The sequence below is a fragment of the Labeo rohita genome, chromosome 17 (assembly GCF_022985175.1).
Source record: "Labeo rohita strain BAU-BD-2019 chromosome 17, IGBB_LRoh.1.0, whole genome shotgun sequence".
Taxonomy (NCBI): Eukaryota; Metazoa; Chordata; class Actinopteri; order Cypriniformes; family Cyprinidae; genus Labeo; species Labeo rohita.
The window spans coordinates 1,704,964-1,849,142 of NC_066885.1; the positions used below are offsets into that span (position 1 = coordinate 1,704,964).

At 30.9% G+C, this 144,179-nt stretch overlaps 6 protein-coding genes across 13 annotated transcripts in view; 4 read left to right on the forward strand and 2 right to left on the reverse strand.

Annotated features, from left to right (window-relative positions):
• Positions 1-19,839, reverse strand: part of dnajc17 (DnaJ (Hsp40) homolog, subfamily C, member 17) — a 78,893-nt gene extending 59,054 nt beyond the window's left edge. Inside the window, exons 1-6 of the mRNA XM_051133682.1 lie at positions 19,636-19,839; positions 13,145-13,214; positions 6,469-6,527; positions 5,272-5,359; positions 4,155-4,231; positions 2,331-2,439 (exon numbers count right to left, since the gene is read on the reverse strand). Of these exons, the coding sequence (XP_050989639.1) occupies positions 2,331-2,439; positions 4,155-4,231; positions 5,272-5,359; positions 6,469-6,527; positions 13,145-13,214; positions 19,636-19,713 (481 nt within the window). The 5' untranslated portion in view covers positions 19,714-19,839. The remainder of the gene's footprint in view (positions 1-2,330; positions 2,440-4,154; positions 4,232-5,271; positions 5,360-6,468; positions 6,528-13,144; positions 13,215-19,635) is intronic.
• Positions 19,840-26,903: 7,064 nt separating this feature from the next.
• On the forward strand, positions 26,904-72,729 carry inf2 (inverted formin 2). 7 transcript variants are annotated; one of them, XM_051133670.1, is made up of 23 exons: positions 26,904-27,059; positions 38,492-38,927; positions 41,818-41,933; positions 43,660-43,819; positions 44,665-44,698; positions 44,818-44,959; positions 45,055-45,187; positions 47,695-48,387; positions 50,048-50,190; positions 52,309-52,370; positions 52,460-52,562; positions 52,730-52,815; positions 52,918-53,018; positions 54,389-54,459; positions 56,284-56,391; positions 59,207-59,277; positions 59,377-59,497; positions 59,581-59,745; positions 61,400-61,502; positions 63,433-63,582; positions 65,987-66,598; positions 68,945-68,998; positions 72,079-72,729. In XM_051133670.1, the coding sequence occupies exons 2-22, from the start codon at positions 38,528-38,530 to the stop codon at positions 68,995-68,997; spliced, it is 3,627 nt and encodes a 1,208-aa protein (XP_050989627.1). In that variant the 5' UTR covers positions 26,904-27,059; positions 38,492-38,527; the 3' UTR covers position 68,998; positions 72,079-72,729. The 7 variants fall into 7 exon arrangements, with proteins under 7 accessions (XP_050989627.1, XP_050989629.1, XP_050989630.1 ...); XM_051133672.1 differs by having other exon boundaries at positions 65,990-66,598; XM_051133673.1 differs by lacking the exon at positions 68,945-68,998.
• A 2,218-nt stretch (positions 72,730-74,947) lies between these two features.
• Positions 74,948-85,181, forward strand: adss1 (adenylosuccinate synthase 1). The gene is made up of 13 exons (XM_051133681.1): positions 74,948-75,204; positions 76,391-76,493; positions 77,621-77,683; positions 77,834-77,884; positions 77,980-78,046; positions 79,522-79,629; positions 79,709-79,790; positions 79,859-79,985; positions 80,060-80,214; positions 82,572-82,696; positions 82,958-83,055; positions 84,520-84,669; positions 84,752-85,181. Exons 1-13 carry the CDS (start codon positions 75,016-75,018, stop codon positions 84,802-84,804), a joined length of 1,371 nt encoding a protein of 456 aa, XP_050989638.1. The 5' UTR covers positions 74,948-75,015; the 3' UTR covers positions 84,805-85,181.
• Positions 85,182-87,768: 2,587 nt separating this feature from the next.
• Positions 87,769-92,262, forward strand: siva1 (SIVA1, apoptosis-inducing factor). Its single transcript, XM_051133686.1, has 4 exons — positions 87,769-88,041; positions 88,938-89,138; positions 89,999-90,152; positions 92,028-92,262. The coding sequence occupies exons 1-4, from the start codon at positions 87,921-87,923 to the stop codon at positions 92,074-92,076; spliced, it is 525 nt and encodes a 174-aa protein (XP_050989643.1). The 5' UTR covers positions 87,769-87,920; the 3' UTR covers positions 92,077-92,262.
• Positions 92,263-105,355: 13,093 nt separating this feature from the next.
• On the reverse strand, positions 105,356-110,503 carry zbtb42 (zinc finger and BTB domain containing 42). 2 transcript variants are annotated; one of them, XM_051133679.1, is made up of 2 exons: positions 110,365-110,503; positions 105,356-107,526 (listed from the first exon to the last, which is right to left on the reverse strand). In XM_051133679.1, exon 2 carries the CDS (start codon positions 107,510-107,512, stop codon positions 106,136-106,138), a length of 1,377 nt encoding a protein of 458 aa, XP_050989636.1. In that variant the 5' UTR covers positions 107,513-107,526; positions 110,365-110,503; the 3' UTR covers positions 105,356-106,135. The 2 variants fall into 2 exon arrangements, with proteins under 2 accessions (XP_050989636.1, XP_050989637.1); XM_051133680.1 differs by lacking the exon at positions 110,365-110,503 and adding an exon at positions 109,639-109,839.
• An 8,456-nt stretch (positions 110,504-118,959) lies between these two features.
• The window catches only part of akt1 (v-akt murine thymoma viral oncogene homolog 1), a 70,397-nt gene continuing 45,177 nt past the window's right edge, over positions 118,960-144,179 (forward strand). The window contains exons 1-2 of the mRNA XM_051133678.1: positions 118,960-119,112; positions 127,813-127,946. Coding sequence (XP_050989635.1) covers positions 127,898-127,946 — 49 coding nt within the window. The 5' untranslated portion in view covers positions 118,960-119,112; positions 127,813-127,897. The remainder of the gene's footprint in view (positions 119,113-127,812; positions 127,947-144,179) is intronic.

A 144,179-nucleotide genomic window follows, 5' to 3' on the forward strand; every position in this document is an offset into this window, starting at 1 on the left:
TTCGCAATACGCGATGTGAAGTCCTGAACTAAGAAATGATTCGCGATCTGAAATCACGATGATTCAAATGATTCGCGATACGCGATCTGAAGTTCCGAATTGAAATAAAATGATTCGCGATCTGAAGTCCCGATGAATCAGATGATTTGCGATTTGAAGTCCCGAACTGTAATGAAATGATTCGCGATCTGAAGTCCCGATGAATCAAATGATTCGCGATACGTGATTTGAAGTCCCGAACGAAATGAAATGATTCGCGATCTGAAGTCCCGATGAATCAAATGATTTGCGATTTGAAGTCCCGAACTGTATCTCTGAAGTCCCAAATGATTTGCGATTTGAAGTGAATCAAATGATTTGCGATCTGAAGTCCCGAACTGTTTGCGAATGAAATGATTCGCGATCTGAAGTCCCGATGAATCAAATGATTTGCGATTTGAAGTCCCGAACTGTAATGAAATGATTCGCGATCTGAAGTCCCGATGAATCAAATGATTTGCGATTTGAAGTCCCGAACTGTAATGAAATGATTCACAATCTGAAGTCCCGATGAATCAAATGATTTGCGATTTGAAGTCCCGAACTGTAATGAAATGATTCACGATCTGAAGTCCCAAAGAATCAAATGATTCGCGATTCGCGATCCGCGACCCGATTGGAGCGTTCCAAAACAGTGAATCATTTTGCGACGTAATGGTTTAAATGACTCGGAGTTTTGAAAAGCTCAGTTTCACCCACGTGCTTTTTAACATGATAACAAGTGATGCCGAAATTCGATGTCTCTTATAATTTGAACTGGATTTTGCTAGTGAATCGCTTGAACTGAATGATCGAAGTCACGAGTTTGAATCAATCGGAGCAGTTCCAGCTTAAATGACTCACTTAATTGATTCGGTTTGTCTTTTCCTCAGTTTTTCGCGTCTTCAGTCATGTTTACACGACACTGTCAGCACTACTACTGGCTTAGCTCGCTAGAGATGTTGTGAGTCGGCACAATAAACTTGCAATAGTGAGCAGCTCCGTGTTGCGTGTCATTAAATCTGTATTTACAGTAATAAGCACAATATTATCTGCATTGGTCTCAAGTCTGAGTTATAAAGCAAAGGCAGCAGCTGTTTCTGATGCTGTGAGCGGTGCGCGTTCCAGAAATCAACCAACAATCACAATAAAACAAACTACTGGGCAAATTAAAGGATTAAAAGCACATAAATGTGATTCTTGGACTAATGAGAAAACGATAAATAAAAAAGATTGTGTAACTCCAGTTTGACTTTCCAGATTTGTAATTTCGGCCTTAAAGGGACAGTGCACCCAAAAATGATCAATGATCATTCTGTGATTATTAACTAACTCTCTTGCCATTCCTAACCTGTATGACATGCTGACGTTTTGAAAAACAGTCCATACAATGGGAGTCAATGGGCTGTAATGTTGTTTGGTTTCCAACATTGTTCAAAATATTTTCCTGTGTCCCACATAAGAAAAAAATCATACAGGTATGAATTAGGGCTACATAATTTGGTGAAAAAAAAAAAAAAAAAAAAAAAAATTTTTCTGATAGAAATTGTGATTGCAAATTAAACAAAAAGCTCATAAAAAAGCTTATAATATATAAATATGACTATGAAATAATATAACATAATATAATAAATAATTAAAACTAAATAATTAAATTTAAATTTAATTTAAAAACAAAATGAGAAATGTCAGTGTAATATTTCACTGTAAAATTATAAACTGAATATTTAAAAATGTATATAATAATAATAATAATGATCATTTTAATCTAAAGTACAGCTATAGAATTATAATAATAATAATAATGGCTGTCTTAATTTTTTAATTTTCAAACATTAAACCATTGCACTAAACCATATTGTAGTTTGGGTTTTATTTCGATTAACTGTGTAGCTAGTTTAAAACAACATAAGGGTGAGCAAATGATGAAAGCATGTTTATTTTTAGGTGAACTATCCCTTTAAAGGTCTGTGAGTGTTTAGTCATCTAATAGCAAATTTATTTAATTCGTTTGATTTATTAGCAAAATTACACGGATGCATGTCCTCATTTAGAAAGGTAAATGTTAAATGTATATAAATGTTAAATTTGACATTTTTATATTTTAATGCACTTGTATTTAATATATCAGACATATAATCATGCATTTTCTAGGAATCAAACCCATGACCCTGGCATTGCTAACAGATGAATGCATAAACCATGCATAAGGTAAAAAAGAAAAATATATATATGCTTTCAATGGAATGTAAGTGTCTTTGATGCATCTTGCAAATGCATAAATGTAAATATGTGTGAGTGTGTTTAAGCACCTGTGTGTGTGTTGCCTGTGTTTATGTCTGTCTCTCTCTGGATCTGCTCTCGTATGAGTCTCTGTTGTTCCTGTAGTTCTCGTGATCCCTCCTCCCTCAGACGGGCGATCTACAACACAGAAACACGCAACCCCACATGCATTCCTAGAATTATTATATGCATAAGCAAAACAATACTCAGAGCCATTAGAATCTCCTAGAGCGATGCGGCCGGCCTGACCCGCAGTAACCCGACTGACTCAACACGTCAAACACTGACACCTATTGGCTGTTCACTAATCAAACGAGGCATTAATGCAGCACTGATGCTTACAGGCAGATTTAGGACAGAAGAGAGAGGAGTTACAGTCTGAACGTGACTGTAGATAAATCGAAATGTATTTTTCTTAAAGAAACAGTTCATCCAAAAATGAAAATTTGCTTTTACTTGTTTGTTTCTTCATCAGATTTGTAGAAATGTGTCATTCCATCACTTGCTCACCAATGGATCCTCTGCAGTAAATGGGTGCCGTCAGAATGATAGTCCCAACGGCTGATAAAAACATCACATTAATCCACAAGTAATCCACAACACTTCTTTAGAGCTGTTTCGGCTTGTAAACAGCGCTTTGATCCATGCAGATTTCTCTCCTGATTCAGACCAGACCACTTTTTCACTGTGTTATTATGGATTACGGATGTCTTAATGATGGATTTGTTTCAGCTTTTGTCTTCTCAAGATGTTAACTGATGGACTGGAGTGGTTTGGATTATTTGTGAATTATTGTGATGTTTTTAATCAGATGTTTGGACTCTCATTCTGACAGCACCCATTCACTGCAGTGGATCCATTAGTGATGAAATGGCACGTTTCTCCAAATATGGCGAAGAAACAAACTCATTTACATCTTGGATGGCCTGAAGGCGAGTACACTCAAATCTGCAGTGAATGGGTGCCGTCAGAATGAGAGTCCCAACAGCTGATAAAAACATCACATTAATCCACAAGTAATCCACACCACTTCTTTAGAGCTGTTTTGGACTGTAAACAGTGCTTGATCCATGCAGATTTCTCTCCTGATTCAGACCAGACCACTTTTTCACTGTGTTATTATGGATTACGGATGTCTTAATGATGGATTTGTTTCAGCTTTTGTCTTCTCAAGATGTTAACTGATGGACTGGAGTGGTTTGGATTATTTGTGAATTATTGTGATGTTTTTAATCAGCTGTTTGGACTCTCATTCTGACGGCACCCATTCACTGCAGTGGATTCCATTAGTGATGAAATGGCACGTTTCTCCAAATCTGGCGAAGAAACAAACTCATTTACATCTTGGATGGCCTGAAGGCGAGTCCACTCAAATCTGCAGTGAATGGGTGCCGTCAGAATGATAGTCCCAACGGCTGATAAAAACATCACATTAATCCACAAGTAATCCACACCACTTCTTTAGAGCTGTTTCGGCTTGTAAACAGCGCTTTGATCCGTGCAGATTTCTCTCCTGATTCAGACCAGACCACTTTTTCACTGGAGGAAGTGTTATTATGGATTATGGACGTCTTAATGATGGATTTGTTTCAGCTTTTGTCTTTTCAAGATGTTAACTGATGGACTGGAGTGGTGTGGATTGCTTGTGGATTATTGTGATGTTTTTATCAGCTGTTTGGACTCTCATTCTGACGGCACCCATTCACTGCAGTGGATCCATTAGTGATGAAATGACACAATTCTCCAAATCTGATGAAGAAACAAACTCATTTACATCTTGGATGGCCTGAAGGTGAGTACACTCAAATCACAAGCACTTAATGGAGTTGAAACAGATCAAATGAAGTTTTTACCTCCTCTTCTAACGTTCGGGTGATTTTAACCTCTTCTGCTTTCACATTCTCCGCTCGTCGCTCACGCGCCTCCAAATCTAAAGAACAGGCATAATGTCATACGCATTACACAATGCAATTATTTGCAAGATCGTTTCTGCCAAAGAATAAAAAATAAAAGGTAATTGTGACAGTTTATCTCACAATTCAGATTTTTTTCCTTGCAAGTCTTTCGCAAAATTATCAATGTTGGAAACAGTTGTGCTGCCAAATATTTTTTTGGAACCTGTGATTGTTTTTTTCAGGATTCTCTGAGAAATAACAAGTTGAAAAGAGCAGCATTTATTCAAAATATAAATATTTTCTAACAATGTAAATCTATGCTAGCACTTTTTATTAATTTAACACATCCTTGGTAAAAAAAAAAAAAAAAAAAAAAAAGGTTAATTTCTTTCCAAAAAATAAAGAATAAACATTTACAGACTTAAAACTTTTAAACAGTAGTGTATATTGTTAGAAAAAAATTTCAAGTTTCCAAAAAAATATTAAGCAGCACAACGGTTTCCAATATTGATCATTCTAATAATAAATCAGTATATTAGAATGATTTCTGAAGGATCATGTGACACTTAAGACTGGAGTAACAGCTGATAAAAATTCAGCTCTGCATCACAGGAATAAATTATATTTTAAAGTATATCAAAATAAAAACCATTATTTTATATTGTAATAACATTTTGCAATATTACAGTTTTTTTCTGTATTTTTGATCAAATAAATGCAGCTTTGAAGCTAAAGACTTCTTTAACAAACATTACAAGTCTTACTGATCCCAAACGTTTGAGTGGCAGTGTATATCTCACAATTCTGAGAAAAAAAGTCTGAATTGTGAGATATAAAATTGCAGTTATGTTTTTTTATTTTTTATTAAGTGATGGAAACTGGGAAAAAAAGAAACTCAAAACTGCAAGGAATGAGATCTGACTTTTTTCTTATAATTGCGAATACAAATTGTGAAATAAAAATTGCACAAATCCCATTATTTTTTAATTTAGTGGCAAAAATGTGCTTCCATACAGTTGATTTATTCCTATAATAACAGAGCAGATCTAAGTGTAGATGAGGAAGAGTAGCTTACCGAGTTTAATTTTCTTCCTCTTGTCGTCTAGCTTTCTGTTTCTCTCCTCGGCTTGTTTTTTAGCAGCACGGACCTTGTCGTAAGCAGCCTGAAACAATGAACAACAAAACGAATTTACAAATGATTAAATGAACATCCTGATGAAGACAAAAGTATTTTTATAATGTATATTAAAATGTATATTTATTTATTAATTTATTTTATTATATGAAATTATAACCGTCATGGGCCTTTTTAATAAACACATTTTTATAGCTCTAAAAAAAAACTTATTACTATTTTTTAAAATTACTTATTTACTAAATAATGAATAAAATAATGAATCAAAATATGCATACATTTTTAATAATCTATTTATGTAAAACTAATATGTTGCAACAGATTTTTTTTCTTGAAAATTAATCAAATTATAACCGTCATGAGAATTTTGTAATAAATATACTCTTTTATAGATCTAAAAAAATTTATTTATTTTTTAAAATTCCTTATTCACTAAATCACAAACTATAATTGCAAGTCCAAACATTTTACCCCACAATAAATAAGTAAAACACATAATATTAAAAATAATACATTATTAACGTATATATACACAATACATGAAACACTTTTTTAAATTATTTATTTTGTTTTATTTGTTGATTTAATCTTTTCTAAAGAATTTTGAAAAGTAAAGTTTTACCCCACATTATCCCTTTCTGCCAAAATAATGAATCAAAATATGCATACATTTTTAACAACAATAAATTCTTATCTAACTATTTATTTATTGTTTTAATCTTTTCCACAGCATTAAAAAAACACAATATATTCCAATATATTTTTTAACAGTTTTTTTTTTTCTGGAATATGAATCAAATTATAACCGTCATGAGCATTTTTGTAATAAATATACATTTTTATAGTTCTACAAAATTATTACTATTTATTTTTTTTAATTCCTTATTCACTAAATCACAAACTACTGGAAGAGTCAAGTATATTCATTGGTTTAAAAGAATAAAAACCCTCTTAAAACATCTTCTAAAAATTCTGAAATTAATTTTAGCTCAATTATTAATTTTAATCATAATTATTTTAGTTACTTATTTTAATTCATGGAAACTCTTACTTTTAAAAAGTGTTTTACTTTTAATGTGATTTTATGTGTTTTATGATACATACAAAAACATCTGAAATGGCTCAGGTGATTCTCACCTTGGCAGCAGCGTCTGTCAAAACCTCCAGAGCCTGAGACAGCTGGTGGAAGAGCTCCGCTACAATGAAAAGTAAACAAAATCACAATTATTTGGCTGTAAAACAAGTATAAACTCTTGCACAGGATAATGTATGTAAATGATCTTGGTTATGATTGATAAAGTCACTTAATAAAGAATATGTACTGATATAAATATGGGCGGTCATGTGTTAATGAGGTTGTGATGTATTCCTGATTTCCGAATGTTTTTTTGCAGTTTAGTTTTAGTAAATGGTCTGGAGAGGAAGCTTTACAATGTAGATGTTAGTGTGTATTTTTTTTTTTTTTTTTTTTTTTTTTGTATTAATTTTTTCCAAAGCATTAAAACAAAAGCAAAACATTTACCCCACATTATCTGTTTTCACCAAAATAAATATTTAAAATACACAATAATTATTAACACACATACTCAGTACATTAAACTGTTTTTTATATATTTATTTGTTGTTTTAATCTTTTCTAAAAGACAAAAACTAATATGATTGCAAAAGTTTGACCCCATATCAAATTAAAATAGTGAATCAAAATATTAATATATTTTTAATTATAAAAATTAAAATATAACTATTTATTTATTTTTCAAGAAAAATAATATTGCAAAATTTTACATTTTCAACCCCATATTATCATCAAAATAATTAAAATATACATAAAATCATTAATAACTAAGATATGCATACACAACTAAAAGACAGTTTTATGTACTTATTGATTGTTTTGTTTTTTTAAATCATTATATGTAAAAAAAAAAAACAATTTGTTATTGTTTTATATTTAACAAAGCATTGATAAAGCAAATAAAAATCAAAAATGCACACTTTACCCCAAAATTTCTCTTTCCATATATACACTGCCGCTCAAAAGTTTGGGATCAGTACAGTTTTTAATGTTATTTTAAAAGATGTTTCTTATGCTCATCAAGGCTGCACTGATTTGATCAAAAATACAGAAAAAAAACAGTAATATTGCAAAATGTTATTACAATACAAAACAATGGTTTTTATTTTAATATAGTGTAAAATATAATTTATTCCTGTGATGCAAAGCTGAATTTTCATCAGCTGTTACTCCAGTCTTAAGTGTCACCTGATCCTTCAGAAATCATTCTAATATGCTGATTTATTATTAGAATTATCAATATTGGAAACAGTTGTGCTGCCAAAATTATTTTTTGGAACCTGTGATTCTTTTTTCAGGATACTTTGATCAATAAAAGGTTAAAAAGAACAACATTTATTTTAATGTTTTATAACTAATGTTTTCTAGTGCTAGTGTAGATTTACACTCTTAGAAAAGATGTACATTTTGAATAAATGCTGTTCTTTTTAACTTGTTATTCATCAAAGAATCCTGAAAAAAAAGAATCACAGGTTCCAAAACAAAATTTGGCAGCACAACTGTTTTCAACACTGATAAGTCTAATAATAAATCAACATATTAGAATGATTTGGACTGGAGTAACAGCTGAAGAAAATTCAGCTTTGCATCACAGAAATAAATTCTAGTTTAAAGTATATTAAAATAAAAACAATTATTTTATATTGTAATAACATTTTACAATTTTACAGTTTTTTTCGGTGTTTTTAAAGCAAATAATGAGCGTAAGAAACATTACAAGTCTTACTGATCCCAAACCTTTGAGCGGCAGTGTATGTAATATATACATTTCTATTTTCTTTATCATGTTTCAAGCCCAGGTTTATTGTTGAAGCATTAAGTGCTGCAGTCCGACTCATGCTAACGAACATGTTTCCTGCATTAAAGCAGGGTGCCGGCGCTCTCACGAAAGCTGTTCCCGCTAATGACACCCTGCTGCGCTCCTGCGTGTAAACGCGGGGGTCCCCGCTGCAGCGCACGAGGGGCCGCCGGGGCAATCAGGGGAACCGTGCGAGCCGCCAGACCCCTAATGACTCGCTGATGGCACGACTGGCTCTGTTCTCCGCTAACAAGCGTCTGCGAGCTCCGCTTTCACCCCCAGAGAGACCCTCGTCAAGCCAGCGGCTCCAGTTACAGCGATACCTGCGTGATTATAACAGAGCGAAGGCGTCCGCACGCAACCGGGGTCAAATGTACACCGCCGGCTGGAAGAGTTTTAAATGTTTCTTCTCTTCTGCCCTCACGAAGGCTGTGTTGATTTGATCAAAAATACAGTAAAAATAGTGAAATATTTTTAGGATTTAAAATAGCTGCTTCTGTGTGAATCTATGTTAAATTGTAATTTATTTCTGGGACATAAATCTGAATTTTCTGCATCATTACTTTAAACTTTAGTGTAACATGATCCTTCAGAAATCATTCTAATATGCTGATTTGCTGCTCAACAAACATTTCTGATTATCATCAGTGTTGAAAACAGTTGTTGGAAACTGTGGTACTTTTTTATGTTTCAGGACTCACACATGAATAGAAAAATAAAAAGAACAGCATTTGTTTGATTATAAAGATTTTGTAATATTATAAATGCCTTCACTGTCACTTCTGAACAATTTACTGCATCCTTGATGAATAAATGCATTCATTTCTTTAAAAAATTGGCTGCAAACGTCAAATTTACGATATACAGGCTCATAAATCAATCACGCTTATAGCATTTAAGAAAAAAATAAATATTTGAAAAAGAAATTTAAAACGACATTAATCAAAAAATATTAATTTGAAAATGTTAAAAATATAGTTTTGATCAACAGAAAGTTCACAAGAACAACACTTATTTGAAATAATATAAATGTATAATACTGTCACTTTTAATCAATTAAATTATTTATTAATTTTTTTCATTTAAACTGGGACTATTTAATTAATATTATAATACTGTAACAATTTTAGAATATTAGTATATTATATATATATATATATATATATATAATTTAATATAATATTTTTAATATACATTTTTAATGTATTTTTTTTACATTTATTTTATTTAAATTCCATTTTTTTTTTGTATTTAATATAAACTCTAAACTTTTGCATTAGTGATAAAAAAATAAGAATTTGATTTGAGAGATTTGAAAATAATTTTAGTGATGTTAAATGCACTTAATTTTGCACTTTAATTTATATGAACTAACCTGGTAGTAAATAAACAAAATTAAACATAAGTATTTAAAAAGTTTAAAAAATAGATATAGAAATGTAATAAAAGAATGAATAAATGAATGAATAAATAAAAAAGAATAACAATGTTTAAAAGAATTGAAAAAAGTACAAAAAACTAAAAGAATAAAACTGTTTTGTAAAGTGTAAAAGATGAAAAAAAAAATAAAGTAAAAAATAAAGAGAAAAAGGAAAGAATAAAAAAAAAGTATAAAATACATATATAAAAGAAAAAGTTAAAATAAATGAAGAAAAGTAATACATAAATATGAGAATATTTAAATATGGAAAAATACATTTTTATTTAAACAGGGAATATTTAATTAATATTATAATACTATAAGAATTTTAGAATATTATATTATATTATATTATATATATATATATATATATATTATTATATATATTTATATATATATATATATATATATATATATATATATATATATATATATATATATATATATATATATATATATATATATATATATATATATATATATATAATAAATATACATTTTTAAATGTATTTTTTTTTTTACATTTATTTATACTAAAACTTTCCACAGAAATATTGTGCAGCACAACTGTTTTTAACATTGCTAATAATCAGAAATGTTTCTTGAGCAGCAAATCAGAATATTAGAATGATTCTGAAGCATCATGTGACACTGAAGACGAGTAATGATGCTGAAAATTCAGATTTGAACACAGAAATAAACTACAATTTAAAAGATATTCACCTGGAAAACAGCTATTTTAGATTGTAAAAATATTTCACTATTGTTAAAGTTAAAGTCCTCTTTTAAAAACATGAAAAAAAACCCTAATTATTCCAAATGTTTTGGCGCCAGTGAAACATGACCTTTGCCTGACCCCCGTGCAGACGGACGGCTCTCGCGTGAGCAGCCGCATGAGAGTCTGCATATTCCATGATTTCGGAGAACGCAAACCTGCTCCATAACCCATTATGCCTCGTTTCCCAGTTTTGACTTAATCAGGAATTGTTGAAGGCCTCCAGAGACCGCAGAGGGAAAAAAACGTCTCTCAAACACGCCATCTTCGTCCAAGGTGCTTTTTTCCTGACACTGAATGATTTTCCCAGCATTGATTATGCACATGTTCTGGGCAGACGGAGTCACGGGGGGTATAAGAGAAGCCACATGCTGCAGCCCTGAGCGTTTGTGCAAACGCTGGCAGCGGCTGGAATCCGTCGGCCGTCTCGTCTTATGTCATGCTGCCTCATATCTGCCTCGATTGTTTGGTCTCATTTTGGAAGTCTGTACTTGTCTTGGCCCTCTTAGTTTTCACTGCTGTAACATGAATTTAACCATATCTGAACTACAGTGGCTTTGCGTTTTGGTTTTGTGCATGAACTCTCATGAAAATATGTCCCCAAAAATCACTCCAAAATCAAAGCAAACATTTAGTAGGATATATTTGCCAAAAACAAGTTTTTGTTTAAAGAAATGAATGTGTTCATGGAATTGTGACATTATTTTCATGACAATTAAGCGACCCCTCCCCATTACTGTTATGAATGCACACATTTTCTCTCTTTTTTGTTGTTGTATACTTATTTATTATAGTGATTCTCATTAGATTATCTAATATTTTACTAGTATTTTTTTTTAAATAAGAAGCACTATTTGATGTTTTATTTAACATAAATTTATCATAATTTTATTTTGTATTGTATTATATTACATTATATTATACATAAATACCTTTTTTAATTTTATTTACTTTTTTTAAATTAAGGCAGCTTTTAAAATGCCAGTATAACATATAGATTCTCATTATTGTATTTTATTAATTTGTTATTAATTAATTAATTTATTTTTACTGTATTTTTATTAAGCACTATTTATATTTTTATTAAATATAATGATATTATAATAATTTTATAATATGTAATAAAAACAATGCTATCTTATAATAATAATAATATATTAGATAATACATAAATACATTTTTACATTTGACGTATGAAGAGTTTATTTGCAAATACAGATTGTTTTTAACCATTTTCAAAAATGTATTTTTCATTGTGAATTCCAATTAATCTCAAACTACTAACTTAATTAGTCAATTATGTTAGTAATTATGCGTTATTATGTTTAATAATATGTTTAAGTAAAAATAATAATTAAAAAAAATACAGCTAACTAACACAATAAGACACAATAAAAAAATAACAAAAAAAAAAAAACACGATTTTTGGAAAAATAAATATATATCTATCTGTTTACATTTTATATAAATATATCTGTTTATATTTTATATAAATACGCCAGATATTTATATTTTTATGACATATTAATATAATAATTTTAATAATACAATTATTGTAATTTTATAATATATAATAAAAACATTATTAAAATAATAATCTATAATAATAATAATATGTTATACTTGATAATATAATGCATAAATATATTTTTTCATTTTATTTATTTTTTTTATTTTATTTTAAGACAGCAATTAAAATACTAGTATGAAGTGCAGATTTCCATTTTTGTAACACATTATTTCTTAAAATAAGCACCATTTAACAGTTGTAATAATTTTAAAATATATAATAAAAACATTGTGTCTTATAATAATAATATGCTAAATAATATATATATATATATATATATATATAAAATATATATATATATATATATATATATATATATATATGTATAAAACTTATAAAGGCAGCTATTCACATCTTTACGAAATATTACATTATAAAAAGGTAACAATAATACAATAATACAATAATTATATCTAAATATAATAATAATAATATATTATACTACATAATATAATACATAAATATATTTTTATTTTAATTTATTTTTTTATTTAAATAAGACAGCAATTAAATACTAGTATGAAGTACAGACTCATTTTTGTAACACGTTATTTCTTAAATTAAGCACTATTTATATTTGTATTAAATATAATAATTGTATAATCATTTTAGAAAATATAATCAGAATAATTTTATAATATATGATAAAAACAATAATAAATAAATATTTTTTAAATATTTTATTAACATGCAATTTTAAGTATAAATACTTAATCGATATTTAAACTAAATAAAGAAATAAGAATTTGAAAATGTTGGGAATTTGGTGGAGTTAAAGGCACTTAATTGTCAGGAAAATAGCCTTTATGCAAGCTGTAATTTCTTATGTTTTCGGGGTGAAATATGATCTAGGCATTCGTCTAGACGTTCTAGACATTCGTGAGACTCACCCTCATACACATAATCAAATTTAGTGCCCTGTTATAATGATAAATTGCCAAGTAACAGGGTTTCTCTTAAAGAGCTCATATGCTGAAAACAGGGTTTTTCCTCGCTCTTTCGAAACAAGTATACAACGCACTACACAAACATACTCTAAAATTCACAGCATTTGCTGAATCCAAGCTACAGAATTTTTTTTAAGTCATATTTTATCTCTTAATTTTCCTATTTCTTTCATTCTTTCAGCAGGTTTGGGCCTTTGAATCTCATGGATTGGTGACTGAATCACTCACCAGCTTTGGGATTGTCAGGGTTTTTATCCGGATGGCAGGACAGCGCTTTCTGACGGTACGCTTTCTTGATCTGCAAAAGAAGAGAAAGAGGAATTTCATAACTTCATAACGCAAGCATCTGGCCTGATATCGCCAAGCGATTCTTTGTATTTAATATCTCGATCAAATTTCATTCTCGATTGTTTCTGCCACAGTTATTTCACAAGAAGTCATTATTATGCAAAACGCTTGACATAACTCAAGACAAAGGAGCTCACGCTTTCCTGGAAGGCCTAAACCAGAGATGTTTTATAACAATAGACTGCGGCCACATCCACCGCAACCCAGAGATCCCAGCAAACATCCGACCCGAATCCCTGAATAACACAGTAATGTCAGACTGCACACGCATCGCCGCACATGGGAAAAACACGCTCCGGCCAACAAATCTCAAACACGACATGCATTCTGACCGTTCTGAGCTCAAGTGCCATGAACTCCCATGAGCCTTTGGGAACGCGAACCGCACGTCTCATCGGCTTGACGGCGGCGTGTTTCTCATTAGACGGTGTGACAGCTGACAGAGACTCAAACAGGCCTTGGCAGCGTCTCACCGACGCTCGATCCACGATTTTGCTCGCTTCTGCCAGCACAAATACATTTGCATGTGTTTATTTTGGAACAGGTCTCAGGATTGACGTGTCGAGCTGCTCTGATTTATCAACAATACATTTTGCAATCTTGACTTATTATGAAAGGAACTAATAAAAAAGATGCCTGTGGGGTTTGATGCAACTCCTACATGCAGCGACAGGCTCGTAAAAACACTTCTGAATAAATCTGACTCAACGGTTTAAATAGTTTACTGCTACGCAGTGGGGTTCAGTTTATAGTAAAATGTAAAGTAACAATTTGATTTAATAGCCATCAAATTTGTAATAATTGTCAGTATTACTTCCTTTTTACCATTTATAATCATTTTTAATCCTACTGTATCATATCTCATACGCAAGGCCTCCAAATGATAAATATGGGAATAAATAAATTAAATTAAATTAAACAGAAAGAAAGAAAAAAGTTTAAAAAAATGAATGAATGAATGAATAAATAAATAAATAAATAAATAAAAGGTTTAAATGAAAAATTAATAAATAAATAAAAACTTTTAAATACAGGAAACAATAAGAAGTTTAAAATAATAAAATAAAGTTAAAGCACTGAAAATAAAGTTAAAAATAAATACAGAAAATAAATAGTTTAAGAAAAGCATAAAACAAAATAAAAAATAAAATTTACAAGCATTACAAGCATCAGAATTTAATCATATTAATATCAGCATCTGCACCAAATTGCATATGTAAATAAATGAAGTTTAAAATAATTAAATAAATAAATGAAACAATAAAATGTTTAAAAGAATAAATAAATAAATAGAAACGTTTAAAATAAATAAATAAATAAATAGGAAGGGAACAATAAGAAGTTTAAAATAATAAAATAAAGTTAAAAATAAAAACAGAAAATAAATAGTTTAAAAAAGAATAAAACAAAATAAAAAAATAAAATTTACAAGCATTACAAGCATCAGAAATTCATCATATTAATATCAGCATCTGCACCAAATCACAAACGTAAATAAATAAATAAAGTTTAAAACAATTAAATAAATAAAAGAATTAAACAAGAAAAGTAAAAATAAAATAAATAAATAAATACAGCAAACATATAAATAAGTTTATATATATATAAATAAGAACTTTAAAATAATAAAATAAAGTTAAAAATAAGCGCAGAAAATAAATAAAGTTTAAAAAAAGAATAAAAGAAAATTAAAAATAAAATTTACAAGCATTACAAGCATCAGAATTTAATCATATTAATATCAGCATCTGCACCAAATTGCATATGTAAATAAATGAAGTTTAAAATAATTAAATAAATAAATGAAACAATAAAATGTTTAAAAGAATAAATAAATAAATAGAAACGTTTAAAATAAATAAATAAATAAATAGGAAGGGAACAATAAGAAGTTTAAAATAATAAAATAAAGTTAAAAATAAAAACAGAAAATAAATAGTTTAAAAAAGAATAAAACAAAATAAAAAAATAAAATTTACAAGCATTACAAGCATCAGAAATTCATCATATTAATATCAGCATCTGCACCAAATCACAAACGTAAATAAATAAATAAAGTTTAAAACAATTAAATAAATAAAAGAATTAAACAAGAAAAGTAAAAAAAAAAAAAAAATAAATAAATACAGCAAACATATAAATAAGTTTATATATATATAAATAAGAACTTTAAAATAATAAAATAAAGTTAAAAATAAGCGCAGAAAATAAATAAAGTTTAAAAAAAAGAATAAAAGAAAATTAAAAATAAAATTTACAAGCATTACAAGCATCAGAATTTAATCATATTAATATCAGCATCTGCACCAAATTGCATATGTAAATAAATGAAGTTTAAAATAATTAAATAAATAAATGAAACAATAAAATGTTTAAAAGAATAAATAAATAAATAAATAAATAAATAGAAATGTTTAAAATAAATAAATAAATAAATAAAATACATAAATAGGAAGGGAAAAATAAGAAGTTTAAAATAATAAAATAAAGTTAAAAATAAAAACAGAAAATAAATAGTTTAAAAAAGAATAAAACAAAATAAAAAATACATTTTACAAGCATTACAAGCATCAGAATTTCATCATATTAATATCAGCATCTGCACCAAATTGCATATGTAAATAAATAAAGTTTAAAATAATTAAACAAAAAAAGTTAAAAACAATAAAAATAAATAAATAAAAAGTTTATAAGAATACAATAAATGATAAAAAAAATTTTAAAAGAATAAATGCGTAAAGAATAAAAAAATTAAAAGAATAAAACAAAGTAAATAAAAATAAAATAAATAAATAAAAGAATAAAATAAATAAAGAAAGAAAGAAAGAAAGAAAGAAACAATAAGAAGTTTAAATAATAAAATAAAGTAAATACAGAAAATAAAGTTTTTCAGTTTGAGCCTCTGAATAAAATTAAGCTGTTTTTTCCTCCATATTCTTACTATACTTTTTGAGTAAAAGTTTCAATAAAATGTTCCATGAAAAAAATACCTGTCTATTTTCTGAAGTTTCACCTAAAAACAATTGACTTCATTATGGCTTTTTATCTCACAATTAACTTACGTCATAATTTTGAAAATTATTTTTTTTACTATTTATATCCTCATTATGACTTATCTCATAATTATGACTTTTATTATCTCAGTTTTGACTTCTCTTCATAATTATGACTTTTTAACTTTGTAAACTTTTTTTTTTTTTTTTTTTTTAAATATTTAATTCAGATTTTGAATAAACTTTCAATATCCTGTGATTTTTCTGACTATTATTTCACATCATGCTTCAGAGGGTAAAAACAATCCCAGAAATGCCTGTGTTTTCTATGGCGTAAGGCTTTCTATGAGAAATGATCAGCAAATGGCTCTTTAACAAACCGCAGCTCAAACACTCAAACTTTATCTAGACTGAGATCCATCTGGGGTTTTGCATGTCGTCTCTAGTTTCACAGTCCACAATTTAATAAAACAACTGAAAACGGCTACAAAAGTTGCATCTACTCAAAATATTAAAGGTGCTTGACGTTCCAGACGTTTGATGCGTGTGCTGGACAGAAGTCAGGCAGTTGGTGGGTGAACGTCATTTATGTTTGTAACCCAATAAACTCTCTGTCATGATTGAGCTGGAGGGTTTTTAAACATCAGCTTCAGCAATGACGGGCCAAACGTCCCTCTGGACATTTATTTCTATTCATTAACATCTATTCAAAGCAACAGCTGGAGGTTTTGTGCTCAGCGAATGATGTTACAGAATCACAGAGAACACAGCAACAAACACCTCTGGACCGGCATTAAAACAGCAACTGTGAGTTTGCAGACCAAACCCTGAACAATTAAACGACAAGCGCTCAATGCAACATCTGCACTCTGGTGTAAAAAAAAACATTATTAAAAAAAGCACAAAGGGTAAACATGTCATAAACATAAATATATCACATTTCTTTTGTAAGGAAATAAAGCACAAATATTCTGCAAAATAAATAAAGATTTTACAAATAATTCTAAATTGATAAATAATTTATTTATTATGTATGAATTAATTGTTTTAATATAAAATATGTATATATTAAATTTAAATAAATACATATTTTACAAATAATTCTAAATTAATAAATTATGTACTAATTAAAATTAAAATGTACATTTATTATTTTAATAAAATATTTAAAATATAAACATATATATGTATATGTAATATATATGAAATATATATCATTCTTTTTTTAAGGAAATAAAGCACAACCATTCTGCAAAATAAATAAATATTTTATAAATAATTCTAAATTAATAAATAATTAATTTATTATGTATGAATTTTTTAATATAAATTACGTATATATTAAATTTAAATAAATAAATATTTTTAAAATAATTCAAAATTAATATATAAATGATGTACTAATTAAAATAAAAATGTAAATTTATAATTTAAATAAAATATTTTAAATATTTAAAATATGAATATTTTAATATTTTATTTTATATATATATATTCTTTTTTTATGGAAATAAAGCACAATTACTCTGCAAAATAAATAAATATTTTACAAATAATTCTAACTTAATAAATAATTTATTTATTATGTATGAATTAATTGTTTTATAAGTTATGTGTATATTAAATTTAAATAAATAAATATTTTCCAAATAATTCTAAATTAATAAATAAATTATGTACTAATTAAAATTAAAATGTACATTTATTATTTTAATAAAATATTTAAAATATAAACATATATATGTATATATAATATATATGAAATATATATCATTCTTTTTAAGGAAATAAAGCACAACCATTCTGCAAAATAAATAAATATTATATAAATAATTCTACATTAATAAATAATAAATTTATTATGTATGAATTATTTTTTATATAAATTATGTATATATTAAATTTAAATAAATATTTTTAAAATAATTCTAAATTAATATATAAATGATGTACTAAAAATGTAAATTTATAATTTAAATAAAATATTTAAAATATGAATATTTTAATATATATATATATATATATATACACACACATACACACACACACATATATATATATATTCTTTTTTTAAGGAAATAAAGCACAAACACTCTGCAAAATAAATAAATATTTAACAAATAATTCTAACTTAATAAATAATTTATTTATTATGTATGAATTAATTGTTTTATAAGTTATGTATATATTAAATTTAAATAAATAAATATTTTCCAAATAATTCTAAATTAATACATAAATGATGTACTAATTAAAATTAAAATGTAAATGTATTATTTAAATTATATATATATATATATATATATATATATATAACCCGTCATAAACATTAAAAAGTTATATGAAATGTCTAATTAAATGCATTTTTTATTATTATGTTTTATAGAATTTTAATATAACACAGAGATGTATATATATATACACACACACCTTTAATAAAACATTTTTACAAATAATTATATTAATAAATTATGTATTATGTATAAATTACAATTTTTAAATATATATTATGTATATATTAAATTTCAATAAATACATATTTTTCAAATAATTCTAAATTATTAAAATAAATAATGTACTAATTAAAATTAGTACATAAATAAAGTAAATGTATTATTTAAATATCTTTTTTTATTTATTATACGTTTATGTAATGTATATGTAACATATATCATTTTTTTAAAGAAAATATTCGATGATAATTAAGTAATAATCAATAATTAATCATTTTAATACTTAATTAATAAATATTTTTGATTTCAGGACCTGGGCATAATGACAAAAATCTCACTTCTTGAATCCCAATGACAGATTGGACTGGTCATTTGTTGACCTGCAGCGCCACCTACCGCTCACCAACACAAACTCACCCTCACTACTATATCGTGACAATCTTTTCCTCCAACACATCACACTCAAAACAGCACTCATTCTCATTACAGACAATATTATTTGTAAAGCGTTTTTATCTTCACAGTCTGTGTTTTCTTACTAAAAACCAAGCAGCAAAACAGACAACATGAGTGTCTTTACATCAAAACTGTCTTTAAAACATATAAAATACTCAAAAGCATGTCATTATAAGCCTGTTGTAGATGGAAAACAACATACTGAACATAACCTAAACTATAATGAATGAATTAATTAGTCATTTGTTGATTTCAAACATGTTCTGACATGTAAACACCACACTTTCATGTGTTCACATTCTGGACACCAAACATTCCCTCTATAACCTCAGCGTGTGACAGAAACCACCCCGTTATGCTGCTATTTTATTACTATCGTATATAAGTTCATACATGATTATTAATATTTGATTTATTGACAGAAAGACTCCTGTGAGCAGCTTCTCAATGCACTTTCAGATTCACGCACCTGTTTCTCTGTTGCGCTCGATTCAACTCCCAATAAAGCGTAAAGATCCATTTCTAAAATCTCCTTCGTTGACGCCATGATTTAATTTCAGTAAATAAACAAATAAATGCGTAAAAAAATAATATTGTTGAGTTCCTCAGCAGCAGCACTTGGTTCAAAGACTTCTTCTGTGCGGCTTGAAGTCTGTTGCCGTGTGAACGCAAGAGGAGCGCAGCGCCCCTTCAGGTCGGGATGAACAAATGCACCTTTATCAAATCAAATCAAATCAAATCAGATCAAATCAGATCAAATTAGTACACAATCACCATAAATACTGTTTTCATTTTAATTTTAATGAAAGCTTTAGTAATTTAGTCTTTTTTTGGGCTTCTGTTATATTATTCAAGATTTTGGTGTGTGTGTGTGTGTGTCTGTGTCTGTGTATGTAGTTTTTATTTATTTTGTGTTTTTTATATCACATTATTATATTATATTATATTATATTATATTATATTATATTATATTATATTATATTATATTATATTATATATTTTTTTGATATCACATTATATTATATTATATTATATTATATTATATTATATTATATTATATTATATTATATTATATATTTTTTTGATATCACATTATATTATATTTATATTTTTTATTTTATTTTAGTTAGAATTTTGTTAATTTTGGTGTTTCAGTTTTTTTTAGCAGATTTGGGTGTGTGTGTGTGCGTCTGTGTCTGTGTATGTAGTTTTTATTTATTTTGTGTTTTTTATACCACATTATTATATTATATTATGTTGTATTATATTATATATTTTTTTGATATCACATTATATTATATTTATATATATTTTTTATTTTAGTTAAAATTTTGTTAATTTTGGTGTTTCAGTTTTTTTAGCAGATTTTGTGGGTGTGTGTGTATAAATAAATATAAATGCAGGCATAATATATCTATTTTTAATTGCTTTTATTTCAGTTTTATTTTTAGCTGTTTTAGTACATCAATGACAAATTTGCTGAAATAAAAGGGTTTTTTATATTTTTTAATTTTATTTTTTATATTATTTATTTTAAAAATTATTTTCAATTAATGTTTATTTTAAGTAACCCATTTTTATGTTTATAATAACCCTAACACACATACACAAATTATATGTCTATATCTATCTATCTATCTATCTATATCTATATATATATATATATAGTATTATTATTATTATTATTATTATTATTATTATTATTAATATTTATATTTTTTGAAATACAAATATTTTAAAATTAAAATAAAAACAAAAATGCATGCGTAATATATCTGTCTAGTTTTTATTCATTTTATTTCAGTTTTATTTTTAGCAGTTTTAGCACGTCAATTTAAACTAAACTGCAATGAGAAATTTGCTGAAATAAAGTTTATATATATATATATAAAAAGTGAAAAAGTTCCCATGACTGTATATATATATATATATATATATATATATATATAGAATATTGAATTCCATGGTTTTCTGTATCAGGACATTATTTAAAAAAAAAAAAAAGGTCCTTGGTTGGTCTTAAAATTTCAAAAATAAAACCTCACATGAACAACAACACATGACAAATTACACCATGTCATTATTTACTGAACAAAAATAAAGCCAAAATGGAAAAGCCATGTGTGACAAAGTTAGGACACCCTTACTGTTTACATTGGAATTAAGAGGGTAAATAACAGTCAAGCACTGCTAATCAAATACCTTTGATGAACTGATCATCAGCAAGTCTGAGCACCTCTATAAAAGCATAAGCTTTGGCAGTTTGCTGGTCTGAAGCCTTCAGGTGTGTGTTAACACAATGCCAAGGAGGTAAGACATCAGCAATCATCTTAGAGAAGCAATTGTTGCTGCCATCAATCTGAGAAGAGCAATACGGCCATTTCCAAACTATTTGAAGTTTATTCACAAGTGGAAGACATTTAAAACAGACACCTCTCCTTCCAGGAGTGGACGTCCCAGAAAATTCACCCCAAGATCAGACTGTGTAAAGCTCAGAGAAATGGCAGACAACCCAAGAACTACACCTCAGACTCTACAGGCCTCAGTTCACATGTTATATGTTAAAGTTCATGACAATACCATTAGAAAAATATGGGACAAAAATGGCATGTTTGGAAGGCTTGGCAGAAGAAAGAGTTTTCTATATAAAAAAAAAAAAACAATGCAGCACAGCAAATTTGCATCTGAACAAAACACACGTCTTCTAGAATAATGTCCTCTGAACAGACGAGACCGAAGTGGAGATGTTTGGCCATAATGCACAGCGCCAAGTTTGGTGAAAACCTAAAAGCATATCAGCACAAACACCTCATACCAAAAGACAAGCATGCTGGAGGAGGGCTGATCATTTTGGGCTTGTTTTGTAGCCACAGGACCTGGGCACCTCACAGTCATTGAGCTGGCCATGAACTCCTCTGTATATCAAAGTATTCTAGAGTCAAATGCGAGGGCATCTGTCCGACATCTAAAGCTGGGCCAAAATTGGGTCATGCAACAGGACAATGAACTCAAGCACACCATCAAATCTACAACAGAATGGCTGAAAAGAAAAGAATCAAGCTGTTGCAATAACCCAGTCTATATCCAGAGCTCATCCGGACTCAAATGCTGTGGTGAGAGCTGTGCATAAGCAAATGCCCACAAACCTCAATAACCTGGAGCAACGTTGAAAAGAAGAGTGGTCCAAATTCCTCCAGAACGATGTGAGAGACTGATAAAGTCACAGAAAATGAATGCTTCAAGTTATTGCTGCTAAAAGTGGATCTACAGGCAGTTGACTCATAGGGTGTCCTAACTTTGTCACACATGGCCTTTCCCTCTTGGCTGTATTTTTCTTAAATAAAAAATGACACTGTGTGATATGTCATGTGATTATGTTTATCTGAGGATTTATTTTCCAAATTTTAAGACCTGCCAAGAACCAGATCATTTTTATCATGTTCTGATACAGAAAACAATAAAAATTCAATAGGGTGTCCTAACTTTTTCACATGACTGTATATACAGCGTTGGGGAGTAACTAGTTACATGTAACGGAATTACATAATTTAATTACAAAATAAATGTAATTGTAATTAGTTACAGTTACTGAGAAAAAATGTGTAATTAAATTACAGTTACTTTTGAAAAATGTCAGTGATTACAAAGGGGGTTACATCTGATTTTTTTTTTACACACCCACCCCCAAATACAGATTTAACTGACTTCTTTCATAAATTGCATTGACTGCTCTAAAATGAGACACCAATGTTTCAGGAGTTTAGGACACATGCTTATTGGGTTTATGCATAAACTTTATTTTTTAAGATGAATTGTTTTTTCCAAGGAATTGTTAGATGCCAGTGTTTCCTGTCATAGCTATGCAAACTTTTGATTTCAAACCCAGTATCATAGCTATTAAACTTGTTTCTTGTTATGATTTCAAATCTGTATTTATGTGGTTAAAATGTTCTTTAATTAAAGTGTTATGACTGAACTGTATCCCTAAAATGTCTGACTAGTTTGAACTTGCCACTTGCTAGCAACTGATTTCTTCATGGAAGCTTTGCTTTTAAATATTTCAACTCAGATCAGTGTTTCGTGTCTAATTATTTTGACACGAAACATCTAAATAATCTATCAAGCAGCTGTGTAATAAGTGGGATAATGTACATCCAGCCAGTTGTTATCGCAAAAGAAAGATGTATGTTATCCCTTACTTATTATAATCTTAATTTAAGATACAAAATAGTACTTCTTACCTATAAGGCACTTCACGGTTTCGCTCCTGCATACCTAACTAGTCTTCTACCACACTACAATCCATCACGCTCCCTAAGGTCACAAAACTCTGGACTTTTGGTAGTTCCTAGGATAGCAAAGTCCACTAAAGGAGGTAGAGCTTTTTTGCATTTGGCTCCCAAACTCTGGAACAGCCTTCCTGATAACGTTCGGGGTTCAGACACACTCTCTCTGTTTAAATCTAGATTAAAGACACATCGTTTTAGCCAAGCATTCAAATAATGCATCTCATAAACTTTTCCTGCAGTTATATCTGATCAAATGCTCATTATTAATCTTTTAGCTCTGGTTGAACAAATCTGTCTTTGCTTAGTTTGAACAGAAGATACACTAATTACGTTCCTATTTGTTCTCTGTTTCTGCCATGGGATTGACATCCCGTGGTAAGTAGGAATTCACAAGCTCCAGTGTGGATCCAGAACACTTAAGAAGAGATGATGCCAACCCCACAGAGGACTTCAGATGATGCCAACCCTGAAACAACACACAGCACTACCGAATCCTGCTGCTAATTTATAGTGTTCTTGTCTGTTTGATTATGTCATTATTTGATCTTTACCACACATCTCTGCCATATGTACATCAAGCTACTACTACGTATATTGTAAAAACGTTAATTTGGTGTAAAGTTGCTTTGCAACGATATGTACCGTGAAAAGCGCTATACAAATAAATTTGAATTGAAAAATGAATTGAATTACACAGCTGCTTGATAGATTATTTAGACGTTTCGTGTCAAAGTAATTAGACACGAAACACTGATCTGAGTTGAAATATTTGAAGCTTTCATGAAGAAATCCGTTGCTAGCAAACGGCAAGTTCAAACTAGACATTTTAGGGATACACTGCAGTCAGACCACTTTGCTTACACAACATTTCACCATTTCACCACATAAAAAATGGCAGCAGCTGTGTTTGTATGAAACATAAGAGCGAGTCCACGATACCAGGATGACAGACGCAAAGCTTTCGCCAAGAAAAACTATCAAGCATATAGCACTGATTTAAGTTGCCCCGAATGAGTCTGAGTTATTAGTTTTACCAGTTGTTATCGGGGAATAACATACCTTGGAATGTCATGACTGACCAATCAGAATCAAGCATTCCACAGAGCCGTGTAATCATTTAATTTAAAGCACAGCCGCCACAAATTCAGACATACTTATTTTTTGGGGCTTTTTATGCCTTTTATTGTGATATGATTGTAGAGAGATGACAGGAAAGAGCTGAGAGGAGAGAGGGGAGCGGGATCGGCAAAGGGCCTCAAGATGGGAATCAAACTCAGGTCACCGTGAGCGCAGTTGTGCTATATGTCGGCACACTAACCACGAGGATATTGGCACCAATGTCCCAAATTCAGCCTTAACAGCTCTTATTTACTTTGAGATCATTGTGAGGTTAAATACAGATTTGAAATCATAACAAGAAATAGTTTAATAGCTATGATACTGGGTTTGAAATCAAATGTTTGCATAGAAAACACTAGCATCTAACAATGCCTTGGAAAAAACAATCTTAAAAAATAAAGTTTATGCATAAACCCAAATAGGAAATAAAACAGTTATCGAATAAGCATGTGTCCTATTCTGTGTCCTACACTCCTGAAACATTGGTGTCTCATTTTAGAGCAGTCAATGCAATTTAAAAGAAGTCAATTGAATCTGTAAGTGGGGGTGGGTGTGTGAAAAAATTCAGATGTAATCACTGGCATTTTTCAGAAGTAACTCGTTTAATTACACATTTTTTTCTCAGTAACTGTAACTAATTACAATTACATTTATTTTGTAATTAAATTACGTAATTCCGTTACATGTAACTAGTTACTCCCCAACACTGTATATATATAATTATTATTATCATCATTTAATACATATATTTTTTCCACAAAATCTGCTAAAAATGTACAAAAAAGACAGAAACACAACAAAATTAACAAAACTTTTTAAAAAACGCATGCATAATATATCTGTTTAGTTTTTACTCATTTTATTTCAGTTTTATTTTTGCTGTTTTAGCACACACAACTATATTAAAATGATAAAAAAAAAAATTATTTTATTTTATGTTTATCTGAAGTAACACAGTTTTATGGTTATAATAACCCTAACACACACACACACACATATATATATATATATTATTGATGTTGCATGGAGGGACAAACACTTTTTTTAGGCATAAACAAAACTTTGCTAAACTTATGCATAACACCAAACTTGATTCATAATCATAAGATTCTCTTTGTATATTCATTACATGCAGGCAGGGAAATCATTTCCTTCTTTTTTTCTGTCATGCGTGTGTCAGCTGTGAATGACACTGCTTCTTGTGCTCATTCAGCTCTTGTTTGTTAGTTTATCAGATTTTCTGTTGTCCAGAGACGAACACGGACACTTTCACATCGCACTGAAAATCTAAAACGTACATGACGTGCAGAATCTCATTTATCAACACACCGGTGGATTTGTAAAAATATCTAATCAACTGATGACACTTGATTCAATCAAACAAAACATTTGCACAAGACAGTGGATCTGTCACGGAGATTTAGACTGTAGACGTGTTGTTTTAATAACTTTGTAAAACCAGAAATACAGTGAAAGTTAAAGATACATAATTAAATCTGAAAAAAAATCTGTTGCCTTAGTAATGATCTTTTTCTAAATCTAGACCGTTTGAGTAACATGAGTTGCAACACAACGTTGCATTAATTCGGGTGTGTCCGACCAGCGAGATTAGATTTGACATTCCTAAAGTTCATTTAGGGACACATTTCCAACATCATTTTAAACACGTGCAATGCAAACTAAAGGAATAGTTCATTCAAAAATGAAAATTTTTGAAAATATCCTCATTCCAAGGCCATCCATGATGTGGATGAGTTTGTTTCTTCACCAGATTTGTAGAAATGTCATTACATCACTTGCTCACCAATGGAAGTAAATGGGTGCCGTCAAAATGAGAATCCAAACAGATGATAAAAAACATCCACAAGTAACCCACACCACTCCAATCCATCAATTAACATCCTGAGAAGACAAAAGAAACACATTTTAAGTAAAATCCAGGTCCATAATCCATACTAACACTTCCTCTAGGGGAAAAAGTGGTGTGGTCCGAATCAGTAGAGAAAGCCAAAACAGTCTAAACAAATATGTGGCTGGATTTTGATGTGAGTGGTGTGGATTACTTGTAGATTATTGTGATGTTTTAATCAGCTGTTTGGACCTTCGTTCTGACGGCACCCATCCGCTCCAAAGGATCCATTGGTGAGCAAGTGATGCAAAGCTGCATTTAAACAAACCTGGTGAAGAAACAAACTCATCCTAATATTGGATGACCCGAGCACATTTTTATTTTTGGGTTTCTGTTTCTTTAAAAGTACTCCAGCATTCGGAATGTTTGGATTGGCACAGGAGCGCGTTAAGCCACGCCCCGTTTCGAGCAGTGGGCGTGGTCAGCACATGTGTCAGCAGCATCACGGGTCAGTCTAACATTCTCACCCTCATCCGCCTGGATTACTTCAAACTATCAGGAGAGACACCCGGAATGTGTCTCCTCACATCAGTCCTCCTCTTCATCACCTCATAAGGGACACTCGCTGAATCACAGGTAGGACAAATGAATATTTAATGTCTTAAACATACCGCTTTCAGCATAAAAACACATCTGAGTTCAAGTAAAACCTAGGTTTAGACAAAAATCTCAAGTGTCATCTTAGTAGTGTTCCAAAACGCTGATTATACATTGTGAATATGGCGCTGAGGAGGAAAAATCGCCATGTTTCGGAGATGAAGCTTGACTGTCGGTAAAGCAGCGGAGATTTTGTTACTATTTGTCTTTTGTTTATTGGTCTGAATATGGAAACAATGTTGCGTTTGTCCTATGAAGCCAAACATCAGCTGAAATCACTGTCTTGACACGTTCACGTTTGTTTGTCATTTCCTGAGTTAAGCATGTAAACAACGCGCAGAATTGTTGTATGTAAAGATGATTTATTGATGCTGTCTCGTCATTTTAAGACATGCTGTCCTCTTCAGTCGCTGCCTGTGCTTTATTTCACCGTGTGGGAGTAAATGCATCAGTGTGGGCGATATTTTCAGGAGATCAGATGGACAACAGCAATCAGATGTGGAGGTGGAGAGGCTTTCTGAAGAGCCCCAGTGCTTTCAGTGCGTTATGTTAGTGCTGGAGTTGAGGAAGAGTCTCAATATGAAGCAGATGTTGTGCTGAAATGCAGCTGCTGTGTGTAAAAACAGTGCATTAGATGGAGTTGATCAATATAAGAAGCCTTATCAGGTGTTTTGGGCTTTGTTTTCACATATTTTAAGACCAAATTGCTGGATTAACTCGGTCGAAACCATTTTTCTCAGAAATTGCTAGTAAATTTGCAATTATTTGCAAAGAAAAGGCAAGTAACACATTGAATTTATTGAAAAAAGGTAAACGGTATTTTCTTACGTACATAATCTTTGTTTTACTGTATTTCAACTTTGAATATCATTTTTAGTTTGATAAAATTAAATTAATATGTGACTTCTAATAGTGTAAAAACATGGCTTTTTGCTGCATTATTGCATTTTTACTGTAGTAGTGTGGTATTTTGCACAATTACTACAATTCAGTCCACAAAAATAGCAATGCAATAGGATTTTAAAAGTATAATTTTTAATAAAAAATATTTTTTATTTAAATTTTTTTATTAAAAATTAAAATTGCTAAATAAAAAGACAACTGTGAATTTTTTTTATTTGCAATTCCTTACCCAAAAATAGCAATGCAATATAATTTTAAAATAAAAAAATCTTAAAATGATTATTACATGAAAATGTGCTGTTTGTGAATTTTTTTTTTTGTTTACAATTCTTTACATAAAAATAGCAATGCAATATGATTTTAAAATTAAAATCTTAAAATGATTGTTAAATGAAAATGTGCTGTTTGTGAATTTTTTTTAATTTTTAGTTCCTTAACCAAAAATAGCAATGAAATATTATTTTAAAATTAAAATCTTATAATGATTGATAAATGAAAATGTGCTGTATGTGAATTTTTTATTTTCAATTCATTACCCAAAAATAGCAATGCAATATAATTTTAAAATAAAAAAAATCTTAAAATGATTATTAAATGAAAATGTGCTGTTTGTGAATTTTTTTTATTTTCAGTTCCTTAACCAAAAATAGCAATGAAATATGATTTTAAAATTAAAATCTTATAATGATTGATAAATGAAAATGTGCTGTATGTGAATTTTTTATTTGCAATTCTTTACCTAAAAATAGCAATGAAATATGATTTTAACATAAAAAAAACTTAAATGATTATTAAATGAAAATGTGCTGTTTGTGAGATTTTTATTTGCAATTCTTTACCTAAAAATAGCAATGAAATATGATTTTAACATAAAAAATCTTAAATGATTGTTAAATGAATATGTGCTGTTTATGATTTTTTTTTTTTTTTACAATTCTTTACATAAAAATAGCAATGCAATATGATTTTAAAATTAAAATCTTAAAATGATTGTTAAATGAAAATGTGCTGTTTGTGATTTTTTTTTTTTTTTTTTAGTTCCTTAACCAAAAATAGCAATGAAATATGATTTTAAAATTAAAATCGTATAATGATTGTTAAATGAATATGTGCTGTTTGTGAATTTTTTTTTTTATTTACAATTCTTTACATAAAAATAGCAATGAAATATGATTGTAAAATTAAAATCTTATAATGATTGATAAATGAAAATGTGCTGTATGTGAATTTTTTTATTTGCAATTCTTTACCTAAAAATAGCAATGAAATATGATTTTAACATAAAAAAATCTTAAAAGATTATTAAATGAAAATGTGCTGTTTGTGAATTTTTTTTTTTTATTTACAATTCTTTACATAAAAATAGCAATGCAATATGATTGTAAAATTTAAATCTTAAAATGATTATCAAATGAAAATGTGTTGTTGGTGAATTTTTTTGTTTAGAATTCCTTAACCAAAAATTGCAATGCAATGTAATTTTAAAATTAAAACCTTAAAATGATTATTAAATAAAAATGTGCTGTTTGTGAGATTTTTTTTTTTTTTTTTTTTTTTAATTTATTCTTAACAATTCCTTACCCAGATATAACAATGCAATAAGGTTTTTAACATTGAAAAAAGTATTGCAATATGATTTTAAAGTCAAAATGTTTACATTATTATTAAAAGAAAAGCTGTGAAATAAACCTTTAAAAATCTGTTAAATAACACCAGATTATTGCAGCTTTACTGTCATTTATTGTAATTATTAATTTAGTCAGGTGTGTCTGCTGAGTCAAGTATGATCTTATGGGTGTTTATCATGACATTTACATGTTAGAGGCTTGGCAAAGTTGGATCTCATGCAATGCATTGTGTTTTTTGTGATTCAGCTGTTTATATGGTGAATAATGTCTAATTCTCTAGACTCTTGTTGATGATATAATAAAGTGAGAGGTTGGCTGCTAGATTGAATAATGCATCCGTCATCAAAAACAAAACTGCATTGCTCTCTGTGCTGTTATCATTCTGGCACGATCCCTGTTATTTTATGTAAGTGGTTATTAAACGGCCTATTTGCATTTCACAGGAAACGGCTGCTGTTTGTCCCGTTAGATTGTGTCGTGTAAGCGTGACAGCCAGAAAAGGAGGAAATGTGATAAATTCACACTATTTCTAGTGATGCTCTTAATAAGTCACACATTCCAGTGAAATGAACAAGCCGTCGTTTGCAGGAGTGTTTATATGCAATCTCTGTACTTATATGGACTGTGCTTTTGCACTCAACTTCTGCACAGCCAAATTTCATCTGAAGAGGAGTGCTGTATGACTGATTTTCGTGTTTGCAGGTTTGAGACAAACACACGTGATTGTAGTGTTCATAAGTGGGTTATCATCACCCGTGAGAGGGTCTGACCTCACAGAGAAGCTTTATCAAGGTCAACACAGAGAAGACGCTTCGCTGTATCTGCGCTTCTGTTCAAAGCCATTACTGTCAAATAACCTTTGGACTGTTTGGGCGTTCTAGCTGCTTCTTGAAAGTATTAAGGTGAATCTCATGAAAACACGTCCGGGTTGTATTTTACCCCAAAAATCTAACAATGGGATTTTTAGGGGGGAAAAAAATTCTTGACAGTCACCAAAAACGGGATTTTTTTAAAGACAAAATTTTAACGTGATTACTTTTTTAAAATGTTTAAATATTAAAAGGATTACTAAAGAAAATTTTGTTTTTTTGTGACACTATTTTCTTCATAAATCTATCCCAAAAAAATAACAATGCAATATGATTTTACACTGTAAAAAAAGTTGTTTCAACTTAAAAAAGCAAGTGTTCGTGATAGCTTAAAAATGTAAGTTTCATCAGCATGAAATGTTATGTTGTACTACATGAAAACGAGGATATTTGAGTTGAGTAAACTTAAAATTTTAAGCCAGCACAAACACTTTTTTTTAAGTTAAAACAAGTTTGTTTGTTTTTTTAAATGTTAAAATTTCACTCCAAAAATGCAATGCAGTGGGATTTTATTAGAATTAAAATATTAAAGTGATTATTAAAGTAAAATGTGCTTTTTGTGACATTATTTTCTTGATAATTACGCTCAAAAAATTTAATGCAATGTGATTTTATTAAAGTTAAAATATTTAAATGATTATTAAATAAAATTCTCTTTTTTGTGACATTATTTTCTTAATAAATCCATCCCAAAAAATATGATGCAATATGATTTTATAGGTAAAATGTTAAAATGATTATTAAAAGAAAATGTGTTTATTGTCACATTATTTTCCTGATAATGTCACTCTAAAAATGCATTGCAGTGAAATTTAATCAAAGGTAAAATATTAAAGTTATTATTCATGTAAAATGTGTTTTTTGTGACATTATTTTCTTGATAATTCCACTCGAAAAATGCAATGCAATTGGATTTTATTAAAATTTAAATATTGAAATGATTATTAAAATAAAAATGAGCTTTTTGTGACATTATTTTCTTGATAATTTCATTTAAAAAATGCAGTGCCATGGGAATTTATTAAAGTTAAAATATTGAAATGATTATTAAATAAAAATGTGTTTTTGTGACATTATTTTCTTGATAATTCCACTCAAAAATGCAATGCAATGGGATTTTATCAAAGTTAAAATGTTGAAATGATAAATAAAAATGTGCTTTTGTGACATTATTTTCTTCATTGCATCCTTAAAAATAGCAACAAAGTGGGATTTTAAAAAGTCAGAATATTAAAATGATTCTTAAAGCAAAATTTGCTTTTTGTGACATTATTTTAATAATCATAATTTCACTCCAAAAATGCAATGCAATGGGATTTTATTAAAGTTAAAATATTGAAATTATTATTTTAAAAATGTATTTTTTGTGGCATTATTTACTTGATAATTCCACTCGAAAAATGCTACGCAATGGGATTTGAAATGATTATTAAATAAAAAATGGTTTTTGTGACATTATTTTCTTAGTAATTGCATCCTTAAAAATAGCAACAAAGTGGGATTTTAAAACTCAGAATATTAAAGTTATTATTAAAGTAAAAATGTGCTTTTTGTGACATTATTTTCTTGATAATTCCACTCAGAAAATGCAATGCAATGGGATTTTAGTAAAGTTAAAATATTGAAATGATTATTAAATAAAAATTAGCTTTTTGTGGCATTATTTTCTCGATAATTCCACTCAAAAATGCAGTGCAATTGAATTTTATTAAAGTTTAAATGTTGAAATGACAAATAAAAATGTGCTTTTGTGACATTATTTTCTCAGTAATTGCATCCTTAAAATAGCAAAACAATGGGATTTTAAAAGTCAGAATATTAAAATTATTATTAAAGGAAAAATTGTTTTTTTGTGACATTATTTTTTTTATTATTCCATTTGAAAAATGCAACACAATGGGATTTTGTTAAAGTTAAAATATTAAAGTGTTCATTTTTTTATTAAATTGTGCTTTTTGTGACATTATTTTCTTTAATAATTCCATCCTTAAAATAGAAACACAATGGGATTTTTGAAATCAGAATATTAAAATGATAATGTGCTTTTTGCGACTTTATTTTCTTAATAACTCCGTCCCAAAAAATATCAATGCAATATGATTTGTGATTATTTTTACGTTAATTCACGTTATGTCAACACAACGGGTTTTGTATTGTAAACTGTTCAAACGATTATTATTTTTTATTATTATTATAATTTTTACATTTTAAATAATAAGTTTATTATTTATTATTATTATTAATTTTTTTTTTATTATTTCATGACAGTTTCATCCACAAAAAATAGCGTTTTTTTTTTTAAATATACAAAATGATTATTATATGAATGCTTTGTCATGAAAATGCTTCTATCTGCATGGTTTTGGGTCAAATTATGGCCTGATTTAATGATTCTGTGCGATTCACTCTTCAGGAAAAATGACCACGGCAGTGGGAAAAGCAGAAGCATTGAGTCGTATTGTTCTGTGAATTTCCCTTCACGTGAAAGTCTTTCCTTCCTGACTAAGCATGTGACATGTGCTGAAGACATTCGAGGGTCTGTGTGAAGGACATTCCTGGCATTCATGCAGAGATTCTTGCATGAACGTTTGCGCAATTTGTTCTAAAAGGGAGTGTTTTGCTTTATCTGAGCGTCTGAGTTGAGTTAACATAACGGCATGACTGGTATTTCAGTAGATTTGTATCAACTTCAGGTGCTTCAGTATGTCGTAAATAAACTTATCTTGTTATTTCTTGTTCTGTGAGGGTCTTTGTTTTGAGTATCTAGCATCCAGAGATGAACAAGCCCAAATATGCCCAACTTTCTCTGAGACGAACATCTAAAATAGCTTTTTCTCTCCCGCTAAATAAAGCATCTGTCTGACTTTCTCTCTGTCAAAACAAACTGGGTAGAAAAAGGAAAAGTGCATCCAGTGCCAAAGATGCTCTGGCACTTTTGTTTAGCTTCGCCGTGGCATAAGCGCTCTTTTGTCGGCAGTAAATCCCTGCAGGACGTCCCGCTGTGGCTGATGGGACAGATTCCAGCGCTGGGCTGGTGTGTTTAGTGTAACATCATCAGATAAACAGTAAAGATCGAGTTGAATCAGCAGATGGATGTGCAATGCACTGCAATGCTTGTTGTCCTAACAATCAAGTGTTTGTTTAAAAAGTCAGTGAGCGTCCTGGAAAACACTTGCAATCTGTTTTAAGCATCTGATTTGTAAAAAGTCTTTTCTGCTCACCAAGTCTGCATTTATTTGATTAAAAATGCAGTCAAAAATCTGAAATATTATTGCAATTCAAAATAGCTGTTTTCTATGTGAATCTATGTTAAAAAATTATTTATTTCTGTGATGCGCAGCTGAATTTTCAGCATCGTTACTCCAGTCTTCAGTGTCACATGATCCTTCAGAAATCATTCTAATATGCTGATTTGCTGCTCAACAAACATTTCTGATTATTAGCAATGTTGAAAACAGTTGTGCTGCACAATATTTTTGTGGAAACATAATATAAAAGTTGTATTTTTTCAGATTTTTTGATGAAGAGAGAGCTCAAAGGACATCATTTATTTTGGTAAAATTATAAATGTTTTTATCGTTACTTTTCTTCAATTTAATGCACCTTTCCTGAATTTAAATGTTAATTTCTTTTAAAAATATATAATAAATATAATATAAAATATGCTTATACTAAGTATATTTTTGTCTCTTCTGCTCACCGATAGGGTTGTGACGATGAGGAAATTTCCCCACCGGTTAATCGACATGTGACAACACCGGTAATACCGGTATCACCGTGGGGGTGGGGGTTTCCTCTTTTCCTCTTTTCCTCTGCGTTTAAATAGCTTATAAATGCGTGCGCATTATACTTTCACTTTCAGTTTTGCGGGAATTGGCAATTCGGCGTCAATTGTTTGAATGGACGACAACGAAAGTACAAAAAAAAAAAAAAAAAAATCACTGATATTAAACAGAACTTTTATTAACATAACGAAAAAAAAAAACAACGCCATTCTCTTTCTGTAAATTCGACTCCTCTCGTTCTCCTCACGTGATAAATTAAATATGACGCAATGTAGCCATGTTCAGTTTTTAATTATAGTGCATGCTCTCGTCTTAAGTAAATTATTTAGAATTATATTTTCCATTTAATTCAAATAAATATTTCATAAAAAAACGAATACTTAAAAAAAAAAAAATGTCGGGACGGTGTCACGGTGGAAAAGTGATGTCACCGGTGTTGCGTCTTAAAACCGGTAACACCGTCAACACCGTCTATCGTGGCAAGCCTACTCACCGAGGCTGCATTTATTTATCAAAAATATGGTAAAAAATCTAAAATATTATTGCAATTTACAATAGCTGTTTTCTGTGTCAATCTATGTTAAGATGTAATTTATTTCTGTGATGCGCAGCTGAATTTTTAGCATCATTACTCCAGTCTTCAGTGTCACATGATTCTTCAGAAATCATTCTAATATGCTGATTTGCTGCTCAACAAACATTTCTGATTATTATTGATATTGTAAACAGTTGTGCTGCACAATATTTTTCTGAAAACTGTGCATGCATGTTATTTTTCAGGATTCACAGATGAATAAAAAGTTCAAAAGAACAGCATTTATTTGAAATAGGAATATTTGGTAACATTATAAATTTCTTTACTGTTGCTTTTTATCAATTTTAATGCATCTTTACTGAATAAAAATATACATTTTTATTGCACATAAAATTTAACTTTAAGTGATGCAATTTTTTATTTTCAAGGCTGCTGTTCACAGTTTATCTAGATGATTATACTAAGTATATTTTGGTCTGTTCTGCTCACCAAGGCTGCATTTATTTGGTCAAAAATACATTGAAAATCTGAAATATTACTGCAATTTAAAATAGCTGTTTTCTATGTGAATCTATGTTAAAAAATAATTTATTCCTGTGATCAAAGCTGAATTTTCAGCATCGTTGCTCCAGTCTTCAGTGTCACATGATCCTTCAGAAATCATTCTAATATGCCGATCTGCTGCTCAACAAACATTTTTGATTATTAGCAATGTTGAAAACAGTTGTGCTGCACAATATTTTTGTGGAAACTGTGATGCATTTTATTTTTTCAGTATTCACAAATGAATAGAAAGTTCAAAAGAACAGCATTTATTTGAAATATGAATATTTGGTAACATTATAAATGTCTTTATTGTCACTTTTCATCAATTGAATGCATCCTTACTGAATAAAAATATACATTTCTTTTAAAAAATCTAAAATAAATTTAGAATTGCACATAAAACGGCATAATTTAAATGCCTTTTACATGGAAAATATTGATGCAAACTGAAATTTAATTGAACTTTAAGTGATGCAATTTTTTATTTTCAAGGCTGCTGTTCACAGTTTATCTAGATGCTTATACTAAGTCTCTTCTCACCAAGGCTGCATTTATTTGGTCAAAAATACAATTAAAAATCTGAAATATTATTACAATTTAAAATAGCTGTTTTCTATGTGAATACATTTTAAAATGTAATTTATTTTTGTGATCAAAGCTGAGTTTTTCAGCATCATTACTCCAGTCTTCAGTGTCACATGATCCTTCAGAAATCATTCTAATACAGACAAACTTTAATTGAAATGATTTTCAGGGCTGTTGTTTGCAATTGATCTAAAGGTGTATGTTAAGTATGACTTCGTCTGTACGTGAACCTCATATGGCTTTCTGACCTTTGCATTGGCGTCTGTATGTGAGATCAATAAAATCTCTCATCTCTGTGTGTATGTTAGGGAGATTCCTGTGTTTGTTGACTGTAAGGGTGTGTTCAGACAAAGCTTTCAGCTTTTGTTTACTTACAGTGATGTGGAATAGATCTGAACATGCTTCTACAAAGGACACAGTTATTTTCCAATTAAAAAAAAAACCTGTATTCTTCACAGTTAATGTGAAAACACTTAAGCCTGTGATTAAAATGAGTTTCATGTCAGCGCTTGCCATAGAAAACCTCTCTCTGATCCCAGAACAGCGCAGATGGTGAGTCAAAATGAAATATGCCAGGAAAGTCTGAACTCATGTGGAGAAAGACGAGAAGAGTTCATGTTAGGTTGAGTCTTGCAAGTCTGAACGGATCATCAATTCCTGTGGATTGAGCAAAGTGTTACGCTGCTGTTTTATCCTTCCTTCCTGGCTCTCGTTTCCTCTAAATATGTGCGTTTCTGATAGACGCTCTGACCTTCCTGCATCTTCAAGCCTAGTTTTGATCTTTTGTTTATCGGGAGTGTTTTAAGATGGGAATTATTCCTCAAGGCATGTGTCTTTATGCTTGACAGACGTCTCTTTGTGTCTCACCAGCACCAAATGTGCACTGATGACTCTTTTCTAGCACAGAATATGACTCTCTTTTATGAAAGTAGAATTGAGCTACATTTTCCATATTACTCATTTACAATGTTTATCACGATATTCATTCCCGTCTATGGGAAAATGTTTTGTTAGACCTTGAAAATGAAGGTAAACTTAACTATACCAGTAAACTTCACAGAGTCAGCTACCTTTTAATTTAGGGCATGAAATCTGTTTTATTTATTCATTTATTTATTTATTTATTATCATTATTATTATTTTTTAATAAATTCTGTTTTCTGTTTTATTTTTCCTGGATTCTGTTTTATGTTTTTCATTAAAAAGAATTGTGTCTAAAGAAATTAATTCTTTAAACTTTTAAACTAAACAAGCATTTAAAATGTAATCACATGAAAATATAACAATTAAAAATGAATAACATACAGCAATTTTGTCACATTATAAATTAAAAATTCATTAAAATACTTTAATTTATTGGTATAAATTAACCAGATGAAAATAAATATTGGTTTTATGATTTTTTTTTAAATTATAATAATAATTGTATGAATATAAAAATAAAATAAATAAGTATAATAATATTACAATTTATTGAAACATTTAATTATTATTTATTATTATTATTAGTATTATTATTATTATTATTATATTTTTCATCTGGTTTAATTTATACAGTATGCAGGTTCTGTTGTATAGCCTCTTTAATAATAATAATTTATTATTAATAATAATAATAATAATAATAATAAAAAAATTAAAACATTACATTGATTTATTATTATTATTATTATTAAATTATTAAATAAGAGGCTGTAAAACAGAACTTATTATTATTATTATTATTATTGTTGTTGTTGTTAATAATAATAATATTGTTGCTGTTGTTATAAGGAATATCATAAAAACAAAAAATATTTTTTATCTTTTTTTATTTATACAGTATGCAAGTTATGTTGCACAGTAACTTAATAATTAAGTAGTAATAATAATAATAAATCAATTAATTTTTTAATACATTTATTATTATTTATTATTATTATTATTATTTGGAAATCATAAAAACAATATTATTTTTTATCTTTTTTTATTTATACAGTATACAAGTTCTGTTGCACAGTGCCTTAATAATTAAATAATAATAATAATAATAATAATAAAGCAATTCTTTTTAAAATAAATGTTATTATTATTATTATTATTATCATTATTATCATTATTATTATTACAAGGACTAACATAAAAACTGTTTGTTTGTTTTTTTTTAATTATTACATTATACAAGTTCTGTTGCATAGTGCCTTAATAATAATAATAATAATAATAAAGAATTTTTTTTTAATACATTTATTATTATTATTATTATTATTATTATTATAAGAAACGTCATTTTATTAATCTATTACATTTCATACAGTGAGCAAGTTTTGTTGTGCAGATAATAATAAAAAAAATAATAATGTTTTAAATTTTATTTAAATTTTATTTCATATTTATATGACTGTTTGAGAAATACTTTTTTGGTAGACAATAGTTATATATGTCTGTCATAATTTCATCATGTTAAACCAGACTTTTATTTTGGCGGGTTGTAGTGAAGAGATTTGAGTTTCTGTGTGAATCTGAACGAAACTCCTATTATTGTGTGTTTAATTGTATTCTCTGCCTTTTACCTTCACAGGACCTTCATCTATCATCATCATCATCATTCATCATCATGTCTGGGAAATCGGACGGCGCGCAGAAGAAGTGGGCGGCCGTGCGGGGTCGACTGGGCTCGTCTCAGGACTCGGACGGCCCGCAGGAGGCCAACCTGGAGAACGCAGACGCCGAGCTGTGCATCCGTCTGCTGCAGGTGCCCACCGTGGTCAACTACTCGGGCCTGAAGAAGCGTCTGGAGAAGAGCGACCAGACCTGGATGGTGCAGTTTCTGGAGCTCTCGGGCCTCGACCTGCTGCTGGAGGCCCTGGACCGTCTGTCGGGACGCGGCTGCTCTCGAATCGCAGACGCCCTGCTGCAGCTGACGTGTGTGAACTGCGTCAGAGCCGTGATGAACTCGTCCGCCGGGATTCACTTCATCGTGGATAATGAGGGATACGTGCGCAAGCTGTCGCAGGGTAAAGCCGCTCTTACTGTATCATATTTGAGAAATCAGTGAGTGTCAAATCTGATCATCAGGATCTTTACTTTCACTGTTCTTCAGTGGAGGAATTATCATTGGATTGCATTGCATTTATGTTTGGATCATTTCAATCTCATCCTATTAAAACATATTATTGGAGATACAAAATGACCTCTGATATTTAGACCATTTTATGTCAGTATCTGCTCTACTGTTATAAAGATCTCATTGGTTTACATCACAAGCAGCAGAATTTTATCATATGAATTTCAGCATCTGCACCAAATTACATATTTTTGCATATAGTTGAATCTTTTTAAGTATTTTGTCTGAAGTTTCATTAAACCATTCCATTTTCCATTTCAAAAGATTTACTATTTTATAGTCATAATTACGACTTCTTTTCTCAAAATTACGAATGTTTACATTTTCAGAATTTGTTCAAAATTATTCATGTATCATAATTATGACTTATGACTTAATCTCATAATTCACTTGTCACAATTTTGATTTTCTATCTCATAATTTTGACTTTTTATCTCATTATAGCTTTTGATCTCATAATTCACTTATGTCATAATTTTGGCTTTTTATCTCATAATTATGGATTTTTATCTCATAATTTTGAATTTCTGTTTAAAAATGATGACTTTTTCTCAAAATTATGACTTGATGTATTGACTTTTTATTTCATAATTCACTTATGTCATCATATTTACCTTCTATCTCACAATTTTGACTTTTTGTCTCATAATTATGAATTTTTCTCATAACTCACTTTTGCCGTAATTTAAGGGATTTGTCTCATAATTATGACTTTTTATCTCATAATTCACTTGTCATAATTTTGACTTTCTATCTTTCAATATTACTTTTTTTTTAAATTATGACTTTAAATGTAATAATTATGATACATTATCTCACAATTCACTTGTCATAATTTTGACTTTCTCATAATTTTGGGTTTTTATCTCATAATTATGACATTTTGTCTCATAGTTCACTTGTCGTCATTTTTACTTTGTCTCATAATTGTGACTTAATTTATCATAATCATGACTTTTTAATCTCATAATTCATTTATGTCAATTTTGACTTTCTATCTCATAATTTTGACTTTTCATCTCATAATTATAACTTTTTCTCATAACTTACTTTTGTCATAAATTTGTCTTTTTATCTCATAATTAATTTATGTCATAATTTTGCCCTTATATCTAATAATTATGACTTTTTTCCAAAATTATGACTTAAAATGTCATAATTATGATACATTATCTCACAATTCTCTTATGTCATAATTTAGATTTTCTTTCTCAAAATTTTGATTTTATGTTATAATTCACTTGTCATCATTTGTACTTTCTTTCTCATAATTATGACTTTTTTCTTAAAATTATGACTTAATCTATCATAATCATGATTTTTTTAATCTCATAATTCAGTTATGTCTATTTTGACTTTCTATCTCATAATTTTGACTTTTCATCTCATAATTATGACTTTTTCTCACTCACTTTGTCATGAATTTGTCTTTTGATCTCATAATTAACTTGTCATAATTTTGACATATTTTTGACAAATTTTCCAAAATGATGACTTAAAATTCATAATTGATACATTATCTCACAATTCGCTTATGTCATAATTTTGACTTTCTTTCTCATAATTATGACTTTTTCTCATAACTCACTTTTGTCATAAATTTGTCTTTTTTATCTCATAATTCACTTATGTCATATTTTTGACTTTCTATTTTAAAATTATGACTTAATGTTTCATAATTATGACTTTTTAATCTCATAATTCAAGTATGTCATAATTTTGACTTTCTGTCTCATAGTGTTGACTTTTTAATAATTATGCCTTTTTCTCATAACTCACTTTTGTCATAATTTTGTCTTTTTATCTCATTATTATGACTTTTTTTCACAATTCACTTGTCATAATTTTGACTTTTCCATCTCAAAATTGACTTAAAATGTCATGTCAATAATTATGACACATTATCTCACAATTCACTTTTGCCATAATAGTGACTTTTTAGCTCATAATTTTGACTTTTTCTCATTCACTTATGTCATAATGTTGACTTTTTTTTATCTAATAATTCACGTGTCTCATAATTTTCTTCTCATAACTCACTTTTGTCATAATTTTGGTTTTCTATCTCAGTGTTAACTTTTTATTTCATGATTATGACTTTTTGTCATAACTTTTGTTATAATTTTGTTTTTGTTTTTTTTCTCATAATTATGACTTTTTCTTTCTCAGAATTATGAGACATAAAAGTCTGATGTGTCAAATATGATACTCAACAAAAGCATGCAAATTTTTATCTAAAGCATGCAAATATTTTGTCTAAAGGTTCAATAAACTAGTCCATTTCATAAACTTAGTTTTTATTCACTATAATTTTGTATATCAGGCTTGGTTCACCCAGAAATCATTTACTCACCCTCATGTTGTTCCAAACCCGCATTAGTTTCCTTCACGCTTCTCTTTGAACAATGCATGTGTTCACAATCCAAAAACGAGTCTGTCAAAGTCATGCAATCGCTGTTTCTACATCCGAAAGACGGATTTGGCCGAACTGTTCCTTTAAACCAGTGACTAACTAACTATCCAGTAGACCAGATAAATTCAGAAAACACACATTCCTCCAAAGCTTTGCTCACAGTATCTGCATTGCACAATCTTCACACCTATCACATGCTTCGGCTGTTTTTTTTTAACCATCAGATGTACAAAGTTCACATTACGTCTGCCAAAAATTAGCTGCTAACACATCCTAAAAGTGGAGAGGGACAAAACGATGGAGGAGGAAGCTCAAATGATGGAGGAGGAAGCTAAAATCATGGTTTTTCCATTCCCTTTCCCTCCAGCTCTGGATACGTCCAACACCATGGTAAAGAAGCAGGTGTTTGAGCTGCTGGCAGCCCTCAGCATGTTCTCCTCAGAGGGACACAGACTCGCTTTAGATGCTCTGGACCATTACAAGGCAAGTGTTTATGTGATTTATGTGATTATATGATTCATGCACTTCCATCTGGATCAGTTCAGGGATTGATATCAGGTCACACAGTGAGTTTCGAACTGAATTGCTCAGCTGAGACAGATAACGCGCGTCTCAAATGCGTCTCCTGTGACCCTTTGCGATGGATTTTAGCTCTTAATATGTCAGTGTGTGACTGCATGTGGGTAAACACACAAAGCTGTGTTTTTTTATTTAGTGATAGTTGTTCATGAGTCCCTTGTTTGTCCTAAACAGTTAAACTGCCTGCTGTTCTTCAGAAAAATCCCACAAATTCTTTGGTTTTTCAGCATTTTGTGTATTTGAACTCTTTCCAACAATGACTGTATGATTTTGAGATCCATCTTTTCACACTGAGGACAACTGAGAGACTCATATGCAACTATTACAGAAGGTTCAAACACTCACTGATGCTTCAGAAGGAAACACCATGCATTAAGAGCCGGGGGTGAAAACTTTTGAAATTTGAAGATCAGGGTAAATTTAACTTAATAAGTACTAAACTAACTTATAATAATAAGTACTTTAACTAACTTAAGTACTAAATGGGAAAAAATATGATATTTAGGCAAAATAAGAAAAATGTACACATTTTCATTATGTTCAAAAGTTTTCACTCCCCGGCTCTTCATGCAGCATTTTTCCTTCTGGAGCATCAGTGAGTGTTTGAACCTTCTGTAATAGTTGCATTTGAGTCCCTCAGATGTCCTCAGTGTGAAAAGATGAATCTCAAAATCATACAGTCATTGCTGGAAAGAATTAAAATAAACAAAAATGCTGAAAAACCAAAGAATTCGTAAGGAACTGAAGGATTTTTCTATAGAACAGCAGGTAGTTGTGTATGATTTTGAGAGATCCATCTTTTCACACTGAGAGCAACTGAGAGACTCATATGCAACTATTACAGTAAGTTCAAATGCTCACTGATGCTCCAGAAGGAAACACCATGCATTAAGAGTCGGGGGGTGAAAACTTTTGAAATTTGAAGATCAGGGTAAATTTAACTTATTTTGTCTTCTGGGAAACATGCAAGTATCTTCTGTAGCTTCTGAAGGGCAGTACTAAATGGGAAAAAAATATGATATTTAGGCAAAATAAGAAAAATGTACACATTTTCATTATGCTCAAAAGTTTTCACTCCCCGGCTCTTAATGCAGCATTTTTCCTTCTGAAGCATCGGTGAGCGTTTGAACCTTCTGTAATAGTTGCATATGAGTCCCTCAGTTGTCCTCAGTGTGAAAAAATGGATCTCAAAATTATACAGTCATTGCTGGAAACTTATTTTGTCTTCTGGGAAACATGCAAGTATCTTCTGTAGCTTCTGAAGGGCAATACTAAATGGGAAAAAAATATGATATTTAGGCAAAATAAGAAAAATTTACACATTTTCATTATGTTCAAAAGCTAATGCATGGTGTTTCCTTCTGGAGCATCAGTGAGTGTATTTATTTATTTAATCTATTGCTTTTAAATTTAAGATTTATACACCATCTGAAAGCTGAATAAATAAGCTTTCCATTGATGTATGGTTGGTTAGGATAGGACAATATTTGAAAATCTGGATTCTGAGGGTGCAAAAAAATCAAAATATTGAGAAAATTAAAGTTGTCAAATGAAGTTCTTAGCAATACATATTACTAATTAAAAATTAAGTTTTGAAAATTAAAAAAAAGGTTGTGTGTTTTTCTAACAGTCTGTGAAGACGCAGCAGTACCGGTTTAGTGTGATTATGAATGAACTCCAATCCACTGATAACGTGCCTTACATGGTGACTCTTTTGAGCGTCATAAACGCCCTGATCTTCAGCGCCGATGGCCTACGCCAGAGAGACAAGATGCGCAAGGAGTTCATCGGTACGTTCAACATAGCTGAATTCAGAAACACTTGAGATATAATAAAAATAGTATGAGTAGTATGCTAGTATGCATCTCTGAATTCAGCATGTACTGAAAATTTACAAAACAGAAATTTAACATTTATTTATTGCATACTGGAGAAAAAGTAAAAGTAGCATGCAAGTATGCTATTTAGAACAGCACTTTTTTCCAAATACAGCTTAGCATGCTACTGACTGCACAGAGTGCTTTAAATACAAACTGCATGCATACTGTATATTGCACATTTGGACCTGTTAGTAGGTCATCTGAGTTGCATACTACAAAACTAGTATGAGTAGTATGCTAGTATGCATCTTTGAATTTAGCCATAGATATTACATATTATGCAGCATGTACTGTTTACATTTGCCTACAATTTTTTAAAAATAGAAAATATAACATTTATTTATTGCATACTGCAGAAAAAGTAAAAGTAGCATGCAAGTATGCTATTTAGCACACAGCCCTTTTTCCAAATACAGCCTAGCATACTACTGACTGCACAGCGTGCATTAAATACTGCCTAGTATTTATGACGAATTGCATGTGAAACTGCATGCATACTGTATATTGCACATTTGAACCTGTTAGTAAGTCATCTGAGTTGTGCATAATATGCATGTTGCATACTACAAAACTAGTATGAGTAGTATGCATAGTATGCAATTGCAAACAGATCAAGTCTTAATTGCACTCACCTGTTTGTCACACAAGAGCACGCCTCCTGTTTGGTGCTTTAACACAACTTAGCTTTCCAATACTGAGCACTAGATGTTATTTATGGTATATTCATGGACTTTATGTTAATTTCTATCCATCAGGATTACAGCTGCTTCACCTGCTGCCAAAGTTAAGGTGAGTTTAAGTGTAAGTTTAAGCGTGCAACTGTTTTCAACAAATTAGAAGGAAATTAAACAATGCAGCATGCAAAAAATAATGAAACATGCAATAAAGCATGCATGTGTGTGCTTTAGAGAAGAGGATGATGAAGACTTGATTATTCAGTGTGAGGCGTTTGAAGAGGCCATGGCTGAGGATGAGGACGAGCTCCTGAGGCTTTATGGAGGAATTGACATGAGCAACCATCAGGAGGTCTTCACATCTCTGTTTAACAAGGTAAGCATCGCTCGTTTTACGGATTTGGGATGATCTGTCTGCTTTCTTTGATTTGTGTCGTGTTGAGTAACTCGTGGTGTGTCGTGTGTTTGCAGGTGAGCAGTTTCCCGTCTTCTCTGCAGCTGTTGTCCATCATGCAGGCGCTGCTGCTGTTGGGTCCCGAGCGAGCGGATATCTGGCAGGCGCTGGAGGCGCTCGCTAACCGAGCCATACTGATCGCTCAGAGCTGTGAGTTTCTGTCTTTGCAGTGCATTTCAGTCTGTTTCTCATAGAATCCATTCAGATTGAAATGCTTTACCGGTGAATATAGTTTTATGTTAATGGAGGTGAACTGTCCTACTGTGTAAACCTCTCTTTTAAACCTTATTTCTTTTAAATCATTCTCTGATGTAGAAATGTTATGGGTGGACTGTCATTGTTATTATGGACTGTCTTTTTTAACTAAAAGGTAAATCACTCACTGATAAAGAAGTAGCAAGATTATTTTTTGTTGTTGTTGTGTTTTTTTTTTTTTTTTTTTTTTTTTTTTTTTTATCATGGTATTTCATTACTGCTTTATGTCCTTCATATTTACATTTTTATTCATGCTTATTTATTAATTTATACAATCTTGGTTTTTATTTACTTGTTTATTTGTACATTTAATTGTTTATTTACTTATTTTAATTGTAATTAAATATTTTTAAATTATTTTTTAAATTAATATAATTTTAATATTTTCAATTTTGTTTTTTACTAGTATGCCTATTTGCTTATTTACTTGATTTACATATTAATTTACTTTTACGTTTTTTGCTTGTTTGCTTATTTGCTTGCTTATTTATTCATTTCATGGCTTATTTACTTACACGTGTTTACTTATTTTAATTGTAATTATTTTAAAATGATTTTTTTTAATGAATACAATTTTTATATTTTTAGTTTTTTTTTTAGTTTTTTTTTTTTATTTGTATATCTATTTGCTTACTTACTGATATTTGCTTGATTTATTTACATAAATTAATTTACTTTTTTTATTTACATTTTTGCTTGCTTATTCATTTCTATAATCGTGGCTTATTTACTTATACTTGTTCACTTATTTTAATTGTAATTATTTTAGAATTATTTTTTAATACATATAATTTTATATTTTTAGTTTTGGTTTATTTACTTGTATATCTATTTGCTTATTTACTTGTATATATATTAATTTACTTATTTATTTACATTTTTTGCTTTCTTATTTATTAATTTATAAAATTGTTTATTTATTTGTATACTTGTTTACTTGTTTACTTGTACATTTAGTTGTTTATTTACTTATTTTAATTGTATTTTTTTAATGAATATAATTTTAATATTAGTATAATATACATGTGTATAATAATTACAAAATTACTAAAACTTTAAAATTTACATGAAAACACAATATACACAAAAAAACAAATCTTGTATTTAAGCCAGTTGCAAAATCTGGACATTTTAAAATAAATAAATAAATAAATAAATAAATAAATGAATGATTACAAAATTACTAAAACTTTAACTAAAATTGAAATGAAATCATAAAATATAAAAATAAAATTCAAAATATTAACAAAATAAAATAAAAAAAACATAAATCTTGTATTTCAGCTAGTTGCAAAATCTAGACATTTTGAAATAATAAAAATAATAAAAAAAACTAAAACTTTAACTAAAATGAAAACAGAAAATATAAAAATTTCAGCTAATTGCAAATGCAACATTTCTTATTTTTGTTTAGTTTAACTTTATGTACTAAAGAACTAAAAATTAATATATAGACAGTTTTTACAAAAACATAAACAGAACTAAATTACTAAAACTTTAACTAAAATTAAAATGAAATCATAAAATATATTTTAAAAAATGTTATTAAAAAACTCTAACGGTAAAATAACACTGCTAGTAGCAAGATTTTTATTTGTTTGTTTACTTGTTGAGAAAGTAACGTCAAATTACCAAAAATATGTATTATGTAGTGTTTTTTTTTTTTTTTTTGAGTTTCTGAATGTCAAAGTATAATTATTTTAGTATATACGTTTCTGCTCATGAATCATTAAATTGTCAAAATGCTTAAACTAAACTATGAATCTCAAAAGCGTTTGTTAAATCAGCTCTGACATGATTAATGATTTCTGTCATTTTTGCATGCGAATGTCTGTGAGTGTGACGTCTGAACCAGTTTGCACAAGTCTGAGTGGGTGTGTGTTTTTCTCTCATAGATGTTTTTTACTTGTATATCTATTTGCTTATTTACTTATATATATTTGCTTGATTTATTTACAAATATTAATTTACTTTTTTTATTTACATTTTTTGCTTGCTTATTCATTTCTATGATCTTGGCTTATTTACTTATATACTTGTTTACTTATTTTAATTGTAATTAATTGCTCTATTTATTTATTTATTTATTTTTACTTGTATGCCTGCGTGCTCATTACATAATATTTTATTTATTTATTTACTTGTATACTTGTACATTTACCTGCTGTTTACTTATTCACCTGCTTATTTACCAATTTATTTAATTTATAGCTTATTTATTTTACTTGCTTATTTACTTATATTTAGTTGTTTATTTGCATATTTATTTACTTTCTTATTTGTGTATTTACTTGCTTTATTTACTTATATATATATATATATATATTACTTTCCATTTGTTTATTGTACTTATATTTAATTTTGCCTATAATGTACTAATTCTCTCTCTCTCTCTCTCTCAGCTGAGATGGATTCTTGTGAGAAGATCCTGCAGCGTCTCGTCTTCGCTAAGGAATCGTCCAAAGGCTCTTTTGAGGTCAACAGTTACAAAAGAAAGAATCAAGCCGTTCAGACGGAGACAAAAGACGACAAACTGGAGTGCTCCTGCAGGTCAGCCAAAAACCAGGAACCTCCACGCAACTCCACAAAGGCTGCGTCTGCTTCTCTAGCACCTCCTCCACCACCTCCTCTGCCCAGCATGGCTGCTTCTCCCCTCTCAGCAGTGCCTCTTAAAACGGGAGCGGGACCTCCTCCTGCACCTCCTCCACCACCTCCTTTACCAGGAGCAGCGATGCTTCCTCCGCCACCTCCTCCACCTCCTCTTCCAGGAATGGGTTCTGCAGGTCCTCCACCGCCTCCACCTTTACCTGGCATGGGTGCGCCTCCTCCTCCACCTCCTCTGCCAGGAATGGGTGGTCCTCCTCCTCCCCCTCCTCCTTTCCCAGGAATGGGAGCTCCTCCTCCTCCACCTCCTCCTCCAGGTGTAAACGGCCCTCCTGCTCCTCCTCCTCCTCCAGGAGGGGGCGATGTGATCGTGGCCCGGACGTTTTATCCGGTTGGCCAGTGTTACTCCGCACCGGTGAAGAGCGGCCCGTACCCAACGCTCCGGATGAAGAAACTCAACTGGCAGAAGCTCAACTCCAGAGCCGTCACCGGTGAGATCCGGGAGAAATGCAAACAACGCCAACGCATGGTTGGATTCCCAGAACACGCGTGAAATGAGAACATTTAGTGCTGTCAATGTGCCATATGCATAGGAATGTAAATATGTAATGTAATGTAATAGCCAGGCTTGATATCATTAACAAAAATCATATAAAATTATTATTTGAAATAAAACAAACAATAATAGAAATAAAATATTTTTAAAAATCAACTTGTTTCAAATGTTTAAACTAAATAAACTAAAATGTAATGCAAATTATGTAGACGTTAAAATATAAAATCTAATAAAAATGACACAAAATCATTAAAACGTTTAATATAAATAACAAACTATAAAAATAAAATCTAATTATAAATATGAACTCAAGTAAAATACAAAAATGTTGATATTTTATCTGAGCTATTTCCAAAATGTAGACATTTAAAAGAAAAATTAGAAAATACATAAACGTAAAATCTATTTCACAATATTACAAAAAAATTATAAAAACAAATCTAGTTGCAAAATCTAGACATTTAAAAAAAAAAAAATAATAATAAAAATAATTACAAAATGACTAATTAACTAAAATAAAAATATAAACAGAAAATATAAAAAATAAAATTAATTCAAAATATTAACAAAATAAAATATGAAAAAACATATTTTATATTTTTTAGTTTATTTCAGCTTATTTATTGACAAAATGAAATATAAAAAACTAAATCTTGACATTTAAAAAAACATTTAAAAAAAAATAAAATAAAAACGAAAATAAAATAATTACAAAATTACTAAAACTTTAACAAAATTAAAATGAAAACAGAAAATATACAAATAAAATTAATTCAAAATATTACCAAAATGAAATAAATAAAAAAAAAACATAAATCTTGTGTTTCAGCTAGTTGCAAAGTCTAGACATTTAAAAAAAAAAAAAACGAAAATAAAATAATTACAAAATTACTAAAACTTTAAAATGTACATGAAAACAGAAAATATACACACACAAAAAAAAAAAAAAAAACTAAACAAATCTTGTATTTAAGCCAGGTGCAAAATCTGGACATTTTAAAATAAATAAATAAATACAAAATCACTAAAACTTTACCTAAAATTAAAATGAAAACAGAAAATATAAAAATAAAATTCAAAATATTAACAAAATGAAATTGAATAAACATAAATCTTGTATTTCAGCTAGTTGCAAAATCTAGACATTTTGAAATAATAAAAACAATAAAAAAAAAACTAAAACTTGAACTAAAATGAAAACAGAAAATATAAAAATAAAATTCAAAATATTAACAAAATAACATATAAAAAACATTGTATTTCAGCTAATTGCAAATGCAACATTTCTTATTTTTGTTTAGTTTAACTTTATGTACTAAAGAACTAAAACTTAATATGTAGACAGTTTTTACAAAACTATTTAGAAAAGTAAATTACTAAAACTTTAAAGTATAATTATTTTAGAATATACGTTTCTACTCTAATTCTCAAACTAAACTATGAATCTCAAAACCGTTTGTTAAATCAGCTCTGATTATCTTGATTAATGATTTCTGTCAGTTCCTGCATTTTTGCATGCAAATGTCTGAGTGTGTGAGTGTGACGTCTGAACCAGTTTGCACAAGTCTGAGTGGGAGTGTGTTGTTCTCTCATAGATGGCCCTTCAATATGGGCGTCCGTCCCGAGCGACTCGCCGCTGGAGCCCAATTACACCAGCATCGAGCAGCTCTTCTGTCTGCCGATCGCTGAACCCAAAGACAAGAGCACGGCCGCACCGGTCAAGAAAGAGCCCAAGGAGGTATGAGATCCTTCACAGGAAGATTCAACACTGACCTGCAGCGCAACCAGTGAAACCAGATATTCAAAGAGGAGAAAGACACACAGGATTTTATCATTAGGAATAGATTTAGCTGAGAAACGTAACTGATTGATGACACCAGCTGAAAGGGAAAGTTGAGGTTAGAGGTCATTTTGATGAAAGATCAAGAAGTCAAACATGTATTTCTTTAGAAAATAGAGCTGTATGATTTTTATAATGCTGAAAATGCTGACTCAATCGTTACTTGCACATGCTTTTTTCATTTAGCTTTAAAAATTGTAATGGAAAAAATGAATCCTGAAAAATTACAATGGAAAAAACTGTTTGGGGAAAACCGAGAATTTTTGAATAAATGAAATGGATTTCATAGAAACATAAAAAAGTATTTTTGTTAAACATTTAATAAATTGTTTAAGTCTCATGAATACAATAAATGACACATGTTTTAATTACTATAATTTAATTTAACCTGAAAAACTGTAATGGAAAAAATGAATTTGGGTAGGAAAAAATGAAAATAGAATTTGTGAATTCAATGAAATGGATTTCATAGAAATGTAAAAATTTAATTTTGGTAAAATACATGCAATTTAACATTTTGTTTTAAAGTTTAACCAAAATTACATGTAAATAAAAATGTAAAAAATGCTTGGAAAAACTTGGAAAAAAAATAAAATGGACTTCATAGGAATGTAAAAATACGATTTGTTAAACAATTAATAAATCATTAAATTGTATAAGTCAAGATTTTTGATTATTAAAATTTAATTTAATCTTTAATTTAACCTGAAAAATCATAGTGGAAAAAAATAAAAATAGAATTTGGGGAAAAAATTAAATGGATGTCATAGAAATGTAAACATTTAATTTAACAATTTATTAAAAGTTTAACCAAAATTAAATGTAAATAAAAATGTGAAAAAATAAATAAAATCAATATCATAGGAATGTAAAAATTAAATTGGTTAAACACTTAATAAATCATTAAATTATGTAAGTCTTATGATTAAAATGAATTATACATGCGTTTTGATTTAATAAAATCTAACTGAACCTGAAACATTGTAATGGGGAAATTTGGGGAGAAAAAAAAATGGATTTCATAGAAATGCAAAAATTTAATTTTGATAAAACACATGCAATTTAACAATTGATTAAATGTTTAAACAATATTAAATGTAAATGAAAATGTAAAAAATAGAAACAGAACTTGTAAAAATAAATAAATAAATAAAATGGATTTCATAGGAATGTAAAATGTAATTTGTTAAACACTTAATAAATCATTAAATTGTATAAGTCTTATGATTAAAATTAATTATACTTGTGTTTTGATTGATTATTAAAATTTAATTGAATCTGAAAAACTAATGAAAAAAATTAATTTGGGGGAAAAATAAAAACAGAATTTGTGGGGGAAAAAATAAAATGGATTTCATAGAAATGCAAAAATTTTATTTTGATAAAACACATGCAATTTAACAATATATTAAATGCTTAACCAAAATTAAATGTAAATAAAAGTGTAAAAAATAAACAGAACTTGTAAAAACAATGAAATGGATTTCATAGGAATGTGAAAGACATAATTTGTTAAACACTTAATAAATCATTAAATTGTGTATGTTTTATGATAATAATTAATTGCACATGCTTTTTGATTACTAAAATTTAATTTAACATTTAATTTATTTTGAAAAAATTGTAATGGAACAAACAAGGCCTGAAAAATTACAGAATTTGGAGAAAAAAAAATAAAATAAAATATTAATAATAAATATTTTTAAATAATAAATAAATAAATAAAATGGATTTCATAGAAATGCAAAAAGTTAATTTTAGTTAAACACATGCAATATAACTATTTATTTAATGTTTAACCAAAATTAAATGTAAATAAAAATGTACCTTTAATTTAACCAGAAACAAAAAATTAATTAAAAAAAAAAAAATGAATTTGAAAAAAAATGAAAACATTTCCTAGAGCCCTTAGAATCACATCACTGATGAATAATTGACAATAAGAACATGAATTAAATAAAAGGAGTCAATTTTAATGTCACAAAAAACACTGAAGGATGTTCTCCTATTTCTCAGATCTCCTTCATCGACCCCAAGAAGAATCTGAACCTGAATATCTTTCTGAAGCAGTTCAAGTGGTAAGATGAGACGTTTTGTATTGGTTAGTGTGTGTTTATGTGATATCATGGAAGTATGTCTAAGATTATTCGTTTGTTCTCGCAAACAGCTCTAATGAGGAGTTTGTGTCGATGGTGCAGAAAGGAGATTGCTCCAAATTTGACGTGGAGTCCTTGAAACAGCTCCTGAAACTGCTTCCGGAAAAACACGAGGTACTTCACAATAAAATCTGATTGTTTATAAGTGTTTCTTATTCACAAACCTTGATGCAAATGAAAACAAGACTCACAATTGACGTTTTCTGTCTTTGCGTTAGAGTAAATATGCACTTTCTTGTTTTTGGAGCGTTTTGCATTTACTTTTTCTTCTGCTTCTCCAGACTGAAAACTTAAAATCCTTTCAAGGAGATTTAGACAAACTGGCCAACGTGGATCGCTTTTACGTCTCACTGCTGGCTGTACCGTGGTAAAGTGTCACTAATATTAAAATTCACCTGTTGTTGTTCTGATACAGTATGTGCATGAGGCCATTATTATGGAGGATTGAGTTTGTTTTGTCCGTCATTAGTTACCAGCTGAGGATTGAATGCATGTTGCTGTGTGAGGAGACGCTGTCTGTGCTCGACATCCTGAAGCCGAAGGTGGATCTGGTGGAGACGGCCTGTGAGAGTGAGTATAATCCGCCCATCGCGTGTGAAGACGGATCGCTGCTGTTTCTAACGGTTGTAGTGTAAATGGCATTTTAAATGAACATCCCGAAATTTGAAACATTCAGTGAAATTCTTGTGCTTCATGTTTATACATGAGATTATTAAAAAAAAAAACTTCATTACACATTATAAAACAATTTTTTAAATTAATGTATTTGATTGTTTAATGTTTTGTGTATTATTTTTGTGTATTTTTTTTAATGCATTTATTGATGTTTGTGCATTTTTTTTTTTATTTATTTATTTTTTGTTTTTATTTATTTTATCCATTTATTTATTTTGTTAATTTGTTTTGTTTGTTTTGTTTTTTTTTTTTTTCTTTTAATTATTTATTTTATCCGTTTATTTATATTGTTAGTTTTGTTTTGTGTTGTACTTTTTATTTATTTATTAATGTTTGTTTTGATTTATTTTATCTGTTTATTTAAATTAGTTTTATTTGTTTTGTGTTGTACTTTTTATCTATTTTTATTATTATTAATAATTATTTTTATCTGTTTATTTGTTAATTAGTTTTATTTGTTGTGTTGTACTTTTTATTTATTTTTTTTTTTGTTTTTATTTATTTTATCTGATTTATTTTGTTAATTAGTTTTATTTTTGTCTTGTACTTTATTTTGTTTTTGTTTTAACTTGTTTATTTTATTTTATTTTTATTTGTCTATTTTAGTTTGTTTATTTGTGGTGTTTGTATTTTTTGTCTTTATTATTTTTTTTTGTGTGTGTGTTTTATTGATTTTATTTTTTATTTTTTTGTATTTTTATTTTGTTTATAGATTTTTTTATATTGTTTTTATTTGTCTATTTATGTAGTGTTTATTTGTGGTATTTGTATATTTTATTTGTTTTGTGTCTGTAATGTATTTGTTTATTTTATGTATTTTTTTGTTTATTTTTTAGTTTTTAGTTTTAGTGTTTTATATTTTGTTTTTGTCTATTTAGTTTATTTGTGGTGTTTGTATATTTTATTTTTGTTTTGTGCTTTTATTGTATTTATTTTTGTTTTATGTTTTTGTTTGTATATTTTAGTTTTATTTTTGTTTGTATTTTTTTTTTTTTTTGTATTTTATTTATTTATTTCATTGTTTATTTTATTTGTTAAAATTTACTGAAAATTTTAAAAGTTCACATGGAAAAAAAAAGTACATGAGAGATGTTCACTCTAAATTTTGCAATCATCAATGCATTTATTAATGTTTTTTACACATGATTAATGCACAGTATTTCTTAGCACACACAGAATTAATGTTTTTTTTTCTTCTCTGAATTAATGTAAAATGACATGCAAAAGTAATGTTTTTAAACTCAATGAGTGTGTGTCGCCCACAGATCTCAGGAAAAGTTCACTGCTGCCCAGTTTCTGCAAACTCATCCTCGACGTTGGAAACTTTCTCAACTATGTAAGAAAATTACAAAGAGTTTGACTTTTTCCTATTTTCTCTTGGTACATTGACAATCACTCTATATAGACTAATACAATCAGATAAAACTATAATTTATCAAATATTTATTACTAAACATATACTGATAAATGTAAGATTGATTTGACTGATTGATTAAGTCAGTAGTAGTACTGACAGTGTCGTGTAGACATGACTGAACACGCGGAAAGAAACACAGACAAACTGAATCAATTGAGTGAGTCATTTACGCTGGAACCGCTCTGAGTGATTCAAACTCGTGACTTCTTTCAGTTTAAGCGATTCACTTGCAAACAGAATAAAATAGCTATTCATTTTTTAATTTAAATATCGTAATGATTTTAAAAAGCATGTAGTGATGGTGTAAATAAAGCTTTTCGAATCTCACAATCGGTTCGCTATTTCGAAGCGCTCCAAACGGATCGCAAATCATTTGGTTCAGATCGGGAGTTCAAATCGCGAATCATTTGATCGGAACTTTGCGTATTGCAAATCATTTGATTCAGATCGATTGAATGATTCGCGATCCGCGCTCCGAGTCCTGATGGTAGTTTGCGAATCATTATTCAGATTCGGGACTTATCATTTGGATTCGGGACTTCGTTGCGGGTTCGCGAATCTTTTGATTCAGAACATAAGTTTGGAACGCGAATCGCGAATCATTTGATTCAGATCGGGATTTTGGTGCGGGTTTGCGAATCATTTGCTCGGAACTTCGCAATCGCGAATCATTTGATTCAGATCGGGATTTTGGATTCAGATGCGGGTTTGCGAATCATTTGATCGGAACTTCGCAATCGCGAATCATTTGATTCAGATCGGGATTTTGGTGCGGGTTTGCGAATCATTTGCTCGGAACTTCGCAATCGCGAATCATTTGATTCAGATCAGGATTTTGGTGCGGGTTTGCGAATCATTTGATCGGAACTTCGCAATCGCGAATCATTTGATTCAGATCGGGATTTTGGGCGGGTTTGCGAATCATTTGCTCGGAACTTCGCAATCGCGAATCATTTGATTCAGATCGGGATTTTGGTGCGGGTTTGCGAATCATTTGCTCGGAACTTCGCAATCGCGAATCATTTGATTCAGATCGGGATTTTGGTGCGGGTTTGCAAATCATTTGATCAGAGCTTCGCGATTTTGAATCATTTGATTCAAATCGATTTGAACGATTCGCAATCCGCGCTCCGAGTCCTGATCTGAAATGGTTCGCGAATCAGATCGGCACTTTAGCTTCGCGAATCTTTTTTTCCTGGTTTTTAGAAAACATCAAACCATTATAAAAACAAAACAAATAAGTATACACCAATATAAATCTCATAAGAAAACTAACAGTAGTTTTACAATAGTAAAAGTGTAGTATTATTTATTTATTTATTTATTTATGTTTGTATAACCACAGTTTTACTACAAATACCATGGTTAATTTGTGGTTACTATGGTGTAACTTTTTTTTTTGTTGTTGTTGTTTTTTTGTTTTTTAATAAAACATTTTTTTCGTAAGGGATGTGTTGCCAGGTTAACAAAAAATACACCTTAAGACATCTACACCTTACTTTTAATTTTGTTTGTATGAATTTGTGTGTCTACGCGTCAGTGATTGCCTGCATCTGTAAACTGTGACGGGACTGAGTTTGTTCATGGACAGTTGTTGTATTTTGTTGGTCTCTGAGAGCAGCAGGAGAGAGAAATTGAAGCCGTTCAGAAGCCGTCTGTGGCTCTATCTCCCAAATCACCCTGGATACTTACTCTGTTTTCTGTATTTGGAGTTCCTCATTTTGTGAATTTTTCTTTTTCCAGGGAAGCCACACAGGAAACGCTGAGGGATTCAAGATCAGTTCCCTGCTGAAACTCACTGAAACCAAAGCAAACAAGAGCCGCATCACACTCTTACATCACATCCTGGAGGTACAGCAGCCGTTCTAGAAGACTACAGTGAACGTCAGCAGCTTTGTTATTTTTAAGTTAAACTATTAAAGTTTCAGTAATTCAAAAAATAAAATATAAATATTACATGCAAAAACTTTTTAAAACTTAGAAGTGTTGCCTTGAATATTATCATTAACTAAAATCAAAACTAAAACCATAAACTCTTTTTCATTATTCAAAATAATAAAATGTTTACTCAACAAAATAAAATGTAATAAAAAAACAATTATTTTATTTCAGCTGGTTGCCTAGGCAAAATGTTTCATTTTTAATTGGTATAAGTGGCACTAAAATAACTAGAACAAAATAAATTTAAGTTTAATAAAAACGAAATAAGAACTATTTAAGCAAAACTAAAACCATAAACGTTTTACTTGAAATTAATTAATTATTTTAAATATTAAATATTTTAATATTAATGGTTGAATAAGATTAAAGTTGCTTTTAATATTTAACGCTTATTTTATAAAACACATATTTTAATGACAATACTTTGGTATTTCATTTTCTTTACATTAAAATTATTTATAGTTTATTTGATTAAAGTTGTTTGTAATATTTAACTAATTTTTAAATTCATGTTTAAATATTTTAATGTTAATAGTTAACTATTCATAACTATTCACAGTCAATTGAATTAAAAACTTGAATTACATAATTGATTTTAAAATAGTATTAAATGATCAATATTATAATAATTAATCCTAGTTTTATTTAAGTAAAACTAAAACCATAAACTTGAAATTAATTATATTTAGTTCATTTCTTTTAGTTCAGTTGCTTTTAATGTTAAAAACGAAAACTTTAAATTAATATTACATGTTTTTTAATATTAAGTCAGCAGTAGTTTTTTGGTTAAACTTTTAATTTGAACTATTTTAATTATTAACATTTTAAAAATGTTATAGTTATATAAATATAAAGTTGCTTTTAATATTAAAAATAATTGTGTTATTAAAATTGTAATCAGTTGGCAATAGTTAAATGATCAAATGTTTTAGTTAATATTAAATTATTAAAATAATTAGTTAATATAAAGTTGTTCTTAATATGAAACTGTTTTTAATATTACAATATTTTAATATTAACTAGTCAATAGTCATTTTAATGAAAAACTGTTTTTAATTTATTTTTGTAAATATATAGTCATAAAGTTGTTTTAAATATTAAAAATTATTTGAGTTAATATACATTTAAAAAATATTAAATGGTAAATACAAAGTGTTTTTAATATTAAAATACTGAATAATTAATAGTTAAAATTATAATTATTATTTGCTATTTGTTTTGTTTTTTTATATAATCTCAGAGCTGCTGTTGGATGATTTAAACGCTCCGAAGAAAAGACAAAAAAAGCAGCATAAACGTAGTTCCTATGACTTTTATAGCTTGTAATTAAGTAAAACTAAAACCATAACCTGTTTACTTAAAATTAATTATATTTAGTTAATTTTAAAGTTGCTTTTAATGTTAAAAACGAATATTTTTAGTTGATATTGCATGTTTGTTTGTTTGTTTGTTTTTTTAATATTAAGTCAGTAGTAGTTTTTGGTTGAAAACTTTTAATTATTAACATTTTAAACATTTTATAGTTTATATAAATATAAAGTTCCTTTTAATATTAAAAAATAATTTTATTATAAAAATTTTAATCAATAGGCAATAGTTAAATGATAAAATGTTTTAGTTAATATTAAATTATTAAAATAATTAGATAAAATAAAGTTGTTCTTAATATGAAACTTTTTTTAATATTACAATATTTTAATATTAACTAGTCAATAGTCATTTTAATGAAAAACTGTTTTTAATTTATTCACATCGTAAATATATAGTCATAAAGTAGTTTTTAATATTAAAATTTATTTTAGTTAATATACATTTAAAAAAAATATTAAATAGTAAATACAAAGTTGTTTTTAATATTAAAATATTGAATAATTAACAGTTAAGTCATTTTAATTAAAAACGTAAATTAATATTAAAAATTATAATTATTATTTGCTATTTGTTTTGTTTTTAATATAATTTCAGAGCTGCTGTTGGATAATTTATACTCTTGTATTTTGGTTGAAAACTTTTAATTTGAACTATTTTAATTATTAACATTTTAAACATTTTATAGTTATATACATATAAAGTTCCTTTTAATATTAAAAATAATTGTGTTATTAAAATTGTAATCAATAGGCAATAGTTAAATGATGAAACGTTTTAGTTAATATTAAATTATTAAAATAATTAGTTAATATAAAGTTGTTAATATGAAACTGTTTTTAATATTACAATATTTTAATATTAACTAGTCAATAGTCATTTTAATGAAAAACTTTTTAATTTATTCGCATCGTAAATATATAGTCATAAAGTTGTTTTAAATATTAAAAATTATTTTAGTTAATATACATTTAAAAAATATATTAAATAGTAAATGTGAAGTGTTTTTAATATTTAAAAAATTAATAGTTAAAATTATAATTATTATTTTCTTTTTTTTCTTTTTTTTATATAGTCTCAGAGCTGCCGTTGGATGATTTATACTCTTACGCTCCGAAGAAAAGACCAAAAAAGCAGCATAAATGTAGTTCCTATGACTTTTATAGCTTGTAATTTGATGCTTGTTTGTGTGCCTCCTTTTTATTTGAGGTCAGGACGACATGAGAGCGAGTAAATGCTCTCTATTTTTGGAGGAATTACTCCAGTTAAACTCTGCTTTGACTTGAATCCTTAAAAGCCGTCCTTCTGCTGTTCTCTGTGATTTGTGGTGAACGTCTGTGGATCTTGTGATTTCCAGGAAGCCGAATTAAACCATCCGGAGCTGCTGAACCTTCCAGACGACATTGAGGCCTGTGAGATAGCGGCCGGGTAAAACGACACGTCGTCTGATTGTGTGTGTGTCACAAGATCAGCTGGGGTTTTTTTTTTTAGTCATTTCTCAATCACTTTGTGTTCATTCTGTTTCAGCATAAATCTGGACTCCATTCAAGCAGAAACCAGTCAACTTCTGAAGAGGCTGAGAGACGCGGAGAAGAAAGTGTCTTCGTCGGTCGAGGACGTCAAGCAGCAGTTTTCGGGGCTCATTGAGGTACAAACACGTGTTTGAATCTGAAAAGATTTTCTCTTTCAGGCCTCAGTTTGTTGTTGATTGTTCCTGCGGTGTTTGTGCAGAAAAACCTGACGGCGTATGAAGCTCTGGACGAGCGTTTCTCAAACATCAACAATAAGAAGGGTGATCTGGCTCAGTATCTGTGTGAAGACGTGGCTCAGCTCTCGCTGGACGAGCTCTTCAACACCATCAAGACTTTCCGTCAGCTCTTCATCAAAGCCCTGAAGGTCCGTGAGCCGTTATAATGCACATTATAAACTCATTATATTGGGTTCATGAAGGCTTGGGCTCGGATAAAGACACTTTTAAACCCTTAACCTGAGCTGAGACACATTAAAGACAGTAAAATTAGTATTAAAGTAATATTAATTAAAGTTTTAATAGTTTACTAAAAGCTGTTTTTAATATTAAAAACTATAAACTTTTATTGTTATTAAAAAATGTTTTAATAATAATAGTTTAATTAGATTAAAGTGGCTTTTGATATTAAAAATGTATATTTTAATGACAATATTTTAATGTTAAAGTTATTTTGTTATATTTATAGTTGATTAAAGTTGTTTTTTAATATTTAAGTTATTTAATATTTAATTTAAATATATTATTTAAATATATATTTTAATATTAATAGCTAACTATTCATAACTATTCATAGTCATTTTAAATTAAAAACTTTAATTATATAGTTAATATTAAAATAGTATTAAATAATTAGTACAATTAGTATTAAAAGAACTATAGTAAATATTAAAAATTGTTAGTTTTTAAATAATATTAAAATATTCAATTAAAAATATTTATTTTAAAATATTTTATTTATAGTTACTATTCAGGTCTTTTTTTATTAGACACTATTGTTTAACATTTATATTAAAATATTGTAAACTAGTATTATAATAAGTAATAGAACTATGGTTAAAATTGTTATATTTTTTTTTATTAATTTTAAAATAATGTAATATTAAGGTTATAATAATTCAAAACTGATATTAAACTAGTATTATAAGAAGTATTAAAATAACTGTAGTTAATATTAAAATTAACTTTTTTTAAAATTAATTTAAAAATATTTTAATATTAATTAATAGTTAATTAATTGGACCCTTTTTTAATTAATATTAAAATATTGTAATATTAAGATTATATTAAATCAAAACTGATATTAAACTAGTAATTATAGAAAGTATTAAAATAGCTTTAGTTAATATTAAAATTAACTTTTTTTATTTAATTTTAAAATATTTTAATATTAATTAATATTTAAAATTCATCATTTTTTTTTACATTGGGCACTTTTTTAAAAATTAATATTAAAATGTTGTAATATTAAGGTTGTTCATTCAAAACTGATAAACTAGTATTATAATAAGTATTAAAATAACAATATTAAAATATGAAAAATATTAAGATATTAATTTTAATATTAAAATTGTTAATTTTTTATTAATATTAAAGTATTTTAATATTTATTTAGTTAAGATTTATTTATGGTTAACATTAAAGTTGTTTTTTAATGTTTAAAAACTATTTTTCATTATTAAACTATTGTAATGTGTAATTAATATTAAAAAGTAATTTGTAATGAATTAAAAAATGACTTTATTACTTAAGTTTATTATTGCATGAATGGTAATGCATACATGGTTCTTAATTGGAAAATATAAAAACATGACCTTAATTTAAATAAATGTTAAAATAAAATATGAAATTTTAATCAGCAAAATTATTTTTAAAACTTTAACTGAAATTAAAATTAAAACAAAAAAAAAAAATAAATAAAATAAATTTTATAAAAATTACATCAGTACATAATTTATAATAAAATAACATGGAGTGGTTTGTTCACGTCACAGAGGTCAGGAAATGTTGTTCCTTCTGTAGGAAAACAAGATCCGTAAAGAACAAGCGGCAAAAGCGGAGAAAAGAAAGCAGCAGCTGGCGGAGGAGGAATCCAAGAGACAGAAAGGAGAAGATGGGAAAATAAGTGAGTCTTTAGTCTAATTAACCAATGTCTGTGTGTTTATTGGCTTTGTATTGTCACACCCACTGTGTTTTCCTCTCATCACATTCAATTCAGACTCGCATTCAGTGCAGATCAAACATGGTTTCTGTTGTTGTGATGCTGGAGATTCAGGTTTTTTCAGCATGCTGAAAAACACAGATGTTAATGAACCAAATCAGATGTTAATACTGTATATTCACTTCCAGTATTTCCAGTTTTCATTTCACATCTCTAATAGAAATCTGTTTTCAGTCCAAAGAGACTGAATCCAGCAGGATGGCGGTTGCTCCATTGATCGATTGAAAATTTAATGTTTAACCTTTTCCTTAATATTAAAATATTAATATTAAGTTATTTAAGTTATCCATTTTATTATTAATATTTTAATATTAAAGTTGTTTTAATTAAAAATGTTGCTATTACGTATAGCTAACATTAGTTTTTAATATTAAACTAATATGTTTAATATTATAATATTTTCATATTCATTCATTTTAATATTAATGTGTTTTAATTAATTAAAATAGTCATTAATGGTAACTAATAGTAGCTAATTTAATACTACAATATTTTAATATTAATTGTTAATATAAATTTTAAATGTTAATATTAAAGCGTTTTAAATACAGTTTTTCTAACTATTATTAAAAAAGTGTAGTTAATATTAGTTTTTTTAAATTTTAAACTAATGTTTAATGTTATAATATGTTCATATTAATTTTATTATCTGTTTTAATTAAAATAGTTATTTTAAATTCATTTAAAGACTAATTTTTATTTAATATTACAATATTTTAATTAATGTTTTTTTTTTACATTTTAATATTAAAGCAGTTTTATTTAAACATTTTCCAATTAATATAAAAAATTATTAATTAATATTAGTTTTTAATATTAAACCAATGTTTAATATAATATTTTCATATTCATTAATTTTAATGTTAAAGTGTTTTAATTCATAAAAATGGACATTAATAGTTATTTTAAATTCATTAAAAATTATTTAATATTACAATATTTTTATAATAATTGCTTTTAAATTAAAATTAAAAATTATTATTATTATTATTATTATTATTATTATTCAAATGTCTGTTTTTAATATTATAAACTTTAATTGATATTTAAATATTTTCACATTAACAAATTTTTAGATTAAAGTGACTAAAGTTGTTTTTAATATTAAAAACATTCTATTAAATAGATTCTATTCTATTTAATCTTTTCCTTGATATTTAAGTATTAAATTATTTTTATCACTAAAACAAATCTTTTTTAAATATTAAAGGTTTTATATTAAAGTTGTTTTAATAAAATATTTTCTAATTAATATTAAAAAATAAGTATAGTTAGTTTTAGTTTTTAATATTAAACTGTTTAATATTATAATATTTTCATATTCATTCATTTTAATATTAAAGTGTTTTAATTAAAATAGTCATTAATAATAATTTAAAAACATTTAATTTTACAATATTTTAATATTAATTGTTAATATAAATTTGCTTCTAATTAAAAATTAATTTTAAATTAAAATAAAACTATTATTATTTATTATTATTATTATTATTATTAAGTAATGTAGTAATAATATATAATTATAATATTTAATAATTATTCTAATATATAACAATATAATTATAGCTGTTTTTAAAATTAAAAACTTTGATATTTAAGTATTTTCACATTAATTGATTAATTTTTAGATTAAAGTGACTGTTTAAACTTGTTAAAAAATGAGTTGTAATTAATATTAAAAAGTTATTTTTTTTTTATATTTTCATGTATTAATAAACAAAATCAGGGTTTATACTGAAGAATACAGTTGTTAATGAACGGGATCAGATGTTATATGTTACACTTCTAGTATTTCCAGTTTTCACGTCTCTAATAGAAATGTGTTTTCTGTCAGTTCGTAAAGGGCCGGTGCCGCAGGACGACGGCTGCATCATCGATCAGCTCCTGGCCGACATTCGGAAGGGTTTCCATCTGAGAAAGACTCATCCCAGGTGCGAAACGGATTCCCCTTCTAGTGAAATGCGTAGAGATACGGGAGCGTCCGGTAAGAATGTCGGCCTGTCCGGCTCTAAAACGTCTCCGGTGCTGCGGTCCGAACCGCACGCGTTTGCTTCTCCTCTGCTGTCTATAGTGAGTGGACTGAAGGGGTTGAATTTATTATATGATAAAAACAGACTGTAGTGTATTTGACCCCTTTAAAGCCAAACCCGTGTTTGCGTGTCCAGTCGCTCATAGAGTCATTTTGAGCCTGATTCCTCACCTCCTGCTGCTCGACCAATCAGCTTTTGCTGCTTGCCCTCTTCTCCTCTTCTGATTGGTTGTTCACACAAGCCTGAGCTGTCAATCACGTGTCAGTGATATTAAACGCTTCATTGTTTTCAAACCTGCATGTCAATGTCAAACTGTAAATACAAGCTGTAAACTCAAATGGGTAGTTGACATTTATTTATTTATTTTTTCAACATCAGTATTTTCAGAATGTTGAAGAAAGAGTGTTTATATCCTGTAAATGGGGATGACTATTTTCAGGTTCATTCAGCTTTATGTAGGGCTGCACGATTAATCAGAATGTAACCTAGTGCTTTAAAACCCTGCCGTTTTCAAGCAAAATAAAAGTTTGATGGTTTAATGTTTAAAAATGAATAAAGTTTGAAAAATAAGTTATAAATATTTTAAATAGTTTAATGGTGTACAATAAATAAATTACAGTAAACGGTACAAAAATTTGTTTTATAATGAATACTACTAATAATAAAATAATAAAACATTTATATTTTTCATTTTGTTTAATATTTTGTTTAATAATAATGAGATACAATACTACTACTACTACTAATAATAATTTATTACATATAATAATGTTGCTGATGTTCAATAATAATAATAATAATAATAATAATAATAATAATAATAGTGTTATATAAATAATTATAAAATTCTGAAATATTTTTATTTGTCAGGATTTTAATATTTTGCTTAATGAGATTATGTTGTTGTTGTTGTTGTTGTTGTTGTTGTTGTTGTTGTTATTATTATTATTATTATTATTATTATTATTATTATTATTATTATTATTATTATTACTGTTATAACTTATTAAATATAATGTTGTTGTTGTTGTCGTAGTAGTAGTAATAATAATAATAATAATAATATATTTTTTCAGCATTTTTAATATTTCAATAATAATAATAATAATAATAAATTTATTACATATAATAATGTTGTTAATATAATAATAATGCATAATAAAGTTTTAATAAGTAATAATATTTTAGATTTTTCAGCATTGTAATATTTTTAATATATAATACTTGGAATTTTATTAAATATTTATTACATATAATAATTTTGTTGTTAAACAATAAAAATAATTACATAATGTTAATAATGTTATGATAAATAATAAAATAATACAAAGTTTATTTTTAGCATTTTCTTTAATATAGTTATAATGACAGTAGTAATAATAATAATAATAATAATAATAATAATAATAATAATAATAAAAATTATTACATAATGTTAAGTGTTATAATAAATAATAATAAAATAATAAAATGTTTATTTTTCGTCATTTTGTTTAATGTTGTTTAATAACAATAATTTATTACATATAATGTTACTATTGTTGTTCAATAATAATAGTAATAATAATATTAATATTAAAAATGTTATAATAAATTAATATAATACTTGTATTATTTTTTTTTAATATTTTGTTTAATAATAATATTGTTTTATTATATTTTGAATACATTTTTTAATTTATTATTATTAATAATTTATTACATATAATTAATAATGTAATAATAATGTTGTTCTTATCATTGTTTATATATACATAGTTTATATATATATATAATTTTTTTGTTGTTCTTGTTACATACAATTATAATTATAATAATAATAATTTTATCCATTATTATTATTATTATTATTATTATTATTATTATTATTATTATTACTACTACATTTTTATATATTTAATTTTATATGACAATATAAAAAATACAATATAAAAATATAATAATTCGGCACATGTATAAATTACTACTACTATAATATTAAATAACATATAATAATTTAATTAATTTTTAAATCATGCAGCTCTACCTGTTTATCTGCAGATTTCAAATAGTACATACTTCTACTTCCATGTAGTCGCCCAGTGTATAGCAACTACATGCACAATTATGGAAGACAAATTAGAGAAATATCAGTCAGAAAATTAAAGCATGTCACACCATGATGTCAACTACCCAAACACAAGCTGTACACTGCATGTAAACAAGCAAATTTTATCATTCTGCAGAGAACTTGTCTATATTTTGTTAGTTTAAAAAACTCAACCGACCCTCAAAAGAGCGCTGGCTTTGCTTCATGCTTCATCTCCATTCAGCACACGCTTCTGTTCCTCAACAAACCCGTCTCTTCTCGTCCTAAAGCAGCAAGTGCCAAGTGTGTCGGAGAAGAAGCTGGATCGTCTGTAGTCGAAACGTCTCCAGGAGATCCGGCCAAAGGCGGCACCAGTCCCAGCACTGAAGACTCCTCAGTGGTTAACAGTGAAGCGGAGAGCCCTACGTCAGACGTGAAGGAGCTTCAGTCGCCTGAAACCAACTCAACAGACGTCAGTCCAGCACAAACCCCATCCACAAACACTCCAGCTCAGGAAACAGACAATACGTCACCCAGCTGCCTTACAACAACCAACACAGAACAACAGCATCAGAATCACAACAGAAATAATATCAGGTCTACAGATGAACATGTGACTCCAGTGAACACAACCGACCCTTTAACCTCCAGCGCTCATAATGACTCAAACACGAACGGCGGATGCGATAATAGTGACTCTGTGAAGAATAAAGACGAGCCGCTTCAGTCGAGTAACGCTAGCACGGATGACAACGGAAACCAGACGTCTGGAAGACAGCAGGCGTGTGATGATGTAGACGGAGTGACGCCACAAGCCCCGCCCACTCCTGGTGTAGGCCCCGCCCCCCTGAAACCTGAAAATAAAAAACATTTCCTCCCAAGAAACAAAAAAAGCAGTGAAGGTAATCTATTTATATATCCAATAAAGGGCATTTTTCAGCATCCAAAGTGTGTTTTTAAAACATTTTGCTAACGCAGTAAATGTTTTATTTATAAAGCTAATATTTTTTTGTATTATTAAAATATTACTTTAGAATATTTTAATGTTTAACATTAATTTGCTGAAGCTAGGCTGCTGGGATATTTCTGGAAAATTCTCAAACACATTTTCCTGCAATTCACAATCCCAGATATTTGGCAAATTGTTTGAATCTCATTATAAAGCATGTCCAAGTCACATCTCATCCCAAAATAAAAAGAAAATGGATTTAAAAATAAGGAGGGATTTTTCAAAAATAGTGAAATTTTGTTTTGCAGTTATTTGTTTTTTCAATCAGCTCAAAGCACTGTAAATACTACTAAAAATATATAATATTTATATAAGATGTTATAGTATATAATTTTATTTGTACTTGTTATACTATAATGACACAAATATATGTATTTATTTGTTTATTTATAGATTACATATTCCCCCCTCCCAAACTGTCTTTACTTTAATGTCATATTAAAAATATTACTATTGTAATGTTAAAATATTTATTATTATTAAATTTCAACCCACCCATTTATTTATCGCACAATAAATATTAAAATAATAAGTTTTTATACATTTTTCAACTCGCCCATTTATTTGTTTATTTATGCATTAAATATTCAAATATTTTTATTGTTATTGTACATTTTTCAGCCCACCCATTTATTTATTTATTTATTTATTAATTTTACATTAAATATTAAAATATATATTGTTGTTGTTATACATTTTTCAACCCGCTTATTTATTTATTTATTTATTTATTTATTTATTTATTTATTTATTTATGCATTAAATATTCAAATATTTATTATTGTTATTATTATACATTTTTCAATCCACCCATTTTAAACAATAAATAACAAAATATTTATTGTTATGCATTTTTCAACCTAAACATTTATTTATTTATTTTACGTAAAATAATAAAATATTTATCATTGTTGTTGTTTTTGTTGCTGTAAATTTTTCAACCCACCTATTTATTTATTTATTTATTATACATTAAATGTTAACATTTGTTGTTGTTGTTGTACATTTTTCAACTCACCCATTTATTTATTTATTTATTTATTATACAATAAGTATACAAATATTTAGTGTATTTATACATTTTAACCCACCCATTTATTATTTATTATACATTAAATGGTGATTATTAAATATTTATTATTATTATTATTATTATTATTATTATTATTATTATTATTATTATTATTATTGTAAATTAAGTTTTTCAACCCACCTATTTATTCATTTATTTATTATACATGTTAGCATTATTTTACATTTTTCAACCCACCTATTTATTTACTTATTTATACAATAAATATAAATATATTTATTAATATAATATTTATAATGTTTTTATACTTTTTAACCCACCCATTTATTGTTTATTATACATTAAATAGTAAAATATTTATTATTATTGTTGTTGTTATAAATTTTTCAGTCTACCCATTTTATTTATTTATTGTACATTAAATAATAAAATATTTATTATTATACATTTTTCAGCCTAACCGTTTATTTATTTTACATTAAATATTAAATTATTTATTATTGTTGTTATTGTAAATCTTTCAACCCACCTATTTTATTTATTATACATTAAATGTTATAATTTATTATTATTATTATTATTATTATACATATAAAAAAATGTATTTTGTTTTTATACGTTTTAACCCACCCATTTATTATTTATTATATATTAAATAATAAAATATTTATTTCATTATTATTATTATTATTATTATTATTATTATTATTAATAATAATAATTTTTCAACCCACCTATTTATTATTTTTTTATTATTATTATACATTAAATATTGCAGTATTTCTTATTCTTATTATTATCATACATTTTTATTATCATACACCTGCCCTTATTTATTTATTTATTTCCCACCAACCCAGCAAAATTGTCATTACTATAATGTCACAATGGAAAAAAAAAAATGTTCTAAAAACAAGCTTTTCATTTTTGGGTGAAATATGACTTGGATATGACTTTTTCTTTTTGACATCTCATCAGGTTATTAAAAATTAATTTGTTGTCATTTTCTAATGACAATTCCAGAAACATCTGTTTTTAACACTCATCATAATGTGTGTTTATGCTCTGTATTCTCTGCTGTCAGATGTTTACTATCTGGCACGAGTGCATTTCCTCTGTCTCTGAGCTGAGGTCATGCCATACAGACCCATGAAACCAATGTCAGTCATTTCTTCAGTGTGTCTCTTTTTCTTTGACCCTCTGAAGTGGAGGGTAACAGAGGGAATGGACGCTCTAAAAAGGGATGTGTGTTGCAGTGAGGTAGGTCAAACGCCGCCCTATAGACAACTAACGGGGCCGAGCAGGACGTCCGCTCAAAACCGCCTTATCGATCTCTAACCAGTCCTATCTACTTACCCACATGTGTCGACTAGTCGCCCGACTATGTTATTAACATTCTGTCTCATCCTGAACTCGTGGGAATCTGCTGTGGTTTGTTCTCATCTTCGGTCCGTCAAATAAACCTCGTCTCTTTCGTGACGGAGAGACTGTTGAATCATTTCTATACATGTGTTCTGTCTTGTATAAATCAGATTTGTCTCATTTCTTTGTGTTAACAAAAAGATCTCTGCTTGTCTGTCATTTTAACCAGTAACTTAATTATGATGAATTACTATTCTCTTAATTATCATCAGTTTGGGGTCCGCAAGAGGGTGTTTTTTTTTTTTTTTTTGTTGTTTTTTTTTTTAAATAACATTTCTGCAAGTCTCTAAAATACTAAAAAATTGTGAAATATTTTTATGGTTCAAAATAGCAGTTTTCTATGTGAATCTATGTTAAAATGTAATTTATTTCTGTGATTTGCAGCTGAATTTTCAGCATCATTACTCCAGTCTTCAGTGTCACATGATCCTTCAGAAATCATTCTAATATGCTGATTTGCTGCTCAACAAACATTTCTGATTATCATCAGTGTTAAAAACATGAATATTTTTGTGGAAACTGTTTTATATTTTGTTTTTCAGGATGCTTGGATGGATAGAAAGTCCCAAAGAACAGCATTTATTTAAAATAGAAATATTTTGTAACATCTTGAATGTCTTCAATGTCACTTTTGATCAATTTAATGCATCCTTGATGAACAAAAAAGTATTTATTTCTTTTCAAAAAACGTAAAATTTGAAGAAATAAGACCAAATTGTGAGAAATAAACAAAATTTAAAGGAAAAAGTCAGAATTGCAAGAAAAAAAATTAAAATGCAAAGAAATAGGTCAGAATTGTGATAAATTTTACAATTATAGAAATAAAGTTAGAATGTGAGAAATAAACTTAGTCAAAAGTGTGAAAAATAAATGTAAAGAATAAGTGAGAATTGTGAGAAATACATTCTGAAATTACAGAAAAAAGTCAGAATTATGAGAAATAAACTTAAAATTTAAAGAAATAAGTCAAAATTGTGAGAAAGAAATTCTAAAATTAAACAAAAAGGTCAGAATTGTAAGAAATAAATTCTAAAATTAAAAAGTCAGAATTGCAAGAAATATATGTAAAATTTAAAGAAATAAGTCAGAACTGTAAGAAATAAATTCTAAAATTAAAGAAAAAAGTCAGAATTGTGAAAAATATATGTAAAATTAAAAAAAAAAAGTCAGAATTCCTTGAAATTAACTTAAACTTTAAAGAAATAAGTCAAAATTGTGAGAAATAAATTCAAAAATTAAAGAATAAAGTCAGAATTGCGAGAAATATATGTAAAATTTAACAAAAGTCAGAATTCGTAGAAATTAACTTAAAATTTAATGAATTAAGTCAGAATTATGAGAAATACTAAAATTAAAGAAAAAAGTCAAAATTGCAAGAAAAAAAAACTTAAAATTTCAAGAAATACATCAGAATTGTGAGAAATAAATTCTACAATTAAAGAAAGTCAGAACTGCAAGAAATAAACTTTAAATTTAAAGAAATAAGTCAGATTTGTGAGAAATAAACTTAAAATTTAATTAAATAAGTCAGAATTATGAGAAATAAATTCTAAAATTAAAGAAAAAAGTCGAAATTGCAAGAAATAAACTTAAAATTTCAAGAAATAAGTCAGAACTGTAATAAATTCTACAATTAAAGAAAAAAGTCAGAATTGCAAGAAATAAATTTCAAGAAATAAATCAGAATTGAGAGAAAGAAATTCAAAAGTGAAAAAAGCCCCGCCCACTCACCGAAAGTGTGCTCGTTATTGGATGTTGTGATGAAGCGAACCAAAACAAGGCTGCATTGTTCTAAAACACACATATTATGATCAAACTCGCAGCTTTCCTTCTTTTCCTCTAAACACTGCGTCCGTAAACAGCATATTATGCCTTCATCGGTTATCTGTCAGTATCTGTCTATTAATAAAAGTTTTCATTTCTTTTCAAAAAAAATCTTACTGACCCCAAACAGAAGTGTATATTTGTATAAACAGATAAATCTACCAGTTTAAATCACATTGCAAAATGTTTGTTTAATGACTAACAGTAAATGATTGACAGCAGAAGAATGTGAAGATTCTGGTTACTGAGTGTGACCTTTGACCCGACATGTTTTAGGGTTGTCGTCATGATTAAACCAAAGCTTTAGATCTGTCTGTCTGTGACGAATGAAAGATAAACGAAGCAAATAGTTTAGAAATGAGTCCAGATGTGCAGCTGTCAGAATAAAGACTTTAAATTCCAGGATTATCAGTTTGTGTGTTTAGAAATTGCATTTTTTTTGCTAAATATCAGCCATGATATTTACAAATAAAATGTATATGGATTGTTTTTGAAGTCTAAGAGTATCATTTCTAAGCTGATTTGTTAAAAATTAAAGGAATAGTTCACCCCAAAATGAAAATGTGCTAAATATGTGCTCACCCTCAAGCCATCTGAGATTAGGATGAGTTTGTTTCTTCATCAGATTTGTACAAATGTAGCATTCCATCACCTGCTCACCAATGGATGTGAATGGGTGCCGTCAGAATGAGAGTCCAAACAGCTGATAAAAACATCACAATAATCCACACCACTCCAGTCCATCAGTTAACATCTTGAAAAGTCAAAAAATGTACATTTTTGACTCTTTTGATCTGTGCAGATTTCTCTCCTGATTCAGACCAGACCACTTTTTCACTGGAGGAAGCGTTATTATGGATTAAAAGCATCTTAATGATGGATTTCTTTCAGCTGTTGTCTTCTCAAGATGTTAACTGGTGGACTGGAGTTTCTTGTGGATTATTGTAATGTTTTTAATCAGCTGTTTGGACTCTCATTCTGACGGCACCCATTCGCTACAGCTATTCCTTTAATGTTGAGCTTCTCAAATCGATGTGCATTTCAGGCCAAATGTTGGCGTTTTAAGTTTAAACTGTTTTTCCCTCATGTTGCAGGAAGCTCTAGAAAAAGAAGAACAAAAGGGAGAAGGAAAAGCTGAGCCAGTTCCTGCTGTGATCCTGTTATTCCACTGGATCTCATCGGAGCGGATGAGATCAGAGCCGCCGTTTCATCTGCAGAGGAGCGACTGATGGCGTACTTAAGTGAAAATACACATTGTACACTGTGTATTTGCGTTTGGCTTAAAGAAATGTATTTTTAAATGCTAATTCTTTGGATTTGACCAAACTGTTTTAATATTTGCACACTGTAAGATACATTTATGATACACCAAATGTTTGTTTACATATGAGTGTGTTTAATAGAGGAGAGGAAAAAAGGCTAATCATGGATTGCTGTGTGTTTCTCAAACCTTTAAGAACTTGCTGTTAACTATTAATATTGCTCTGAATGTAAACTTTATATGTTACAAAGATGTTTGGCATTAATCCTGCAAAGTATTAGTTCATTAGGAGATATCAGTTCTGAAATATTAGTGTAATAAAATTTCTTAGCAGAAATGATTAGATTATATTTTACGCTTGCAGTGGTTGAGCCGGACTGTTTAGTATCTTCATTTGAGTGTGAGTTTCATATTGATGTCGGTATGTATTTTCATCAAGAAAATGTCTAAATTATATATATATAAAAATAAAAATGCAATCGGTGTTGAGTTTTGTTCTTTAGCATTCAAGCTCACATTGCAATTTATAGTGCATTAGAATTGACATTCATAGTTGAAGATGCTGTAATGTCTGGCGTTCCGTCTTCAATCGCGTGTCTTCACTTCTAAGCTCCGCCCCCGAATGCATGTGAGCCAATCACAAGTTTGCAATTGTGAACGCATAAAATGAATGACAGACGGGTGTCGCTTTAATGACTTTTATGTTTGTGTTTACACAATTTAAACACACAGGTTTTGAAATTATGGGTTTTTATTTAGTAACTGCATGATATAAACTTGAAATGTAGAGATGTAATATTGAAGTTGTGAGAAACAATCACAATTTAACCATTAAATGAAAGAATTTACCAGAAAAAAAACTTACATTTTAAAGAAATAAATCAGAATTGTGAGAAATAAATTCCAAAATTAAATGGAAAAAAATCAGAATTGTGAGAAATAAACTTCAATTTTAAAGAAATAAGTCAGAATTGTGAGAAATAAATTCAAAAATTAAAGTAAAAAAGTCAGAATTGTGAGAAATAAATGTTAAAATTGAAGAAAAATTAAAGAATTGCCAGAAATAAACTTACATTTTAAAGAAATAAATCAGAATTGTGAGAAATAAATTCTAAAATTAAAAAAAAAGTCAGAATTGCAAGAAATAAGCTAATTTTTTTAAAGAAATAAGCCAGAATTGCAGCAGATAAACATAAATGTTAAAGAACTAAGTTAGAATTGCAAAAAAAAAAAAAAAAAAAAAAAAAAAAAACATAAAATTTGGTCACTTAAAATTAACTTCAGAATTGTGCTAAATAAATTCTAAAATAAAGAAAAAAGTCAAAATTGCAAGAAATAAACAAATTTTAAAGAAATAAGTCACAATTGCGAGAAATAAATTAAAAAATTAAAGAAAATAAGTCAGAATTGTGATAAATGCTAAAACTGAAGAAAAAAGAAAGAATTGTCAGAAATAAACTTACATTTTAAATAAATAAATCAGAATTGTGAGAAATAAATTCTAAAATTAAAGGAAAAAAGTCAGAATTCTTAGAAAAAAAAATTCTAAAATAAAGAAAAAGTCAGAATTGCAAGAAAGAAATACATTTTAAAGAAATAAAATAAAAAAAAAAAAATTAAATAAATAATTTAGAATTGTGAGAAATTCAAAAATTTAAGAAAAAACTCAGAATTGTAAGAAATAAATTCTAAAATTAAAGAAAAAAGAACTGGCAGAAATAAACTTAGATTTTAAAGAAATAAATCAGAATTGTAAGAAAAAAATTCTAAAATTACAGAAAAAAGTTGGAATTGTGAGAAATAAACTTACATTTTAAAGAAATAAGTCAGAATTGTGAGAAATAAATGTAAAAAATAAAGAAAAAAGTCAGTATTGTGAAAAATAAATTAAAAAATTAAAAAGAAAAAGCTCCGCCCACTCGCCGTGTTGTAAGGAAGTGGACCATAACAAAGCTGCATTGTACCAAAACACATATATTATGATCAAACTTGCAGCTTTCTTTCTTATCCTGTACATGCATCCGTAAACAGCATATTATGCCTTCATTGGTTATCTGTCAGTGCGTTTAAAGTCATATCCATTCCGGAGTCTTCAAACTGAAGTGATTACTTGCCTAAAATCAGTACTGATTGTATCAGCTGATGGTTTATCACATGCACAAGCCAAAACAATCAATAGTGCATTGTTTAGTAACTCAATAATAGCGCATACTACACTGCGCATGCGCGCGAATCTGGTCTCTGTCTCTAGGCGGCGCTCGGCGGCTCAAAAACCCGAATCCTCTTTGAGTCGCATTCAAATATCAAAGCGTTTTTTGTCTTATTGGAAATATATGTGCGCTCATAAGTGTAATCGTTTAAATCTAAGAACTCTCAGGATTGGTTACTGACATATAAACAAAAATCTGCCTTAGCGGTCTTTACGAAATGGTTTTTAAAAAAGCTCATCCAGTCATCATCATCGACTGCGATTGGTCTATTAAGACCAGCGTTGAGAAAAGTAACCAGTGTCACGTGACAACGCGCGCCGTTCTGCAGCGGTTTAGATAATTTACACCCCCGCAGATAAACTTTAAAAACTATTAAAATAGTGTTAAAACAGTAAATAGTTGGAATAGAAGAAATATTATTTATCCTTCTTGTATTTAAGAACCGCCACGTCCCGCCCGTTGCAGAAGCGCTCGATGTCCGTTGCACCCGCCCGTTCAGTTCCAGTGAGGCGCGCGGCTGACGGCTGTCATCAGATTCATTCCGCTCCGGAAACTTCAAGATGTCTTCGGGCTGGTCAGCGAACGACCACAAGAGCTACTCGAACCCGCCGTCAGCCGCGGTGAAACGGGCGAGAAACGACTCAGGGAACAAAGTGACGGTGGTTCTGGGAGCGCAATGGGGAGACGAAGGCAAAGGAAAAGTTGTTGATTTATTGGCGACGGAGTCTGACGTCGTGTGCAGGTGTCAGGTAAATATAACGGTCAAAAGATAAACCTATATACATAACTGATAAACTATAAACAACTCAACCGGTAACGTTTTGTGTAAGATATATAACGAATGTGACTGTAATCGTATATAATTTAAATAATTAGTTGTATTAAGTGCGTAAGTATTTTTTTATTTTTAATAATTGCTTATTATATCTAATTAATATTATGAATCGATTTTAATACTATTCTAAATCATTGTTTACCGTAATTACATTAATAAAAACACATTTAATACTATGTACTACTACTACTACTGCTATCAATACTAATAAATTACTTATTTATGTATATTATTTATGAATATCTATAATTATAGCAAACTATGCAAGTGTGGTGCTGTTTTCTCTGTATAATTTGTGGGTCCAATCCGCTTTTTTTTTAGTTAAGTCAAGATTTTAACGTGTTATTATAGAAAATTATGTCATATCTCATGTTTATGAAAATGCAACTTCACTGAACATGTATAGAAATATAATATATATATATATATATATATATATATATATATTCATATTAATAGTTTACAGTATTGCTTAGTTATTTTACTACACATTTAGTGTTACTACATATTCTATACTAATTTAAGAATTCACTCTTTATCAGTCTAAACTAGTCTGATTATGGGAGGGAGTGTCAGCATGAGTGTTTATTGAGTGTTTACGGCTTTGTTTTGAGTCATTGTCATTATAAATCACATGCAATGCTTTTAAAACTATATTTATATGCATGTAGTATTCCTTAAAGTTCATGCATGTTCAGCTGTATCCCTGTGTGAGTCTGAATCTCACTGAATGTCAGTCCCAGAATTCCTCCTGCCCTTCGCTAAACTCGGGTCACATTCCCAGCGTTACTGGACATGTGAGAAGGGCACGGCGCTGGCGACACAAGCCCGTTGCATAGCCTGTTGAAAATAAGCGTCTCTGGTTGGTGGGATCAGCTGGAGGCTGGTCTTCTCCGCTGGACACTGTGTGTCTGAGTAAAGGGCAAGTCGGCCGTCTGGATGCTTACAGAGTCACATTTCCAGGTCTCCCTTCTGGAGAAAATTAGATAGTAAATCTGGACCGTGAACCTTTGAGACGTTGGTGTCCTTTGACTGCAAACCATCCTGCAGCTTCACGGAACACTGTGTGAAGTTCATGTGTTTTTTCTGTCACTCAACAGGGAGGAAATAACGCTGGTCACACGGTGGTGGTGGATGAGAAAGAGTATGATTTCCATCTTCTCCCCAGTGGAATCATCAGCACCAAATGCACATCATTCATCGGTGAGAATAAAAGTCTTGCAGTCCAATGCACAGAACTGACTGACTTTGGAGGATGAAGTGAAATGAAGTGGTGCATGTGGCATATTTACTGTATATGGAAGATTGTTTCCAAAAATTAAATAAGGTCTTTTTTTTTTTAGAATAGAAGATAGATAGAAACCCACAAATTCTGATGAAAAACTTTAAATTGCGGGACATAAACTCACCATTATGAGAAAAAAAGGTCAGAATTGTGAGAAAAGAAAATGTAAACTTGAAATTATGGGTTTATATTTAGCAACTGCAAGATATAAACACAATTTAGAGATATAAACTTGAAACTGTGAGAAAAAATCAGAAATGCAAAATTTAACCTGTGAATTTAGTTATAAAAGTTGAAATTGCAAGAGAGAAATTCAAAATTTTAAGGAAAAAGTCAGAATTGTGAGAAATAAATTCAAAATTAAAGAAATAAGTCAGAATTGTGAGAAATAAATTCAAAATTAAAGAAATAAGTCAAAATTGTGAGAAATAAATGTAAAAATTTAAAAAAAAAAAGTCAGAATTGTGAGAATTAAATTAAAAAAATTAAAGATAAAAGGTCAGAATTGGAAGAAATAAATTGAAAATTTCAAGAAAAAGTCAGAATTGTGAGATTTAAACTTAGAATTCAAAGAAGAAATTCGGAATTGCAAGAAATAAACTTAGTTTGAAGAAATAAGACAGAATTGCGAGAAATAAAAAAAAAAAAAGAAGAAAGTCAGAATTGTGAGAAATAAAAAGTGAAAGAAAAAGGTCAGAATTGCGAGAAATAAACTTAAAATTTAAGGAAATAAATTGAAATTGTGAGAAATACACTTACAAAAAATTAAAGAAAAAGTCAGAATTGTAAAAAGAAAAACTTAAAATTTAAGGAAATAAGTCAGAATTGTGAGAAATGAAAAGAAAAATAAAGTCAGATTCATGAGATGCAATTACATTTTTTATTTTTTATGCAGTGGCAGAAACAAGCTTCCACATATTTAAGGCAACTTATCACTTAATGATTAAAGCACTGTTTTGTGTATAATCAAACATGATATTTTGAGAGATTATAAAGATGAATCCAGATTGCCTGTGTAGTTTCAGTATCGTACGTTCATCTGCAGGTAATGGCGTAGTCATTCATCTTCCAGGATTATTTGAGGAGATTGACAAGAATGAGAAAAAAGGTATTTTTGTCATCATTTCCATATAGATGCAAACATTACATTTTTAATAAATCAGTCGTACACAAATCCTGTTCAGTTGATATAATTAATTAATTATTCATAGCTTGATTCTGTGCTCAAGAATAATTCGTTGTTTTCTTCCATGATAAGGGCTGAAAGGATGGGAAAAAAGACTGGTCATCTCAGATCGGGCTCACATTGGTAAATAACAGTGATTTTTATTAATATATTGAATACAGTGATGATGGAAAATACATAGAATAATAGACGATCTTATGATTGCATTTGTTTGTCAGTGTTTGATTTTCATCAGGCCGTGGACGGACTTCAGGAGGTTCAGAGACAAGCTCAGGAAGGACAGAAGTAAGCACTTTCTATATGTACACTTTAGTTTTTTGTAGTGAGATAAACTATTATCTAACATCAGATTGGCCTAGTATCAAAAGCAGGTTGTTTTTAAAAAATCAAATGCCTGCATCCCCATTAAAAGGAATTTGTCCTGTCCCACATCAAAGGTCTTGATGTGACCTTCACGATTAAACAAGTACTTCTATAATTTAATGTAAATTTGATTACAATTGCAGTTATGTTTGATAAATATTTGTTTATTTCATGTTAATTGTTAGAAGACAACAAAATCACACCGATCAAGGCCTGTATTCAGACAAATTTGCAACTATTTATGAATTTCAGTTGCAAATATTGCAAACTTCATATAATAATTATTATTAATTATTATTATTATGTACATTTCTTATACTAAAATAACTAACATATTACATAAAACATAAACAAAAAAAACTAAAAAATAAAATCATGCAAAAACAGTGAAATAAAAAATTATAAATAATATATTTATAATATTTATATTATATATATATTATAGAATATTTATAATATATAATAATATAAATAATATAAACCAGCTTATAATATTTAGTTTGAAATCATAATATTACAAAATCACACATAAATATATTAAACATAATACATAAAATATAAAATAATGCAAAAAAAATAACAACATTGATATAAAAAAAAAAAAATAGCTGAGCTTTTAATATTTACTTTGACCTCCTGAATTTATTGATTCACATTTTCTGAAAAACAAATTTCTGTTGCATTATTTTTTATTGGTATATATATCTATATCTATATCTATATATATATATATATATAGATAGATAGATATAGATATAGATATAGATATAGATATATAGATATAGATATATATAATTTAATCTTTTTAAATAATGCACCTTATTTAAAAAAAAAAAAAAAAACATAAATAAAATAATATAAAATAAGTAGGTTTATAATATTTAGTTTGACCTGAATTTTTTCAAATGTGAATGATTCACATTTTCTGAACTGTAAAATCCAACTTTAGTAGTTTAGGTTAGTATTTTTCTTATATATTTTTTATGTATTTATGTTTGTTCACAGCATAGAATCAACTAAGAAATCACTGCAGGATTTAACAAAATCAGTCAAATTATTATTATTATTATTTTTCTTTTTTTGTATTTATGGTTTATGTTTAAAATTCTTTTAAATCTTTTAAATAATGCACCTTTTTTACTTAAAGAAATACAAACATAAAACATACAAAAATAATAATAATAAATGCAAAAAATAAAATAACATAAAAATGTAAAATAAAATGTCTTATAATAAATAGTTTGACCTCCTGAGTTTAATGATTCACACTTTCTGAACTTTAAAATGCAACTTTAGTCGTTTTTTTAGTAGTTTTCTAGTTTTTGGTGATTTAAAAAAAACAACTAGGATCTAGTTTTCTTATATTTTCCTTTAAATGTGTTTATGTTCATTCACAGCATAGGAACAACTAAAAAGGGCATCGGCCCCACATACTCCTGTAAAGCGTCTCGCACTGGGCTTCGCATCTGTGACCTGATGGCCGATTTCAACGAGTTTTCTACCAGGTAAATCTTGTGTAAATCTTACAGTGATGGTTACGTCTATGCGCTGATGATCTGAAGTGTTGATAACTCACTGGTGAAGGGTGAAGAACCTGGTGCAGCAGTACCAGTCCATGTATCCGGCTCTGAAAGTGGACGTGGAGAGCGAGCTGAAGAAGCTGAAGGTCAGTTGAACAGCAGACGCATGCGGTGTGTGTTTGGCTGGCCGTCTCTGACCCGCGCTCGTTCACAGGACTACGCCGAGAGGATCAGACCGCTGGTCAGGGACGGCGTCTATTTCATGTATGATGCCATTCACGGACCGCCGAAGAAAATCCTGGTGGAGGGAGCAAACGCGGCGCTGCTCGACATCGACTTTGGTGAGGAGCTATTTCTGTATGTGTGCGTCAGCTGTGTTGATGTCAGGGTTAAACGGTGGTTTGTCTCTCTGTAGGAACGTATCCGTTTGTGACGTCGTCCAATTGTACGGTGGGCGGCGTGTGCACCGGCCTCGGCATCCCGCCCGCAAACATCGGCGACGTGTACGGAGTGTCAAAGGCCTACACCACTAGAGTCGGGATCGGCGCCTTTCCCACGGAACAACTCAATGTAAGAGACCGATTTCAGCAGGGTTATTATAGTTAACTAAAATAATAACTGACTACAAATCAGTCAGAATTGCAAGATATAAACTCAGAAATCAGAGAAAAAAAAGCCATAATTGCAAGATTTAAACTCTGAGTTTAGAGAAAAAAGTCAGAAATGCAGGAAATATATTTAAAATGTAAAGAAAAAAGTCAGAATCGTGAGTTATAAACTCAGCAATCAGAGACAAATGGCATAATTGTGAGATTAAAACTCAAAATTTACATAAGTTAGAGTTGCAAGAAATTAATTACAAATTCAGAAAGAAAAATAGAATTATGAGATATAAACAAAATTAAAAGAATAAAGTCAGAAAATTTAAAATTGCAAGATATTTATTAAACATTCACAGGAAAAAATGTGAATTTCGAGATATAAACTCATGAAGAAAAATTTCAGAATTGCTAAAAATAAATTTGAAATTTAAAGAAAAAGGTCAGAATTGTGAGATATAAAAAATTGAATTGCAAGACATTAATTCTAAATTCAGAGGAAAAAATAGAATTACAAGATATAAACTCAGAATTATGAGGAAAAAAGTCAGAATTGCTATAAATAAATTAAAAATGTAAGGAAAAAAGTTAGAATTGCAAGAAATTAATTAGAAATTCAGAAAACATTTAATTACGAGATAAACTTGGAATTATGAGGAAAAATGTCAGAACTGTAGAAATTAATTTAAAATGTAAATAAAAAAAGTTAGAATTGTGAGATATAAAGTTAAAATTCAGGAAAAAAGTTACAATTGCAAGAAATTAATTAAAAACTCTAAGACAAACTCAGAATTATGAGGAAAAAAGTCAGAATTGGTAGAAATAAATTCTACATTTAAAGAAAAAAGCTAGAATTGTGAGATATAAACTCAAAATTCAGATAAAAGGTTAGAATTGCAAGAAATGTATTAAAAATTCTGAGAAAAAATTAAAATGAAAAGATATAAACTTTGAATTATGAGTAAAAAATTCTGAATTGCTAGAAATAAATTCAAAATTTAAAGAAAAAAGTCAGAATTGTGAGATATAAATTTAAAATTCTGAAAAAAATGTAGAATTGCAAGAAATTAATTAAACATTCAGAGGAAAAAAAATAGAATTACAAGATATAAACTTAGAATTATAAGGAAAAAAGAATTGCTATAAATAAATAAAAATGTAAAGAAAAACAGAAAAAAAGTTAGAATTGCAAGAAATTAATTAAGAATTCAGAGAAAAAAATAGAATTATGAGTTATATACTCAGAATTATGAGGAAAAAATCAGTGTTGCTAGAAATAAATTCAAAATGTAAAGAAAGGTTACAATTGTGAGATATAAACTTAAAATTAAGAAAATAGGTAGAATTGCAAAGAAATTAAAAATTCTGAGACAAAAATAGAATTATGAGATATAAACTCAGAATTATGAGGGAAATAAGCCAGAATTGCTAAAAATAAATTCAAAATTTAAAGAAAATGTCAGAATTGTGAGATATAAACTCACATGAAAATAACAGAAGTAAGATCAAATGTAAAAGAAGAACTTACCTTATTTTATTTCAACTAGTTTTCAGCTTATTTAATTTAAACTTGATATACTAAAATAACTAAAACTAAAACCATAAAAAAACTTTCATTACCTTCAAAATTAAATAAATTTAATTAAAAATAAAATATAAAACATTGTACTAAAACTGAAACAAAAATGAATTAAATTAGATGTGTTTAAATAAAAATAAAAATGACAAAAACTCGAGTAGTGTCTCAGTGATTTCCAGTGTTGTGTTCAGTGAGTCTGTAATCAGTCCTTGAATGTCGTCTGAGGGTGAGACCAATGTGTGCGTTACTGATGGCCCGAATTCCACCACAAAAACACTAATCTGTTTGTGTTCATATGATCTGATGTTTGCTGCAGTTATATTTAGTTTGTGTAACTTCCACACATATGAACATTTGGGTTTAGTGGATTTGCCCTTTGGAGCAGCTGTGCTTAACCACAGTCACATCAACAACAGATAAATTTAGATTTACCGCCAGGTTACCGCTGCTGATTAAGACATCAGACAGCAAACTTTATTGTAATTCTACCTGGATATTAATATAAAGATACATCAGTTGATTTGATCTGTACTTTGCCAGTTAACGTTTTTAAAATAAATAAATAAAAATATAAATAAAATTAAAAAATAAATATAAATATAAAAAATATTTATCTAGCTAAGTAAATGATAAGAAAAAATATATATATATGTTTTTTTTCTTGATATTTTGAATTATATTTAATATATGTATAGCATAATATTTAGAGATATAACAAGATTTTAAAATTATATTCTCTCTCTTTCCAGGCCGTGGGCGAGTTACTGCAGACCAGAGGTCATGAGGTGGGCGTGACCACAGGCAGAAAGAGACGCTGTGGTTGGCTGGATTTGGTTATTCTTAAATACGCTCATATGATCAACGGATTCACTGCGTGAGTATTTCACTTCTCTATATGATTATAATGTGTAGTAATTACATACTGAATTATACTAAATATTAATTTTTAATATATGATATAGCGTGCACTTAAAAGTCACATGACCTCACTATGTTGCATAAGAGATCCAATAAATAAAGGGATTTATCTGTTTTTTAAATTCAAACTTTGTATAAAATGTGCAAAGATTTGTATCAGCAATAAATGTAAAAATCATAGTATTTTTTCTACTGGTTGTTTTGTGTCTTTCTTCAGCATTGCTTTGACTAAACTGGACATCCTTGATGTTTTGGACGAAATTAAAGTGGGTGTTGCTTATAAGATCAACGGCAAGAGAATCCCGTATTTCCCAGGTAAAATGATTCAGAGCTGCTGAAGAAAAATTTGTTCTATAATTGAATTGGTTCAGAAGAATGATTCACTGATTCATTTGAGTCCCAGCATTGACGTCCATATGTTTTGTGCAGTTAAATGTTTAATTTTTCTGTGTTCGTCACTATACTTTTTTGACTACTGTATGTTTGCTTTGTTTTATTAGGTATGACAATTATATACATTATATAATTTGCACAACATTGTGCACTATATATGTAATAAAATAACTAAAACTAAAATTAGACATTTAAATAAAAAAAACAATAACAATAAACATGACAAATCCACAAAACAAAATTACTCAACTTAATATTATTTTTTATTCTTTTATTTTTCTGTTTTCATTTTAATTTTATTTAGTTTTTTTTAAATCTTCTCTTAAAACTCTTTTTTTCAGAGTAGCTTTAATGTGATAATTTCATATTTTTTATTTTATATTAATTATTTTGATGTGTTTTCATTTGCAATATCAATATAATTCAATTTCAATATATTTTATTTTTTTTAGATTCAACTTTAAAAGGTGCTATAAATTTTATAAATTTTTATAAGTAAAGTTTAAAATGTAATCATTTTGTTGTGTTTAGTCGTTTTATTCTTTTAAAGTTAATTTAGTTTTTATTTATAATTTATTTTTATTCTTTTATTTACACTTTTATTTATACTATTAAATTAACATAGTATGTTCTCATTTTTTTCAGTATATGCAATATCAATATAATTCAATTTCAAAATATTTTATTTTTTAGATGCAACTTTTAAAGTTGCTATAATAAAATAAGTTTATTATTATTAAAGTTTAAAAATTTTGTTGTGCTTAGTCATTTTTATTCTTTTTTTAAGTTAATTTATTTATCATTTATTATTTGATTTACACTTTTATTTATACTAATAAAATGATCTATTTTTACTATTTTTTAATTAAATAATTATTATTTATTATTTTATTTAAAGTATTTTATTTACATTATTAAATATTATTTATTATTTCATTTACACTTTATTTATTTATACTATTTATTATGTTTATTATTTATTATTATTATTACAAACATTTAGTCACTTTATTTACTCATATTTATACTATTAATAATTATTAATGTTTTATTTTTTTCAATTAAATAATTATAATTTGTTTTGTTATACCATCATTTCGGGTGCAAATAAAACTTTTAATTATTGTTTTTATTTTTTATTAATATTGGAATATTTTTTTATTTAGCTTTAAAGAAATTTTAGCAATTTCTCAAGAAATTGAGAAATGTTGAAATAAGTTAGCTGAAATAAAATACAGGCAGGTTTATGTTTAATTTTATTTTAGTACAAGTAACATTTTTTGTTGTTGTTTTAATTATAGTTTTAGTTAACAATAATAACCCTTTTCAATGCAACCACACGTTATTTCTGTCTCATTCTCTTCTTGAATCTCTCTGTACTTTTAGCCAATTTGGAGGTTCTGCAGAAGGTGGAGGTTGAATACGAGACGTTTCCCGGATGGAAGACGGACACGTCGGCGGCCAGGAAGTGGAACGATCTTCCTCCCAAAGCTCAGAACTACATCCGCTTCGTGGAGAATCACATCGGCGTTCCTAGTAAGTCACTCAGACCGATAAACGCACGGCATCACAGCATCATCCTCTCGATCTGACTCACGTTTGCATCTCTTCACCACAGTTAAGTGGGTCGGCGTGGGCAAATCCAGGGAATGCATGATCCAGATGTTCTAGGATCATGAAGATTCAACAGTTTCCTACCTACAATCCTCCTGACGACTATCAGCTCAGCGGGACTCTTGATTTTACTGGTTGGCATTCATAAAACTCTCTTATAGAAGATCAACTATAATGGGTCTCTCAGATTGACTGCAACATGTTTACACCGTTCTTCACTAGTGGTGCTGATGTGGAGTTTTTGGCATTCAATTGACCCCAAAGTGGCATTTGATCATGTTTTGTTGAATTGCACTCTTTTGTTTTCATTGAGACACATAAATCGATCCCCCTGAATCTGTGTTTATTTTTATTGGTTGTATGCTTTTCATTTTCTGCTCTCAGAATAAGATCATGAAAGAATGTCTTTCCATTAAAACTGATTTTTCCTTTGTGCCGCGCTGATTTAGCAGGCTTCTTTCCCTGCATTTTGTCTAATGTCAGATATAATTAGGTTAGATTCACCATTAGCTGCGTCAGAAATAGATTGGGACAGAGAACACTGTGTTCCCCTCATCTATGCCAGGATGATCTGATCTCAGACGAGACGTAGTGCCGTTATAATCATAGACTGACAGAAAAACTCGTGACTACAAACACTACAGGAATAAGGAAACGATCAAGTCCAGTAATCAGACAGTGGGTGTGAATAAACTTACTAAAATTGTATTATTTATTGTTTTTATTATTTATTATTTTAATCGTATTAAAATAATTTATTATTGTTTTTTACACTATTTTTATTTATGCTATTTAATAATAATTATTTTATATTTTTATATTTATTATTTTATATATAATTTATATATTTATATATTTTTTAATTCATTATTACAGTTTACACTCAACAAAAAGTAAATCCACTTTAACAGGTAGAATTAATCTTCCACAGATGCAAATCATTTGATTCAGATCGGGAATTTTGGTTTGCGAATCATTTGGATTCCTTATCTGAAATGATGGTTCGCGAATCATTATTCGGATCGGGACTCTAGAGCGCGGATCGCGAATCATTTGATTTAAATCGGGACTTTGGAAAGTGGTTGCGAATCATTTCGCTAACAGAATGATGCATGATTCGCGATCCGATTCCTTATCTGAAATTATGGTTCGCGAATCATTATTCAGATCGGGAGTCTGGAGCGCGGATCGGGATTCATTTGAATCAAATTGGGACTTCGGAACGGGTTTGCGAATCATTTCGCGAATCAAATGATTCACGGTTCGCACTCCGATTCCTTATCTGAAATGATGGTTCGCGAATCATTATTTGGATTGGGACTCTAGAGTGCGGATCGCGAATCATTTGATTCAAATCAGGACTTCCAAACGGGTTTGTGAATCATTTTGCGAATCGATTGATTTACGGTTCGCGCTCGGATTCCTTATCTGAAATTATGGTTCGCGAATCATTATTCGGATCGGGACTCTAGAGCGCGGATCGCGAATCATTTGAGTAAACTCGGGACTTTGAAATGGGTTTGCGAATCATTTCGTGAATCAAATGATTCATAATTCGCACTCCGATTCCTTATCTGAAATGATGGTTCACTATTTGGATCGGGACTCTAGAGCGCGGAATGCGAATCATTTGATTCAAATCAGGACCTCCGAACGGGTATGCGAATCATTTCGCGAATCGAATGATGCACGGTTCGTGCTCCGATTCCTTATCTGAAATGATGGTTCGCGAATCATTATTTCGATCTGGACTCTAGAACGCGGATCGCAAATCATTTTATTCAAATCGGGACTTAGGAACGGGTTTGCGAATCATTTTGTGAAACAAATGATTCACGGGTCGCGCTCCGATTCCTTATCTGAAATTATGGTTCGCCATTCATTATTCGGATCGGGAGTCTGGAGCGCTGATCGCGAATCATTTGATTCAAATCGGGACTTCGGAACGGATTTGCGAATCAAATGATTCACGGTTCGCGCTCCGATTTCTTATCTGAAATGATGGCTTGCGAATCATTAATCGGATCAGGAGTCTGGAGTGTGGATCGCGAATCATTTGATTAAACTCGGGACTTTGAAATGGGTTTGCGAATCATTTCATGAATCGAATGATTCATGATTCGCACTCCGATTCCTTATCTGAAATGATGGTTCACTATTTGGATCGGGACTCTAGAGCGCGGATCGTGAATCATTTGATTCAAATCAGGACCTCCGAACGGGTATGGGAATCATTTCGCGAATCGAATGATTCACGGTTCGCGCTCCGATTCCTTATCTGAAATAATTGTTTGGACTCTCGAATCATTTGAATTAGTTCGGGAGTTCGGAGCGGGTTCGCAAATCTTTTTAATTAAATCCTAGAAAAGATCAAACCATTTAGGCAGTACAGTTACAAAAACAAAACCAAAAATAAATAATAAATGAAGAAAGTAGCTATACAAAAATACAAAACCCTTAAGAAAATTAACAGCGGTTTTACTTTAGTAAATGTGTAGTAACCACAGTTTTAATACGAAATACCATGGTTAAACTATGGTTAGTGTAGCAAAACCATGGTTCCAAATGTCTCTGTGTGGTTCATTGACAAATAAGTGAATGAATATTCCTCAGAAGAGACAAAAACAGCAACTCACTTCTGACTTATATTATAATTACGTCCATAAGCTTTTTGTGAAATGTGGATGAACTCTCTTTCTCTCTTTCTGTTTTTGTTCTTCAGTTGACATCACTGCACACTTTGCATGTGCTTTGCTTTATTTTGCCATCTTGTTATATTAGACTAGTTTTATAGAATTTGAATGATAAGACATTTGTTTGGTAAGTGAGATCTGCCCTTTGAAAATGCATTCATGCATTTTGGCAGACGCTTTTTAGTCCAAAGCGACTTAAAAGTCATTCAAAGTGTATTCAAAGTATATCTTTCTTTCATCTCTCTCCTTGTCATGAGCAGCAGTTGCTGTGATTCGCCGACCGATCGGCAGGTGGCGCTGAGCGCGTCTTCGCGTCTGTCCGTCGCAGCAGCGGGTGAAGAAGAAGCGGAGCCCTTAAAGCGCGAACGCGTGTTTTTCTTCCTGCACGTTCGCGCGGTTTGTTTGTTTGGTTGTTTAGTTTGTTTATTTTTCATTGTCCGTCGCTTTAGTTGTCGTGTTTTATAATCTGTCGTTTTTAAAATGCCCAAGAGGTCGTACCCGTTCAGCGAGAGCTTCTCCTCTCAGTATAAGGTTCATGTTGGCCTGAAGGAGATCAACAACTGCGGAGTTTTTGGACTCAAATACAGACAGGAGATTTATGGTGAGACATATACACATTTATAACAGCGTTAGAGTCAAATATGGATCATAAATGAGTTCGTAATCGAATTCTGAAGTTGAAATAAATCCGTTTCAGTGGTTTAAAATAAAGTAATCCTCATGTAAAGGCGAAACATGACTTTATGCAATATAAATCTCTTTTCCCCTCATTTATATGTACATTTCGTTTGCTTTAAACCATTTAAACTGATTTTTCTTACCATTAAGTAATTGTTAAATATTTTAATCGGTGCTCAGTCATAATTGCTCAAGTGTTTGTTGGTTTAATTGCGTTTATCACAAGTTTTACAGCTGCTTTTATAATATTAATGGTTGTTTGCATGACTTAAAATAAGGTAATATTTGTATATAGTTGATTTGTAAAAGTTATTTTTCTGTGTAATAATTATGGAAGCACCTGGGTAGCAAAATTCATTTTGCAAAATGCATTTTTGTGTCTAAAACCACATTTTCCCATAGATATGTGCAATGTTTAGTGCAAAACGAAAATTAAAAGTCATTTAGAAAATTCAAGTTATATATTATAATGCAATCCCAAGTGTCCTCCCCCTAAATCTTAATGCATTTAGAAAAAATAGCATTTAAATGCTAATTTAAATTTAAGTGCTTTTTCATTTTGCACTAAATGTTGCACATCTCTATGGGAAAATGTACATTTAAGCACAGAAATGCATTGCCTTTTTGCATATTCCATTTCAAAATAAATTGCTACTGATATGCTTCCAAATTTCTTTTTTTTTGTTATTATTATTATTATTATTATTATTATTTTTTAATTTCTTCATCACCAGCAGTTTTTTTTTAAATTGTTGTTTTTGTTTTGTTTTGCTTGTTAGTCTCTTACCTTACCAGTTGTTTTCTTTATTTCTTAATTAGAAAAGACCAAAAACCTGCTCTTTAATGGGACCAAAGCCATGATGGGTCGAATCTGGAAGGCGGACGGGGAGGAAAAGGCGTCAGACGCGCTCGTGTCCGATCAGACTGCCGTATCGCCGGCTCCTGGACATCAGACGCTTCTCAAAGGACAAACACGCATTGGGCTGGATGGACGGTTACAGAAAGCAAGTGCTGCTCCAGGTGAATCCATGGGGGGGAAAAAAGCAGCACATATCAGTTCAGTGTGGAAAAAGACTTATTTGTGCTGGCATATGATGATTACACATTGTGTTTGAGTAAAATTGAAGTTTCATACAAACTTTGAGCTGCTGATTCCAAATTTAATGCATGTTTTGCTCTTTCACATCACGCTTTGTCACAAAATAAGCCGCGTTTTGTAGCACTTTTGCTTTTGAGAATCATTTGTGTGGCAAAGTCTTGCATTTTCTTTTAATCGGCAGAAAACGCCATGATTCATGTCCTCGGCTGAGCCACATTATAGCTGTTTGATTCAGATCTCAGCCCCTTTTTCCTTTCCATGCGTGACATTTGTATGCATAATCCTGATTTCAAGTTCTCATTTATGGCCAGTAACAGAAGAAAACGATGTTGTTTGCTTCGTCTGTTTTACTGCATCCAAACAGACACAGAAAATCACAGATTTAGGGGAAAAAAGGCTTATTTTGGTAGTTTTTAGTAACAAAATTACAAAAGTTTCATAATTGTTATGACATCTGACTGCTTTTATTTTAATAAGTGCATTAGAGATTTTATTTCTAATTTAAAAAAAAAAAAATTCATTTTACAGACTCTAAGATCTTTTAATAACATAAGACATACATATGCGCATGCACATGAGTGCATTCAAAGTGGTAGTTCAGTCAAAACTGTTATTTACCCTTCAGAATATAATTTGAGTCATGTGTTTGTGATTTACTTGAGGGTAAGTGACTGTGGTTTTATTCAAACGGTCTTTTAATCAGCGCTGGTGGTGTTTTGTGCTGTCTTGATGTGACTTTCTGTGAACTACTGTCGTAACTCATGTCTGCGTGTGTCGTCAGGTTGTGCAGCGGCTCCTACAGCATGTTGTGTGTGTCAGAGGGTGTCTGGTTCGAGGAAGCCGTGCTCTCAGTGTGAGCGTCCTGCGTGTGCGGCGTGCATCCAGCAGTGCAACAGCTGCTCCGACCGCTGCTGCTCCTTATGCACCGTCACTGAGTGAGTCAACGACACTTAAACTTAAGGACAAATGTCCAGACAGTGTGCTCATTCTCAGGCCATCTAAGGTGTAGATTGGTTTGTTTGTTCATCAGATTTGGAGAAATGTAGCGTTGCATCACTTGCGCACCAACGGATTCAAACACTCAGAATGAGAGTCCAAACAGCTGATTAAAAACATCACAATAATCCACAAGTAATCCACACCACTCCAGTCCATCAGTTCACATCTTGAGAAGACAAAAGCTGAAACAAATCCATCACTGTGATGTTTACATTTTAATTGAAATGATGGAGCCCTACGCGGACCCAACCCGAGTCGCCTAAGCCCGAGCCCTGCCCTTGTCCGACAGCCCATGTTTATTACACTGCTGCTGTTGCAGCCATTAAAATGGTTCCGTTTTGGTTTTTAATGGCAAAGTGGCTAGATTTCATTTCTTCAAGTTAATTTAGAAATGCGTTTAGAACTTATGTTTGTTAAATTCAAGTTTGTCTTTTAAAGCGGCCAGCGGCAATGAGCTGAGCATTGATGCTCAAATCAACACGGCTTGCCTAAAATAAAATCTATAGACATAAAACACTTGATGCGTTTCACAATATTAATTTAAACATTTAACTTCGATAAATGTGCCCTGTTAGACTTGCATCCAGTCGTTTTTCGGAGAGTGGAAGCTAAAACGTGCTTTGCAGGACGTATTCATTGATATTTTTGCATGTTTATTTCGTGCTGCAAATATTAAAGAGGAAAAGATTCACATGCTGCTTGATCTGAGACGAATATAGTTATCTAACTATATTAAAGAGTGTAAAAACACATTTATTATTTGTATTTTATCACAAAATTGACAATTTATAGGCTGAGACTTGCGTGCCACAAATAATGAATGGATGAAAATGTTAAATGTTATTTCCAAGCGTTTATACTGTAAACAAAAAAACGGCGTGTGAATACTCTCGTAGCATTATGTACTTCGGTTCATGAAACCCTGGACTTCTTTTTCTGAGATTTGAGCAGAGGTGTTTGTGTTGCACATCATATATGACAATGTTAGCATCCATTAATTTTAATTGTTGGAGAAAACTGGTTAATTTTGAGCTTTTTTTGCTCCATTTTCATCTTCCGGGTTTAAAATCTACATTGTGCTGATGTCACAGTTTGGATTGTAGTACTTAGATGACGCGTCGGTGTCTCATAATTATTCATGAGACTGTGCGTTCTTATCCAATGAGAAGACGCTTCGCCTAATTATTCATGACAGCGCGTGTTGACTTGCTATGACCGAGGCTTCAGATTGTGAGATTGCGTACAATAACTGAGAGAAACGTTAATGGATCAAAGGAGCCTGTTTTTGTTTGCTTTGAAAGAGTTTGGCACAAACACGATTCATTCATAAGGTGAGTGTAATAGCGTTTTTACAACTCCTTAACGCAACCCATCAAAAGGATTATAAATGCAGCAAAATAAGCCTTAAAAGTTAATAGAGGTGCAACAGCAGGTTCATATATATTTTCGATGCAGTGTACAAATGCCTGTGCATTTATTTGTGGTGTTAACTCAATGGGAGCGAAATGAAACTAACCAGTGTGGAAACAAGGGTTTCATGGCCCTTTAAGAAAAATCAACACATTAACAGAGTTGGAGCCCATAGTGTTTGGGGGGGACACGTACAAAGTTTTTGCATATTGGCCCAGAGCTGACTTGATACGCCACTTACTTGTATGTTAGTTAAAAACGTCTGGAGTTGTGTGTATTATTGTGGTGTTTTTATCAGCTGTTTGGACTCTCATTATGACGACACCCATTCATTGCAGATGTGACGTAAATATAGTTTCATGCTGTTCATCTTGCTGAAATGTCTCATTCTCTGTCTTCAGTTATAGTGAGCGTTACGAGCGTGTCCTCTGCTGTGGCTGTTCATCCTGATAGCAGCGATCACAACAGACGTGTGCTGAGACGACTGACCGTTATGATGCCAGACATTATTTTTAATGCGTTACCCATTACATGTAAATGAGATTACTATTTTATATATGCATTGTTACTTGCTCTGTACTTCCTTTTTATGTACATACTCCTGTGGTTATTCAAATAAATACTTGACATTGATAATTTCCTAATTATGATGTTTGGGTTTTTTTTTATTTTTTTTTTTATTATTATAAATATGCACACACCCACATGTCTGGTCCGCTATCTTGTAGGGACTCTCCATAGGTGTGATGGTTTTTATAGTGTACGAACCTTGTAAATCACCCTACACCTACCCATCACAGGAAACTTTCTGCATTTTTACTTTATCAAACTCATTCTGTATGACTTATAAGCTTCTGTACCCATAGGAACCTCAGTTTAGTTCCACATGAGTCTGTGTATTCAAGTTTAAGTCCCCACCAGTGTGTATATAACCAAAACCCATACTTTTTTTATATATACATATGTACTTGTCATTAGAGCACATTGGATGAAGTCTGTTAACAGTGGTGTGAGCAAGTGTTTGTCACTAGAGGGCAGCACCTGAACATAATACTTTATCAGTTCCTCAATGAACAGCTGTGTTTGTCTATCTGGACTATATTCACGTCTCCAAGCAAAACTCTTATTAAAGGTTTTTAATTATAGTGTTCTTTTTTTCTTTTAAAGTGAAGTGGAAGTATTAATGCAGTTAATATGATTTTAAATGGTGCTGGAATCAGAGGTTTGACACTTTGTGAAACTCAGATCAGACTTCAGTGTTAACTGGAAACTTTTAGCTAATCTGACATCAAATCCTCATGAATGGTTGCATGACATATACGACTTTTTTGGGTTGGAGCAGCTGGACTGTTTCACCCATAGAAATTACCATAGTATAGCCATGGTACTTCAGACCTTTATATTAAGGTTGATGTAAGTTTCTTCTCACCAAGACTGAATTTATTTGATCAAAAATACAGTAAAATAGTAAAATATTTTTGCAGTTTGCAACAATGTTTTCTATGTGAATACCTGTTAAAATGTAATTTATTCCTGTGATCAAATCTGAATTTTCAGCATCATTACTCCAGTCTTCAGTGCCACATGATCCTTCAGAAATCATTCTGATCTGCTGATTTGCTGCTCAAGCATTTATGATTATTAGCAATATTGAAAATTTTGCTGCCCAGTATTGTTGGGGAAACTATGATACATTTTGTTTTTCAGGATTCACAGATGGATAGAAAGTTCAAAAGAACAGCATTTATTTTTCAATTACTTTTTTTTTGCAATATTATAAATGTTTTTACTATCACTTTTGATCAGTTTAATGCATTATATGACCTTTGAAGACCTGGAATAAAGCAGATTAGTTGTATGGACTATGATACATCACAAACTTAATTTGTGTGACTTCAGCATCTCCACAGACGTATGAAGGTGAGTAAATGATGACGTGATCTTTTAATATAGATCATGATAGTGAGGGCAGGAGTCTTCATGCTGTGGAGATGGAAAAGCAATTAGATGTTCCTGACACTCCTCCTGTTCTTTTGTCTGTGCTTCTCTGCAGCTGTCCAGACTTTCATCACGAGCGTTTTACTGTAAAAGGTCACAGCCGTGACTTCCGAGGCGGCTCCTCTTTCTCTGCGCCACATGCCAGGGACCCCCGAAGGCCTGCCGGGCCCCGCTGACTCCTGGACGCACTTAAGTCCAGGCGTGTGGCTCTGTATCACCCCCCATTTGTACAGAGCAGCTGTGCGCAGACACACGGCCGGCCGCGGTGATGCGGCTGCTATAAATACGTGTGCATGTAGTGAAGGAGTGACAGCTGTGCGCTGGACTCCTCTGCTGCTCCATCAACTCACGCGTCATACGGGACAGAAGGACACATTACTAATATGCCCTGTCTCATAGGCAACTTTTGATTTCCAGGAGTTTTTAGACAGTCAAAGTTTGCCATGCAGAAGTTCAGAATTCAGTGTTCTGAATGGTAGCTAGGGTCTGCTAAGTGGTTGTTAATGTTGCTTAGCAACCAAGCATTTGTTACTTGTTGATACAAGTATACATTTTCTAGCTGTTCTGAGTGGTTTCTAGGGAGTCACTATGGTGTTCTGAATGGTTGCTAGGGTGTTGGGAGTATTTGTTACTTGTTGATACAAGTATACATTTTCTAGCTGTTCTGACTGCTTGCTAGGGAGTTGTTAGGGTTTTCAAGTGGTTGCCAGGGTGTTCTGTTGGCTGTTGACAAAAGAATGCATTTTCTTACTGTTCCGAGTGGTTGTTAGGGAGTTGCTAGGGTTTGTGAGTGGTGACTGAGAAAAGAATACATTTCCTGGCTGTTCTGAGTGGTTGCTAGGGTGTTGCTAGATGGTTGCTAATGTGTTGCGAGCATTTGTTACTTTTCTGGCTGTTCTGAGTGGTTGCTAGGGAATTGCTAGGATTTTCTGAGTGGCTGTTGACAAAATAATGCATTTTCTGGCTGTTCTGAGTGGTTGCTAATGTCTTGTGAGCATTTGTTACTTGTTAATACAAGTATATGTTTTCTGGCTGTTCTGAGTGGTTGTTAGGGAGTTGCTAGGGTTTTTGAGTGGTTGCCAGGGTGTTCTGTTGGCTGTTGACAAAATAATATTTTTTCTAGCTATTCCGATTGGTTGCTAGGGTGTTTCTAGGGTTTTCTGAGTGATGACTGACAAAATAATACATTTCCTGGCTGTTCTGAGTGGTTGCTAGGGAATTGTTATTTTTTTTGAGTGGTTGCCAGGGTTTGCTGAGTGACTGTTAACAAAATAATGCATTTTCTGGTTGTTCAGAGTGGTTGCTAGGGAGACACTATGGGGTTCTGAGTGGTTACTAGGGTGTTGCTGGGAGGTTGCCAATGTGTTGTGAGCATTTATTTGCTTGTCGACAAAAGAATGCATTTCCCACATGTTCTGAGTGGTTGCTAGAGAGTTGCTATGGTTTTTGAATGGTTGACAGAATTTTCTGGCTGGCTGTTGACAAAATAATTTTTCTAGCTGTTCTGAGTGGTTTCTATGGTGTTGCTAAGGCCTGTTTTAGTGGTTGCTGACAAAAGAATGCATTTTCTAGCCATTCTAATTGGTTGCTAGGGTTTTCTAAGTGGTGACTGACAAAAGAATACATTTCCTGGCTGTTCTGAGTGGTTGTTATGGAAATGCTATGGTGTTCTGAGTGGTTGCTAGGGTGTTGATAGATGGTTGTTAATGTGTTGCACTTGTTACTATTCTGGCTGTTCTGAGTGGTTGCTAGGGAATTGCTTTTTTTTTTTTTTTTGAGTGGTTGCCAGGGTTTTCTGAGTGGCTGTTGACAAAATAATATTATATATTTTTCTAGCTATTCCGATTGGTTGCTAGGGTGTTGCTAGGGTTTTCTGAGTGGGGACTGACAAAAGAATGCATTTTTCTGGCTGTTCTGAGTGGTTGCTAGGGAGTTGCTAGGGTGTTTTAGGTGGCTGTTGACAAAATAATGCATTTTTCTGGATGTTCTGGTGTTGCTAAGTGGTTGCTAGGGTATTCTGAGTGGTTTCTAAAGCATTGCAAGGTGGTTCCTCAGGTGTTGTGAGCATTTTTAGCTTGTTCATACAAGAATTCATTTTCTAGCTGTTTTTGATGGTTGCTAGAGTGTTGCTGGGTATTTGCTATGGTGTTCTAAGTGGTTGTTAGTAGGAGTGGAACGGTACATTTATTCCTACAGAGGATTTTCAGTATGTGTCTACACGTGTGTCCTCTAGCGTTTTTAACCACCATTTATAATCTCAATAAAACTCGTGCTTTGTTACTTTTGATATAGTACATATAGTACAACTAATTAAAATGTATCATATTTAGTATAATCGCTCAGTAAGTGTTTCAACCGCGGAATCAACTTGTAAACAAAACGTCACGTACATTTACCTCAGTAAAGTCACCGGTGTTCTCAGTTTGTTAGTTCTCTAGAGAAATAAACTCTAGAGAGGAGCATTTTGTTAAATATATGCACTATATTAGCCTCTATGTTCATTATTATTTTACTTAACCTGTTACTTTTCTGTTTGTTTACGTTTAGGTTAGTTGTTAGAGAGTTGCATGGTGGTTGCTAACAACTTGTAAGCTTGTTGATAGAAATATCTGTTTTCAAGCAGTTCAAAGTAGTTGCTAGACAGTTGCTGGTTTGTTTTGAGGATATGATGTTATCATGATTATTGTCCTGTGTTAGTACTACGGTATTCTGTAAAACACCTTGAAAATATGACGGTGCATGAACACAATATCACAATATTTATCAAAGTATTACCACCTCATAGCATCAGTGTATGACCACAGTGCTATAAAGGTGATATTGAGGATATAATGTTTTGATGTTAATTATATAAGACACAAAGGTCTCGTCTCTGACAGAGCATTGCTCTTTTTCTGTTTTATGTGCACGAGTGTGTGTGTGTGTAAGGCTGCATCGCTCCTTTTCAAGTGTGACCACCTGTCTTTTGTTATGAGGTAAATAAATAAATAAACATGGCCAGCACCAGATGTCCCCGGCCGTCCGTTCAGAGGTCAAGGTCTCCCACCGCTGGCCTTGCGAGGTGAAGACATCCAAGTTTCAACTTCACTTCTCCTACAAAGACTTGCTGTCGTCTGGGGAATACATGCAAATGTGCTAGCTGTGGTGAAATGGAAATTACATGAAGCTTTTTGATAAGCGAGGGCAAAACACACATCTAATTAAGTCAAAGAGACGACAGCGCGCTCATCAAAGAGTGCAACTAGTCATGGCATGCTTGTTTCTCATTTGCTAGTTGTCTAGTCCGGTCCTTCAACTGGTTTTGCAGATTTTATATCAAATATCAAGCAGAGACCAAACAGTACACAAGATAAAATAGCCTTAAAATCAATAGAAGTTCAAACAATATTGCAAAATTATGTGACGTGAAAGACTACACTTTATAGTTTTACCTTGTCCATTTAGTTGAAGTGTTTGCTTTCTAAATGTCTCTAAACATTTAGAATAATATTATATTTTACCCTTTTTAATTTCGTCTGTGTCATAGCTTCTTTTACTTGTATTTTCTACTATGTGGTTGATCGTGTGTTTTGAGCATTGTTACCTTGTCAATACAAGTACTGTATGCATTTTTCAAACTGTTTTGAATGGTTGCTATGGAATTACAAGGGTTTTCCGAGTGGTTGCTAGGCTGTTGCTAGGGTCTTTTGGGTGGTTGCTCACATGTTGTGAGCATTTTTAACTTGTTGACACAAGTATGTATTTTTAACTGTTCTGAGTGGTTTCTAGGGTGTTCAAAGTGGTTACTAGCATGTTTCTAGGTAGCTGCTCACATGTGAGAATTTTTAGTTTGTTGATACAAGTATGCACTTTTCTAGCTGTTCTGAGTGGTTACTATGGAGTTGCTAAGGTTTTTGAGTGGTTGCTAGGCTGTTGCTAGGGTCTTCTGCATATTTGCTCACATCTTGTGAGCATTTTAGCTTGTTAATACAAGTATGAATTTTTCTACCTGTTCTGAGTGGTTGCTATAAAGTTGACAAGGTTTGCTGAGTGGTCGCTAGGTGGTTGCTCATGTGTTTTGAGTATTTTTAGCCTTTTGATACAAGCATGCATTTTTCTAACTGTTCTGATTTGTTCCTATGGACCTCCTAGGGTGTTCTGAGTGGTTGCGCACATGTTGTGACAATTTAGCTTGTTGATACAAGTATGCATTTTTCTAGCTTATCTAACTATAGAGTTGCTAGGGTTTTTGAGTGGTTGCTAAGGTGTAGCTAGGGACTTCTGAGGTTGCTGGGGCATTGCTAGGGTGTTTTAAATGGGGGCTAGGATGTTTCTAGGGTGTTTTGGGTGGTTGCTGGGTGATTGCTCAATTGTTGTGAGTATTTGTTACTTGTTGCATTTTCATAGTTGTTGCTATAGAGTTTCTAGGGTGTTCTGAGTTGTTGCTGTGGTGTTTTAACTTGATACAAGTATGCATTTTTGTAGCTTAACTATAGAGTTGCTAGGGTTTTTGAGTGGTTGCTAGGGTGTTGCTAGGGTCTTCTGGGTGGTTGCTATGTAGGTGCTCGTGTTGTGAGAATGTATTTTTTTAAAACTGTTCTGAGTGGTTACTATGGAGTTGCAAGGGTTTTCAGAGTAGTTGCTAAGGTGTTGCTAGGATCTTCTGAGAGGTTGCTGAGGTGTTCCTAGTGCATTCTGGGTGGTTGCTGGGGTGTTGCTAGGTGATTGCTCAAGTGTTGTGAGCATTTGTTACTTGTTGATACAACTCTGCATTTTGTGATCTGAGTGGTTACTATGGAGTTGCTATGGAGTTACTATGGAGGTGTTCTTAGGGTCTTCTGAGAGGCTGCTGGGATATTGGTTGGGTGTTCTGAGTGGTGGCTAGGGTGTTCTGAATTGTTTCTAGGGTGTTTATACATAGTTACTCACATGTTGTGAGAATTTTTAGCTTGTTGAAACAAGTATGCATTTTTCTAACTTATCTGAGTGGTTACTATGGATTTGCTAGGTTTTTTTTTAGGTTGCTAGGGTGTTGTTGGGGTCTTCTGGATCGTTGCTAAGTAGTTGCTCATGTGTTGTGAGCATTTCTCCTTGTTGATACAAGTATGTGTTTTGCAGTGGTTGTTCTGGTGTTGCTAGGACATTGCTCAAGTGTTGTGAGCATTTTTTAATTTTTTTACAAGTAGCTGTTCTGAATGGTTGCTATAAAGTTGTTAGGGTGGATGCTAAGTACTTGCTAGGTGTTTACTCATGTGTTTTGAGCATTTTTAGCCTTTTGATACCAGTATACATTTTTCTAACTGTTCTGATTGGTTCGTATGGACTTCCTAGGGGTATTCTGAGTGGTTGCTACAGTGTTTCTAGGGTGTTCAGAGTGGTTACCAGGGTGTTTCTATGTAGTTGCTCACATAATGTGAGTATTTGTAGCTTGTTCATACTAGTATGCATTTATCTAGCTGTTCTGAGTAGTTACTATGAAGTTGCTAGGGGGTTCTGAGTGGTTGCTAGGGTGTTTCTATGTAGTTGCTAACATGTTGTGCACAGTTTTAGCTTGTTCATACTAGTATGTATTTATCTAGTTGGTCTGAGTAGTTACTATGAAGTTGCTAGGGTGTTCTGAGTGGTTGCTAGGGTGTTTCTAGGGTGTTCAGAGTGGTTGATAGGGTGTTTCTATGTAGTCGCTCACATGCTGTGAGTGTTTGTAGCTTGTTCATACTAGTATGCATTTATCTAGCTGTTCTGAGTAGTTACTATGAAGTTGCTAGGGTGTTCAGAGTGGTTGCTAGGGTGTTTCTAGGGTGTTCAGAGTGGTTGCTAGGGTGTTTCTATGTAGTAGGTCTCATATGTTGTGAGTATTTGTAGCTTGTTCGTACTAGTATGCGATTTATCTAGCTGTACTGAGTTGTTACTATGAAGTTACTAGTGTTTTTGAGTGGTTGCTAGGGTGTTTCTAGGGTGTTCAGACTGGTTGCTAGGGTGTTTCTATGTAGTAGCTCTCACATGTTGTGAGTGTTTGTAGCTTGTTCATACTAGTATGCATTTTTATCTAGCTGTTCTGAGTAATTACTATGAAGTTGCTAGGGTTTTTCTAGGGTGTTCAGAGTTGTTGCTAGGGTGTTTCTAGGGTATTTCTGTGTAGTTGTTCACATATTGTGAGCAGTTTTAGCTTTTTTAAACTAGTATGCATTTATCTAGCCGTTCTGAGTTGTTGCCATAGAGTTACTAGGGTGTTACTGTGCGCTTGGTTACATCGTTAGCTGGTTTCTTTCTTTGCAATATTTAAACCATATAACCTTCCAGCTCTAATCTGTGACTATAAGGCACAAAGATATAAAGATAAACATAAACATGATGATTTCCTGTAAATCTGCTGTGAGATAGATTTGATTTCCTGTTCATGAACAGTGAAAGAACAGTTTGCTAACCACATGTGACCTTTGACATCAACAACAAATAAATGTGTTTTCTCCTCCCATATTATTCCCATATATTTAGCATTGTTTTGCATCTGGTTACTAATTTTCTGACTGATCTCTGGCAGCAGGTGTAATGTTAGTAAAGCGTAATCCTCCGGGCCTCTAGTTTAAATTCTAGTATTTCTAGCCGGACCGCCACACACCCTTATTTACACGTCGTTGTCTTTGAACGGGTCTAAAGCGTAACGTCTACAGCGGTTCACTGAGCTTCAGGGCAGAACCTGAGCGCCGCAGCGGACAATAGACACGCCGAACTACTAAGCGCACACAAAAGAGTCGGGGTATTTGCAGGGGTGGATGGGGGCTTCAGTCCCGATGGGGGCAGGGTCATGGGAATCACACCGCCGAGCAGCTGGATTGCTTTACATGTGCAGTCGGAGAATAATTAGCATCTCGCTCGCTAAGAAAATGACCAATGAATTGGCTTTGAGATTCCGAATTAGCCACGCATTTCTCGTCCTCCTCCGGCGTGAATGTTTGTTTGCTCAGAATGCAAATGAGCGTCCAGTGAAGGAGGCGTTCGTTTCATTTGTTTAAGAGAGAGGAAGTTAAAAATGAGTTCAGCTTTATAAGGGTTAAAACTGGATCTTTCCACATCATCATCTGAATTGATGAGAAGCTGCAGTGTTTTCTGTGCACAAATCTCCACTGAAAGACAAGACGACTGATGGGAAACTCTCTTTGACAGGTCATTCATTCTGGGCTCACATACATTTAGCAAATGACCTTCCAGTGACAGTTTTCTGGTCACCTGGAAGGCTTTTAAAAAATCTGTTTATAAAGATTACACTCAAAAAGAGCTTTGAAATAATTAGGCTGAGCAAAACTAGGAAAGTTATATTAACTCCAGTTAATTTTTCAAGATTTTTTACAATTTTAGTAAAGTCATCTGGGGTCATATATTCTTTAAATACTATGTGTAGTTTTGTTGTTTTATGAAGATGAGGGTGTCCATGTTGACATCTGTTTATTTTATCTAGTACTACAGGTGATGAACTTACTATACTGTAGAGTTTGACTGGAAACATATTCTGAGATGATTTTAATTTCATAATTTTTTAAAATTATTTTATTTCCTTTTTTAAATTCCTATGGAAGCAAACCACTCATTTGTTCTCAAAGATATTATTTTTTAAAACCCTAATCATTTATCTCTTGAATATGTTGCCAACTTTATTATATTGCACAAAAAAACACACAATTCAAAAACAAAAATTATGTAAATATTACATTTTTTCTTCTTGAATTTAACACTGTAATTTCACCTCTCATACAAATAAAATTTATTTTTTGACCGAATGCATTTCCATGACTTTTCCAGTCACGTGCAGCATTTAACAAAATATATTTTATAGAAATTACACTAAAAAGAGCTATGAAATCTGAGCAAAATAGGGAATTTATATTAACTACAGAATTTTAAAAAACTTTTTAATATTTTACTGAAGTCACCTAGATTGTATTTTCTTTTATTTTGTGTAGTTTTGATGTTTTATGAAGATGTTGACATCTGTCTAATTTCAGTAGATTCTACAGGTGATGAACTTACGCCAAAATACTGTGGAGTTTGACTGGAAACATATTCTGGGATGATTATTTTATTTATTTATTTTTTTTTTTTTTTCAGGTCTACAAAAGCAAACCACTTGTTTGTCCTCAAAAATATTATTTTATATTCTGAAAACCCTAATCATTTTTCTTTAGAATTTGTTGCCAACTTTATTATATTGCACACACAATTTTTATTCAAGAACAAAAATGATGTAAATATTCCATTATTTCTTCTTGAATTTAATTCAAATTTTACCCCTCATAAAAATTTGATTTATTTTTTTAACCATGCATTTCCATGACTTTTCTAGTCACCTGCACCTACACTATTTTATATTACATTATTTTGATTTAAGAGCAATGAAATCTGAACTATGAAATATGAAAAATAGGGAATTTATTTTAACTACAAACTTTTTTTGTGTGGTTTTGATGTTTTATGAAGATGTTGACATCTGTCTAATTTTTTATAATTAATGAATAATTCATAATAATTATTTTTAAATAATTTCAGTAGATTCTACAGGTGATGAACTTACCACAAAATACTGTAGAGTTTGATTGTAAACATAGTTGTTTTATTTTTAGCCCTACAGAAACAAACCACTCCTTTGTTCTCAAGGACATATTACTTATATTTTTTTAACAAAATATCTTGTATACTTCTTGTATTTATTATCTTAAATTCCCTGTATTAATGCTCATAAAATGTCAGACTGATTTATTTTAACCAATGCATTTCCATGACTTCGCCATTTCACATATTTAAAAATATATTACAGCTGTGAAATCTCAGCAAAATATGTAATTTACTTTAACAACAGAATTTTTCAAATCTTTTAAGGATTTTAGTAAAGTCATCTGGATTGTATTTTCTTTTTTTGTGTGTAGTTTTGATGTTTTATAAAGATATGCTTGTAAAATGTCAGATTGATTTATTTTAACCAATGCATTTCAATGACTTTTCCAGTCACCTTTTTCAGAGATTACACTCAAAAAGTGCAATAAAATAAAAAAGATGAGCAAAACTAAATTTATATTAAGCATAGAAATTCCCAGGTTTTCCATGACTGAAGATGATTCTACTTGTAACTGTTAATCATTTTTCCTCTAATGAATATTCATATTGTTCTGAATGCTGTTTTTCTGAAATGCAACATCACTCTAGCATCGTTTTTCAAAAAGACAACCACAATAATTCCACAGAAAATGTTGTTTAATCTACGCTTCAGCTAAATAAAGATCTAGATAAAGATTGTCACATTTTCACAGCACAAACAAACAGGCACAATGTGCCTGAGAAGAAAGAAAGAAAAAGAAACAAAGAAAGAAAGGAAGAAAGCAAAGCAAGCGCAAACACACAAACAAACAAGAGAATCCAAATAAATTACCAAAGAATTCAGGCAAAATCAACTCAAACAGATTGTCATCTACATTCACTAGAGGACTTACAATGAAGCTTTTGTTTCCTATAAAATATGTTTTTGTTTATCAAAAAATTATATTACATCTAATGGCACTTCTACAAAGTCTATTAAAAAGTCTCAACTTAGTATCTTTCATTTTACAAGTCAAAATTCTGATACAGTAAAATTTTGCACAAGAAACAAATCAATAAATATTACTTACGATTATACAATTCACAGTCTGAACCTTTAGAAGACAATAATCCGGTATTAATGTACATATACAGCCGTCATTCAGCAGACTGAACTGAGAAAAACACCTTCATCGTGTTAAAAGAGACATTATTACTGAAAATCTGACAGCAAAAACACTGAACGATTCGCCGTTCTTACTGTCCGCGCTGATGAGTTCGTTATTGCATTCATATATCAGTTTTATGAATAGCTTTGAAATGTTTTTCTTGAATGAAGAACAGCGTCGGTGTAAAAAGAAATATTAAAAAACATTCAAATGCACAAAAATCTGCTAAATCACCAACATGTGAAATCTTCCGATAGCCCACGAACTCCAGTGTAACATGATATTAATTTGCACAGGACTAAAAATGTAAAAAATAAACCAAAACGTGCAATGAATCATGATGCAGATATGCAAGAGAATAAGACGCACGTTCGATTTTATACGTGCATCATCAGAAATATCATAATTGTGGGCGTTTCAGGTAGATTTTTAGTCTTCAGGTCGTTCGGATGTTTGTGCTTGTGAACCAACAGTTTTTAACCTCACAAATGAGGAGAGTTCAGACAACGACGGCGATTTTAACTGGAAGACTGTGAAAAACTGCAGCTTTTACCAGAGATTTCATTCTATGTTCTAAACAAAATGAGACAATGATTCGATAAATAAAATACATATTTACAATAAATATACAGTTAGAAATAGCAGCCTACGGTATATGAGTGTTGTATCTATCAGTGAAGTGCTCGACGGTCGATGAAATCAGGTACTCACATACAGCAACTGATCGATTATCCCAATATTAGAGCGCAAATATCAGCACAATCGTCTTCCATGCTTTAAACAAAGTCAAGTCTAGAGTAAACCCTGAACCAAAACCAGCTAATAAATAACTAATCAAGTTTATCAGGACCGATGAAACATACAGCATAACGTGGGTGGGTTTTTAGTGCTGATTACTGTTACTACACAAAACAGCCGGTCAAATAAGCACAAAATAAGAAAACATTTTTGAGATTCAGTCAGCAGTGGTTTAACCATATTTCTGTCTGCAGAAAAAAAGATGTGAAATTAAACAACACAGGTTCCAGTAGATGTTAGCAAAACTATAAGAAGTAGTCCTTAACTAGTCCTTCATGTCTTCTAAACCCTGACCTCGACTAAAAAGAAAATCACGTAATCCTGACCGATAGCCAGTAGCTTTAAAAGGTGTCGTCACTTTAAATGTTGCCAAGTGCTTCAGTGAAACATTTCAGTGACAAAGCCCTTCAGGAGATGAAAACACACAAAACTATAACAGCATAAATAAAATCTGCCCGACTGTACTTCAGATATGCGGTTACGCAGAAAAACAATGAAATCATAAACATACAGTACTTCTTCAAAACTTTCTGTCGTGATGCGCAAATGATTTGTAAAAAATTACAGCAGATACAAAAGCAAATCTTCTGGACGGAGCTGCAGAACTGTCTTATCAGTGCACTGCGTATATATTTGTTTTTTGTTTTTTTACCGTTCATCAACAATTTGATGTATTTGGGACTTTGACATCATATATATATATATATATATATAAAATATGAAGTTTATTTGCAAAAACATTCTTTTACATTTTCAAAAAACACATTTTTTTTTATTATGTGATCATGTTTTTATTGTTTTATTGTTTTAGCTGTATTTTTTTACTTTTTTAAATGTATATCAAAATAACCCAACTGCAGTTTGACTGAGTAATTGGAATGCACCGTGAAAAAACATAATTTTTGAAAATTAAGCGTTTATGAAAATCAATAAAAATGTATGTTTTTGCAAATAATCTTTTTATGTATATATATGTGTGTGTGTGTGTATTTATGAAGAGTTACGTTGCAAAACTCAGTTTTTGATTGAATATCATGTCATATTTTTTGTTCTGTTATGTTTTTATTGTGTCAGCTAGATGTATTTTATTATATATTAATAACTAGAGTTATTATTATTTAATCAAAACAATCCAACTGATTTATCAGTTGAGTTATCCATTTTTGAAACTCTTCACATATATATATATATATATATATATATATATATAATAAAAAACCATTAAAAAATATATGTATCATATATTTAAAAGAGTTAAAAATGTGTGTGTGTGTGTGTGTGTGTGTGTAACGTTTTTTTTTAACTGTTAACGGTTTTTGAAGTGTTATTTATAACATATACATACATTTTTTATCTGTTATATATATATATATATATATATAAACAGTTAATCTCACCCACCCACCCTCTCACACATTTATATTATATATATATATATATATATGAAGAGTTCAGATGCAAAACCAGCTAAAAGCCATCTCGGTCAAAAATTAGATAATGATACTGAGTGAATGCTCCTGACACGTATTATTTGTCCATCAAATACTTTCTTTTCAAACTCGCTAAATTCCAGCCTCAGCCCAATCAGAAGTACCGGTACTTACATAGAAACTTATACTGTACATCTGAGCCTGATAAAAATGCATTTTTTAAAGAAAGACGTCAGATGGATTTAGCTGGTTTGTATCTGAACTCTTCATTCATATATATATACATATATATATATATAATTAAATGATCAAAGTTGTCCTAAAACCAAAACAATACCCATTCTTGTCTTAGGACAACTTTGATGAGCTTTTTTGATCCACACGTCATATATATCAAAGGCCCCAAGTTTATCAAATTGTTGCTTGCTGGAGACACAGTTGTGTTTTAAAAGCATTATTGAACCAATTTTCTGCCACCTGCAAAATACTGGGTATTATTATTACAGTATTATTCTTCTTCATAAAAACTGCTGTCGTTTTTCTACAAAAGGACGTGATTGCACGGCGCCCTTATCCGATAGCGAGCGTTTTGACGAGGCCGCAGTGGAACTTGCGTATGTGGCGGTAGAGATCGCCGGACTGCGTGAAGCGCCGCTCGCACCACTTGCAGGCGTGCGGTTTCTCGCGCGTGTGCACCACGGCGTGCCGGCTCAGGTTGTGCGAGTACTGGAAGCTCTTTCCGCACTGTCCGCAGGTGTACGGCTTCTCGCCGGAGTGCGTGCGCTCGTGCCGCTTGAGCGTGTACATGCAGGAGAAGGTCTTGCCGCACTGCGAGCAGGTGGGGACGGATCCGTCGGGCGAGAGCTTGGAGCGGACGCCGTCCTTCTCGCGGAAGTGCGAGCTGAGGTGGAGCTGCAGCACGTGCGGGCTCGGGAAGACCTTGCTGCAGAGCGGGCACACGCAGACCTGCTGCCCGCCCGGCGGGAGAAGTACCCCGCTGGACGTGGAGATGTCCGAGGACGCCAGGTCGTCCTCGTCCTCGCCCTCGCTGTCCCCGAGCTGGCGCTCGGGACGCACGCGCAGCCCCTCCTCCTCCTCCTCCATCAGGTCGTCGTCCGGAGGGAGCAGCGAAGCCGCGGCCTTGTTGTCGGGGAAGAGGGCAGCGAACCCTGTCACCACCGAGCTCCTGGCGCTATTCCCAAAGCGCTGGCTCTCCGGGCTCACCGGATCAGCGTCCTCCTGCTCTGACAGCAAGTCATGTTCGTCTTTAACAAGTGGCTCGGTGCCCTGCTGCTGGCTGTCGAGGGCCAGCTGTCCCGAGACGTAGGAGGGGTGGAAGGCGTCTCGGCTCGACAGAGGCTTGAAAGACAAATCCAGCGCGCAGTCCGTGTCATCCGATGCCCGGGACCTCTGGGACGCGGGGACGGCCGAACCACTGACATCAGCTTTTGTTTTTCCAGCTGTTCGGACACAGGCCTCGGCCTCGGCTGACACATAATTGACACCTACAAGGTCCGGGGACCCGGCGGGGTGACCGTTCGCCTTCTGCCCGCCGCAATCTGTGTCGCTCGCCGCCTCGCACAGCTCCTTATCCTTCAGCTTCCCCTTGCACACTTTGACGATGTCGTACATGTGCAAGTAGCTGGCGGCCGCCAGGACGTCCTCCACAGGGAGCGTGCCGAACTCCAGCTTCCCCTCGTACATGAACTCCAGCAGCAGCCCGAACGCCGGCGCCGTCACGATGTCGCCGTTCAGGTGCACCACGTCCCTCTTGTCCAGCTGGTCCCGGTAGAAGAGGTGGAAGTACATGCTGCACGAGGCCAGGACGGCTCGGTGCGCTTTGAATCGCGCCTCTCCCACCAACACCGTGCAGTCGCAGAGAAAGCCTTGGTGTCTCTGCTGACTCAGGCACTGCAGTAACTGGCGGCTATGGTCTGGGAACTCCATTCTCGTGGCGTGACCTGCCGGGAAAAACAGGAAAAACTGGATGTTAAATAAACGCCGGGTAGCCATTCACGACGGCGCATCTTACAGGCCGCCGGAGACAAACAAAAGTACACCCAACCCGCTGCGTGCTGCATTACAAACACGACCCGTGCCTTTTTTTTTTCTTCTAACGCTTCTCATACATGAACAAGTTTGCATGTTATTTTCCTGCGAGGCTGCTTTGAAACAGTCTGCGTCGTATAAAATAAACGGCTCGTCAACAAAAAGAGAAAAGGTTTTATCTCACAGAAAATCTTTCTAAAACCAGGTGTGCTTTCAAGCTGTTTGTAATGCAGCTATGTGAAAGAAACACTCAGAATTGTTATTTTACTTCTAATTCAACATAAAGGCCACTAAAAACAAACAAAATAATATCCTACTACATTAAAAATGAGTTTTGAGATTGAGCCTTCAATGCAGCTGCAGTATATGTGTCAAAATCTGACATTTTATTTGAGTTTCAAACATGCTTTTTAATGCAAAACAAACTGTCTCATTAGTAAGAATTGTTTATTTCACTACTAAGTTAACATACAGTTTACATACTGTGTTAGAAACAAGTTGTGCTTCCAAGATGCTGTGCTTTTGCAATGTACAGCTTCAGTATATGTCCAAAACTGTAATTTTAAAGCTTTTTAAAATCAGAATTATAGTTTGACGTTATAAACAATCTGTTATTTCACTTCTAATTCAACATAAAGGCCACTGAAGACAAACGTAATATCCTACTATATTAAAAAACAAGCTTCTAAGTTGTTTGCAGCTGCAGTATATCTGACAAACTGACATTTTAATTGACTTTCAAGGATGCTTTTTAATGCATAACAAACAGCTGTCTTACAATTATAGTTTTAAGCTACAAAAGAATCGTTTAACATACAGTATACATATGATATTGTAATATTTTTGCTTTAAAGATGTATGCAATGCATAGCTTTAGTAAATGTCCAAAACTGACATGTAATTGTGAGTTTCAAAGCTTTTTAAACTCAGAATTATAGTTTGAAGCTAGACAAAATAATTTATTTCACTTCAAATTCAACATAGAGATCACTGAAGACAAATGCAATATCATACTATATTAAAAACAAGTTGTGCTTTTAAGATGTTTGTAATGCAGCTGCATTATTTCGACTGTCAAAAATGTGACTTTGCTTCTGAAAACTCAGGATTATAGTTTGAATCTACGTTTATTTCACGTTTAATTCAACATACAAGCCACCAGAGATCATCCTACAATAAAAAACGAGTTGCTTCCAAGATGTTTGCAACGTGCAGCTGCAGTATATCTGTCAAAAACTGACATTTTAATTGAGTCTCGAAGATGCTTTTTAATGCACAACAAACAGCTGTCTCACAGTTATAGTTTTGAGCCACCAAATCATCTTTATTTCACTACCAAATTATACATACAATATCAAACTATATTAAAAACAAGATGTTTGCAATGTTTCAGTATGTCAAAAATTGAGTTTCAAAGATGCTTTTTTAACTGAAAACTCAGAATTATAGTTTGAAGCTACAAAAAAATCAATTATTTCACCTCTAATTCAACAGAGATCACTGAAGACAAACACATGCAATATCATACTACATTAAAAACAAGTTTCAAAGATGTTTGTAATGCAGCTGCATTATTTCAGCTGTCAGAAATGTGAGTTTTTAAGTCAGAACTTGTATAGTTTCAAGCTACAAACAAACTTATTTCCCTTCTAATTCAACATGCAAGCCACCAAAGATCATCCTACATTAAAAACGAGTTGCTTCCAAGATGTTTGCAACGCGCAGCTGCAGTATATCTGTCAAAAACTGACATTTTAATTGAGTTTCGAAGATGCTTTTTAATGCACAGCAAACAGCTGGCTCCGAACTATGGTTTAGAGCTACAAAAGAGTCGTTTGTTTCACTTCAACATACAAGGCACTGAAGACGAACAAAAGCAGTATCACACTACATTAAAAACAAGTGCTTCCGAGATGTTTGCGACGCGCAGCTAAGCTTATGTGTCAGAAATTAAAATGAATTCAAGACAGTGAATAAAAGCCAACTTGTTTACATTTAAGCCTAGATCGCAAAGCTCAACATACCCCTTCTTTCAGCGCTCACACAAGTTGATCTTCACTTTGCGCTTCCCATCGAACAGCAGCAGTGAATGAGCGTAAATCCAGTCATGCGCAAACAACATCTCCAAACGCAAGTTTGCGGACTAAAACATGACGAACATCATACAAACTGAATGAAAAGAATATCTCCAGAGCAGCCGACGACTAACCGCAACCTATCGTCCATGTGAGCGGAGAGAAAGAGCGTGTGTGTGCGCACGCGTGTGTGTGTGTGTGTGTGTGTGTGTGTGAGATCTGGTGGAGTCAGCTGCTCTGACATCAGCCTCAAATCTCCAGCTGTGTCTTTATGCCATATGTTTCTCAGAGGAACCTCAAACTTCTCAGAGTTTTTGCATTTTAACTCGGCGGCGTTATAATTCTAACACGATCCTTAGACAGAAAAAACACACGCGTCTCGCTGATATTAAAGTTTTCAAAGCGCGAACGAGCTCATGACAGGATACTTTTGTTTTAAAACAAACTCGCGAGAACAGGTCAGCGGCGCATTACGCGGAACTTTGACGCGCTTTTCTCCTTCTCCAGTGTCTTAACTCTTTCCCGAAGCTCTCGCAAGCTGCTGTGGCTCAGTGCATTCTAAAGTCCCGGCAGCGGAACTCAGACAGTGTCGCGGATCAAACGCGCCGCGCCGCGCCGAGCGCGGATACATTGTGTCACATTCAAGTCCAGATCAAAGCGCGTAACGTTACTCACTGCTGTGTCCTCAGATGGACCGGCGTGCTCTCATGGTGTGTGTCCAGATGTTGGAGTCTGTGTGTTTCTGCTCCTCAGCGCGATTCGAGTCCGGTGCGCTTGAAGCCCTGCGCTGCGCGTGTGTTTGTGTGTGTGTGTGTGTGCGTTTGTGTGTCAAGCAGGTTGTTAATGGTCCAGTCTCGCGATAACACCAGTGCACTGTACTTCAGGACAAACTCACACTGGGGCAGTAAGTAGCAGTGTTCACTTGTAAGACAGCTGTGTGACTCACTGCATTTATAAAACACCGTTTATTTGTGATATATAAGTAAATAATAGTATATACCATTTAAAGTACATCATATTTTATTAAATTAAATCCATTTCTATTCTGTTATTATTATTATTATTTTATGTTTTGGGGTTTATTCACAAACTACAATATATCTGCCTTAATTTTATTTTCAAATTTCTTAACGCATTTTATATATTGAGACTGTGCATCTAAAAATCTGTTTGTTTTTTTTTGTAATATTTTATTTATTGATTTTTATTTTTTTTATTTTTTTAGGGTTAGAATATCTGTCTTAATTTTATATAATGTGTTAATTTCAGATGTATACATGCATTTTGTATCTTTAGGTTGTGTGTTAAAAACACCTGAAATCTATTATTTACTGATTTACTTTTTATGTTTTGGGGTTTATTCACAAGTTAAGTTTTAAAATACAATATTTTAATGTTATATTAACTGATGTTAATGGGTTAATGTTTTAAAATAATTAATTATTAATGTTAAATGAATTATAATTAATTACAATTTAAAAATAATTTTAAAAATTAAATATAAACATTATTTATTTAAAATTATTTAACAAAAGATTTTTTTATGTTTTAGTCACAAATTACAACATCTGTCTGGTTCATTTCAAATTTATTCATTTTGTATCTTGAGGTTGTGTGTTAAAAATACCTAAAATTTACTTTTTTTTTCTTTGTAATTGATTTTATTTTTTTATGTTTGGGGTTTATTCACAGGTAACAATATCTTAATATGAAAAATTTTAATTGTATATTAACTGATGTTAATGGGTTAATTTTCTTTTTCAAAAAATAAATGTTTAATTAATTATAATTAATTAATTAAAAATGTAAAATAATTTCAAAAAAATAAAATATTTATTTAAAGATATTTTACAAATTTTTGATTATTTAAAAATATAACAACAATATAACAAAGACTTATTTTTAGTCTTTCAAATCCTATGTGACTAATCTAAAGTAAGTAATGAGTATCATTGAAAATCTGTTTTTGTTTCCATCAATACAACAATAAGAATTGATAAAAATATCAGAATAATAAACTTGGAAATAAACAAAAAGATTTAGAATTCAGATAAAAATGAAATAATAATAAAAATAATTTAAAATCATTACAGTCATTTTAAAAACAATACGATATTTAAAAATGTAAAAATAATTATAATAATGTAGACAATTTTACAAGGCTTTTTAAAATCTCCTATGTGACTAATTTTTTTTTTTCAATTTACACTTTTTTCAATTTACACTTGGAAATACAACAATGAAAATCAAAATATTAAATGCATTTTAAATTTTAAAGTTTTCATCATTTGCTCATGATTTTTTTCATTTACTTAAACTGTTAACCGTTAGAAAAAAGCTAAAAATAAGAGACATTTGCAAACACAAAGTGAGATGAAGAGGACTTTAAACTAAAGAGCGTCAATATAAGACTGTTCCCTTTCTCTAGAAAATGAAGTGTTTTTTGGAGAGGGCTCTAGATGCTAAAGTTATTGCAAATTGCAACGATCCTCTCAAACCCGTCCAGCCTAAATGCATTCCACTCTTTCAATACATTTAAGTGTATAATTAGAGGTCTTTTGAGAAGCTGCCCCTCCTCCTGTGGCCTTTGTTGAGAGCGCTGATTTGTTGTGTGTTGGGAGAGCGTTTGCTGGGATCTAATCGAAGCTAATCCTGCCCTGAGCTGGAATGTCTTGGCACTGACTCGCACTATACAGTCTTACTATTTTCACCCTAAAGTTACTCTGGTCCGCGGTTTGGAGGGTGGCCGTGCTTTTATCTAAATTGCGTATAATGCATGCAGGATTTTTTCTGGTTACTGGTTGTCATACTAATATATAGGGCACACATCCAAGTGGGTTTTTAAAAGACCAAGTTGAAAATCTGGGAAAATTTTAGGAAATACAGCACTGAAAATGAATGAAAATATGTGAATAATAAACCTGGAAATAAACCAAAAGATTAAGAATTCTAAAAAAAATAATTAATTAAAAATAATAAATAAAATTTTTAATTATTTATTTTAAAAAATAACAATAAAAAAAACTTAAAAATTATTGTTTATTATTAAAAAAAAAAAAAAAAGGCTTATATTTCAGTTTTTCTAATTCCTATGTGACTAAAATAAGAAATGAGTGTCATTGAAAATCTGGGGGGTTTTTTGTTTCCATCTACACTTGGAAATACAACAATGAAAATTGATTAAAAATATATCAGAATAATAAACTTGTAAATAAATTGAAAGATTTAGGATTCTGATAAAAATAAAATAATTATAGAAAATAATTTAAAATCATTACAATTATTTTACAAATAATAAGAAATTAAAACTAATTTAAAATGTTTAGAAAAAAATGTTTTTTTTTTTGTTTGTTTGTTTGTTTTACAAAATTAATTAGGCTATTTTTAATTCTTTAAAATTTATATGTGACTAATCAAAAGTAAGGAAACTAGGATTTTTGTTTGAAAATGAAATTAATAAAGGCTGTTTTTAATTCTAATTTTAGACCAAGTTTAGACCAATTTTTAAAAAGTAATTTTAAATAATTTTAAAAAATCATTTAATTAAATTTAAAAAAAAAAAAAATAAAAAATATATATTTTTAATAATTTAGAAAATGTATCATTTTTACAAAATTAATAAAGGCTATTTTTAATTCTAATTTAAGACCAAGTTGAAATTAAAAAAAAAAAAAATTATTTAAACAAAATTTAAATGAAAAAATAAAAAATTCTTACAAAAAAAATTAATTAAAACTAGTTTAAAAATGTAAAACAATATTTTTAACATTTTTACAAAATGAATAAGGGCTATTTTTAATTCTTTCAAATTCATATGTGACTAATCAAATGTAAGTAATGAGTGTTATTGAAAATCTGGGATTTTTTTTCTCATTTAAACTTGGAAATACAACAATGAAAATTAATTTAAAAAAAATATGTTAACTTGGAAGTAAATGGAAAGATTTAGGATTCTGAGAAAATAAAATAAAATCATTTAGAATAAATATAAATAAAAATAATTTTAAAAAATCATTTAATTTTTTAAAAATACTTTCAACAATTAATAAAACCTTCTCATTTTATTATTATTATTATAATTAGTTTTATATATTTATGTGCATCTTTTGTATAGATTTTCTTTCTTTCACAAAAGCTCAGGATGCTCTTTGGATTGTTTCAAATCTAGCTAGGTCATCAGGTTTGCTCACCGACATGTTTGTTTAATTATATCTGATCATTTCCAATGAAAAATGTTGAAAAAAATCTCTAGTCTGCTTTGTATCTTTGCTTGGCATTACCCCTAAAGTAAGCACTAATTTAATTCAATTTATAGCATCTGCTAAATGAATAAATGTAAATGTGATTGAAACAAAGCAACTCATGCAGTGGTTTTCACACAACGGAACTGCAGTTCACACGTTTTGCGAGTAGAAGCAACAGAAGAACATAGTTACGGGGCTATTTTGGGATCGCTCTTCTATACGAACACTCAAAGCGTTGTTGATCCTGCAGGCGCAGCGCAGACGTGAACAGGAGCTGCAGCTGCTCAGCTTGTGGCCTCTGCAACTGTTCAGGTCACCTTTTGCCCAAACTCCAGCTGTCGAACGCTTTGAAAGGGCCATTTGAAGCTTCTCTAAAGACTGTTCTTACAATCCCTGAGGTTTGGATTCCTCTTGCACTAGTTCATCTGGGCTGCGCTTTCAATTCCAATGGTTAAATCACTCTTAAAAATGAAGGTCCTTTATTGCACAAATAGTTCTGTAAGGTTCTTCACAATTAAAAAATAAAGTGGTTCATTTAAGAACTGTTCATTTGGGAAACCCAAAACAGTTTTTCATACGAACAGATTTGGAGAAATGTAGCATTACATCACTTGCTCATGTGAATGGGTGCCGTCAGAATGAGAGCTGATAAAAACATCACAATAATCCACAAGTAATCCACACCACTCCAGTCCATCAGTTCACATCTCGAGAAGACAAAAGCTGAGACAAATCCATCATCAAGACTTTTTTTTTTTAACTGAAATACGAATCAGTAATCTGTAATAACGCTTCCTCCAGTGAAAACGTGGTCTGAATCAGGAAAGAAATCTGCACAGATTGAGCACAGTTTACAGTCCAAAACAGCTCTAAACAGATTTTCTTGATGTGAGAGACAACAGGAGATTCTTTTTCATTGGAGGAAGCGTTATTGTGGATTATGGACTCGTATTTTAGGTAAAAAATGTTGTAATGATGGATTTGTTTTAGCTTTTGTCTTCTCAAGATGTGAACTGATGGACTGGAGTGGTGTGGATTACGTGTGGATTACTGTGATGTTTTTACCAGCTGTTTGGCTGTTCTCATTCCGACGGCACCCATTCACATCCATTGGTGAGCTAATGGTGCAACAGGTGTAGCTGAATCACAAATTAGACAGTTGTCTAAAATAAGTAATGAGGGTCATTGAAAATCTGTGATTTTTGGAAATTCAACAATAAAAATCTATAAAAATATCAGAGTAATAAACTTGGAAATAAATTAAAAGGTTTAGGATTCAGATAAAAATACAATAATACTAAATAAAAATGAAAAATAATTAAAATTGTTTTAAAAATAATAAGAAATCAAGATGATTCAAAAATGTGAACAATTTAATAATTTAGAAAATGTACAATTTTTACAAAATTAATAAATGCTTTTTTAAATTGTTTAAAATCCATATGTGACTAATCAAATGTAAGTAATGGGTGTTATTAAAATCTGGGATTTTTGTTTTCATTTACACTTGGAAATACAACAATGAAAATCAAAGTAATAAATACATTTGTATTCATTTGCAATCATTTGCTGAAAATAAGAGACATTTGTAAACGCAAAGTGAAATGAAGAGCATTTAGCATTGATGCACTTTCACCAATGGATCCTCTGCAGTGAATGGGTGCCGTCAGAATGAGAGTCCAAACAGCTGATAAAAACATCTGTTAACTGATGGACTGGAGTGGTGTGGATTACTTGTGGATTATTGTGATGTTTTTATCAGCGTGATGTGATGTATTTGGACTCTCATTCCGACGGCACCCATTCATTGGTGAGCAAGTCACAAATTAGACAACTGTCTTTCAAATTACTATGTGACTAATCAGAATTAAGTAATGAGTTGCACTTTCACCAATGGATCCTATGCAGTGAATGGGTGCCGTCAGAATGAGAGTCCAAACAGCTGATAAAAACATCATAATAATCCACAAATAATCCACACCACTCCAGTCCATCAGTTCACATCTTGAGAAGACAAAAGATAAAACAATTCCATCATTAAGACATTTTTAACTTAAATCCAAGTCCATAATCTTTAATAATCCATAATCTTCCTCCAGTGAAAAAGTGGTCTGAATCAGAAGAGAAATCTACACAGGTCAAGCACTGTTTACAGTCCAAAAACAGCTCTAAACAAATGTGTGGCTGGATTTTTTCTTTATGTGAGATACAACAGGAGATTGACTTTTTCCTTAATGTGGATTATGGACTCGTATTTTAGTTAAAAATGTTTTTATGACAGATTTGTTTCAGCTTTTGTCTTCTCAAGATGTTAACTGATGGACTGGAGTGGTGTGGATTACTTGTGGATTATTGTGATGTTTTTATCAGCTGTTTGGACTCTCATTCTGACGGCACCCATTCACATCCATTGGTGAGCAAGATGGAATAACATGTTTCTCCAAATCTAAGGAAGAAACAAACTGACAAATGAGATAATTTCTCAGTGATTTTGTTAGTGTTTCACATGTTAATGAATGTGTTTTGCAGTAAATGAGGAGGACTATAGGCGGTTGTTTTGACTGACAGCAGCACAGACACAATGATTTTTCTCAGACTCGGATGTAAGCAGGAATGCGTTTCATTCATCTGTCCGGAGAGGGAGGCCGGGTGTCGTTTGTGGACGGTGTGTTTACGGGTTACACAATGCAGCGGTTGTGCTTCATGGGACCGGAGCGTCTGAGAGCGGCTCAGAATGACGGCGAGAGGTTCTCACAGAGAGCGAGAGAAAACTTCCTGGAGGCTCATTTTTTTTCTGTCCGTTCTCATCAATGGCATTCCAGCCCGAGCCTCTCTTCCCCCGGACAGACAAAAGCATCACATTCCTCTGCTGTCCTCTGGCCGGCCCGTCCATGTCATTCACAAACACACAAAACCAGCTTCCCAGCACTTGATTTTCACAGGGAAATTACCAGATTGAGATCAGCTGAACGGATCATCTAAATACATCTCACATCTAATTAAAAACAAATTCAAAATTGTATAAAAACATAAAAATAAATAAAGGGAAAAAATAAAATAGATTATTCATTTACATTTCAGATAAAAAATTATTTTTTAAAAATTGTCAAACTCTTGTAGCTCTCAAATCTTATTTGTTCATTTGTTATACAGTAACAATTTCTGCATAAAGTAAATACACATATAATTACAGATAAATAAAAATATTAAAAATAAATAATAAAATGCATTATTAATGATATTTAAAATAAATACAAATTCAGAATTAATAAAAAACATGGTTTGTTAATGCTTGTTAAACATTTATACTGTTAAACTCGTTATAATTCTCAAATGTTATCTGTGCATATTATTGTAAAGTAAGTAAATACACATTTAATTAAAAACAATTGAAAATATAAAACTAAAATATATTAACCTAAATTAATATTGAAAATAATATAAAGTAAAAAATTAAAATTAATTAAAAAACACAATTTAACTTTTGCTAACAGTTCATACCAGTAAACTCCAGTTGATTTCTCTATAAATTAAACACAAATAATTAAAAATAAATAAAAAAATTTAAATATATTAATATTAATAAAATAATATTAATAATAATAAATTACAGTTTGTCTTTTATAAACTTTATTATAAATCAATTTGTGAATAAACATGACATTTTCAAATCAATATTAATGAGAGCAGTGATCCATGTGAAAGCAAACATGTCTTCTCATAATTAACAGATGGAGATGTATAACTGAAAAAAAAATGCATAAAATAAAAATATGTCTTGATGGCATAAAAATATAATAAGGCACTGGAGCCTTAAAAAGAGACAGATGGAAGATAATATAATGGCCTTGTGACAATAACGAATAACAATAAAAAATAATATTAAAACAAGGTGCTAAGTGATGAATAAAAATAAATAAAAAAAACATGTATATGTAACAGTAGACATTTATCAAGACAAAAAAGAAAAATACTTTTAGTGATAAAAATGTATTTAATAATTATTCAGTAATTACATCTAATAATTAAAAAAATAATGACAAGAAAAAGATATGGGTCAAAGACAAAAAGGGTTTAAGCATAAAAACAACAGGTGTAATATTGCTTTAAATTGTTGTTGTTTTTCCAAAAAAAAAAAAAAGAAAAAGTTTTCTGATTTATTTAATTGCATCTTTGTTTTTGTTTATCTGAGCAAAAAATAAATATCATACATTTTTCACTCATTTACAGAAAACACCCACTAAAATGTCATTCAGCATAACAATCTTGTCAGGCATATTTACAACAAAAATCAATTACTGACATATCAAAAGACGAATTACTTTCACCCCAAATACTAATTACTTGTAATTCTACATTTTTTAAGTTTGCGCATTTGTGAGTAAGATTTTTTTACTCTTATAAAACACAATCAAATGTAATATACTCCCTTATTCTTTTATATATTTTAATACGTACAAGTCAGAATAAGCATGTCGTTGAAATTTTACTGAATGAAAATGTAACATTATTTCAACCAAATTTTGACATTTTATTCTCCAAAAACTTAAAAGTAGACACTATACTTACATGTGCTTTCTGTGGACATAAAAATTGTAAATTTCTTTTGATGTGGACATCTTTGACCCATATATACTATATAACAATAAACATATAACATTAAAATAGTATTAAAAGTATTTTTAACATAAAATAAAACAGGCATTTATTGAAAAAATAATGTAAATAGTATAAAAAAAATAAATGCAAATTTAAATGTAATAAAACGTAAACGTGTAACTCCAAATAATAGAATAAATCTAAAGTTGAAACTGCAGAAAGTTAATATAATATTGATATAGATTTTTTTTACGTCTTGATAAATGTTATATAATGCAGACAAAGAAAGAGAGACATCAAATATTAGTGAAATAAATAAACAAGCATGTACATATGTTTTTTTGTGACCTGCCCATGTAGTTTTTGTGAATGTCGGGCTTTAGGACCCAGCGCGGGGCTCTCGCCGGACTCTCTCCGCAGGCAGGAGTCTCTCGCTGTGGGGAGTGCAGTGGAGGAGAGGCGAGGACACGCTAGTGCTCATCAAAACACTTTTACCTGTTTTCTGCGGGATTAAAGTAACAACCGAAGCAGGGAGCTCCTCCACAGCAATGCTCCGGAGCCCTCAGTGAAATCCGTCTCGGTAAAGTGTCTCTCCATTCAGTTTGATGGCAATTCTCGAAGCTCTGCTGCGCTCAATAGGATGCGGTTATTTCTCTCTCAGAGGCCTAAAATAAAAGACTCTAACTGTCAAATAAAACCGCTTCACACGGGGTGAATGAAAGCACTAGTTTAGCTGCTGGTTAAGGCGGTGATCTCTAGTTTGGTTAGCGCGGGAGCGTGTTTATTTGTGTCTTTATTAATCTGTCAGTTGCTACTTTGTGTCACTTTAAGCGCGCGCAAGCGCAGGCCCAACGCTACAATGTTACAATTTTTAAATGTTGCAATATTCGAATGTTACAATGTTTCTGTCGTCATTCAGTGTACATTCCGACGTGTGTGTTTGTGGCAGTCCTGCTGTGTTTACAAACGACATGTGCTGAACAGACTGAGAGACAGTGGCTCAGTATCTCTGTCTTCCTGTTAATATTTTATCACTGTAATCTGAGGTGCTCCTGTTTACGTCTAAAAGATCACCGGCACAAATTACCATAGTACTACCGTGTTGTTTTGACACGTGCCTTGGTGTTTTTTTGGAAGAGCATTGGAGTTATATGGAAATGGGTGAACTGGACACAAGTATAAAAGTGAATTGTACCGTCGGGGGGTCGTTTGGATGGACTGTCAAATGTCACATGACTGAAGATGCTGACAGTATAATGACTGTAAACACTCACGCAAGCGCTGCTTTAGGTGATTTGTGGTTCTGTGTTGTGACTTCATCTAATCATGATGGATCTTGTTTACTTCAGGCTTGTTTAGTCTTTGATTCTCGATTGTTTTTGATTATAGGTTATGTGGAGCATTAAATCAGGACCTTGGGTTGGGTGTACTTTACCAGAGTTTACACACACCTACTCGTTCTGCACGATTTCCACATTTGAGACTAATAGTGAAGTCATTTAATCGATGAAATCACACAAATGGGAATGATTTTGTGATCCAAATATGTGACACAGCTTTATAAAGTGCATCCTAGGATACTTTAGGTACTTTTCCTTCACTTTCCACTTCAAATGGTACGTAAAAAAAAAAAAAATTAAAATTTGTATGTGTATGTTATATACTATCTTTAAGTAGTACATATTATATATTTTTTTTTTATATAATTTTTTTTGCTGATTTTTTTAAAATACTATTTAAAGAAAACGAAAAAAAGCATTAAAGAAAAAATACACACACACACATATATAAATAAATAATGTATATAATATTTTTAAAAATACATAAAAATGAATTTTAAAACATATTTACAAAATGTATGTTTTTATTATTCATTTTTATGTCATATTTAAAGATAAAACAAATAGAAAGATATATTAAATGTATTATGTATATATTATATTATATAATGATATTGTTTATTTTATAGAATTTTTTTGTTGATTTTTGATGTACTATTTAAGGAAAATGAAAAAAAGGTAAAGGAAAATACATATATATATATACATACATATATAATTTAATAATATATAATATTTAAAAAATACATAAATGAATTTTAAAACATGTACAAAATATTATAAATTTTTGATGTCATATTTAAAGATGAAAACAAATAGAAAGATATATTAAATATATTAGATATTACATTATATAATGATATTGTTTATTTTAAAGAAAAACTTTTGTTGATTTTTGATGTACTATTTAAAGAAAACAAATAGAAAGATATATTAAATATATTAGATTATATAATGATATTGCTTATTCTATAGATTTTTTTGTTGATTTTTGATGTACTATTTAAAGAAAACGAAAAAAGATTAAAGAAAAAAAAAAATATATATATATATATATATATATATATATATATATATATATACATATATAATTTAATATTATGTAATATTATAATAAAATATACATAAATGAATTTTAAAACATTTACAAAATATAATTTTTTATTATTAATTATTGATGTCATATTTAAAGATAAAACAAATAGAAATATATATTAAACATAGTATATATATATTACATTATTATTTGTTTTATAGAAAAAATTTTGTTGATTTTTTTTTTTATGTACTATTTAAAGAAAACGAAAAAAAGATTAAAGAAAATATGTGTGTATATATAAATATATTAAAATATATATAATATTCAAAAGATACATGAAAATTAATTTTTAAACATTTACAAAATATAAATTTTTATTATTTATTTTTGATATCATATTTAAAGATAAAACAAATAGAAAGATATATTAAATATTAAATGTGTTAAATAGATATTTTAAAATCATTACATTTAAATTGTACATAAAAATTCTACGAACTTATATATTTACAAAATGCAAGTTTTTATTATTAATTTTTGGGTATACTATTTAATAATAAAACAATGAAATATTAAAGAGGTTATTTGCAAAAACAATGTTATGTGCAAAAAATAATGTTTTTTCATTGTGCATTCCAATTCATCTAAATCATACTGCAGTTGGGTTATTTTGACAAAGTAAAAATAACTAAAAAATACAGCTAACTAACACAATAAAACACAATAAAAACATGATTTTTGAAAAAAAAAAAAAACAGTTATCTGCTTTTGCAAATAAACTTTGTATAAATATTAAATATGCATTTAGATATTTTAAATCTAAAATTATAACGTCATATTTTGCATGTATTATATATATATATATATATATAGAGGCCTAGACCTCATCATGTTCCTCCATAGTCATGAGCCGTTAGTGAGGACGTCTCTTGTCTGCCATGTGACCTGTGGGTGGATGAGGGATGAAACTGCTGGAAGATGCTGAAGGAATGTTTTACATTCTTCTGCGAGACGTCTTTGAGTTCCTTCTGGTCCCGCTGACGCAAATGTGCCACCAGTAACATGCAGAATGTCAAGAATGCAGAAACTCGCCGTGACACAGGCAGGCGTATTGTGCGCGTTAGCGGTCGCAGCGCGGATGAGCTCGACCCGCTTGAAATCGGTCTGACGCAAAATCACATCATATGACTGGCCTTGTTTTAGTCTGACTGGAGAGATTGCGCTTCTGCTCGCCTCTGGAAACTTTACAGCGTAAAGCATGATATTAAATGTGGGCTTGGAAAAGAGAAGCAGAGGCGCTTGTGTGCTTCAGTGTAAATGAGGTTTCATCCACTCATATCCTCGTCATATAACCGCCTGACCGCGCGTCTCTCATTTGTATTGAATGGAGGCTGAGTTACAGACGGTAGCGGAATCGTGAATGACTTTAATCGGGGTGGGACGGTGAGTGAAGGGCCTCAGGCCCCGCAGATCATGTGACCCTGAGCGGGGTATTGGGTTCATTCAGACGGCCGGCTCTGGCTGTGTGCCATCCACTCGCTCTCTGTGTGTGTGTGTGTGTGTGAGAGAGTGTGTGTGGACTGTTGCAGTAAAAACACTCGGCTCATGTTGAAAAGCAGGTCTGGGTTTGCTGCTCAGGGCCAAAACATACTCGCTTCTGTCTTTATTTTTGTGCATCTCTTATTTTTATTTCACTGCCGGTTTGTCAGATGTGATATCCACATGAACCAAACTAATAATTTGACAATTCTAAAATGATTCTAAATATGGGATGATGTGATTAAAAACATGTGACAACTATTATATGTGATTATATTTAAATAGTTTATCAAAAACAATAACAAACATTTTAATTTTGTATTCATTTTTTGCCATACTGTATTTTTTCAATTACTGAAAATAGTTTCAGTAGTTAAAAACTTAAATAAAATAATAATAAAAACTTAAATTTTGACTTGTTTACGTATTAATCATTTAAATATTTGTGTATTTTATGTAAAGTATTATATCATAGTATATAAAAAATGAACAAAAACTTACATGTTATATAAAAATATTTGTAATAAAAAATTAAGTTACTTTTTTCATTTTTTACATACTTTATATATGTATGAAACTATATATATATGTATATGTGTGTGTGTGTATATATATATATATATATATATATATATATATTAGAGCCCGTCCGATAAAGGATTTTGAAGGCCGATACCAATACAAATATTTATTGGTTTTAAAATCCAATATTCCGATATATCGGCCGATATTTTTTATTTATTTATTTTTTATTTAGGAAACGCGCAACAAAACATTAACAGATTTCCCTAACATTAGTTATTTGTAGTTATTTATGAGTTTTAACTAACATAATATGATAATGCATTTTAAAAAAGAAACTTGTTTCTTTTATTGTCACAACAGAACAGAGGAACATCAAAATATATTAAAGTTCTGAATATGTGACTCGTTAATGCTGCGGCTGAATGACAGTCTGCAACGCACACTTGGCCTCACACATGTAAAAGAAAAGCTATCTTTTATGCACAAGCTACATTTGATACTTTTTCTCTATGTCTAAATGTTCACTCCTCGCAAGTCTAACTTACATTTTACAATGCAGGGACTGTAACTACAGATATGCTAATTATAAATACAGTAATCATTACTTTATTTAGGCAGAATAAGTTCGTTGTGGTTTCCAAGCTCATTAATGTTAACATTAGCGGTCTTCCACTGATGCATTAGCTAGCTTTGTGGTTAGCTAGTCTATGATGAGCCATAAGTTAGCAATGGATAACGTCATACTGCAAATTGTAAAACATACATTTTCAATATAACAGGCCAAGGAGAGATGATACGTCTCATTGCTATAACTGTCACGCTATTAAAGAAATACTTCAGTCTCATTGTCAAAAGTTAAAAGGACAGTCAGTCAACTACACTGTAACAACGTAACGTAATTACTAGCTAATTCCGCTTCACTCTCGGCTTATTTAACAGCAGCAAAACTGGACATGATAGTCACGAATTTTGTCATGCTTATTTGAGTTAAGAGAACTAATGGGGATGTTCTTTTAATTGTTATTCAAGCAATGTATGTCTCGTGACCAACTCACCTTGAACACACTTCACCGATGATCTCACTTGCGGATAACTGGTTCTCTCTGCCCGACTCTGGCTGGATCAGCAGGTTGGCAGGATGTGTGGCGCGTTATACACGAGTGTTGCCAACAGGGACGGTGTAGAGTGCCCTCTGGTGGACAAACTATACAACGCCAACACTCATGACACTCATGAAAGGGTGTTTCGTCCGTTTTTATTTTATTTTTGAAATATTCATTTATCGGCCATTATAAATGCCGATACCGATAGTTTGGAAAATGCCTAATATCGGCCGATAATATCGGCCTGCCGATAAATCGGTCGGGCTCTAATATATATGCACACATATTTAACATAAAATTTAAGTTTTATGATCTTTAAGTTGGAATATTTTAAATAAGTATATTTTATATAAAAATGGTATGTCAAAAAGTAACAAAAATGTACATTTTATATATATATATATATTTTTCTTTTATATAAATCTTTTTTAATAAAAAAATTACTTTTTTTTACTATTTTATTAATTTTTTACATACTATATATATAACATTTTAGTTTTATGTTAAGTGTAAGTTGTAATATTTTAAATATTTGTGTATTTACAAAAATGTACATTTTACATAATATTTTTAATATAAAAAAAGTCATTTTTTTGTACATACTATATATATGTATGTGTCTCTGTGTATATCTCACACACACACACACACACACACACAAACTTAATACAAAATTTAAGGTTTTATGTTTATATTTATTTTGTTGAGTTTATTTTTAAAGAAACGAAAACCTCAATTTTATATAAAAATATTGTTAAATAAAAAATTGTTTCATTTAAGCTCATACATATATGTATATAAGTGTGTGTATGTTTGTTTATATATATATATATATATATATAGCGTATTTTTTCAGGTTTTAGTGAAACTGTTTTTTTTATAACTTCAAAAAAATAAATAAATAAATAAGTAATAATTATTATATGTATATATATAGGCGTGTTTTTTTCATTTTTAATTGCGTTACTTGCATTTTCTGTGTAATTATTGATAAAATTTACAAGCAATTTCTCATTTAGCATTGCTTCAAAGTAAATCCTGCAATAATTTTTGCTAGTGTACACTGTAAAAAAGACTTTTCAAGTTGTAAACAAAGATTAATGGAGTGTGTTTAACAAGAAAATACTATATCAGTCTTTTCACTTCTCAATTGTTTGTAACGTTTCTAGCAGTAATTGAGTGCAAATAGTTTCCTAGCTGTTTTCAAGAACATCCTACCTATTTGTTTTTCTTTTTTTCATTCTAAATTTATGGTGGTGCTGTACAGTAGGAAGCTGTCTATGTAGGCGGGACGCTAGATTTAGAGCAGAGCGAATACGAGGGGCGTCCCGTGTCTTGTACCTTTGCTTAAATGTCTGTCTGTTAATATGTGGCTCTTTTAGTCCTTCAGACCCGTCTGAACTTTGCTCCTTATAAATAAATGAGTTCCTGTAAAGCCAGCAGTCGCTGGTCAACACGTTTGTGTTTATTTACGATGGTGCCAACTTTTAAAGTCGTCTTCCTTTAGCACAGGAAGTGGTGGCTTCTGCAGTAAGCGCGATAGTGTGTCACATTATCTCTGTCGGTCGAGCGCTGCAGACTTGCAGCACTTGTTGTTGTTGTGGAGAGTGAATTGTAATAATTTGATCACTGATTGACTCAGTGTATCGAAAGTGTGTCAGTGAGGTTTTAAAAAGGACAGATCAACTTCAGCAGCAATGCAGGAGCAATTCTGAGTATTGCTAATGCTGAGAAACTGCTGCCGAAGTTTTACAAAGCAGTAAGTCACTGGAAGTTGTGTGTTGGTATTTACCACAGAGATTTTACCACAGAAAAGGGTGTTAGGTTTATCAGGCAGTTTATTAGCTTTGAGGTTATTTGCCTTTTGTTTGTCTAGAAACTGTTTCTGTGTTTATTAGTTCCCTGATGATTTTAAAGGGGCAGCTCACCCAAAAAAATAAACATTTTGTCAAGTTGTTTCAAACCTGTATGAACAACTTGAGGATGAAATAATTCTGGCATCATTAAGTTTTTTTTTTATTAAATACAAAATGAAGATAATTTAAAGAATTTTGGCCACCAAACAGTTGACGGTACCCATTGACTTCCATAGTATTTTTTTTTCTGTACTATGGAAGTCAATGGGGACCATTATGCAACTACTTGATGGTGAAATAATTCTGGATTCATTTACTTTTTTTTTTTTTTTTAATTGAACACAAGATTAAGATATTTTGAAGAATGTTGGCAACCAAACAGTTGTCGGTACCCATTGACTTCTATAGTATTTTTTTAATACTATGGAAGTCAATGGGGACCATTACACAACAATTTGAGGCTGAAATAATTCTGCCATCATTTACTCTTCCTTTTTTTTTTTTTTTCTTTCTGTTGAACATAAAATGAAGATATTTTGAAGAATGTTGGCAACCAAACAGTTGTCGGCACCCATTGACTTCTGTAGTATTTTCTTCTATACTATGGGAATCAGTGGGGACCATTACACAACAGTTTGAGGGTGAAATAATTCTGCCATCATTAAGTTTTTTTTTTTTTTACTATTGAACACAAAATTAAGATATCTTGAGGAATGTTGGCAACCAAACAGTTGACGGTACCCATTGACTTACATAGTGTTTATTTCTATACTATGGAAGTCAATGGGGACCATTACGAAACAACTTGAGGGTGAAATAAATTTGCCATCATTAAGTTTCTTCTTTCTATTGAACACAAAATGAAGATATTTTGAGGAATGCTGGCAACCAAACAGTTGACGGCACCCATTGACTTCTATGGTATTTTTTCTATACTATGGAAGTCAATGGGGACCATTACGCACAACTTGAGGATGAAATAATTCTGGCATCAAGTTTTTTTTTTTCTATTGAACACAAAATGAAGATATTTTGAAGAATTTTGGCAACCAAACAGTTGACGGTACCCATTGACTTCTATAGTGTTTCTTCTATACTATGGAAGTCAATGGGAACCATTACACAACAACTTAAGGGGAAATAATTCTGCCATCATTAATTTTTTTTTCCTACTGAACTCAAAATAAAGATATTTTGAGGAATGTTGGCAACCAAACATTTGTTGGCACCCATTGACTTGCATAGTGTTTATTTCTATACAATGGAATTCAGTGGGGACCATTACGAAACAACTTGAGGGTAAAATAAATTTGCCATCATTAAGTTTCTTCTTTCTATTGAACACAAAATGAAGATATTTTGAGGAATGCTGGCAACCAAACAGTTGATGGCACCCATTGACTTCTATGGTATTTTTTCTATACTATGGAAGTCAATGGGGACCATTACGCACAACTTGAGGATGAAATAATTCTGCCATCAAGTTTTTTTCTTCCTATTGAACAAAATGAAGATATTGAAGAATGTTTGCGGTACCCATTGAAGTTGGCGGTACCCATTGACTTATATGGTATTTTTTCTATACTACGGAAGTCAATGGGGACCATTACACAACAGCTTGAGGGTGAAATAAATTTACCATCATTATGTTTTTTTCCCCTACTAAACACAAAATGAAGATATTTTGAGGAATGTTAGTAACCAAACTGTTATTGGTACCCATTGACAGTCAAGGTTTTAGGTTTGGAGCAGCTAAAGAGTGAGTAAATGCTGACAGAGCTGTCATTTTTGGGTGAACTGTCGCTTTAAGTGTTTAGATGTGATGAAAGGCACAGGTTGAAGTGGTTTTAAACTAATTTTCACACCATTCTCCCACAGGTTGACTCGTGTGAAGAGGCTTTACGCTGGCCGGAACGAAGGACTCGGCGGATCTGGATAGACTGACGGTCTGCCGGCCGAAAGCATGACGACGGACGTGGTGATCGTGAAGGAGGGATGGCTCCACAAGCGAGGTGCGTGCACGGTTTAGCATGTATCGATCTGCTGCGATCGCATACTGAACAATAGCTTTGAGCGCCTGGAGGCAGAGAGCAAACAGAGGAAGAGTGATTTACATGAGAGAACAGAGCGGCTCAAGCGCTTTCCCTTCAGGCTGTTTTCACACACAGATAGCGGAAGCTTCAGTAAACAAGTCACTAAAGCATCAAGAGTGCTGACTGAGTTCATAACGAATCAAAGATTTGTTTGATCGCCTGATTCTGGAGTTTCCCTGAAAGTCTTGGGACATTTTGTGTTCATGTTTCTAAACACCTACACAATCATTTAAAGCCCAGATGATCATAAATTCACCCCGTTACTGAGAATGATTCATCAGTAATGTTATTCAAAAAACAACATTTGTTGTTAAGATTAGTTAATGCATTAGCTAACACGAATGATTATATCTTGTAAATAGAAATTTTGTCATTGTTTTGGAGCACACTATCTTATTTCATGGGGAGCTTGAACATTATTGTATTTTAATGATGTATTACTAAATGTCAAAATAATAATAATTACAATAATAGACATAAATAAATAAAAATTGTAATAATAGATGCATTGAAAAATAGTAATAAAATTAATTTTAAAATAATTATATATATTATTTAAAATTAAATTGCAGGGTTATTATAGTTAACTAACAATGAGCAAAGAGCAATATATTTTTTAAAGCATTTATAAATTGTTGTTAGTATAAATATAATTATTCATGTTAGTTCACAGTGCATTATTAATTTTATTGCATTTTTAACTTAGTTTTAAATTTTTTCATTTTAATGTATGACTAAATGTCAAAATACTGCTACTACTGGTACTGATGATGATAATAATAAATTTGTAATAATTAATACATTAAAAAATACTAATTCAGTTAATATCAGAATAATTATATGAATTAATTCAAATTAAATTGCAGGGTTATTATAGTTGTCTAACAATGAGCAAAGAGCAATATTATTTTAAAGCATTTATGAACTGTTGTTGTTTGTTAGCATAAATATAATTGTTCATGTTAGTTCACAGTGCATTATTAATTTTATTGCATTTTTAACTTTTTAATTTGAACAATTTATGACTAAATGTCAATACTACTACTGGTACGGATAATAATAATAATAATACATTTGTAATAATTAATATATTGTAAAATACTAATGAAATTAATATTAAAATTATGAATTATTTAAAATTAAATTGCTATTACAGTTGACTAACAATGAGCAAAGAGCAATATATTTTTTTAAAGCATTTCGAAACTGTTGTTGTTTGTTAGTACAAATATAATTGCTCATGTTAATTCACAGTGCATTATTAATTTTTATTTATTCATTTTATTTTTTATTATTAACTTTTTTTTATTTTTTAAAAATACTACTACTATTGGTACTTATAATAATATTAATACATTAGTAATAAATAAATACATTCATAATAAGTAAATAATTAAATTAATAATATAAATGAATTATAATGTTTTAGAAGTATTGTTCATTGCAGAGTTATTACAGTTAACTGAAACTAAAATTTAAAATCTTAAAAACATTTTTATTACATGAAAAAATAACAAATGAAACCTTACTGTAAATTGTTACCAACAAAATGATTTTCATTAAAATTTTAACTACTTCAGCATCATCCACTCAAATCCACATGACTAAAATCAATGTTTTGTCTCACTGAAATCCTGTTTTACTCTAAAATGCGTCACAATAGGTTCAAAGAATGGGTTACGAGCCGCGTTGCACATAGACCCAGGATGCTCCTTGAAACTGCTCTAGATTGGTTTGACTCTTTCTGTTGAGTGTGTGTGAATGTACTTTCTGTGGTGATCACAGATGTGGTCGATTAGGGTTGTGTATTGTCCTGGAAACTGCCACAAATGCATGAGAGAGATTTACATAGTCAGTTTCTTGTATCGATCTCTCTTGCACAGTTCTTGCTTCGATTTTGTCTAGTATGGCATCTCATGGAAATGTTTATTTATATATATTTTGACCAAACCCCGCCTCATTCTCACAATCACAATCAAAATCAGATCCTTTTTTGAATGCCACGCCCACATCTCAACATCCAATCAACAACAGATGCGTATAACCAAGCCCCGCCTGATTTTTTCTCGGTTTTACGTCATAATGCAAAAGAAAAGATCTGTTGCTGATTCAGTTTCATTGCAAATATTGATGCAAGGATCATATTGTTTTGAATGTGTTGAATCTGGATTATTAATGTGCACATGATTAGTTGAACGTCATGGTAGCTGGTTTGTGTTATTGTTGGTTAAGTTTAGTATTTGAGGTGCGTTTAGCAACATGTTCACACATTTCTGTGCACACATGTTGAATGAACCTGTATCACATCCACCCTGCTAACCAGAGCTGCTGTTTAGAGACACGAACGGTGGCATGTGTGATGGTTTTAGCAGAAGATCCACTCCGCTGTGACGTCAGACGGCCGTCTGGTTAACCAGAACAGGAAACAGGGAGGAGGTGGTGAAGGGGAAGGACCGTTATTTAGATCTCAGCGGCCGATACAGAAAAATGTGAATGGAGGGTCTGCAGGGACGGGAAGTGTGTTTTCCAGTAGAAATAATGTCTGGCTCTTTGACTGTAATAATGTCTGTGACTTTTCCCCCAGTTACACGGCACACATACTCATTTAAAAGTGAAAGCAAAAACAATGAATACTTTTATTCAACAAGGATGCATTAAATTGATCAAAAGTGAGAGTAAACACTTTATAATGTTTCAAAAGATTTCTATTTTGAGTAAATGCTCAGTTTCCACAAACATATTGGACAGCACAACTGTTTTTAACAGTGAAAATAATCAGAAATGCTTCTTGAGGAGCAAATCAGCATATTAGAATGATTTCTGAAGGATCATGTGACACTGAAGACTAGAATAATGATGCTGAAAATTCAGCTTTGATCATAGAAATAAATTACATTTTAACGGCTATTTGCATAGAAAACAACTATTTTAAATTGTAAAAATATTTCACATTTTTTACAGTTTTTCCTCTATTTTTAAACAAATAAATACAGACTTGGTGAGCAGAAGAGTCGTCTTCATTTTTTTTTTTTTTTATTTGGCATAGTTTAAGTCTGAAAGCCTTACACACACACACACGCACGCACACATATATCTCTCTCTGCGTCTCTCTCCCGTCAGGAGTGTTTGTCCGGTCGGCTGTCAGAGCGCCAGCAGCTGTGCCCAGTGAAATGTCACCGGGACTGTCCGTGTGTTTTGATTGGACGGCGTCCGTCCCCGTCGGCCAGAGCAAAAGGCTTCTGGTGGACGGGTGAAGATGTCACGTCACTGTCAGCTCACCTTTGCCACCGTCTGCCATCACACAGACGGTTTGTTTAGTGCGTTTGACCCGTCTCGATGCCCGCTGTCCAGAGACAACACACGCTCTGAGTTTAATACAACGGTGTGGAATCTGACAGCGTCCGTCCAAGAGGAATGTGAGTGTGTGTCTGTAGACTTGAGCTCTTCTGGTCTCATGAACATACAGACTATTCATTACAAACAGCTCTGTTATTCTTAATCGTTTCTGGCCTGTTTTCTAGTACAGATATCTAAACATTCTTAAATCAAGACACATTTGCGTAAGATGCAAAATGATGTAATTTATAAAGGGAGTTTATACTTAAAACAAGAGCACATATCTGCCAGTGGGGTCAGAAAAAAAAACTTGTTTTCTCTGAGTTATGTTGATTGTTCGGACTCCACTGGCAGATATTTCTTCTTGTTTTAAAGGAATAGTTCACCCAAAAATAAAATGTGCTGTAAAATGTGGTTGTCTGGGTGTTGCTATGATACTGGAGTGTTATAAGTGGTTGCCTGGGTGTTGTTATGTTACCAGAGTACTGTGAGTGGTTGTCATGATGCTATGATGTTAGAATGTTATGAGTGGTTGCCAGGGTGTTGCTATGATGTTAGAATGTTGCAAGTGGTTGCCTTGGTGTTGCTATGATGTTAGAATGTTATGAGTGGTTGCCAGGGTGTTGCTATGATACTGGAGTGCTGTGAGTGGTTGCCTTGGTGTTGCTATGATGTTAGAATGTTATGAGTGGTTGCCAGGGTGTTGCTATGATACTAGAGTGCTGTGAGCGGTTGCCAGGGTGTTGCTATGATGTTAGAATGTTGCAAGTGGTTGTCTTGGTGTTGCTATGATGTTAGAATGTTATAAGTGGTTGCCAGGTTGTTGCTATGATACTAGAGTGCTGTGAGCGGTTGCCAGGGTGTTGCTATGATGTTGGAATGTTGCAAGTGGTTGTCTTGGTGTTGCTATGATGTTAAAATATTATGAGTGGTTGCCAGGGTGTTGCTATGGTGTTAGAATGTTATAACTGGTTGCCAGGTTGTTGCTATGATACTAGAGTGCTGTGAGCGGTTGCCAGGGTGTTGCTATGATGTTAGAATGTTGCAAGTGGTTGTCTTGGTGTTGCTATGATGTTAAAATATTATGAGTGGTTGCCAGGGTGTTGCTATGATGTTAGAATGTTATGAGTGGTTGCCAGGGTGTTGCTATGATGTTAAAATATTATGAGTGGTTGCCAGGGTGTTGCTATGATGTTAAAATGTTGCAAGTGGTTGTCTTGGTGTTGCTATGATGTTAGAATGTTATGAGTGGTTGCCAGGGTGTTCCTATGATACTAGAGTGCTGTGAGTGGTTGCTATGATACTAGAGTGCTGTGAGTGGTTGCCAGGGTGTTGCTATGATACTAGAGTGCTGTGAGTGATTGCCAGGGTGTTGCTATGATGTTAGAATGTTGCAAGTGGTTGCCTTGTTGCTATGTGGTTTCTAGGATGATGCTAGAGTGTTGGGAGTGGTTGTCCATCAGTTAACATTTTGAGAAGCCAAAGCTGAAAAAAATCTATCTGTTAGACCTTTTTTTAACTAAAACACTTCACAATAATGCTTCCTCCAGTGAAAATTGTATTATGGTTTATGGAGTCGGATTTTAGTTAAAAACATCTTGATGGATTTGTTTCTGCTTTTGTTTTCTCAAGATGTTAACTGATGGACTGGAGTGTGGATTACTTGTGGATTATTGTGGTGTTTTTATCAGCTGTTTGGACTCTCATTCTGACGGCACCCATTCATTACAGTGGATCCATTAGTGAACATCTAGGCCTGCTGAGAAAGAAACTATTTTTGCAGTGTTTCAAGTGTGTCTTGATGTATGTTGTTTTCAAAGCAGCAGCCTAGAAATGCAAATGTTGTTCTTATCGTGAAGTATTTTACAATAGCTGTACCAAACCCATTGTGAGTGCCTCAAGGTCATTTGGATGAAATGCTAGTTCATGTCTACAGTTAATTACGCTTGATTGGATTGGGAAATATTTAAAGTTCACCCTATTTACCCTGAAATTAAACCGTTATCTTTTACTTGCCACTTGCACAATAGGAGATGTTTAGATGTTCACACTGCTCTTTTCATGTTCTTTGGAAGAATACTATGTCAAATCCAACAAGGAGCACAAAGAAGCACCATAAATAGTCTATAATTAGCTGAGTATTCAGTTTTGGGTGAACTATTCTGTGAATTAAAGTATTCATTTAATGCATAGCATTCCTGTAGCTCAAATAGCAATGCTAAGGTCATAGGTCTGATTCTTAGGGAAGGTATGAACTGATCAAACCAAACCAAAAACAGAGAAGATGCATTTTTGTTGCATCCGTTGCATGCTGGTCTTTAGTAGTGTATTGAGTTTGTTTTTGGAGAATAATGACAGATTTCAGAAGTGTAATGGTTTTTATCTCAGTGATGGTTCCTCTATGAATCCAGGTCATTGTGCTCTTGTCTATAAATATAATTTAACAGCAGCAGCTGAGGGATTTCTTCCGCGTTATAAAGAGGATTCAAAGTTTGTTATAGTCTGCATTCAGTTCTCCAGCTACGGAAACGCTCCATAAATGGCATCGACCTCACAATCCCCGTACTGGAGAAGGTCACATTCTAGATCTGAGAATGACCTGGTGCTTTCGTTTCCTGCTTTAAAAAATCATTATCCTCCTGATTCTGCGTTGATGTGTTCATGTGCGTGTGCTGGAAACTGGCATTAAATTGTTCCTTCTTTTCTTTTTGCCACTTTTTGTCCACATCTCTGTTTAAGTTCAGCATAAAATCAAAATGTGCTCTCTTTATTCATGTTTCTGCTCTTAATGTGAACCATTCATCAATCATGTTTCTTTACAGAAATAAATGTTTGTCTTCATAATCCCTCATACTTTGAATTATGTTAGAATAATGTGCACTAATGAAGTACCTAAAACATCTAACAAATAAGTGCGAATAAACATCTCTTTAGTGTTTTTAGACATTCTGTAGGTCTGTTTTATCTGCCAGAGCTCAGCAGTTTGAGATCTTCTCTCTTTGTTTCAGTATGTGGAGGAGATTGACGTCATACGTTCGTCCGATTCATTCCAGCTAACGTAAAGAGGTTATGTTTTACAAAGCAAGAAATGTGCTGTTTTTCTGCCAAGTTGAGGACATGATGAAACATCAAAGAACCAGCCAAAGAACATCAGGGCCAAGAGCTCAGTGTAGGCCAGTAAAACTGAGGCCTGATTCATGAGCTGAGCTCTCCATTATCTGAGCTGTGCGACTGGTGTAAAGAAACGTCCCCTCGTTAGACTAATGAAGGGAAAATCAGTTTGAATGGTGGGAAGTGAATTTATGACATATTTGCTGGATGAAAGTACTTTATGAATTTCTTTTGTCCAAAAGACCACCTAGAAAGAATAATATAGTATAGAATAATAAGAATAATATAAAAAAATAGGAGTTTATGTTTTCTGAAAAAAATATTGTCGCTAGAATGTTGTGAACAGTTGCTAGGGTGTTGCTGTGTGGTTGCCATGATGTTGCTATAGTTGCCAGGGTGTTGTTATGATGCTAGGATAATGCTAGAATCTTGCTTTGTGGTTGCCTGGATGGTGCTGTTTGGTTGCTAGAATGATCCTAGAGTCTTGCTTTGTGGTTGCCAAGGTGTTGCTATGTTGTTGCTGTAATTCTAGAGTGTTGTGAGTGGTTGCCTGGGTGTTGCTATGATGCTAGAATGTTGCACATAGTTGCCAGGGTGTTGCTATGATGCTGCAGTGTTGTGAGTGGTTGCCAGGATGTTACTGTGTGGTTGCTAAGATGCTAAAGTGTTGTGTGTGATTGCCAGCATGTTGCTATGTGGTGGCTAGGATGATGCTAGAGTAATGAGTGGTTTCCTGGGTGTTGCTATGTGGTTGCCTAGGTGTCACTATGATGCTTGAGTGTTATAAGTGGTTGCCTGGGTGTTGCTATGACGCTTGAGTGTTGCGAGTGGTTGCCTGGGTGTTGCTATGACGCTTGAGTGTTGCGAGTGCTTGCCAGGGTGTTGCTATGTGGTTGTCAGGGTGTTGTTATGATACTAGACTGTTGTGAGTGGTTGCCTGGGTGTTGCTATGATTCTAGAGTTTTGTGAGTGTTTGCCTGGGTGTTGCGTTGTGGTTGTCAGGGTGTTGTTATGATGCTAGACTGTTGTGAGTGGTTGCCTGGGTGTTGCTATGATTCTAGAGTTTTGCGAGTGTTTGCCTGGGTGTTGCGTTGTGGTTGTCAGGGTGTTGTTATGATACTAGACTGTTGTGAGTGGTTGCCTGGGTGTTGCTATGATTCTAGAGTTTTGCGAGTGTTTGCCTGGGTGTTGCGTTGTGGTTGTTAGGGTGTTGTTATGATGCTAGAGTTTTGTGAGTGGTTGCCAAGGTGTTGCTGTGTTGTTGCTGTAATTCTAGAGTGTTGTGAGTAGGGCTGCAACGATTAATCGAACGATGTGTGAGGCGCGTTTAGTCAATGAAGCCGGTACGTTGATTAGTAGTAAAGCTCCATCACGTGCGTTCAGTACACAGAGCAAGTAATACACAGAGCCGTAAAGCACTGACAAGCCACGCCAAATCGGCCGCAAAATCGAATTCGATTTTGAGCACGATTTTGGCGTAGCTTGTCAGTGCTTTACGGCTCTGTGTATTACTTGCTGCTCCAGCTGAACGCACGTGATGGAGCTTTACTACTAATCAACGTACCGGCTTCATTGACTAAACGCGCCTTACGACATCGTTCGATTAATCGTTGCAGCCCTAGTTGTGAGTGGTTGCCTGGGTGTTGCTATGTGGATGCTAGGATGATGCTAGAATGTTAAGTGGTTGCCAGGGTGTTGCTATGATGCTTGAGTGTTGCGAATGGTTGCTAGGATGATGCTAGAGTGTTAAGTTAAAAAAGAATTCATTGTTTTTATTGTTGTGAATATTTTTTTAGGATCATTTTAATTCCTTTTATATGTAAAGCACTTTGAATTACCATTGTGAATTAAATGTGCTATATAAATAAACCTTGCCTTGCCTTAAGTGATTGCCAGGGTGTTGTTATGATGCTGGAGTGTTGCGAATGGTTACCTGGGTGATTCTATGTGGTTGCAAAGATAATGCTAGATTATTAAGTAGGTGCCAGGGTGTTGCTGTGTGGTTGCCAGGGTGTTGCTATGTGGTTTCCGAAGTGTTGCTATGTCACAGGAGTGTTGTGAGTGGTTGTCAGAGGTTGATATGGCATTTGTTAATTTTTTAAAATCTGCTTTTATTTGTGTGTAGTTGAAATGTTCTGTGAGATGATTTCAGCAGGTGAATATGGTGCATCTGATCACACTGTCCTCAACAACACACATGCTTTGAGGATTCATTCACGTTTAGAGCTCAAACGCTTCACTTACACCCTAAGCTTTAATGCAATGCCTCAGAAACACAGTTGTCAAAACACCTTTATTTATATAGTGCTTTATACAATACGGATTGTGTCAAAATAGCTTTAGAGTGTTAAACAGGAAAACGGTGTGTCGATAATGCAAGAGAACAATAGTAAACAGTCAGTTTTTCAGTTAAAGTCAATTCATCATTGCTTCAGTGATGTCATCGTTGTGTGTTTGAGACATTAAATGTGTGGAGTTGCATGTAAAGACGGGTTGTTCATATGATTAGAGAGCACCGGGCGTCACTGGTGGTCTAGTCTGGGTGTGTCTGCGGCTGTAGATTGTGTACGTCTGTGTACATGGGTGTGCCGCACAGCTTTAAATTCACAACACATCTCAATCTCTGAGTTTGAGACTGACATGTCTCTTTCACCTCTGCCATAGATCTACCTTTTTAGAAATGTTCTTTTGCCTCTCTAGCTTTCACTTTCAGTTATGGATGTTTAGTTTTTTAATACTTTGTCTCTTTTCTAGCATTACAGATAAGATGGCAAGTATCTTCTAACACTTTTAGTACCTCAATTTTCTCACCATTTTGATATATTTTTTATGTATCCTGTATTCTGCTTAACTCATAACAGTAGAACTCTAGATTTTCAGAACCTGAAAATCTATTTTAGCACCTTAAAATGTTAGATTTTGAGAAGCTTACATTTTTGAATCTTAAATCTGAACATTTTAGAACTTTAGATTTTCAAAACGTGACGTATTTAGAACTTTACGTTTTAAGGCCTTTTGAATTTAAATCCTTAATTTTTTTAACCATAGGTATTTAAAACGTTACATTTTTAGAACCTTACATTTTAGAAACTTGATTTTAAAATGTTACATTTTTAGAAGCTTAATTTTTTTAACCTTAGAATTTTAAAAACTTTACATTTTTAGAACGTTAGATTTTTAAAACCTGACATATTTAGAACTTTACGTTTTAGAGCCTTTTGAATTTAAATCCTCCATTTTTTTTCAACCTTAGGTTTTTAAAACTTGACATTTTTAGAACCTTACATTTTAGAAACTTGATTTTTTTAACCTTAAAATTTTTAAACTTAACACTTTTAGAACCTTAGATTTTTAAAACCTGATATTCTTTACAATCTTACATTTTTCACCAGTTCTTGTACACAGTTAATTTGTCACGTTGGCAAGGGATTAGTATCCTTTTTAGTTCTTATTATTTACAGATATCACTAAAAGTACCTGCTGAACACTAATTGGCTCATTTTAGCTTCAGGCGACACTGTCATGGATCGTGTTGCACACAGACGGAAAAGCACCAGTTTTATTGACCGGCTTCTACACAGTTTCCTAGAATCATTGTGAAATCTGGTTTCCATCAGTCATGTTTATATTTGATACAATGAACACTTTTAGGTCAATGGCTAAAATTGAATATGACAATATGAGTCATTTAAGTTCACACTAACTGTGTATTTATATGTATACACTACCGTTTAAGAGTTTGGCGTCGGCAGGATTTCTGTAATGTTTTGGGAAAAAAAAGTCTCTTATGTTCAGCAGGTCTGCATTTATTTGCTCAAAGATGCAGTAAAAATAGTCAGTTATTATTCTAATTTAAAACAGATGTTTTGTATGTGATTGTATGTTAAAATGTAATTTATCTCTGTGGTCAAAGCTGAATTTTCAGCATCATTACTCCAGGCTTCAGTGTCACACGATCCTTCAGAAATCATTCTGATATGCTGATTTGCTGCTCAAGAAACATTAATATTTTTGTGGAAACTGATACAATTTTTTTCAGAATTCACAGATGGTAGAAATTAAAAGAACAGCATTTATTAGAGATAGAAATCTTTCTGCTAGACAAGAAGTGCTCATAAAACAGCTAATTTCTCATCTGACTGGCCTACGATGATCTTTCCCATGTATCCAGCGCGGCACGCATCTCCTCTCCTCTCCTCTGACTCTATTCATCACTGTCCAAACGTGACAGCTGAGCCGTGCCGTCAGCGCCGGTGCTCTGGCTGGAAGGGGCAGCGGCGGATCACGGCTCCCCGGGTGGAGCGCGCTCTGTCTGCTGTCTGGAGGCCAGCAGGTCCCTGTGCTGCGGGTGATGGCAGACAGGCTCCTGCTAAATGTGCTGGAGAGATGTAAATTGCCAGAGTGCAGCTGTCAGAAGGGAGGGCGAGCGCGCGTGTGTGTGCGCGCCAGCAGGGTCCGCTTCTGTCTGCGTATGTGCCGCAGCGGCGCGCCCGCTGTGTGCTTACTTTTCTGTGCCGAAACCTCCTGCTCTGCAATTGTGCTGCACGTCCGGCCCATTTTTCTGCTGTTCGCTCTGACTTCATCTCCTGTTCAGTCTCTCTCTCTGTTTCTCCTCTTCCTCCACGCGTCTGCCGGCGTGTTTCTGATCGCTGTGGTCTCGACCGTCTCTCGCATCCATCATGAGCGGAGGTCTTCAGCTGTTAGAGTTGCTGTGTATTTGTCAAGAGGGCTGATTCTTTATGTTTAGATGAGTAAAGTTATAAGAGTGAAAAGAGGTTTCAGACACTGATACTGTTACATCACAGGAAATGTTGTAATATAAAACTGGATATTAAAACTCTAAAACTGGAGATTAAAACTATAAAACTAAAGATTTTTAAAACCTGACATATTTGCAATGTTATAGTTTAGAACCTTTGATTTTTAGAACATTAGATTTTAAAAACCTGACATTTTTAAAACATTACAGTTTAGAAACTTAAGATCTTAGCATGTTAGATTTTTAGAAGCTTAGTTTTTTGAATCTTAGATTTTAAAAACTTTACATTTTTAGAATCTTAGATTTTTAAAATTGGACATTTTTAAAACCTGACATTTAGAACTTTACATTTTTAACCTTAGATTTTTAGAACATTACATTTTAGGGACTTAAGATTTTAGAATGTTAGACTTTTAGAAGCTTAGTTTTTTGAAACAGATTTTTAAAACTTTACGTTTTAAAAATCTGACATTTTTAGAACCTTACATTTTAGAACCTTTGATTTTTTTATTTTTTTTTTTTTTTTGATTTTTAAAGCATGACAATTTTAGAACATTACATTTTAGAAACTTAGATTTTAGAATGTTAGATTTTTAGAAGCTTATTTTTTTGAACCTTAAGTTTTTAAAATGAAACATTTTTAGAAACTTGGATTTTTAAAACCTAATATATTTTTAGAACCTTACATTTTAGAACATTACAGTTTAGAGCCTTAGATTTTTAAAACTTTAAATTGTTCAAACTTTTGAGAACCATAGATTTTTAAAACCTGACGATTTTAGAGCATTACATTTTAGTAACTTAAATTTTAGAATATTAGAGTTTTAGAAGCTTACTTTTTTGAACCTTAAGTTTTTAAAACTAAACATTTTTAGAACCTTAGATTTTTAAAACCTGATATTTTTATAATCTTACATTTTAGAACCTTATATTTTGAATCTTAGATTTTTAAAACTTTGCATTTAGAATCATTAGAATTATTATTATTTTTTAGAAATTTAAATTTTTAAACCCGGACAAATTTAGAACTTTATATTTTAGAACCTTATATATTTAGAACCATAATTTTTAGGACTTTAGATTTTCATAACCTGACATATTTATAACTGAACATTTTAGAACCTTAGAATTTTAAATCTTTAAATTTTTAAAACCTGACATTTATAGAATGTTACATTTTAAAAACGTAAGATGTTAGAATGTTACATTTTTAGAAGCTTAATTTTTTGAACCTTACAATTTTTAAAACTTTTCATTTTTAGAACCTGAGATTTTGAATCTTCAAATCTTTTTTGCTGAAAAAAGCTAGTCACTAGTTTACTTAAAAAAAAAAAAAAAAAAAAAAAAAAAGCTTTACAGTGCTCATTTTGTGCATACACATTTTATCATGCACATATCAGGATTTATAAAAAAAAAAATAAACTTTGCATTGTGCATATGCATTTGTTTACTGCTGTGAGGAATGATGCAGTCTGTATCTCATATTTTCATAGTGTCTTGTAGGCTGCCGTTTACATATTATCACATGCATATGTAAATTATATGCAGATGAGGTTGTGCATAGCCAGATGAGCTCCATATATGGTTATTTTGGGGATGATTTGTAGATGCATGTATGCTTATCTTCCACTGACTGGGATTTCTAAAGGCAGTTTGGTGCAGATTCTTGCATACGTGCGGTTTTATAAATTAGAAACGTTTGTGCTTATGGAAAATCTGCCTTTTGTGCATACACAGACTTTTAGGATGAAATCTATGCAAAGTTGTATACATAAGGCCCCAGATGTTAGTCAAAACTCTGGGCTTGCAGGATTTTTAGTATTGCTATGCTGTTACAACTCTTGATCTTATTTGCCGAAAATGACCTTTAAAAGTTGCACCGCTCAGCGTTTGAGCCGTTTGACGGCATTTTTTTGTTTTGTTTTTAAATAATTGTTGAATATTTAATAGATAATCACAATTTAGTTTGGCAGCACACTTGCGTCATTCACATAAAAAATCAATAACAAACTTTTCTGGCAATTTAAATGTCCAGTGCTGATTTGCAGTCATTTGTTTCATGGACTTTATTTTGGATGATCATATTATGCGATAATGTTGCACTGATAAATATGTGACAACAGAAAACAAAAGAAAATAAGTTCATTAAGATCCATTAAGAAATAAAATATTTTACTGAAGACAGCACAGTTCAGCAGTCACTGAATTATTTGAATCACTGAAGAAACCTTTGCTGTGTTTTTTCTTTTGTGCACAATCACTTTTTTTCACTTTTGTACTTTGTCATTTTATATCCTCAGATCTTCAGTAAAATATTGTGATCTTTGATTTTTCTTTTCACTTTTGTACTTTGTTTTTGCCTAATATGAAAATCTTAATTTTGTTTCCTAAGAAATCTGACTTTATTTGTCAGTTTTGTACTGTTGTCACTTTATATGAAAATCTTCAGTAAAATATTTTGTTTTTTTAATAGATATGACAACGTTTTTGTCATTTGTCACTTGTCAAATGTGAATACATTTTAATAAATTAATATTTTTTTTGCCACTTTTGTACTTTTTTGTTATTTGTTTTGTCACTTTATGTGAAAATCTTCAGTAAAATATTTTATTTCCTAATAGATCTTTAACTTTTTTGTCATTTTCTCTCACTTTGTATGAAACTATTTAGATATTTAGTAAAATCTAATATATATATATACATATATATATATATATATATATATATATATATTATATTATATTATATTATATTATATTTTATATTTAGATTTTGTGCCACTTTTTTTTTTTTTTGCCATGTGTTTTCAGTAAAATATTGTTTCCTAATAGATCCTTGCCTTTTTTTGCCACTTTTGTATTTTCTCATCGCTTCATATGAAAATTTTCATTAAAATATTGTTTCCTAATAGAACTTAGATTTTTTTTGTCATTTTTTTGTCACTTTACATGAAAATCTTTAGTAAAATATTTTTCTAATCTTTTGTTTTTGTCTTTTTTGTCAACTTTGTACTTTCTCATTTCTTTGTTTTAAAAAAATTTCAGTAAAATATTGTTTTCTAATAGAACGTTTTTGTCTTTTTTTATTTTATATAAAAATCTTTAGCATAATCTTTTCTTTTCTAATAGATATTTGATTTTTTTTTGTCATTTTTTTGCCACTATACATGTGAATATTTTGTAAAATATTTTATTTCCTAATAGATCTTTGACTTTTTTTTGTCCTTTTTTGTCCTTTTTTATCATTTTATATGAACATCTTTAGCAAAATCTTTTCTTTTCTAATAGATCTTTGACTTTTTTGTTACCTTTGTACTTTCTCATCACTTTATGTGAAAATCCTAAGTAATTTTTTAAATAATTTTTTTGTACTTTTTTGCCACTTTACATGTAAATATTTTGTATAATGTTTTATTTCCTAATAGAGCTTTGACTTTTTTATTTTTTGTCATTATGTATGAAAATCTTTAGCAAAAATAATTTATTTTTTAATAGATCTTTGACTTTTTTGGGGGTTTTTTTTGTTACTTTTGTACTTTCTCGTCACTTTATGTGAAAATTTTCAGTAAAATATTTTGTTTCCTAACAGATCTTTTTTTTGTCATCTTTTGCCACTTTACATGTAAATATTTTGTAAAATATTTAGTTTTCTAATCGATTTTTTTTTTTTTACTCATTTTTGTCACTTTTGTACTTTCTCATTGCTTTATATGAACATTTTAGGTAAAATATTAAGTTTCCTAATAGATCTTTGTCTTTTTTTGTCATTTTATATGAAAAGCTCTAGCAAACCTTTTCTTTTCTAATAGATCTTTAACTTCTTTTGTAATTTTCGCCACTTTACATGTACATTTTTTGTAAAATATTTTATTTCCTAATAGATCTTTGACTTTTTTTGTCTTTTTTGTTAATTTTGTACTTTCTCATCACTTTATGTGAAAATTCTAAGTATTTGTTTTTTATTTCCTAATAGATCTTTAACTTTTTTTGCCTTTTTTTTGTCACTTTATATGAAAATATTTTGTGAATTTTTTTTTTTTTGTTTCCTAATAGATCTTTGGCCTTTTTTTGGTAATTTTGTGCCACTTTTGTACTTTCTCATTGCTTTATATGAAAATTTCAGTAAAATATTGTTTCCTAATAGATTATTTTTGTCCTTTTTTTGTCATTTTAAATGAAAATCTTTAGCAAAATCTTTTCTTGTCTAATAGATCTTTAACCTTTTTTTGTCTTTTTTGTTACTTTTGTACTTTCTCGTCACTTTGTGTGAAAATCTTCAGTGAAATATTTTGTTTCCTAACAGATCTTTACTTTTTTTTTAATTTTTTGCCACTTTACATGTAAATATTTTGTATAATATTTTATTTCCTAATAGATCTTTGACTTTTTTCTATTTTTTGTCCTTTTTTTTGTCATTATATATGAAAATCTTCATCAAAACTTATTTCTTTTCTAATAGATCTTTGACTTTTTTGGGGGGGGGTTGTTACTTTTGTACTTTCTCATCACTTTATGTGAAAATCTTCAGTAAAATATTTTGTTTCCTAATAGATCTTTAACATTTTTTGCCATTTTATATGTAAATATTTTGTAAAATATTTTGTTTCCTAATTTTTTTAATAATTTTTTTTTACTCATTTTTGTCACTTTTATAATTTCTCATTGCTTTATATGAACATTTTAGGTAAAATATTGTTTCCTAATAGATATTTGTCTTTTTTGTCATTTTATATGAAAAGCTCTAGCAAACCTTTTCTTTTCTAATAGATTTTTGACTTTTTTTGTCACTTTTGTAGTTTCTTGTCACTTCACATAAAAATCTTCAGTAAAATATTTTGTTTCCTAATAGATCTTTAACTTCTTTTGTAATTTTTGCCACTTTACATGTGCATATTTTGTAAAATATTTTATTTCCTAATAGATCTTTGACTTTTTTTTGTCTTTTTT

Coding starts and splice junctions, on each gene's coding strand:
- inf2 (XM_051133670.1), top strand. CDS start 38,528: ATGTCTGGGAAATCGGACGGCGCGCAGAAGAAGTGGGCGGCCGTGCGG. Junction 41,934..43,659: donor ATGCTCTGGACCATTACAAG/GCAAGTGTTTAT, acceptor TTTTTCTAACAG/TCTGTGAAGACGCAGCAGTA. Junction 53,019..54,388: donor GGTGGAGACGGCCTGTGAGA/GTGAGTATAATC, acceptor TGTCGCCCACAG/ATCTCAGGAAAAGTTCACTG.
- adss1 (XM_051133681.1), top strand. CDS start 75,016: ATGTCTTCGGGCTGGTCAGCGAACGACCACAAGAGCTACTCGAACCCG. Junction 79,791..79,858: donor GCGAGCTGAAGAAGCTGAAG/GTCAGTTGAACA, acceptor GCTCGTTCACAG/GACTACGCCGAGAGGATCAG. Junction 79,986..80,059: donor GCTGCTCGACATCGACTTTG/GTGAGGAGCTAT, acceptor GTCTCTCTGTAG/GAACGTATCCGTTTGTGACG.
- siva1 (XM_051133686.1), top strand. CDS start 87,921: ATGCCCAAGAGGTCGTACCCGTTCAGCGAGAGCTTCTCCTCTCAGTAT. Junction 89,139..89,998: donor GAAAGCAAGTGCTGCTCCAG/GTGAATCCATGG, acceptor GTGTGTCGTCAG/GTTGTGCAGCGGCTCCTACA. Junction 90,153..92,027: donor TCCTTATGCACCGTCACTGA/GTGAGTCAACGA, acceptor CTCTGTCTTCAG/TTATAGTGAGCGTTACGAGC.
- zbtb42 (XM_051133679.1), bottom strand. CDS start 107,512: ATGGAGTTCCCAGACCATAGCCGCCAGTTACTGCAGTGCCTGAGTCAG.